A 144,179-nucleotide genomic window follows, 5' to 3' on the forward strand; every position below is an offset into this window, starting at 1 on the left:
TCATAGGACTTGTCCCTCATGTTCCTTTCCATAGATAGAGGATTTATTTCTAAAGGTGGCAGAATGGCTACATTTCACTGATTTTTTTTTTTTGCTTCCAGTTCTAAATTGATCACTCAGGCTAAAGCAGGAGATCTCAGAGCACTGGGCATTGAGGAAATGTGGAAGCGTTCCATTGTTTATTTTGGGGGGAGGGGAAGTGGGCTGTAGGCAAATTAAGCATGCTTTAATTGCATTGTATTTCAAAGCACCTAATAATACTTTCTACACTTTATCTAGGTGCTAATGGAAACAGTGGTGTTTGGAAGTGATTGCTTGGTTACATGGAATTTTTTAATAGAAAACTTCAGAAACCTGGAGGTAGATTTGAATTAAGAGGGAAGGAAATAACACATCTGGTGTGGAAACCTATTGCTCTAGAAATTATTCTTTAATGAAGTCATAGGTAGGACCAAGGACTGAGATTTAAATACTTCAGTTCTTTTCCTCTATAGGATATACTTTAGAGCTATTCTGCTGCCCACACTGTGGTCAGTTGGCAAGCTGGCTCATCTGAGGACATCAATTCTGTTCCCTCACATCTCCTGGGATAACTTTGAGGGGCTTGGAGTATCTTTTCTAGGACTGTAGCTCATGTCCCCCAACTTGGATGCTTTCTCTTCCATGACTATCAGTTGAAATAAACTAGTCAGCCAGATTTCATTCTTGTTCAGAAATAGGCATAAGCTTCAGTGGATGGTTGGCACAAAACATGCCTCTCAAATTCTCAGGTATAGTCCCTACACTTCCCTGGTTAGCCCTGTCCACGTGGAATCTAGAAGTCCCCAAGCTTGCAGCCTAGGAAGATTAAATGACCCCCACTTTACTTGGCTTGAGGGTAGAGGCTCCTAGTTTGACTCTGTCATGGGGGGGTGGGTGCCTCCACGAGGGAAAGTCCTACTTCACTGCCTCTCAGACTCAGAGTGAATGTACCTCTGCTCCCTAGAGCCAACCAGGTTTGGGTTGGGAAATCAATTCTGCCCCTTTCTTCAAAGTTTCCCTGTGGGCCCTATTTTTGTTTCTAGCCTGATAGCGCAAAGATGAATACCATTAGATGCCAGAGCTGGACTTCATGTGCCCAAGTTCCCCCACACTGTACACCCTCTAAAGCTGAAAGCTATGGACACGGCTTAGATGATTTAGATGGAAAGTCATTAAGATCTTGTATTTTTTGGTTTTTATCACCATCCTACATTTCTAGTCTTACTGCTGCCCCAGAGTCCTCTAGTTATGCATAGTTCTAGTACTTTTGGGCAGAGGTTAGGCTGTTAGGTACAGAGTTTGCAATTCCTTCAAAAATTTAGTATCTATTATACTTGTGTCAGGCACTGTGCTAGGCAATAGGAACACACAGATAAAGAAATGAAAGTCTCTTCCCTCAAGGGCCCTAAAGACTCCTTCGATTATAATGAAATGGATTCGAATCAGTTTTCTAAATGATTGATATGCCTCAGAAACCAGAAGGCTAGATCACCTTCATTGTCACAAAGTTGTACAATTGTAGGAAATGTGATATTTAAATAATACCCCTACACCTGAACTGGTGTTTGGTCACAAAATGCAAATAAAAACTCTAATACTAGTCAGACTGACAAGTTGCACTATGCTAAGATAAAGGTGAGTTTTAGACTTGAGATCTTTTAAAAATCCCTATAGTGATCAGTTTTTTGGACCTCTCAATAACCTTTAGTGGCCCTCTATTATTTACCAAGGCATTCAAGACACTCTGTTATTGGATCTTAACATTCCCTTCCAGCATTACTTTATATTGCTCCTTTTCACATGTTCTAATTAAACTGCAATGCTTGCTATTTCCTTATCTCATTCTCCCATCTCCTACCACTGGTCAGTGGTATGTGACATTTCCAAAGACTGGAATTGACCTCATGTTCTCTCACTCTTTCTCTGTCTATCTATCTGTCTGTCTGTCTCTGTCTCTAAAAGTCCTTCATATTAAAGAATCAATACTGTGTTTTGGTTCCAAGGGAAAAGAAAAGAAGGGGCTAGGAATGGGGTTGCCAAACTTCTGATGTTGAACCTCTTTGAGTTTATAGAGCTGACCTTTGGATGACAGACCTAGTCAGGGCCATGACCAGGACCATATTGGATGTAACTCCAGGAGCTGCCAGAGCTTACTTGTTCTCTGTAAACTTTAAATTACTCCACCCTACTTAAACCTTACTTTAGGGGAAGATAAAGTTGTAATCTCCTGATTGAACAATGAAGGTACTTAGTTCTCACCTTATAGTGAAGCTAGAATGTTAAGCTAAGTCTCTTTTTAGATCTTAATACAAAAATGTATTAAGTACCTATAAAGGTTAAATTAATAAAAAAAAAGGTCAAGTAACTAACAAAAGGTGAACTGCTGGGGGCCATCAGACCACAACGCCTTGACAGAGTCATGCATGGTAGTTGGGGAGACCACAGAGTGGTCCTTGGTGAGATGTGCCTGCCTACTCTATCCCCTTTACATGACCTCTTTCATCAATATCCCTTACCTATGAATTGATATGATTATTATTCCCCCTAGTCTCAAAAGAAATAATGCAAGAGCAAAACACATGTACCCTTATTCTCCAAAACATCACCAAAAGATCAGACCCTCAAACCCAATCCCAAAAAGACTATCATGGGTTAACTTTTACTTAGGTACATAATTCCCAGCAAAACCACACCTACAGACCAAGCCCAAAACTTTCTCATGAAGCCAGCACGCAAATCAATCATAGAGGCCCACACAATACTTACAGGTACAGTACAGGTACACTAAGCTTCAATATGCCTCAGTGACTCAATTACAGAAATCAGTAACTCAAACTCCCTAGTAAGCCACCTGTGACAAAATCATTTATCTTGTATTCTGTCTGTAATCACAATACAAAAATATAGAATGTTAATCAAGTGATTTGTTAAAAGTTAATGTATCACTTTTCTAATTATCTCGCTTTGATTTTGTGTATCTGCATGCCAAGAGAATGGGTATAAAAATAAAGATCAGACATCGGGAAAGGGGAGCAGCTGAGATGCGAAAGCAATCCCATGGCCCTAATGATTAAGCTGTCTTCCATTTGTTATTTATTTTATTTTATTTATTTTGACTGATTGTTTGCCACCTGTCGGGAACCCTGGAATTGTGAGTGGAACTAGACCGTGACCACGGCAGTGAACTTAACAAAGAAGTATTAAGTAACTCAAAAATCTAATCAAAGAAGGTGAGAACTAAAAGTATGGGCAGTCCTGGAGAAAGCCTTTGATGTGATTGGTAGATGTGACTTTAGAGGAGGAGACACAAGAGTGAAAGGCCTATATATTTGGGATTTTTTGTCTCTCAAAAAAACAACACTTTCTTTCCCCAGAGAGGTAGATCTGGCTGATCACTTTCTGTGAGCAGCCTGGGCGCCAGTTTGATACTGGAACTCAGCCTGGAGGAGCTCACTCAGAAAGCTTCCTTGAGACGGTCTCTTGGTGACTTGGGTAAGACTGACTTCCTTTTCCCTTGGGCTCAGGGAGGCCCCTTTGATCAAGGCCTTTAACCCCTGCCTGGCTCAGCCTGAGTCGGAGCAGTTTAAATGAACACTTTCCTCTCTCTCTCTCTCTCTCTCTTTTTCTTAATTCTTTCTCTCTATATTAATTAAAATCACCATAATTTCCAGCTGACTTGGGTATTTTATTATTTGGGATATCCCATAGTGACCAATTAATTTAGATTTTAAGTCACAATGATAAAATTATGCTTTACAACTCCATAGCCAAAGAGAGGCCATGGAATGAGGAGCTGTATCAATAAGACCACTTTAGTGAAGAGCCTTATACATTGTAATTACTTCAGCATTTATTGAATTGAGTTTTCTCTCCTTTGTTATGAAATCATTATGAAATCCTATTTCAACATCATGCACATTAGACCTCACTGGAACTCTAGGTCAGATATGTGCTCTTCGTGCTCACCAAGCCAGCAGAAAATGAAGCTGGCAAATTGCTTGCATATTGGGTGGCAGAATTTGACCCAAACCAAGCCAAACACTCAAAAATTCATGTTAGGCCAAAGTAGTATGCTGATCTTGTGAAATGAAATTCAGTAGATACAAATGTAAAGTCTTACTGTTGAATTTTTAAAATCTAGTTTTGAGGCAGAGGATGGATGATACAGAAGCAAGGATATGTAGCAGTTTGACAGAAAAAGACCTGCAGTAGACTTCAACCTCAGAGAGAGTAAACAGCATAATTTGCCAATCAAAAAACTAATTTGATATGGCACTGTATCAAAAGAAGTGGAATGTCCAGGAATAAGGTGATCTCTCTGCACTATACCCTGATCGGCATTGTATAGCTAGGTATTGTAAAGGATAATTTTAGCATTGTGACCTAAACTATATTAATTATTGGTCACCATGGGATATTCCAAATAAAATGCCCAAGATACCTGGAAATTTATGGTGATTTTAATTAATATAGAGGAAAGAAATTAAGGAGAAGGGAGAAGGAAAAGGTGTAGGATTTCTCCCACCTGGCTGGTGCCACCTCCAAAACCCAGACAAATAGCTGCCACCACACCAAGATGTTGGAATGCTTAGCACGCTGCCAGCCTGAGCCACATCTCCAGGGGAAAAGGCCGAAGAGAGGAAGTGACGTGAAATATATGGATGGTTTTACATCACTGTCCTGTGTCTCATTTGTATCAATGGTAGCTTAGCTTGACTTAGGACAGCCCAGGGGTCTGTCAGCTGTTTCTATACATGTCTGTTAAAGGTCATCCTCCTGAATGTTTAATCCTTAAGTATGCCTGTAGACATTCCTGATTTTGTTAAAGAGAGTCTTCATTGTTACAATCAGGAGATAGCTAAATTCAATCTTCATAATCCCCCCTGATGACCATTGGGAGACTAGTCTCCCCACTGATCATTTAACATAATCCTCTTGTAGTCCTATAGCACTTCTAACTACAGAGGTATACAATATTAAATTTCTAAAAGGAAATTACAATAGTTATATAGAAGAGGGAAATAGAAAAAAGACAGACAGCAAAACCAATGTTTGCTGAGCACATTGACAAAAACCAATTAGGGGACAGTCCCCTTTTGGCATAAGAGTATACATTCAAATAAATGTTCAATCAAACTTCAGTTCAATCAACCACACCCAAACTTCATTCTTGGTCTTCTTGATGTAGTGTAGGCTTTCTGGCATCTTTCTGCAACAGTTCATTCTCTGGATTTAGGAATTAGCAAGCTTCTTTCCTTGAAGATCTTTCTCGAACAAAAATTCAAAATCTTGGATTTTTATTAAAATACAATCCCCCCCTGAAGTGGGTATTAACAAACATCCAATTCAGCTCAGGATGCAATGTTGAGTTATGGGGGTGTATGAGTCAATTATCAAAAGAAGATAAAAACAAAGAAAAAAACCCCAAAATATAAAGAAAAAAATGAAAGAAAGTTAAACTTTTGGTAGAAAGAAAAAAAAATTCAAATTCAGAATCAAAATACCAAAATCTATGTATATAGAATGTTGAGTAAGCAAGAATAAATTCATCATAGGACCTTGTAAAGGTCCACTTTAAAGTAATTTCTATCCCACAAGTCTGTAGGAAAGAGTGCAGTAATATTTCACTTACCCATTTGCAGTCAAAACTACAGGAAGTTGCCATAGTATAAGAAGAAAAGAAACTAGAAATTTATTTTGATAGGGAAGTATCATTCCCTCGACTGATTTTTCCTTTATTATCAGGGATAGAGGGAGCCAGGATGATAGCCAAACTTTGGTACTTTTCTGTAAGTATTTTCACAAAGAGTGTGGATATAAGGAAGACCTACGTTTAACATATGTCAACCTCGAGTCTCACACTAGGTTCATGTCCTTTGTATTGGCTTAGAAGTGCATCAATCCAGGGACTTCCGGTCAAGACGGCGGTGTAGAAGCAGCGAAAGTTCAGACCTCAGAAACTCAGAGGGAACAGTGACAAACTATATAGGATGAAAGGACATGGACATATATAGATATATGCATGCATAAATACATATACATGTGTATGTATATATATATATATACATGACTAAAGCTAAAAAAGAAAAGAGGTTATGACTAAAAGAAATGGGAAAAGAAACAAATGGGGGTAAATTTATATGTCACAAAGAAGCTCATGGCAGGAGGGGGGAGAACATTGATACACAGGAAGGGTAAAGAGGTTGGAGATAGGAAATACTCAACTCTTACGTACTTTGAAACTGACCCAAAGAGGGAAGAACAATCCAATCCATTAAGGAAGAGAATAGATTTGCTCCCTATAGGGGAGTAGAAGGGTAAAAAACAGACTGGTGGGGAGGGAAGCAGTACAAGGGAGGGAGAGGGGGGGAATCTTAAAAAGACTACAGGGGAAAATAAGGGAGGGAACAAGAAGGGAGGGGGGTAGAAAGGGAAGTACAAGGGGGACTGATTTAAAGTAAATCACTGGACTAAAAGGTAGAGCTGAAGAAGAAAGGTTAGAATTAGGGAAGGATATCAAAATGCCAGGGAGTCCACAAGTGACAGTCATAACTTTGAACGTCAATGGGATGAACTCACCCATAAAACGTAGACGAATAGCAGAATGGATTAGAATCCAAAACCCTACCATATGTTGTCTTTAAGAAACACACATGAGGCGGGTAGACACCCACAAGGTCAGAATTAAAGGATGGAGTAAGACTTTCTGGGCCTCAACTGACAGAAAGAAGGCAGGAGTGGCAATCATGATATCTGATAAAGCCAAAGCAAAAATAGACCTAATCAAAAGGGACAGGGAAGGTAATTATATTTTGTTAAAAGGGACTTTAGATAATGAGGAAATATCACTAATCAACATGTATGCACCAAATAATATAGCACCCAAATTTCTAATGGAGAAACTAGGAGAATTGAAGGAAGAAATAGACAGTAAAACCGTATTAGTGGGAGACTTGAACCAACCATTATCAAATTTAGATAAATCAAATCAAAAAATAAATAAGAAAGAGGTAAAAGAAGTGAATGAAATCTTAGAAAAATTAGAATTAACAGACATATGGAGAAAAATAAATAGGGATAAAAAGGAATACAACTTCTTCTCAGCATCACACGGCACGTTCACAAAGATTGACCATAGCACACAAATGCAGAAAAGCAGAAATAATAAACACAGCCTTTTCAGACAACAAGGCAATAAAAATAACAATCAGTAATGGTACATGGAAAACCAAATCAAAAACTAATTGGAAACTAAACAATATGATACTCCAAAATCGTTTAGTTAGAGAAGAAATCATAGAAACAATTAAAATTTCATCGAGGAAAATGACAATGGAGAGACATCCTTTCAAACCTTTTGGGATGCAGCCAAAGAGGTAATCAGAGGTAAATTCATATCCCTGAATGCTTATATTAACAAACTAGGGAGAGCAGAGATGAATCAATTGGAAATGTAAATAAAAAAACCTGAAAGCGACCAAATTAAAAACCCCAAGCAGAAAACCAAACTAGAAACCCTAAAAATTAAGGGAGAAATTAATAAAATCGAAAGTGATAGAACTATTGATTTAATAAATAAGACAAGAAGCTGGTACTTTGAAAAAACAAACAAAATAGACAAAGTACTGGTCAATCTAATTAAAAATAGGAAGAAAAGCAAATTAACAGCATCAAAGATGAAAAGGGGGACAGCATCTCTGATGAAGAGGAAATTAAGGCAATCATTAGAAATTACTTTGCCCAATTATATGGCAATAAATACACCAATTTAACTGATATGGATTAATATATACAAAAATACAAACTGCCTAGACTAACAGAAGAAGAAATAGAATTCTTAAATAATCCCATATCAGAAAATGAAATCCAACAGGTCATCAAAGAACTTCCTAAGAAAAAAATCCCCAGGGCCTGATGGATTCACCAGTGAATTCTATCAAACATTCAGAGAACAGTTAATCCCAATACTATACAAACTATTTGACATAATAAGCAAAGAGGGAGTTCTACCAAACTCCTTTTACGACACAAACATGGTACTGATTCCAAAACCAGGCAGGTCAAAAACAGAGAAAGAAAACTATAGACCAATCTCCCTAATGAATATAGATGCAAAAATCTTAAATAGGATACTAGCAAAAAGACTTCAGTAAGTGATCAGAAGGGTCATTCACCATGATCAAGTAGGATTTATACCAGGGATGCAGGGCTGTTTCAATATTAGAAAAACCATCCACATAATTGACCACATCAACAAGCAAACCAACAAGAACCACATGATTACCTCAATAGACGCAGAAAAAGCCTTTGATAAAATACAACACCCATTCCTATTAAAAACACTAGAAAACATAGGAATAGAAGGGTCGTTCCTAAAAATAATAAACAGTATATATCTAAAACCATCAGCTAATATCATTTGCAATGGGGATAAACTAGATGCATTCCCAATAAGATCAGGAGTGAAACAAGGATGCCCATTATCACCTCTATTATTTGACATTGTACTAGAAACACTAGCAGTAGCAATTAGCAAAGAAAAAGAAATTGAAGGCATCAAAATAGGCAAGGAGGAGACCAAGTTATCACTCTTTGCAGATGACATGATGGTCTACTTAAAGAATCCTAGAGATTCAACCAAAAAGCTAATTGAAATAATCAACAACTTTAGCAAAGCTGCAGGATACAAAATAAACCCACATAAGTCATCAGCTTTTCTATATATCTCCAACACAGCTCAGCAGCAAAAACTAGAAAGAGAAATCCCATTCAAAATCACCGTAGACAAAATAAAATACCTAGGAATCTACCTCCCGAGACAAACACAGGAACTATATGAACACAACTACAAAACACTCGCCACACAACTAAAACTAGACTTGAGCAATTGGAAAAACATTAACTGCTCATGGGTAGGACAAGCAAATATAATGAAAATGACCATCCTACCCAAATTTATTTATCTATTTAGTGCCATACCCATTGAACTACCAAAATATTTCTTTACTGATTTGGAAAAAACCATAACAAAGTTCATTTGGAATAACAAAAGATCAAGGATATCCAGGGAAATAATGAAAAAAAAAACACTAATGAGGGGGGCCTAGCAGTCCCAGACCTCAAACTATATTACAAAGCAGCAGTCATCAAAAAAATTTGGTACTGGCTAAGAGACAGAAAGGAGGATCAGTGGAATAGACTGGGGGCAAGTGACCTCAGCCAGACAGTATACGATAAACCCAAAGATCCCAGGTCTTGGGACAAAAATCCACTATTCGATAAGAACTGCTGGGAAAATTGGAAGACAGTGTGGGAGAGATTAGGAATTGATTAACACCTGACACCCTACACCAAGATAAATTCAAAATGGGTGAAAGACTTAAACATAAAGAAGGAAACCATAAGTAAATTGGGTAAACACAGAATAGTATACATGTCAGACCTTTGGGAAGGGAAAGACTTTAAAACCAAGCAAGACATAGAAAGAATCACAAAATATAAAATAAATAATTCCGACTACATCAAATTAAAAGGCTTTTGTACAAACAAAACCAATGTAACTAAAATCAGAAGGAAAACAACAAATTGGCAAAAAATCTTCATAAAAACCTCTGACAAAGGTTTAATTACTCAAATTTATAAAGAGCTAAATCAATTGTACAAAAAATCAAGCCATTCCCCAATTGATAAATGGGCAAGGGACATGGATAGGCAGTTTTCAGATAAAGAAATCAAAACTATTAATAAGCACATGAAGAAGTGTTCCACATCTCTTATAATCAGAGAGATGCAAATCAAAACAACTCTGAGGTATCACCTCACACCTAGCAGATTGGCTAACATGACAGTTATGGAAAGTAATGAATGCTGGAGGGAATGTGGCAAAGTAGGGACATTAATTCATTGCTGGTGGAGTTGTGAACTGATCCAGCCACTCTGGATGGCAATTTGGAACTATGCACAAAGGGCGATAAAAGAATGTCTAGATCCAGCCATAGCACTGCTGGGTCTGTACCCCAAAGAGATAATGGACACAAAGACTTGTACAAAAATATTCATAGCTGCGCTCTTTGTGGTGGCCAAAAATTGGAAAACGAGGGGATGCCCATCAATTGGGGAATGGCTGAACAAACTGTGGTATATGTTGGTGATGGAATATTATTGTGCAAAAAGGAATAATAAAGTGGAGGAATTCCATGGAGACTGGAACGACCTCCAGGAAGTGATGCAGAGCGAGAGGAGCAGAACCAGGAGAACATTGTACACAGAGACAAACACACTGTGGTATAATCGAATATAATGGACTTCTCCATTAGTGGTGGTGTAATGTCCCTGCACAATCTGCAGGGATCAAGGAGAAAAAAACACTATCCATAAGCAGAGGACAAACTGAAGGAGTAGAAACACCGAGGAAAAGCAACTGCCTGACTACAATGGCTGAGGGGACATGACAGAGGAAAGACTCTGAGCGAAAACTCTGATGCAAATACTAACAACATGGCAATGGGTTCGAGTCAAGAACACATATGATACCAGTGGCATCACGCGTTGGCCACGGGGGGTGGGTGGGAGGGAGGAAAAGAAAATGATCTTTGTCTTTAATGAAAAATGCATGGAAATGATCAAAGAAAATACTATAAAATTAAAAAAAAAAAAAAGAATCCAGAAAGTGATCAGAAGGGTCATCCACCATGATCAAGTAGGATTCATACCAGGGATGCAGGGCTGGTTCAATATTAGGAAAACCATCCACATAATTGACCACATCAACAAGCAAACCAACAAGAACCACATGATTATCTCAATAGACGCAGAAAAAGCCTTTGATAAAATACAACACCCATTCCTATTAAAAACACTAGAAAGCATAGGAATAGAAGGGTCGTTCCTAAAAATAATAAACAGTATATATCTAAAACCATCAGCTAATATCATTTGCAATGGGGATAAACTAGATGCATTCCCAATAAGATCAGGAGTGAAACAAGGATGCCCATTATCACCTCTGTTATTTGACATTGTACTAGAAACACTAGCAGTAGCAATTAGAGAAGAAAAAGAAATTGAAGGCAACAAAATAGGCAAGGAGGAGACCAAGTTATCACTCTTTGCAGATGACATGATGGTCTACTTAAAGAATCCTAGAGATTCAACCAAAAAGCTAATTGAAATAATCAACAACTTTAGCAAAGTTGCAGGAGACAAAATAAACCCACATAAGTCATCAGCATTTCTATATATCTCCAACACAGCTCAGCAGCAAAAACTAGAAAGAGAAATCCCATTCAAAATCACCGTAGACAAAATAAAATACCTAGGAATCTATCTCCTGAGAACTATATGAACACAAGTACAAAACACTCGCCACACAACTAAAACTAGACTTGAGCAATTGGAAAAACATTAACTGCTCATGGATAGGATGAGCAAATATAATAAAAATGACCATCTACCCAAACTTATTTATCTATTTAGTGCCATACCCATGGAACTCCCAAAAAATTTCTTTACTGATTTGGAAAAAACCATAACAAAGTTCATTTGGAATAACAAAAGATCAAGGATATCCAGGGAAATAATGAAAAAAAAAACACTAATGAGGGGGGCCTAGCAGTCCCAGACCTCAAACTATATTACAAAGCAGCAGTCATCAAAACAATTTGGTACTGGCTAAGAGACAGAAAGGAAGATCAGTGGAATAGACTGGGGGCAAGCGACCTGAGCAAGACAGTATACGATAAACCCAAAGATCCCAGCTTTTGGGACAAAAATCCACTATTCGATAAAAACTGCTGGGAAAATTGGAAGACAGTGTGGGAGAGACTAGGAATAGATCAACACCTCACACCCTACATCAAGATAAATTCAAAATGGGTGAATGACTTAAACATAAAGAAGGAAACCATAAGTAAATTGGGTAAACACAGAATAGTATACATGTCAGCCCTTTGGGAGGGGAAAGACTTTAAAACCAAGCAAGACATAGAAAGAATCACAAAATGTAAAATAAATAATTTCGACTACATGAAATTAAAAAGCTTTTGTACAAACAAAACCAATATAACTAAAATCAGAAGAAAAACAACAAATTGGGAAAAAATCTTCATAAAAACCTCTGACAAAGGTTTAATTACTCAAATTTATAAAGAGCTAAATCAAGCCATTCTCCAATTGATAAATGGGCAAGGGACATGGATAGGCAGTTTTCAGATAAAGAAATCAAAAGTATTAATAAGCACATGAAGAAGTGTTCTAAATCTCTTATAATCAGAGAGATGCAAATCAAAACAACTGAGGTATCACCTCACACGTAGCAGATTGGCTAACATGACAGCTATGGAAAGTAATGAATGCTGGAGTGGATGTGGCAAAGTAGGGACATTAATTCATTGCTGGTGGAGTTGTGAACTGATCCAACCATTCTGGAGGGCAATTTGGAACTATGCCCAAAGGGCGACAAAAGAACATCTACCCTTTGACCCAGCCATAGCACTGCTGGGTCTGTACCCCAAAGAGATAATGGACAAAAAAACTTGTACAAAAATATACATAGCTGTGCTCTTTGTGGTGGCCAAAAATTGGAAAACAAGGGGATGCCCATCAATTGGGGAATGGTTGAAGAAATTGTGGTATATGTTGGTGATGGAATACTATTGTGCTAAAAGGAATAATAAAGTGGAGGAATTCCATGGAGAGTGGAATGACCTCCAGGAAGTGATGTGGCGGTGTAATGTCCCTGAACAATCTGCAGGGATCTAGGAGAAAAAAACACTATCGATAAGAAGAGGACAAACTGTGGGAGTAGAAACACCAAGGAAAAGCAACTGCCTGACTACAGCGGTTGAGGGGACAAGACAGAGGAGAGATTCTAAATGAACACTCTAATGCAAATACTAACAACATGGCAATGGCTTCAAATCAAGAACACATGTGATACCCAGTGGAATCTTGCGTCGGCTACGGGGGGTGGGGGGGAGGAAAAGAAAATGATCTTTTTCTTTAATGAATAATGCATGGAAATGATCAAATAAAATACTATAAAATTAAAAAAAAAAAAAGAAGTGCATCAATCCTACCTGGATTGGTTTCTTTCTTTCTTTCTTTCTTTTTTTTGACTTGTGTGATCTTTTGTCACTATTTGGGTTAAGTCTGTGCTCCCTTTTGATCCAGTTTCCTAGAATCAGACACAAAGTTTAATCACAGTCCCATAACAATTATCAATAAATGGCAGGGTCCCACAGTCTAAAGTTGTTTGGGTATGTATTTATATTATAGTAAGTATATATATATATATTCATATATATATATTAAACTTATATTATTGCAAAATAAAATTAATATTGATTGTATGTACCTTAAGTACAAGAAATGAGAAAAAGGAAAAAATCAAATATTCTAATAAAAAGAAAAGCAATAATAAAAATATGGAAAAAGAGAAAAGAGGAAAAATATTCAGGAATTCAATGTGTTAAAAAAATAGCTTCTCTTGTCAATGGATTATTATCTCTAATGCATGTATAGGATACAGTCAATCAATTTCCATAGAAGATGCTCTCTTTACATGTGATCCAAGTAAATCCAAGCAGTAAATCCAAGAGTCCTTCTCTCCAATATTTATAGATGTTGGAGTAGGTAACAATATTTGGAATGGTCCTTCCCAAGAAGGCTGAGTTGCTCCAGTATGCTGGAAATTCTTAAAATATACCTTATTTCCTGGGTTCACGTCATGAAGAGAAAAGTCTAGTGGTCTGGCTTGTATTGTAGCTCCAGATTCATGAAGTTCACATGTGCTGTGATTCCTGTATATAGGAAGTAATAGTAGTATCTCCCCCTAATAGTGATGTATATGCAGGGGAGAAAGGCTTTGCCTGTATAGGCGGATGTCCAAAAAGCATCTCAAATGGTGAAATATGTAAGTCTCCTCTAGGCCTGCTTCTAAGATAAAATAGGGCCAGAGGAATAATTTCAGGCTATTTAAATGTGTCTCAGTGCATAATTTGCCAATCACAGTTTTAAGTTCTCTGTTCATTCTTTCAACTTGGCCTGAGCTCTGGAGATGATATGGAACATGGAATTTTGGAGTTTTCCCCAAGCAAGAATATATCTGATTTAGGACAGAATCAGTAAAATGGCTTCCTCCATCTGAATCAATATGTGCTGGCAGGCAAAACTGAGGAATAATTTCTTTTAAAAGCACCTTAGCACCTTAGCAACAAAAGCCGCTGTGGTTTGAGTCACAGGAAATGCTTCCAGCCATCTGGTCAGTTGATCTACTATGACTAGACAAAATTTATAATGTCTGGCCTTTGGCATTGTTATGAAATCTATCTGTAGGTAGATACGATACGATATGAAATCTATCTGTAGGCTCAAAAGATGTGTAAACCAGAGGATGCCCACCAAAGACTTTGCCACAAAAGGCATGTTGGTTATAGGCTTGGCAGGCAGAGCAGGTCGTATAGGCTATAGTAGTTATAACAGGGGCTATCCATACTCTCTTAACAGAGTCCATGATGTCCTGGGTGCCAAAGTGACCATTTTTATAAATAGTGTGGCATATTTGGTGATAGAAACTTCTAGGGAGCAGGGGTTTTCCTTCAGATGACACCCATACTCCATTAATTTGTTTTGCTTTGAATTTTTGTTAGCATTTTTCCACTTCCATTTCATTATAGGAAAGTGATACATTTAAGTCATCAGTGGTTGTTAATGTTAAAATTAATTCAGGCCCTTCTTTGGCTGCTAGCTTTTCAGCAGCATCTGCTCAATCATTTCCCCTAGAGACAAGGTTAGTGCCACCTGTATGGGCAGAGCAATGAACTATAGCTAGGGCTTCCTGCAACTGGAGAGCAGAAAGAACTTCATTAATAATTTCTGCATTAGCTATAGATTTTCCAGCTGAGGTTAAAAATCCTCTCTGGAGCTATAGCATCCCGACTGAGTGACAAATGCCAAAAGCATATCTCGAATCCATATAAATTGTTGCCCTTTTATCCTTGGTAATTATACAGGCATGTTTCAGAGCTATGAGTTCTGCCCCTTGTGAATCTTAAAACTATTCCACCCTAATCAGACCATTCTTTAGAAGATTTGACTTAGCTATTTCCTGATCAATTACAATGGAGATACTTGGAATAACATAATCAGATCTTGGAAACCCACATTCTCCAAACTACTCAGTTTAACAAGATTTTGAAAGGTCTGCATCAAACCCAAGATTTAATTATCTGAGGAGATGGCCTTCAACAGACATGTGCAAAAAAAAAAAAGGACAGACCTCTGGGCTGTCCCAAATCAAGCTAAGTCCTCATTGGTACAGATGAGATGCAGAAAAGTGATGTAAAAACATCCATATAAGGCACGTCATGGGCTGCCTCTCTCTCTTTCCCTGGAGAGATGACTCTGTCTGGTGGTGTGCTAAGTGTTCTGACATCTTGGAGTGTTAGGTGGTGAATTTTTCCCTGGAGCTGATTTCAGGTTCGGGCATCTTAGCTAAGCCTCTTTGGAAGTCAAGCTGATTCTTTCTTCCTACACACTCAAAACCTTACTTTCTAGATCTCCTATCTTCCTGCCCGGTACTAGCTCCTTCCTTTCTTCTTCGTAGAATCTTATCTACTATATCAATTAAATCACCATAAATTTGGCAACTAACTTGGGTATTTTATTATTTGGGATTTCCCTTGGCGACTACTTAAATTTAGACTTTTTTCAGTCTCAACCATAATTTCACCCTTTACACCCTTAAACACTAAAATTAGAGGGCAGTGAAGCTGACCACTCAGTGGCAAATTCTGTGACTACAGCAGCTACAGTGTAACAAATGCCATCTCTCATAAAAGAAGAACCACTAGTAAATAAGACTAGATCTGGATTGTCTCAGGGAGTGTCCAAGAGATTGTCTTGAGGTGTTTCTGCCAAGGACAATAGTGTTTCACAAGTGTGTAATGGTTCTTCTGAAACTGGTAAATCTGGAAGCAAGGTGGCAGGGTTAAGGGTTGTATAGTGTTTCAAAGTAATGTTTTTCACTATTTAACAAGGTTATTTCATACCTTGGAATTTGCTGATCCAAGAATGCCTGTGTTCTATGCTTTAGCAATGATAATGATATTGGAAACTACGGAGTGTCTCTTTATAACGTGATTGTTCACAGTCCTCAGATCCTGTACGAATCTATAGAGGTGCTTGCCATCGGGTCCCTTTTTCGGTTTTTTAATGGGCAGGATGGGTGTGTTGTATTCAGAGTTACAAGGTATTATTATTCTCTGGTCAATTAATGAGTTTATTACTGGGGTAATACCCTCTATTGCCTCTTTTGAGAAGTAATATTGAGGAATGGATGGAGGTAGGCTAGATTTAGTTTTAATCTGCACAGGAATAGCTGATTTAAGTATGCCTACATCAGAAGAAGATGTGGCCCAAAGAGACTCTAGTATATCTGTAGGTATTACAAAGGTGGGATGCTCTTTTTCCTCCCGACTCTCTGAGAGAATTACAGGGAGTAAATTTAAACATTCTTCAGGTACTTCTAAAGATAAGGAACCATCTGGGAAGCAAGTTATTGTGGCTCTGAGTTTTCATAGAAGGTCTCTCCCCAGCAAATTTAAAGGGGAGTCAGGCATCAAGAGGAAGGAATGTTATACCTTTAGAGGTCCTACAGACACCATTCTAAGGGAAAGGTTTTTTAACCCTTTGGGGTATTCCTGACACTCCCATTACATTTTCTGAAACAACAGAATAACAATGTAAATCACGTGTACTCTTTAATACAGACGTGGAAGCTCCAGTGTCTAAAAGACAATCATAATAGGTGTTACCCACCTTTAAGGTAACATGGGGTTCATTAGTATAGGTGGGGCAGTGGATAGGGACAAGAGGTAGTAGGACATCAGGGTCTGGAAAATCAAAGGTTGTATCCTCTGATTCCTATTGCCCATCCCCACCCCACACCTTCCTTGTATTTGGGAAGTTCCTTGGGCACCCCCCTGAAGGGCACCCCCCTGAGGGGCATTAGCACCCCAAGTACTTTTTGGACGAGCACCACTTAAATTATATTGTTGTGTGGTCATTTGGTTTGTTATTTTCCTAATATCTATTCCTATAGTTATCATTCCTAAAGTTGTGGTTTCCATTATTATTATAGTTATTTCTATAATTGTCACTTGTGTAGTTGTTATTAAACCCCATATTCTTTCTGAGTGCCCTGAGTAAAGTTGTTCACTCTACCATTCTGTAGCCCTTCTTCTCACAGAATTGGCAGGTAACAGATCGATAATTAGATTCCTGGAGAGAGGCAAGTGCCATTGGTTGAGTATCATGCCCACTGTTCAGTTTAGTAATCATATCTTTTAAATATCTCAATTCTTTCTTCATTTCCTCCATGAGATTATTATTTTCTTCCTCCTTTTCTTTGTTTCCCTTTGAAACATATAGAGATATTTTCTGCAATTCTTCAAGGTCCATCTCCGGCCATCTTGAGCAATGTGTTCTAAAATAATCCCTAATCACTTTGCAAGAGTTATTGACAAAGTGCCTTCTAACTTGTCTTATGCAATTTTCTTTAGACATGTCAAAATCCAGGTATCTACCCCCAAACTCAATTATTCTGTCCAAGAATCTGGAGGGTGTCTCTTCCTTATTTTGCTTAATTCTTTCAAATTCTGTCTACTTATCTGTACTCTCTGCCCACTCTTTCATTGCTTTTGAGATATGGCCTCTACAATGGTATAGTTGTAAATAATCCTCAGAGTTGTTATAGTCCCATTCAGGATCCTGTTACAAGGGAATCACTTTAAAGACTGATATATATTAATTTAAGGTCGCCAAGGAATCAGCTATGTAATTCCTAAATGAAAAACTCAAGTCAGCCGTCAGCCTTTTTTGGAGTTTAATTACAATAGGAGCAAGAAAGGAATTAGAGATATATATAGAGAGAGAAAGGGGAGAGAAGGGAATAGGGCTTAAATACCCCTTCTGTTTAGGCTGGGCCAAAAGGCCCAAGCCCTTAGATAGCTGGGGCAAAGAAAAGAGATCAGTCCCTATTACTCACGTGTCCAAAATGGAGAAACAGTCTCAGAGGCCCCCACCTTCAGCTTCCTTCAGAGCAAGCCTCCTCAGAGTCCAGGAACCACACCGACCCAAAAACTCAATCCTCCTCCGTCTCCAGACCCTCCTATCTTTAAGGACACCATCCAAGTTGCCTCCCCTCAGTCCTCACATCTACCAATCACTCTTCATCAATTTCCCTGTCAATGGAGGCTCTCGCTTAACCCAGGACCGCCCAGAGGTTTCTGGCTTTTTGCACATGTCTGTTGAAGGTCATATTTTCCAATGATTAAATCTATACTCCTTTGCTACAGCCCTTTCTAAATCCTGTTAACTTGAGTATGGTAGAGATTGGAATAATTAAATTTTGATCTAGGCTGCAGCCCTTACTCAATCCTATTAGGACTGAATAGGGTGGAGATTTATTCCAAGTATCTCCATTGTATCAATTCTAAATCAATCAAGACTCAAAGAAATTCCTGTTCTATGCTCAAGCATAGGTCAAAGTCCTTTCCATTGTTCAGCAAAGGGTTTCTGTCCTAAAGTAATCTTAAGAAGGGAAGAGAAGGAACCTCCCATGCCAATGGAGTTCCCATTCCAATAGACTATCAGTAAGAAATTTTCCAAGTATGAAATATCCCAATGGTGAAATTTCCAACATTTATAAGTCTAAGGAAATTTTGAGGTTTACAATCCCCCCTGATGATCATTGGGAGACTAGTCTCCCCATTGATCATTTAACATAATCATTTTGTAGTTCTAAATTCACTTCTAACTAAAGATATACACAATATTCAATTTTCTAAGAGAAATTAGAATAGTGAGAGAGGAAATAGAAAAGAAAAGAAAGCAAAACCAATGTTTGCTAGGCGCATTGACAGAAAGCCAAATTAGGGGCAGTCCCTTTTGGCATAAATGTTACAATAAATGTTCAATCAAAAGTTCAGTCCAATCAATCACATCCAAAGTTCATTCTTGATCTTCTTGATGAAGTGTAGGTTTTTGGCATCTTTCTGCAACAGTTCATTCTCTGGATATAAAAGTTTCAAGCTTCTTTCTTGAAGATCTTTTCTCGAACAACAAAAAAATTTTTTTATAACAGTAAAATCTTAAACAAAAGTCTTGGATTTTTATAAAAATACAATCTCAAACAAAAAAAATTCAAAAATTCTTAGATTTTAAATTAAAATACAATCCCCCCCTGAAGTAAGTATTTAAAAAAATATATCAAGTTTAGCTCAGAATGCAATGTTCAGTTATGGGGGTGTATGTGTCAATTATCAAAAGAATAGAAAAATAATCAAAAACATAAGAAAAATTCAAAATAGGCCTTGTATAGGTCCAGTTTAAAGTAATTTCTATCCCACAAGTATGTAGGACAGAATACAGTAATATTTCACTTAGCCATTTGTAGCCAAGACTACAGGAAGTTGCCATAATATAAGAAGGAAAGAATTAGAATTCTATTTTGATGGGGAAATGTCATTCCCTTGTCTGATTTTTTTCCTTCAGAGATATAGGGAGCCAGCATGATAGTCAAGCTTTGTACTTGTTTGAGTACTTCAAAAGGAGTGTAGATACAAGGAAGTCCTACGACTTAAACATAAGTTAAGCGTCGCAACCTTGAGTCTCACTTTAATATTTCATGTGTGCTCTATTGGCACTATTCAGGTTTAGTCTGTGCTCCTTGTTTTTATCCCTTTTCCTGGAATCAGACACAAACATTAATCACAGTCCTATAATATTTTATCAATAAATGGCAGGTTCCCATAGTTTAAAGCTTTTAGGCATATATTGATATTATAGCAAGAGTATATATATTAACTTGTATTACTGCAGGGAAAAAATATTAATATTAATTATGTGTACCTTCAGTACAAAAAATGAGAAAAAATCAAATATTCTGATAAAAAAATAAAAGAAAAGAAATAAGAAAAAATAAGAAAAAAATCAGTAATTCAATATATTCTTGAAAGAAAAACAGCATCCATTTGTCTATGGATTATTATCTCCAATTCTTATGATAAGATAGAGTCACAATTTATATGATAGGATAGAGTCAATCAGTCTCAGCAGAAGATGCTTTCTTCACATGTGAGCAGTGAATCCAAGAGTCTCTTTCTCCAATCTTTATAGATGTTGGAGTAGTTAATAATATTTGGAATGGTCCTTCCCATGAAGGTTCAGTTGCTCCAGTTCGCTTGAAATTCTTGATATAAACTTTATCTCCTGGGTTCAGGTCATGCAGAGAAAAGTCTAATGGTCCAGCTTGTACTGCAGCTCCGGATTCATGAAGTTCACGTAGTTTGTGCTGTAACTCCTGTATATAGGAAGCAATAGTAATATCTCCCCCTAATAGCGATGTATAAGCCGGGGAGAAAGGCTTAGCCTGTATAGGCGGATGTCCAAAAAGCATCTCAAATGGTGAAATATGTAAGTCTCCTCTAGGCCTGCTTCTAAGATAAAATAGGGCCAGAGGGAGAATTTCAGGCCATTTTAAATGGGTCTCAGTGCATAATTTGCCAATCATAGTCTTAAGTTCTTTATTCATCCTCTCCACTTGGCCTGAGCTCTGGGGGTGATATGGAACATGGAATTTTGGAGTTATCCCCAAGCAAGAATATATTTGATTTAAGACAGAATCGGTAAAATGACTCCCTCTATCGGAGTCAATACGTGCTGGTAGGCCAAAACGAGGGATAATTTCTTTTAAAAGTATCTTTGCAACAAAATCTGCTGTGGCTCGGGTTGTAGGAAATGCTTCCGGCCATCTGGTTAGTTGATCTACAATTACTAGACAAAATTTATAACGTCCAGCCTTTGGCATTGTTATGAAATCTATCTGTAGATGTTCAAAAGGTGTGTAAGCCAGAGGACGTCCCCCAAAGGCTTTTCCACGATATGCATGTTGGTTATATGCCTGGCAAATAGGGCAGGCTGAACATACTTTAGAGGCTACAGTAGTTATACCAGGGGCTATCCATACTCTCTTGACAGAGTCCACAATGCCCTGGGTGCCAAAATGACCATTTTTATGAATAGATTGGCAAATTTGGTTATAGAAACTTCTAGGGAGCAGGGGTTTTCCTTCAGGTGACACCCATACTCCATTAATTTGTTTTGCTTTAAATTTTTGTTTCCATTTTTCCACTTCCTTTTCATTATAGGAGAGTGATAAATTTAAATTATCAGTGGTTGTTAATGTTAAAATTAATCCAGGTCCTTCTATGGCTGCTAGTTTTGCAGCGGCATCTGCTCGGTCATTTCCTCTAGAGACAGGGTCAGAGCCACCTGTATGGGCAGAGCAATGAACTACAGCTAGGGCTTTAGGCAGTTTGAGAGCAGAAAGAACTTCATTAATAATTTCTGCATTAGCTATGGATTTTCCAGCTGAGGTTAAAAATCCTCTTTGGAGCCATAGCATCCCGACTGAGTGACAAATGCCGAAAGCATATCTAGAATCTGTATAAATTGTTGCCTTTTTATCCTTGGCAATTATACAAGCTTGTTTTAGAGCTATGAGCTCTGCTCCTTGAGCGCTAATGTTAGAAGGTAGTGAAGCTGACCATTCAGTGGCAAATTCTGAGACTACGGCAGCTCCAGTGTAACGTATGCCATCCCTCATAAAAGAGGAACCATCGGTAAATAAAATCAGATCTGCATTGTCTAAGGGAGTGTCCAAGAGATTATCTCGAGGCTTTTCTGCCATGGACACTAATGTTTCACAGTTATGTAGTGGTTCTCCTGAAGTGGGTAAATCTGGAAGCAAGGTGGCAGGGTTAAGAGTTGAACAGCGTTTCAAGGTAATATTTTCACTATTTAATAAGGTTATTTCATACCTTGTAATTCTCTGATCCGAGAATGCCTGTGTTCTATGTTTTACCAATAATGCTTCAATCTCATGTGGGCACATTATTGTTAATGGACATCCCAATACTAAATCAACGGTTTTTGTTACTAGTAAGGCTGTAGCAGCTACTCCTCTAAGGCATGGTGGTGCTCCTGCTGCTACTGGGTCTAGTTGGGCAGAATAATAAGCAATTGGGCGCTGAGAAGGTCCCAAAGTCTGAGTTAACACACCAGAGGCTACTCCTCTTCGCTCATGCACATATAAGGTAAATGGCTTGTTGTAATCTGGGATGCCTAGAGCAGGGGCAGACATGATAGCCTTTTTCAGATCTGTTAGAGCTGACAAGTGTTCAGGCTCTAATTTGAGGGGTTCAGGAACTGAATCCTTTGTTAATGCTATAAGGGGTTTAGTGATTTCCCCATAGCATGGAATCCATTGTCTACAAAACCCTGTTGCTCCTAAAATTGCTCTCAGCTGTTTCTTAGTGGTAGGAGCACTCAATTTTTGAATGTTCTCAATTCGTTTTGGAGAAATATAACGAGCACCCGCAGTCAAGATGAATCCCAAATATTCTACTTTTTGGAGACACCATTGAACTTTATCCTTAGAGATTTTATGTCCTCTTTTGTGCAATTCCAAAAGAAGGTGTTTGCTATCTTCTTGACATGTTTCTGCATCTGTTGAAGCCAAGAGTAGATCATCTACATATTTGATTAATTTGCTATTTTTAAATGTTATATTGTCTGTGTCTTGGCTCAAAATTTGCTCAAATAAGCTCGGACTTTCGACATAACCCTGTGGCAGCCGACACCAGGTATATTGTGAGCCCTTCCAGGTGAAAGCAAAAATATGCCTGGAGTTTTCATGTATTGGTATGGAAAAGAAAGCTGAACACAAGTCTACTACTGTAAAGTATGTAGCTGTGCTAGGAATAGATGAAATAATAGTATGTATGTTAGAAACTACGGAGTGTCTTTTTATAACATGATTATTCACTGCCCTTAGATCCTGTACGAATCTATAGATGTGCTTGCCATCGGGTCCTTTTTTTGGTTTTTTAATTGGCAGGATGGGCGTGTTGTATTCAGATTTGCAAGGGATTATTATTCCCTGTTCTATTAATGAGTTAATAACTGGTGTAATACCCTCAATTGCCTCCTTTGAGAGGGGATACTGAGGGATAGAAGGAGGTGGGCTAGATTTAGTTTTTATCTGCACAGGAACAGCAGATTTAAGTAAGCCTACATCAGAAGAAGATGTGGCCCAAAGAGACTCCGGTATATCTTTAGGTATTTCAAAAATGGAAGGTTCTTTTGCCTCCTGGTTTTCCGAGAGAAGTACAGGGAGTAAATTTAAAGATTCCTCTGGTACTTCTAATGATAATGAGCCATCTGGGGAGCAGGTTATTGTGGCTCTGAGTTTGCATAGAAGGTCCCTCCCCAGCAAATTTAAAGGGGAGTCAGGCATCAAAAGGAAGGAGTGTTGTACCTCTAGGGGTCCTACAGACACCATTCTAGGAGGAAGTCTTTTAACTCTTTGGGTTATTCCTGATACTCCCATTACATTCTCTGAGCCAATAGAATAACATTGTAAATCAGGTGTTCTCTTTAATACAGACCAGGAAGCTCCGGTGTCTAATAGACAATCATAATAGGTGTTACCCACTTTTAAGGTAACATGGGGTTCATTAGTATGGGGAGGGCAGTGGATAGGGACAACGGGTAGTAGGACATCAGGGTCTGGGAAATCAAAGGTTATATCCTCTGATTCCTGTGCCCCAGCCCCCCCCGGGCACCATCATTGTGTTTGGGATATTCCTTGGGCACCCCCCTGAAGGGCACCTCTCTGAGGGTCATTAGTACCTCGAGTAATTTTTGGACGAGCGCCATTTCTCATATATTGTTGAGTATTATCATTAAAATTTTCTTCAATTTGAGCATTGTCATTAAATTCCCAATTCCTATTTCTATAATTCTGGTTTCTAAAGTTCTTATTTCTATATTCATTATAGTTATTTCCATAGTCATTATTATAATTTCTAAAATTCTGGTTTCTATAACCATTATCATAATTTCTATAGTTATTATTTCTAAAACCATTATTAAACTGTGTATTCCTTCCAAACATCTTAAGAAAGGTTCTACATTCCATCATTTTGTGGCCCTTCTTCTCACAGAAGTGGCAAGTAATGGATTGATAATTGGATTTCTGGAGAGGGGCAATTGTCGTTGGTTCATTATCATGCCCACTTTCTAATTTAGTTATCCTATCTATTACACATCTCATTTTTTTCTTCATTTCCTCCATGTCATCATTATTCTCTTTCTCCTTTTCTTCGTTTCCCTTAAAAACATATATAGCTGTTTTTCGCAATTCTTCAAGGTCCATATCTGACCATCTTGGGCATTGTGTTTTAAAATAATTTTTAATTACTTTGCATGAATTATTTACAAATATTCTTCTAACTTGTCTTAAACTATTCTCTTTATTTAAGTCCCAATCTAAGTATCTGTCCCCAAACTCGATAATTCTGTCCATAAATCTGGAGGGTGTTTCGTTTTCCTTTTGCTTAATTTTTTCCAGTTCCATCCACTTATCTGTACTGTCCGCACATTCCTTCATGGCCGTGAGGATGGCCTCTCTACAACGGTATAGTTGTAGATAGTCCTCAGGATTATTATAGTCCCATTCGGGATCCTGAGATGGCCAATGTGCTGCATTACGCCCCCGGGTTTTGTTGACATGAGCAATTATTTTATTTTTTTCACGTTCACTTAAAAAAGCCTGTAGTAAGCTCTCAACGTCCTTGTAAGACGGATTATATTGAAAAAATATGTCTCCCATCTTTTTTGTTACTAGAAAAGGATCTTGTTCATATGTGGGGATATTTCGTGTAAATTCATTTATTTCTTGGGGAGTAAACGGTATCCTATGTCTTAAAGTCACCACATCCCCATTTCGTCCTATTTCAGGTACTTCTCTTAGAGGAAACAGGCCTCTAGTTGAATTTTGCACCTGTGGGTCAGTTTGACAAGGACAGGTTTCTCTAGGAGGACAAGATCTCCCTTGCATTGGAATTTGGTTTTCTGTAGGAGAAGGAACATGAGAAGCTGGGATTGCAGGGGAAGGGTTTTGGGGATTAAATTCAGACAAGATTTGCACTGCACGAGAGAAGCAATCTGTTAACTGGGCTATAGGGAAGGTGTTGTCCATCTCTATTTCAGGGAAGGAAATTTCCTCATTCAAAGGTTCAGAAACAGGTCTGTTTCTGGTAGAGTGGGTGTTTGCCCATTGATCCTGTAAGAAACATTTTAGATCTTCTAATTGGGCTTGCATTTTTTCCTCAATTTTTCCTATTTTATCTTCCATATCTCCCATTTTATCCTCAATATTTCCTATTTTATTCTCAATATTTCCTATTTTATCCTCAAGTTTTTCTATTTTATTCTCAATATTTCCTATTTTATCCTCAATTTTTTCTATTGTATCCTCAATTTTTTCTATTGTATCCTCAATTTTTTCTATTTTATCCTCATTTTTTTCTATTTTATCCTCAACATTTTCTATTTTATCCTCAATATTTTCTATTTTATCCTCATTTTGTTTTATTTTATCCTCATTTTGTTTTATTTTATCTTTATTTTGTTTTATTTTATCCTCATTTTGTTTTATTTTATCCTCAATATTTTTTATTTTTTCATCTCTAAATATAGTATTGAGGAGTACAAAAATGACAGTACCTATTAATATAAAAATTTGGAGGTATCCTTCATTCCTCAATGCCCCTACTTCTTCAGCTGCCATATAATTGTCAAAGAATGTAGTACTCATTTTTATATGTATATTTTGTAATTTCACAAAACACGTGGGGAGCAGGGCAAAGCAACAAACTTTCCACAGGTTTTTTTTTTTTTTTTAATCCAGGAGGTTGTTCCTTAAGGGAAAGGATATTTAGAAACAGTTCTTCCAGCCAGGACTTTAGAGTCCTGTTGCTGAGATTTAAAAACAGCTGTTTTCTGTCTATCAGAGTCACACAGCTGGGAAGTATCTGAGGTCCGATTTGAACCCAGGACCTTCTGCCTCTAGGGCTGGCTCTCAATCCGCTGAGCTACCCAGCTGTCCCTTAAGATTAAAGGGAAGAAAAAGAAAAAACTGCTGCTTCCAATTTAACTTAAGGAGAAAGGAGAAAAAGTTTTTTTTATACTCACGTGTTCTAGCAGCTGTGTCTTTAAGCCAAGTTTTTTTTGTTAAAAAAAAAAAGAACTAAGTGGTGAAACAGTATAGTAAAAAGGCAAGGAAAAAGTTTTATTGAGAGGATTCTTTAGACTCCCGTGTGGTCAGCCACAATGTTACAAGGGAATCACTTTAAAGACTGATATATATTAATTTAAGGTCGCCAAGGAATCAGCTATGTAATTCCTAAATGAAAAACTCAAGTCAGCCGTCAGCCTTTTTTGGAGTTTAATTACAATAGGAGCAAGAAAGGAATTAGAGATATATATAGAGAGAGAAAGGGGAGAGAAGGGAATAGGGCTTAAATACCCCTTCTGTTTAGGCTGGGCCAAAAGGCCCAAGCCCTTAGATAGCTGGGGCAAAGAAAAGAGATCAGTCCCTATTACTCACGTGTCCAAAATGGAGAAACAGTCTCAGAGGCCCCCACCTTCAGCTTCCTTCAGAGCAAGCCTCCTCAGAGTCCAGGAACCACACCGACCCAAAAACTCAATCCTCCTCCGTCTCCAGACCCTCCTATCTTTAAGGACACCATCCAAGTTGCCTCCCCTCAGTCCTCACATCTACCAATCACTCTTCATCAATTTCCCTGTCAATGGAGGCTCTCGCTTAACCCAGGACCGCCCAGAGGTTTCTGGCTTTTTGCACATGTCTGTTGAAGGTCATATTTTCCAATGATTAAATCTATACTCCTTTGCTACAGCCCTTTCTAAATCCTGTTAACTTGAGTATGGTAGAGATTGGAATAATTAAATTTTGATCTAGGCTGCAGCCCTTACTCAATCCTATTAGGACTGAATAGGGTGGAGATTTATTCCAAGTATCTCCATTGTATCAATTCTAAATCAATCAAGACTCAAAGAAATTCCTGTTCTATGCTCAAGCATAGGTCAAAGTCCTTTCCATTGTTCAGCAAAGGGTTTCTGTCCTAAAGTAATCTTAAGAAGGGAAGAGAAGGAACCTCCCATGCCAATGGAGTTCCCATTCCAATAGACTATCAGTAAGAAATTTTCCAAGTATGAAATATCCCAATGGTGAAATTTCCAACATTTATAAGTCTAAGGAAATTTTGAGGTTTACAATCCTGAGATAGCCAGTGTGCTGCATTGCGCCCCCGGGTTTTGTTGACATGAGCAATTATTTTATTTTTCTCACATTCAATTAAGAAAGCCTGTAGCAAGTTTTTAATGTCTTTGTAAGACAGATTATACTGAAAAAATATGTCTCTCATCTTTTTTGTTACTAGAAAGGGATCTTGTTCATATGTGGGAATATTTCATGTAAATTCATTTATTTCTTGGGAAGTAAACAGTATATTGTGCCTTAAAGTCATCACATCCCTGTTCCATCCTATTTCAGGTACTTCTCTTAGAGGAAACAGGCCTCAAATTGAATTTGGTACCCGTGGGTCAGTTTGACTAAGATGAGTTTCTTTAGAAGGATGAGATTTTATTTGGGTTGGATTTGGGTTTTGTGTAGGAGAAGGGGCATGAGAAACTGGGATTTCAGGAGAAGGGATTGGGAGATTAAGTTCAGCCAAGATTTGCAGACCATGAGAGAACCAATCTGTTAGCTGAGCTATAGGGAGCTATTCCATTTCTATTTCAGGGAAGGAAATTTTCTTATTTAGAGGTTCAGAAACAGGTCTGTGAGGTTCAGACCTGATTTGGGTGAGTTGGATGTTTGCCAATTGATCCTGTAAGAAACATTTTAAATTGTCCAATTGGGCTTTCATGTTCTCTTGCATTTTAGCCTCAAATTTTTAAATATTTTCCTGAGTTTTATGTTGCATGTTTTTTATGTTTTCCTGTGTTTTATCTTCAGATTTTTGCTTAATTTTCTGCATTTTAACTTCAGATTCTTGCATAATTTCTTGTATTTAGAGTAAAATAATTTTTCATGTTACTATCTCTAAACACTGTACTGAGCAGTACAAAAATGACATTACCTAATAATATAAAAAATTGGAGGTATGCTGAATTCCTCAATGTTCCTAATTCTTCAACTGCCATATAAATGTTGAAGAATGTAGTATTCATTTTATGTATACTCATTTCCTACTACTACTACTTCCTACTACTCATTTCCTTCTTCCTTCTCCTTAATCTCCTCCACTATCAATAAAATTTCTAGCTGACTTGGGTGTTTCATTAGGATTTTATAAATAAAATCCTTGGTGACCAAAATAATTATTACATTCAGTCTCAACCATAATTTTAACCTTTACAAGCCAGAGCCATATCTCTGGGGAAAGAGGCCAAAGAGAGGAAATGACACAAAATATATGGATGGTTTTACATCACTTTTCTGTGTCTCATTTGTATCAATGGTAGCTGAGCTTGAGTTAGGACAGCCCAGGGGTCTGTCAGTTGTTTCTGCACATGTCTGTTAAAGGACATCCTCCTGAATCCTTAATCCTTAAGTATGGGTGTAGACATTCCTGATTTTGTTAGAGTCTTCATTGTTTAAATTAGGAGATAGCTAAATCCAATCTTCACAGTATATAAGTGAATAGAACATGGGACTTGGGAGTCAAGAAGAGCTGAGTTTGAATCCAGTCTTAGACATTCCCCAGAAGTGTCACTGAACCTCTCCATGCCTCAGTTTCCTTATCTGTCAAATGGAGATAAAAATAGCACTTTCCAGAGTTGTGAGGATCAAGTAAGTTAACACATATAAAATACTTTGCTTAATTCTTAAAGTGCTATATAAATGCTAGCTGTTACTCTCACTCCTACTAAGTTTTAGACAGCACATGGAAGAGTTGGAGAGAACCCAGTGGGGGACAATCAGGATTGTGTCATGTGAGGACTAGTTGAAGGAACTGGAGACTCAGAGGGAAGTGAGAGCTACATACTTGTGGAAGTGGGATTTATTTTGTCCAGCTTGACCTCAGGGACCAGAACCAGGAGCGATGAGTAGAAGAGGTCCATTTAGGCTTGATATCAGTAAAAACTTCTTAGCAATTAGAGATGTCCCAAAGTGGAATGGATTACCTCAAAAGGTTGTCGTTTCCTTCCTCTTGGAAGTCTTTAAGTAGAGGCTGCATGACCCCCTGTTGAATATGTTATAGTAGGGATTCTTTTAGGTAGGGTTGGACTAGATGCTCCCTGAAGTCTTTACATTTCTAAAATTTTGCATTTCTGTGTTAGATGCTATAATCACCAACTTGTTGGCTTCCTCAAAATGCACCTTTTTTGTTGCCTACATTTCACTTTTGGATGTCCTGTGTTTCAGTGACCCCTGGATCTATAAGACGAAAAATACAAAAACAAATGAAAAGTCAGAAAAAAAATGCTTAAACATCCATCCAATAAAGATCTCTTGTTCACTGATCACTTGGATGAATGGTGTCGGAAGCCAGCCCCATCACCGTTGTCTCCAGTCTCAGTTGCAGTGCGCCAACATTTATCTCATGAGATGGGAATCTTCTGATGGCAGCGGCTAGATTAGAGCTGCAAAGTGAGTTAGAAGATGTCATTGGAAATGCTCCTGTGGAAATAATTCCTCCAGATGGTAGAGACAGATCCTGGCTATGTTTGTTCTCTGGGACTCAAATGCCTTTGAGATAGGCAGCTGTTTATAGGGAAGTGTTCACCATAATGAATAACTTGGAGCAAAGACTGAGGCATGTTTCATGCTCCTCAAAATAAAATTTCTGATTTCTTAAAGAGCTAGATTTTAAGTGGCTTAAAAATTAAGTAAAACTAGCCAGAGCTTCAGGAAATGTTTTGCCCAGATGTTTATTATCAATAATGGTTTAAATGAATTTAACATATAGATTGTGGCCCCACTCTATTGATCTCCACTCCACGGGCAGGTTGGTTCCCAGATTTTGGATACTTCTCCCCCTCAGGTTCTTGAACTAATCCTAGGGGGTTGGGACAATTTCCCCCCTAATATTGTTCATGATCTCCTATTTCATTTATCTACCCCCCCTAATATTATTCAGTAAGTTACTTTGTCTCTATTGTTAGTTTGACCAGTTGCCACCTTCCCTAATATCAATTGCTAGCAAAATTTTCAACATCAATGACCAAATTAATGTTAAAAAGGGATATTTACTGAGAAGATATAATATGAACCTAAGTATAAAAACGTCTGAAACTGTGATTGTGTCCTCTTTTACCACCTTGATCCCTGAGGAGAGAAGGCGCACAATTAAAGTGGTTGTGAAAACGTGTGCTAAGTGCTTTACAATTATTATCTCATTTGATCTTCATGATAGTCAGGGGAGATAGATGCTATTATTATCCACATTTTACTAATGAGGAAACTGAGGCAAACAGGTTTAAGTGATGTGTCCAGGATCACATAGGAAGTAAGTATCTGAAACCAGGTTTGAACTCAGAAATTCCTAACTCTAGGACTGATATTCTATCCACTGAGCCACAAAGTCATTGGGGAAGGGGAACACTAAGAATTTTGGAGAGGCTTTTTGTAAAAGGTGTCCTTGAATAAAAGAAGTGACAAGAGGTGAAGTGAGAAGATAAGTCCATTTTAGGTATGGGGGACTATGTCAAGATACTGGAGGCTGAAGATGAAATGTTTTACTTGTGGAACAGTAAAAAGGTCAGAGGAGTGAAGAGTGTAATATATGGTAAGACTTAAAAGGCAGACTGGAGCCAGACAATGAAGGACTTTCAATGCCAAAATATGACTATATTTTATCTTAGAGAAATTGGGGAGCCATCAGAACTTCATGAGCAGTGACTATTAGACATCTAAAATACTTAAAAGACACTGTATATACATATCTACCATTTAGTAAGGCAGTCCCTACTTTTCATTACAGCACTATCATACATGCCAATCAAAGAAAAATGGATCATTTTACCTCTTTGTATGTTTTGTCCCAGAAACTTTCTTAACCTTAAATGATGGCCATATCTTAGGAAATAATGATGCCAACTGAGTTTTATATGACTGTTTTCGAAGAGGCACTGATGAATGAATAGATAAAAGATAGGTAATGTGAAGAACAATTTATGGCACATACTTATGTAACATCCATTCGTTCATTCAGGCAACACTGTGAAAGGAAATTCTTCATTCTCTTTGTCTATTTTGAGTTAATCAATCAAGAAATCCCTACTTAACCATCAAGTAAGAGAATTGACAAGTCACTTACTTAGAGATCTCCATCCTTTTAACTCAATCAGTCAGAAACTTGTGAATCCTTTGATAAGAGTTTATACCCTCAGAGGATGAGAGGTGGATCCTACAGACACTGCCCCCCTGGACAGCACTAGGCAATTTGGAAGCTGTGATTGGCCCCTGTGAAGAGGGGAAGGGACAGGAAGTGATGTGGAAAAGGGACTATAAAAAGTCTGGAAATTCCTGTTGTGAAGATTAAATTTAACTCTCCCCTGATTGTGAAGATTAAATTTTAACCCCTGCCTATTTTTAGATTTAATCACCAAAAGTGTAAACATCCCACTTAATTATTAAGTGGGAGGTCTGTGACCCATATGTGCAATAGTGGGCAATAAATCAGAGTTGACTGACTGCCTCCTGGGCAGTCCTAGATTATGATTTGTCCACATAAAAAGTGGAGGAAGACACAGGAAGTGACACAAAAGAAAGTGTCTTTAAAAGGGAGTGACAACTTCCTGAGTTCAGTGCTACTGGCTGGTGGAAAATCTGCTGACTGGACCTGAGACCCTGCTTCTGGTGAGGCTGTTCTAAAATCTCTTCCTTTGAACTGACACATGGTGTGTGAAAAACTGACTCTTAACTGCTGGATTTTCTGAAAACAAACAAACAAACTAGCCTCAGGAGAGCCTTACCTCTTGAGAGAGACTTCTCCAGGTCCTCATCTTTGCTGAGGCCTAAGGACTAATTCTCCCTGCCCAGGTTGAGCCAGGGCTGGGAGTAAGTTACTTAGTGCTTAGGCTAGATATCTTACCCTATCCTCTCTCTGATTTCCTTCTTCATTCTTCCAATATTTTGTAAATAAATTTAGTAAATAAATCTCTTTGGAATAAATTGAATTCTTCTCTACCTTATTTTAAATATAATCCAGTCAAACCTTTTTATATAATTAACCCTTTTTGCTCCTTACACTGTCTTTGTCTCTTCTCCTTTGGACTTCTTTTTTGAAGGACTGCTGCTTGACACTTCTCCTTTGAATGTCTCCTCAGGACTCTCAGGAGAGATTCCTGCCTTGATTGCTCTGCAAGGAGACCCTCTTTGCTCGTTGACCGTGGGACACACCCTTCAGCATGAGTTCTGTGGAGAGACTCTTTTCCTTAGATCCTGCATCTGCTTGCTGGTGAGTGACTTACACATGGAGATTGGAACTTTGTCAGGGAGTGAGCTGAATTTCATTGGATCAGGACTTAGGGTAGGCTAGGCAATTCCTTATCTCTTTCCCTCCTACATTTTATACTTCAACTTTTTCCTTTCCTCTTTATAAATAAAAGCTGCTAACAGTTTTTTTTATGGCTCAGGGATAATATTTTTATTTTGACAACCACAACATTGAATTTATAACTCTCTTGTTTAGTCAAAACTCCAATTTAACCCTTACAACATTCACTTATTTATCATGTAAAACACACCCCCATATTGGTCATTGTTGCAAGAGCACATTCATACAAAAGCAAAACACCAAAATAAAACCATAAATACACTGATGTGAAAGATAATATGCTTTGATCTGTATCCAACTCCAACAGTTCTTTCTCTGGAGGTGGATAGCATTGTCATAATTTTTTAGGATTATCTCAAATTGTTGTATCCCTGAGAGTAGCCAAGTTTTCACAGTTGATCACCTCACAATATAGCTATTACTATTGTAAAGATGAATTTCGATTTGTGACTTAAAATCTAGATTTAATTGGTCACCAGGGGAAATCCCAAATAAAATAAAGTCAGTCTTGTTATCTTATGGTAATTTAATTAATATAGAGGGGAGGAATTAAGGAGAGGGAAGGAAGGGGATATAGGATTTCTCCCGCCTGGCCAGGGGGAATTTAAAAATCCCTGCCTCTAGGTCTCTGAGGAAGATTAGAGGCTTCTAGGAGGATAAAGTTGGAAAATAAAGGAGGAAAACTCAGACAGAAACTCACCACCGAACCGGACAATAGCTTGTAGTCAGGCTAAGATGCTGAAAGGCTCAGCACGCTCCTCTCAGCTAACTTTCCACCGCCAATAAGAGAAAGAGAGTATTATTTTTTGAGAGATGAAAAATCCCAAATATATAGACCTTTCACCCTTGTGTCTCCTCCTCTAAACTTTCATATCTACCAATTACATCAAAGGCTTTCTCCAGGACTGCCCATACTTTTAGTTCTCACCTTCTTTGATTAGATTATAGCTTTTGAGTTACTTAACACTTCTTTGTTAAGTTCACCTTTTGTTACTTACTTGACCTTTTTGTGATTAATTTAACCTCTATAGTTACTTAACATGTTTTTGGATTAACACCTTCTTGTATTAAGATCTAAAAATAGACTTAGCTTAGTGTTCTAGCTTTACTATAAGGTTAGAACTAAGTACCTTCATTGTTCAATCAGGAGATTACAACTTTATCTTCCCCTACAATAAGGTTTAAGTAGGGTGGAGTAATTTAACATTTACAATTCCCCCTGATGATCATTGGGAGACTAGTCTCCCCATTAATCATTTAACATAATCATCTTGTAGTCCTAAAGCACTTCTAACTACAGATGTATACAATATTCAGTTTCTAAGAGGAAATCACAATAGTTAGGGAGAAATAGAAAAGAGAGAAAGCAAATACAATGTTTTGCTAGGTGCACTGACAAAAAGCCAAATTAGGGGCAGTCCCCTTTGGCATAAAAGTGTACATTTAAAATACATGTTCAATCAAACTTCAGTTCAATCAACCACATCCAAAGTTCATTCTTGATCTTCTTGATGTAGTGTAGGTTTTCTGGCATCTTTCTGCAACAGTTCATTCTTTGGATTTAGGAGTTAGCAAGCTTCTTCCTTGAAGATCTTTCTCGAAAAAAATTTCAAAATCTTGGATTCTTATTAAAATACACTATGTACCATGTTCTCCTGGTTCTGATTATTTCCCTCTGCATCAGTTCATGGAGATATTCCAGCTTTTCCTGAAATTATCTTGCTTATCATTCCTTATAGCACAATAGTATCAATATCATATATATATATATCAATATATCAACAATATGGACCACATTTTGTTCAGCCATTTCCCAACTGATGGACATTTCCTCAATTTCTTAGTCTGTGCCACTACAAAAAGAGCTACTACAAATATTTTTGTGCAGGAAGATTCTTTGTTCTTTTTTATTATCTCTTTGGGATACAGACCCAGTTGTGGTGTTACAGGATTAAAGGGTGTGCAGTTTTATGGCCCTTTGGAAAGGGCTCCAGATTTTAAGCAACATTTATTAAGGACCTACTGGAAGTGCTGTGCTAGGTACCAAGGACACAAGCTAAAGAGTATTTGCCCTCAAAAGTTGCTATTTGATTAGAGGAAGGCAGAAGAAAGGAATAGGACATATAGACTGATAAATATACTACACACTCTACATCTAATGTATATAACTTTACAATTCCATTAAGATAACAATTTTTCCCCCAAATGAAATGTTTTGTTTTGTTTTTTTTGCTTTTTGGGATATATTAGTTGTATGGCACAACTTTCCTGGAGAAATCAGGATTCTGATTAGCTAGCATAAACCATTTATTGTGCATCAAGCAACACATTTATCATCAAAAGAATTCCATGCTATTTCTACTTAAAAGGGGAAATCCCTTTTTTATTGTTGGGTTTTTTGTATTCTTTATTTATAAAAAAGTACATTTTTCCCCCACTACATTTTTACCCAAGATTTTTCCCCCCAAAGGGGAACAAATCCCTTGAGTCAGAATGGGGAATCTGGTGGACTCTCCTGTAAGTGAAGGCACAATCAAAGAACTATACAGAATACATTGAAAAGTCTTTACTTCATAGATTCTTGGGGGAATAGACCTAGAATTGAATGGGACCTTAAAGACCATCTAGTTTAACTTCATCATTTCATAGATAAGGAAACTGAGTTCTGGGGAAGTTAAAAGGAACTTGCTCAAGTTCATACTGGTAGTAAACAGTTGAGTTGGAATTTGATCCCAGATACTAAATACAAAGCTCTTTCCACTATATCACAGTGCCTCCTTTGAAAAACATTAAAAAAAAAAAGGCTTAATGAGGCAACTAGATAGCTCAGTGGATTAAGAGCCAGGTCTAGAGATGGGAAGTCCTAATCAAACCTAACTTCAGATACTTCCTAGTTGTGTGACCCTGGGCAAGTCCCTTAAACCTAATTACCTAGCCCATAATGCTCTTTTTGCCTTGGAACCAAATTTTATTATCAATTATAAGACAGGAAAACCCCACAACTTACATTTTTTAAAAAATTAAAAATTTTAAACATAAAAAACATTTTTTTAATGTTCCCATTGTGATGGCAGGCTTTCTCCTATATAGAAATGTCATAAGGTCATAGCTGGAAGAGTTAGAGGCCATCTAGTGAGCTCCTCCATTTTACAGATGAAAACACTGAGGCTCCAAGAGTTCTCATTTTACAGATGAGGAACATGAGGCTGCTCCCAAGTGACTTGTCCAGGGTTATTCCTAGTGGTAAGTGAGGCAGGTAGGCAGCCCAGTGGGGAAGATGCTGAGCTTGGAGTCAGGAAGACTTGAGTTCCAATCCTACCTCAGATACTAACTTAGCTGTGTGCTTCTGAACAAGTGACTTAAATTAGGATAATAACAGCATCTCCTTTCTAGTGCTGTTGTAAGGGGAAAAAAATGCGATAATATTTGTAATGTGCTTGACACTGCATGGGGAACCTAGGAAATGCTTGTTGCCCACACCTCTCTCCTTTTTCCCCAATGAGCGGCAGGAATCACATCCCCATCATTTGATCCCAAATCTAGCATTATTTCCCCAGGGCAGGATTTTATATAGATGAAACCTCATTTTTAAAACTCAAAGTAATATATATCATGAAATGATTCTTTATGCCTTTCAATGAGGCTTAAGCAAGGTCGACAGGATAGACATTTGAACCCAGGCTGAACTATGGCGACCAGGACGTCATCAAAAGGGTCAACCACACTGGCCACACCAGCATCAAAGAAAGCCTGGCCATGGGCTCCCTCTTTCCTAACCTGGGAGCCCCAACTCCTCTTATCTCTCCTGGTGTCTCCCCTTTCCTGCACACCCCTGAGCTTCTAGCTGGACCTGGACCGACCGTACCAAGGAAGAGATGAACTGGGAAGTTGGAATCGCTGGGTCTTCAGCCCTCATTTTGTTTGCCCCAGCCCAGCATTGGGCTCTGCTTGAGTTTGATGACCAAAGCCAGTGGGGTCTCTTGGGTAACCACGCCTCCGACCTTCTCCCCGAAAGCCCAGTAGCTGCTTCCTGCCCCACGCCCCTAACTCCTCCCAGCGCCAGGCTTTGGGCTATTGTGAGCGCCATTTTGTACACACGTGACTTGTCCAGTTATCAATTCAATAAATTCTGTTGAGCAGGGGAAAAAAATCCCAGTGTTCCTCCAAGTGTGGTTTGGTTATTCCAAAGTGTGCTTCCCTGGCCACCACTCCCCTACGGGTGCCAGCTCACCCATAAAAATGTAAGCTCTTTCAGGGCAGGGAGGAGGGAGGGGGGAATATTTGCTTCCCCCCCCCCCCCACTTTCTATCTACAGCTGTTAGACCAATGCTTGACATAGTGTAAGCACTTAATGATCACCTTTTTTTTTTTATCCATTCTTTTATTCGTTGGCAATAGGAATGAAAAGAATTATAAAGTGAATTAATGCCGAACTCATTTGTGTCCTGGGACACTCACTTTCATTGGCTCGTTGTGATGAAGTTGGGTTTATACATCCTTAAAAAAGGTTCTAAAACCCTTCGATTCATATTTATCCTGCTGGATTTTTTTAAAAAATAAGTTCTTAATTTTAGAAGTTACTGCTGGTTACAAACCACGGCATCTGGGTGTGTCTTCAAGGTTTAAACACATTGTCTTTGAACTCGCCCCATCTTCATCACCCTGGCCTAGATAATTTTTTCGCTTCTTCCCTCTGGCTGTTCACAGCTGAATTCCCTGGGCTTAATGCCATTAAAAATGTGTTTACTGTGCTACAACAAACCATATGGTGCTTTGAAAGGGCCTTTATAATTATGTTTTTAAAAATTCAGGGAGAACCCAAACTCTTCCTCTTTAAATGATTCAATTAGATGTTTGCTTTTTAATTATAGCAACTAATACTCCAAAGAAGATCGCAATTCAGGTGTAAGCAAGGAAGGAAATCAAGATATGGGATAGAATGTGAATTTAGGGTAAGGAAAAGGGTACTTGTTTCGACTACGGTCAATGACAATCAATTTTCCCAAAAAGATAATTAAAATTCCATAACATTTTGTAAATAACAGCTAGCATTTATATATTGCTTTAAGTTTTGCAAAATGTCTTATAATTATCATTTTATTTTATCCTTTTAGCAACCCTAGGAGATGAGGAAAAAGAGGCAGAGGTTAAATGATTTGCCCAGAATAACAGAGCTAGGAAGTGTCTGAGGATGAATTTGAACTCAGGACTTTCTGACTCCAAATCTGGGACTCCTTCCAATATGACTATATATTTTGAGAGACGAAAGGGATTTTAGAGCTGTGTACTTGTTTCTGTAGCCTATATGTTCTTTTGAACTGTCCAGGCTCTAACAAGTACAGTCTTCATTCTGATTGCATTTATTCATTTTTCAAGAAATGAGGCAACTCGATGTAAGTTTGAAATATTTAAACATTAATTTTGAACACCAAATACAGGGGTGCTCCACTTTAAAAAATCTCTAGAAAAATCAGATTTTGCATAACTCAAATTAAGACAAGGAATTTTCCCACAGTTCCTTTAAATTAAATATTGCAAACTCTCCAAGCAACGCTAAAATATGAATTCTTATGCGTTAATTCTTTTAGGATTTGAGGTTTCATTGGTGTGGCCACTTCTTCCATGAATGTCCATCACTAGCCTTCTGCTTCTTAGTGGATTATTTTCATTATTCCATTGGAGGTGAGTTTCCTCATGATTTACCCAACAGACCCACACACTGTTGCCAGAACTATATTAGTGATTCTCAAAACTATTTTTTCCCTCTGTGGCACATTGAACTATTAATTTGGCTGGGAAAGTCAGCTGAGTTCACAGCCCAAACTGAGAATGGGCAATTTCTCTTCAATAAGGGCAGCTGTTTATGTTGAATTGTTTGCAAGTTCAAGGTCTGATATGTTTTAAGAATAGTAGGAATAGGTACTAGATCTGTAATTTGGTTGGAAATTCCAGATGAAGAATTCTCTTTATTTCTGCTGATGGGTACTTTTGCAACCTAGAGGATTCTTAGAGCAGGGATTCCTTTTATTTTTTGTCTCAGTAAACAGAAATTTTCTTTAAAAAATTAATTAAGTTAATTAATTTAGAATATTTTTCAATGGTTACAAGATTCACATTCTTTCCCTTCCCTCATCTCTTCCCATAGCCGATGCACAATTCCACTGGGTTTTACAACTGTGTCATTGATCAAGACCTATTTCCATATTATTGATAATTGCACTAGGATGTTCATTTAGAGTCTGCATCCCCAACCATATCCCCTCCACCCATGTAATCAAGCAGTTGTTTTTCTTCTGTGTTTTTGCTCCCACAGTTTTCCTCTGAATGTGGATAGTGTTCTTTCTCGTAGATTCCTCCAGGTTGTTCAGGATCACTGCATTGCCACTAAAGAAGTCCATTACGTTCGATTGTACCACAGTGTATTAGTCTCTGTGTACAATGTTCTCCTGGTTCTGCTCCTTTTACTCTGCATCACTTCCTGGAGGTTGTTCCAGTCTCCATGGAATTCCTCCAGTTTATTATTCCTTTGAGCACAATAGTATTCTATCACCAACATATACCACAATTTGTTCAGCCATTCCCCAATTGAAGGGCATTCCCTCATTTTCCCATTTTTTTGCCACCACAAAGAGCGCAGCTATGAATATTTTTGTAAACATATTTTTCCTTATTATTAGAGCTGGTATTCTTAAAACAGTTTTTGTGTTATGGATCCCTTTAGCAATCTGGTGAAATCTATGGAGCACTTCTCAGAATTTTATTTTTAAATGCAGAGAACCCACTATATTTAAATACAGTTATCAAAACAATTTTTTTAAAAGGTTGAATAAGTTAAAATAAGGTAAAAACTCTTATCTTTGGGAATGGCTAGGTGGCTCAGTGGATTGAGAGCCAAATTTAGAGATGGGAAGTCCTGACTTCAAATCTGGATTCAGATACTTCCTAGCTGTGTGACCCTGGGCAAGTCACTTAACCCCCTTTGTCTAGCCCTTACCATTCTTCTGCCTTGGAACTATATTGATTTTATGACAGAAGGTAAGGATTAAAAAAGGAAAAGAACTCTTGTCTTTGAAAATTGATCAGAGCTAAAAAGTAATTTGCCCAAGGGCACATAGCCAGTATCCGAAAGTGGTGGAATTTGAACTCATATCTTCCTGGCTCTGAGACCAGTCTCTATTCAAGAAATTATATATATTATAATTTTTGTGTGTATATATATATATATATATGTATATAAAAGTATATAACCTATATACTTTTTTTGAGTAGATATTAGACTTATACTTCCTGTGCTGGATAAGTAAAATTTATATTATGTTTATTTTTTTTTCTGTGTTTGAAATGTGGATACATCCCCAGGTCCAGTGTATATTGGGGTAAGGGACATCCCTTTTTTCACACACCACACAAAATGCCAGGGGTGGGCCAGTCAGTTGAAGTTATGGCCAGCTCAGCCTTGGAGATGCAGTCAGGAGATGCCTGCATCTTTTCTGCCAAATACTATAGCAGCAGAGGGGAGAGCTGAGAGCTCCAGGACCTGGCAGTGGCTGTGGAGGGTGGATGTAGCACAGAGCAGTGATCCAGAGGAAGAATTGACTGTTATTGACACAACACAGACAGGGTCTTGCTAGTAGCCACCAGAGGGACAAGTTGGTGCAGGGAAGTTTTTCAGAGCATCCCTCCCTCCAGCCGCCCTGGAAGCTTCAGGTGGGGAGGCAAGGAGCTGGGGTTGAACTGTTCCTGCAACAATGCAAGGCAGCTCTCCCTTGGGTGATTTCACAATGTGTTGGATCCCTTCCTGAGACGCTACTCAACCAAAGGATTTGGTATTTTCTTCCATGAAGTGTGTGTGTGTGTGTGTGTGATCATTTTCCACTGGTTGGTGAGGGGTTAAAATATTTTTGTCGTTTGGATTTTCCTCTTATTTATTTTTGGGGTATATTTCAATTAAAGGCTTTATCAGATAGTAAAACTTCCCTGGATGGGGCTTGAGTGAAATAGATCTCCTCTCCCTCAGACTGAATCCAAGCACAGTAGATACCAGTCTGATGAAGGAGAACACAGTCCTCTATGGCTTCAGTTTTATATTAATGAGGAAACTATGGGTTACTACCTTATTTTTTTCCTGTAGAACATCCTTTCTCCTTTTTCTGGCCATTCATTCTCTTTGTTCCTATTTTAGAACAAGGACAAAATTAGATGTAATTGTTGTTGTTAGCTACTGTTCACAAAGGCTAATAACACTCTGCTATAAAGCAAGAAAGCAAATGCATTTTAAAAAGCCATTCATTTATTTATTCACTCATCAATCAAACAAACAAAGTATTTAAGAATACTGCATTAGAGACAGGGAGACTTGCAAGGTTTAGATAAGGCACAATTCCTACCCTCACAGAGCTTACAGCCTAGTACAGTTTTAAGACATGAAACAACTGAATTGTTAGTTCAATACAGATCCATTTGTAGACACTTGACAGAGAACAGATTATTGTAAACAAAGCTATCTTCTAATTTACTCTTTATTTTTCTTTTCTACCTATTGATAAAGAATTAGAAAAGTTCAAAGGTTTCTCTGGCTAATGAAGAATACTTACTGGAGAGTCTCTATTATTTGAAATTTAAAAGAGTTATTGGATAATTCAAGCACCATTTAATTTTAATTCAAAGTGAATTTTTCTGGGGAGGCCTTAATCTCCACAAACGATCTTTAGTCATCACAAAGTACCCTTACTTGCTTTGTTCACACTTGGCTTTACTTTGAATCAAACTTTTTATAAGAAGTATGGGTTGATAATTTCTAGAATGTTTCAGTTGACTTTGAATTCTTGAATGACAAGATGATATGATTTCTTACTCTCTGGTATAGATCCTGCAACCTTGGCCTTACTTGAACATATAAGGTTCTCTCTGTATGGTTCCTAGTATTAGGCTAGTCTAATTCAGACTTAGAACACCTTTGCATGTGCTTATTGATAGTTTTAATTTCTTTATCTGAAAATTGCCTATTCATGTCCCTTGCCCATTTATCAATCAGGGAAGGGCTTGATATTTTGTACAATTGATTTAGTTCCTTACAAATTCACAAAATTAGACCTTTGTCAGAAGTTTTTGTTATAAAGATTTTTTCCCAATTTATTGCTTCCCTCCTAACGTTGGTTGGTTTAGTATTGTTTGTACAACCCCTTTTTAATTTAATGTAATCAAATTATTCATTTTATATTATGTAATATTCTCTATTTCTTGTTTGTCTTAAATCTTTCCCTTCCCATAGATTTGACATGTATACTATTCTATGTTCACCTAATTTACTTATAGTTTCCCTCTTTATATTCAGGTCATTTACCCATTCTGAGTTTATCTTGGTGTAGGGTGTGAGGTGTTGATCCAAACCTAATTTCTCCCATTCTGTTTTCCAATTCTCACAGCAGTTTTTGTCAAATAGTGAGTTCTTGTCCCCAAAACTGGGATCTTTGGGTTTATCTTATACTATCTTGCTGAGGACATTTATCCCAAGTCTATTCCATTGAGCCTCCTTTCTGTCTCTTAGCCAGTACCATACTGTTTTGACGATCACTGCTTTAATAGTACATTTTAAGATCTGGTACTGTTAGGACCCCATCCTTCACAATTTTTCTTCATTATTTCTCTTGCTATTCTTGATCTTTTGTTCTTCCAAATAAACTTTGTTATTTCAATAAAAAAAAAGTTTCTTGGTAGTTTGATAGGTATGGCACTGAATAAGTATAAAACGATAAATTCTCTCTCTAGTATTCACTACTTGACTGCCAGTAAGACATAAGAAAATTCAATCAGATGAAAATTCTTAAGAAATTTCCAAGCAATTGAAAAAAGTGGTTTGGAATGCAATCTATTGCAATAAAACAACTAGAAAAAACAACTCTGTAGTCAGATTTTCTATAAAAATCATAATGGCCCATTGTAATTTTTGACAGTCATTAAAAAGCCTTTCAGTAATGCAACATCCATGATTAAATCTCTAAGAAAGCACAGGTATAATCTCACCACCAATTTCTTCTTTGTGAAATATGAAAATTGACAATGTGGAAGTCCATGAGTAAAATGATTCTGCTTTTTCTTCCTTCATAAAGACTCTTTTATAAGTTCAGCCAGTCTCTGAAAAGCCTAAAGTGAAAATAAAGAGATTGTGAGAGAAGAGAGAGCTCTGAATGTTATCTTCTCTCTTTCTCTCCCCTTCCCTTCTCTTTCCCTTCCCCTTATTTTACTTTCCTTTCCCTCTATCTTTTCCCTTTCCCTTTCCTTCCCCTTTCCCTTTTCTTTCTTTTTTTGATATTATTATTTGGGAGCTAGGAGGCATACTGGACTTCCAAAGGTCTGTGTTAGAAACTGTGTGACTCTGGATATCACTTAACCTCTCAGCCTCCATTTTCTCATCTGTAAAATGGGGATGATAAAAAACACCTGCCTCACAGGGTTGTTATAAACTCAAATTAAATAACATTCTCATAGGAGAGTTTTGCAAATCTTTAAAAGAAGCAATTTTCAAACCTTACAAAAGCACTATTATTATTACATTGTTTTTTGTGTACTCTAGCAAAATGCCATCACTGTCCCCTTAACATTCTTAGGAACCAATGTGATAGCTAGGAGTCTTCTGCCCTTTTGTTTCTTGGGGGTCCTATCCTTTATTGGTCACCATTTCCATATTAAAAGCATAGATATGATTGTTTTAGGGGAAAGGTAGTTGTATGCCCACATATACATTCATTAATGTAAATGAATGGAAAATTTTCAAATGGATTTCAGTTTTTTCCTATTTAATCAGTTTCCTCCCATAATATACAACTTCATTAACTGTGAGTCAGGATCAATGTTGTAGCCCAGACATCCTGGTGTCTCTCTGGCTTTTGATTCTTCTGATCTCAGCAGTGCCATCGATGAATGTTGAGCCAGACTGTCAGTAGGTCCAGTCCTTGTGATCTTCTCACCTGGGACACTCCAAGTATTGAAATTCTGTCTGTCTCTAACTTAAAGTCTTAGAGAGTCACCTGATGCTCCAAGAGGTCTGAGTGATTTGTTTAAGGTCACACAGCCACCATGTATCTATTCGAGCCAATATTTGAACCCTCATCTTCTTGATTTCAATCCAGGGCACTCACTAGCCCCCCCCCCCCCCCTTGCCTCTCATATAGAGCCACAATTGTTCCTTTCATTGTAAGACTTGAAGGTAAACGTCTAACTTGATGTATGGTTAAAATGTGACTATATTACTGCCACCTCATACAAACCAATAGGAATTCTGCTTTCATTTTTCCATTATACATTCATATTTCATATTTACTAGGCTTAACACATGAAAGTTATTGTATTTACTGAAGACAGTCTCTTCATTTTCATTCTATTTTTTTGGAGATTATTTTAACTTATAAAAGCAAATCAATTCTCTTTCATGGTGTCCTGATAATCTGTCAACACTGCTCAGCAGGCTGGGTAAACCCATTTATGGAGGTGTAATAACAATAAAAATAAAAAATGTAAATCCTTACTTTATTAGAATGAATCCTGTGTATTGACTCCCAAGGCAGAAGAATGGTAAGGGCGAGGCAATGGTGTTTAAGTGACTTGCCCAGGGTCACACAGCTGGGAAGTATCTGAGGTCAGATTTGAACCTAGGACCTTCCATCTTTAGGCCTGGCTCTCAGGCCATGGAGTCAACTAGCTACCCCCTATAATCTCTCTCTCTGTCTCTCTCACTCTCTCTAAAACACACACACACACACACACACATGCAGACACACACACACACACACACATACACACACACACACACACACACACACACACACGGATACCTCCATTTATTATGCTCATAGAGGAGAATGAGAGGGGTCTCGAGATCCTCTGTTCTGACTAAGCCCTTCATGAGTAAGGTGTCCTTTGAGGAGCACCCAACAAAGAATGCTGGATATACAATCTCTGTTGAGCTCCATACCCCAAAGCCTTTCCAGCTCAGCAGGACTGGCCAGAGCTGTGGCTCAGGAGCCCGGGGCTGCCATGACACCATGAAGAAGCCTTTGAGGAAGACTTCAGCCGACACTACATCTAACGCTTTCTCATCTTTGCCCAAAAGCAGTATAACAAGGAAGCGCTATGCACCTCATGGGGATGTTTCATGTTATTCAAGTCAGAAAACTAAGAAAATCTTCACTGGGCTAGAAGTTCCAAACACATTGATAACAAATAGGGCTGAGGATGATCCATTTACTGCAGAGCAGAGGTTAGTAACCTTATTGTGTGTGGTGGCGTAAGTCCTGGTGGCAGTCTGCATTAGTCTATGGATTCTTCCTCAAAAGAAGACTTGTTGGTTATACCCAGTGTAAACCTTAAAATTTCTTAGACTTATGAATGTTGGAAATTTCCCCCATTGGGAAATCTTATACTTGAAAAATTACCTACTGATAGTAAGAACTCTATTGGGATGTGAAACTCCTTGATATGGGAGGATCCTTCTCCTCCCTACTAAAGACTACTTTAGGACAGAAACCTTTTGCTAAACAATGGAAAGGGCTTTGACCTATGGATAGAACAGGAAGTTCTTTGAGTCATGATTGATTTTAGAATCGATACAATAGAGATACTTGGAATGACAGAATTAGGTCTTGGAAACTACAATCTCCACCCTACTCAGGGTAACAGGATTTAGGAAGGGCTGCAGCAAAGCTCAAGATTTAATTATTTGAGAATATGACCTTCAACAGACATGTGCAAAGGGGACAGACCTCTGGGCGGTCCTGGCTTAAGCTAGAGCCACCATAGGCACAGGGGAGACATCGACAGTGATTGGTAGATGTGAGAACTGAGGGGAGAGAACTTAGATTTTTCCTTAAAGATAGCAGGGTCTGAGGACTCAAGGCTGCTTGCTCTCTGAAGATTCTCTTGTAGGGGACTTTCTCTGAAGGAGGCTGGAGGTGGAGGCCCTGAGACTGTTTCTCCATTTTGGTCACTTGAGTGATAGGGACTGATCTCTTTTCTTTGCCTCAGCTATCTAAGGGCTTGGGCCTTTGGCCCAGCCTAAGCAGAGGGGGTATTTAAGCCCTATTCCCTTCTCTCCCCTTTCTCTTTCTCTCTCTCTCTCTCTCTCTCTCTCTCTCTCTCTCTCTCTCTCTCTCTCTCTCTCTCTCTCTCTCTCTAATACCTTTCTTCCTCCTGTTTGTAATTAAAAACTCCATAAAAGGTTGACTGCTGACTTGAGTTTTCATTTAGGAATTACATAGCTGAATTCCTTGGCGACCTTAAATTAATATATATTAGTCTTTTAAAGTGATTTCCATATCACACTAGTGGGCCATGAGACTTTTCTGTTGGAGATGAAACCTTCCATATATGTTGCCTCCCTCCCCAAATAGGATGTGAGCTCCTTAAGGGATGATCTTATTTATTTGTATCTCCTGCTTTGTGAATATTAAGCATAAATGCTTTTTCAAGGGGCAGCTAGGTGGCACAGTGTTTGGAGAGCCAGACCTGGAGTTGAGAGGATCCTTTGGGTTCAAATCTGATCTCAGACATTTCTTAGCTGTGTGACCCTGAGCAAGTCACTTGATTCCAGTTGCCTAGCCCTTGCCACTCTTCTGCCTTGGAACCAACTTGTATTGATTCTAAGATAGAAGGTAATGAATGATTTTTCATTTATTCATTTATGTTTTCATAATGAAGAAAATGCTAAACTTTAGTTAGAAGTTAGTGAAAAAAAGATGTATTTTTTTCCCATCTAAGTTCACAGACTCCTTCCCCACTTCCCCCTGAAATCTATCCACAGATTCCTTGGCAGGGGTCCGTGAACCACAGGTTAAGAATCTCTGGTCTACTGAATAGACCACACTCACCTGGTCCATTTGTTCTGGAGAAGACAAAGAGAAGGAAGCTCTGACATAGGGACTAGGTTTTGAATCATCAATAGAGAATGCATCCCCAGGAACTAGTAATACCTAAAAGAGATCTATGTTAATTTAAATGGTTCAACTGAGTATGACCTTTTAAAAAGGTTTCTATTATGAAAACAACATTTTGGAGACTAAAAAAGAAATTGAAGTGTCCAAGAGAATGTAAAGCCTTCTAGTGATAGGAGTCAGATCTCAAATGCTTGGACTCCTGAAGCCCACATTTTAAATAAAGTTTAAGGCTATGAAAACTTGTACTATAATAAATCATATTAGCACTTACTATGATTTATGAAAGCGTTTATTAAGTGCCTAATAGTAGTTCATGAAAGATACCATATTAAGGTGCCTTCCATGCAGATTTTGTGATCTAAGATAAATACTGAAGTTCACAGATATCTTTGGGACATTGAGGTGAAAGTCAATAACTAGGTGGCTATATACACTGAACAGTGTACAAACGGGGTTGAGCAAAAGAATTTCAAAAAGGAAGAGATGGTGGATGGTACCACATGCAGCAGAGAAGGCAAGGGCAATGATGGCTGGATTTGACTATTGGCCGATTATTGATAGAAGATCATATAAATTTGGAGCTGGAAGGGACCTTATAAGACATTGGACACAATTTTGTTTTTACAGGTGAAGTGTCTGAGGCTTAGAGATGTTCACGGACCCAATAACAAACATATTTTAAAGGTGGGATTCAAGCTCTGGTCTTCCTGATTGCAAGTCCAGCATGTTATCTACCATGTTACACTAATTTCATTGTCAGGTTGGGGGTGGAAGCCAATTGAAGAAAGAGTGGGGAGGTAGAAAGTAGTGAAGGAATGTGGAACATTCTTCCTAGAGTAGTATGGGTGGTTCCTTCTTCACTTGGCCCAATTTATTTAATGCTCTTATGTATAGAACTCACAGCCAAAAAAAGAGTGTGCCTCCCACCCCTAATTCTTAGTGAAATTTTAAGCTATTAAAGCTATGTCTATCACATACCCAGGGATGAGAATCCATCATCCTCTGGATGCTTCTTGGTTTTCATGACACTATACCATTCTGGTTCTCCTAATGGTAACTTCTCATTTGTCTCCTCTTTCTGTATCCTCTTTTTCCTTTCATTCCCTAAAGGATCACAGATCATAGGTTTAGATCCTAAAGGGGCCTCAGAGATCATTAAGTCCAACTTTCTTCTTTTATATTTAGGAAACCAAAGTCTAGAGATTAGAGATGTTAAGTGACTTGCTAAGAGTCTTAGTAAATCTGTAAGGTAGGATTTGAACCCAGGACTTCCTGACTCTAGGTCTAGTAGTCTATCTGGTCCCCCACATGCATCTCAAAACATTTAGTAACAAGACTAATCGATAACTGTTTTAGAGTTCACAGCCATCAAGTTGGGAAACATGGGAAATTTCATGATCATGTAAGTAAAGAATTTACATTTTTGTTGGGATTTTTTTACCTCTTTTTGTAAGGCCTTTTCCATAATCAGTTGCTTTGTATCAGAAATACCTTTAATCTTAAGCCACAAAAACATCCCAGCAACAGGGACATGCCATTCTGCCAAACCTAGAAATAGAAGAGAGGGGTTAAACTTCTTTCTTTATTAACTGCAGTAGTGATATCAGAGAACCTACTTGATGACACAAAGACCTAATCTGTGTCCATTTTTTCCCCCAAAGTTTTTCTCTCAAATATAACATTAAAAAAACCCCATAATTTTCAAAGTTCTAAAAATGGATATCCTATCATTTCTTTCAATATTTAAATCATCTAGAAGTAATTAAGCCATTTGGTTTTTAAAAATTAGTTCATTTGTGTGTGTGTGTGTGTGTGTGTGTGTGTGTGTCTGTTTTTACTAAATATTAGTACAAATAGTTGAAGGATGACAAAAATTTCCATTTTAAAAAGTGACTTTTGGGAGAAAAGATAATCTTGGACTTTATGTTGTTTTTTTCTTCTCCCTCACCTGTCATTCAAATTTATCAGAACAACATCATTATTCTTGTCAAGCCAGAAAGACTTCAATCATTACCAAGATTTCCCCGGGGAATTAATACTACAAAATTGGTTCACTCAAGTTTAAGGCTTAACTCTAATTGAGAGAAAGGTTTTATTTTTAAGTGTACCATAGATAGTCATGTGAGTCACTCATTCAACTCACCCTCTAGTGAGGAAATGTGACTCAATGATATTTTAATGACATGTCAACAAAGATTTGCAGATAGACATATACATTTGATGTTTGACATAAGATGTAAATAAGCTTGCAGGATTTAAATCACTTTGGAATGAAAGTTCTCAACAGATAAATTGGACTGTTGCCTGAGGTCCCAGGAAAACACTACAAAGGATTTCTAAAAAGGGTTGTCTCTAGAGTCTATTTCTTTAACCAAAGACTTAAGGACCTCAGGGGCTCCTTGTTTACTTCTTTAATCTCAGAGAATCAAAGTCTCAGAGCTACAAGGGACCTCAGTGGCCTCCTATTTACTCTTTAACCTAAGAGAATTGTAGACTCTCCTGGAGAGGAGGAGCCTCAGTGGCCTTCTGGTCCAAGCTGTATCTGTGCAAAATAACTAACAAACGGTCCTCCAGTCCTTGCTAAGACTTCCTGAAGGCACACCACCTTAGGAAGTAGCCCATTCTCCTTCTGATTACCTCTAATTGGTGTTACCTTACATCAAGTCTAAATTTCTCTACAAATTCTACCCATTTTCTTAGTTCTGCTGCTCTCTGGGGTCACCTGTAATGAGCCTGGTCCCTTTCTCACAATAGCTTTTTAAACACTCAAGTCTACCACCATGCCCTCACCACATCGTCTCTTCTCCAGGCTAAACATTCCTAGTTTCTTTGGCTGATACCTTTTGAGGCCATTCAACCATCCTGGCTACCATCTTCTGGATTGCTCTATGATTCTTGTTGCTCTACAGGTTAGCAAGGCTTTTTCTATAAGGTGATACACAGATCCAAACTCAATGTTCTATATGAAGTCTCACTGGGGCAGAGTGCAATGGGATTGTTACCTTTTTAGTCTTAGGCACCTCACTGTATATCTTCTGAGAAGTGCCAGAGTCAATTGCTCTTTTTTCTTATGCCATCTTCTATGTAAAGTAATTAAAAAGGAACTCCCACATTCTAGGGCAATAGTCATTGAATGTAATTTTTAAAAAGGTCAAGCTATAGTTTTATTTAAATTTTAGTAAATAACCCAGGTGTCTCTTTAGACTAACAAATGATAATAAAGAAAATAATGAAAAACAAAGCATGAATACATAGGATTGTGTTAGATATTTGTTATAGTAGAGTTTCTTCCTGACCTTTTGGTTTCAGCCTACAGTTATGAACAATGGGGAGTTGGGCTCAGCCCAAGGAGGGTAGTTATTATTTATTTATAAGGATATGATGTGAAATCCACTGACCTTTGAGCCACTTGTCTGCAGCTGTCAGCATGGCGTCCCGCTGCCCCTTATAGAAGGCTATCACCCTAGAAGCCAAAAGCCAATAAGAAAAAGTCAGAACATTCTTGGAAAAGGTTGCAGAGGCTAACAGGCCTCTAGAGGACAGTTGATGAGAAATTGCTCTGGGTTTCAGGTTTCACCAAAGCATACAGTGCTTCGTAAAAGAAGATAATAGACCTATTTGTCTATGGAACAGCCCCCAAACAATGAAGACAAATGTAAAAATGTGAACCCTGAAAATAAGGTCACATTTGAAGCAGCAGAATCAATCAATCACTCATATGGGAATGAGGAAAACTAGATTATATTTTCAGGCCCATCAGTAGTGACATGGGTGACTTAGAAACGAGGTCTACGTAAACAAAGTAACTTACTTGATTTGAGTAACTGCCTTGATTATTCAGACAGTATGCCTCCTCAGGCCACTATCTCCAGGTTGCTTTTGTCTACATTTCTGTGCACGGAGCACTCATAGCCAAAAAAGAGTGCCCCCAAAGTCTTAATGACATTTTAAGCTATTAAAGCTGTATCTATGGCATTCCCAGGGATGAGAATCCATCATTCTCTGGATGAGTTTTCAGTTATGTATGAGAAAACCTGCAACTAGATGCTGCCTTCAATGCTGTTCCTAGAATATATATGTACATACACACATATGTTATAAAAATTATTATACACATGCATTATCTGTATAATATACACATATATAAAACTGACACTTTTTAAAAGCTTTTATGATCTTACTATGACAAGCAGTACAGTGTAGTAGATTGAGGAAGTCAGGCAGACCTGGATTCAAGCCTATCTTCGGACATACACCTGCTGTGTGACTCTAGGCAAGTTATTTAAACTTTTGGTGCCCCCAGGAAAGTTTCTAAGACTATGAGTTACAGAGGAGCTGCCCATATGCATCAGAGAAGAGTATTTCCACATCAGGAATTCTTCACACTGAAAAATTCACAAGTCTAGATAAAAAACATGCAACCCCCCCTTCCCCCATAAATTGTACCAGTATTTTAATAGTATCTTAAATTTTTTTAACCTTTATCGTCCATTTTAGGATCAATACTGTGTATTGGTTTCAAAGCAGAAGAGCAGAAAAGGCTGGGCAATGGGGATTGAGTGACTTTCCCAGGGTCCTACAGTCAAGAAGTATTGAGTTCAGATTTGAACCTAAGACCTCCCATCTCCAGGCCTAGCTCTCAATCACCCAGCTACCCCTGTCAGTAGCATCTTAATTAGAGAAAGTGATAGGAAATGTCATGGAAATGAACTTCTACCTCATTACTAAGGTCTGCATTATTTTGACTGCCCTCTACACATACAAGAGGAATATACAACACACACACACACACACACACACACACACAGACACACACAGGAAGGACAACAGCAATAACTTCCATATAGATATTCTGACTCACATAGAAATCTGAAGCGATCTTCCTGCCACCCCAACACCTACAATAGGAGCATCTGTCCAACACCCAGTAAAACCATCCCACAGGTGGAACTGTCTGTCCAGTTACAAGGGCTAAAGCCCCTACAGAGCTCTTCCCAAAGACTTCAGTACCTGTCTACATGCTTCAGGAAACCCTCCTCTCCCCACTGTTGCAGAAGCTGGGCAATCAGCAGCTAAAAGAGAAAAAATGATGTCAGGGTCACAGCTCGTTCCCTAAGGCACATAGTAGTCGCTTAATAAACGTGTACTGCCTGACTAAAAGTTTCCTATAGCCCACTGCTAAAGGACGCTGACATTTGTTTCCTACTGGCTAAATGTAAAAGTGGGGGTGGCTGCTCATCGTCTTCAGTGGGCTCTGGTTCTGAATGCTCTCAGATTCACACTGCCCTGAAATGGAGCTTGCCACAGCTTTCCACGTCCGAAGTTTAACACCGGATCAAAGCAAAAGAAGTAGCTTTGTTCTTATTAATGTATTTATTTTGTCTTGGCAAGTGAAATTCACAGCTATGTCATCTACACTTAGATCCCCAGTTGGAGGCTACTGAGAGGTTACTGATTCTGATCTCATTTGGCACATCAGAAAACCAAAGCCCAGAGAGGCTGGGACACTTGCCCAAGGTCATATAGACAGTAAGGAGCAGAGCCAATATGGAAGACCCATGGTCTTTTGTCCAGATCAAGTACTTGCTCCAGCTTGAAAGCTGGAAACTTTTTTAAAAAACCCTTACCTTCCATCTTAGAATCAATTCTGAGTGTTGGGTCTAAGGCAGAAGAGTGGTAAGGGCTAGGCAATGGGGGTTAAATGACTTGTCCAGGGTCACACAGCTAGGAAGTGGCTGAGGCCAGATTTGAACCCTAGACCTCCTCCTGTCTTTGGGCCTGACTCTCAATCCACTGAGCCACCCAGCTGCCCCCTAGAATCTTTTTTGAGATGAGTGAGGCTAAGGAACAAAAACATATAAGCTAATTAAAACACTATCTATGCTAAAACACTTGAGAAGAAACTACCAAAACTCAGGGCTCAGAGGAAAAAGCTATTTTTTTGGAAAGGGCCAGTGTGGGATCCTCTTGATTGACTATGCATATTTGTTATGGGGCATTTATTTTTCTTTTTATCACTGGGAATTAGTAGGTATTAACAAAAAAAAAAGCCTGAATTAAAAATAAATAAAAGCAAAATCAGATGAGATATTGCCTCAACTGTGAAAATAGATTTGGAAGGGAAAGGGCTTGGAGAGTCTCTGAGGTAGAGATGGCTGCTCCATGGCTAGGAAGAGTCCCATAGCTTCCCATTTCAATTCAACCAATCTAGTGCATGCCTCCCACACAGGGCTAGGTGCTAAGGAAAATGCCAACTTGTCATAGAATGCTTTCACAGAACTTATTAGTAGTGGGATATGACACACAATTAAGTATAAATCCAAATAACAATGCTAAGTCCATTAGAAAAGACCAAAACAAAATACAAAGTTATAGGAGAGAATTTCTGTCTTTTCTGTCTTCCTGTTCAGTTGTTTCTAATTATGCTTCTGTTCTAGAACTTTACTTTCTTTTCTTCTTTTCTCTGATTTTCTTGGAGTAGCTAAACATATGGTAGGTATGTAATGTTTAAAGAGAACTTCGCAGTCATCTCCTCCAACTCATACATGAAAGGAACTCTCATTCAATATATCTGACAAGATATCTTGGATATCTTGAAGATATCCAAGGAGAGGGTGCCTACCTTCTCTCAAGGCAGTTCCTTTGACTTTTGGATGGCTCTAGTTGTCAGGAAATGTTTCATGTGTGAAGCCTAAATTGGCCTCTTTGTCATGGCCACCCATTGTTCTTGGTCTTACTTTCTGAACAAATCTTTTGCGTCTCCTCTCCCCTCAAGTCATGTGTTTTCTTTAGGTGAAATGTGCTCAGTTCTTTTGAACATTCCTCACATGACATGGATTCAAGGCCTTTCACTATCCTGGTTGTCCTCCTCTGGCTCTTCTCCAGCCTGTCACTGTCTTTCTTAAATAATGGTGGCCAGAACAGAAATTCCTAAACTTTTGTCAACAGACATATTCCTATTCCCCAGGAATGGTCTCGTGGACTCTTTCCTTGAGTGAAAACCATGGAGTCATTTTTCACTATTGTATGGGTCATGGGAGAGAAGTGAGGCTGCTCTGTTAAGCTCATAAGGATAAGGAAAAATTCCTCATTTTCAAAGTAATTTCCCTGGAGAATATCAGAAATTGACAATAACGAATAATCTAGCTGAGATGTGTGGGCTGGTCAGATTCCTCAAATTTAATTCAACAAATAGCTATTTAGTAACTATAAATAAACAGATGGAAACCTATGCCTCAGGGGCTATAGTTCATATATAAATCAGTCAATCAAGAAATATTTATTATGTAATAATTCTGGAGATACCAAAAGAGGCAAATGACAGCCCTTGCCCTCAAGAAGCTTACAATCTAATGGGGGAAATAGCAAGCAAACACATATGTACACATATATACAAAGCAAACTATATTCAGGATAAGTAGGAAATCATTAATAGAGGGAAGACCCTGGGATTAAGAGAGTTTGGGGAAGGCTTCCTTACCTGCCCTGGCTTCCCTGACTCAACCTGTCCTTCAGTGATCATTACACTTGAGCCTGCAGAGAGTGGCTCACCTTATCCTTAGGAAGAGAGTCTGAAAAGCATCTCTGAAAACCTCTATTTGAGGGAAATTATACAAAGAGGATGCTGTTAATAGAAGAGTGCAAGAGTCTGCTAAATGTTAACAAATGTTACCCATTATTTTCTTCTCTTTTTCCTACCTTTCTACTCTTAAAAAAAAAAATCCCTTGGTTATACCATTCCTTCAAGGATGTGTTGACCTTAGGCAAATCACAATCTCTATGCCTCAGGCTCATCTGTAAAATGAAGAGGATAATACTTGCATTTCCAACCACATATTTATTGGCTCTTCAACCCAGAATTACCTTGCCATTCTGAGACTACCGTTTCCTATTCCACAGAATGGGGTAACTGTCACTTGCAATACAGGGGGTTATGGTGAGTGAATTCAAACCATTTGCAGACTCTAAAATGCTACATATCAGCTGTACTACTGTAATTGTTGCTTTGTTTCATATATACTGTCTGCCACCTAGAACAAAATTACTATGTAATAGATGTTAAACGATAATTTTATCAGTTTTCACAAGTAGCATAGCTTTGGAAGTGATGTCCTAAATTGGTAGGGCTAGATATTATTTAAGCAGATGGGTATATTTTATAAAAATGAGGGGAAAATATGTAGGAGATACCTAAATGTTACAAAAATGGAAAACTTTCATAAGAATCTTTTGGAATGAAGAGAAATATGTAAATAACCTGTTCTAGTATGGTGTCAGAGGACACAGATCTGGGTCACAACACTGTGTACCTCAGTTTGCTTATCTGTAAAATGAGAGTTGAACTAGACATTAATTTCTAAGTTCCTTTTCAGCTGTAGATTGACAATCCTCTTGTCTCTTCAGTCTACATTCTTCAGGATTATTTTTCTCTCTAAAGGCGGTGTTTTGCTTTGTTGACTTTGGAATAGCTACAGTTATTTCTAAGGATGTCATGAATCTCACAGAAGAGTCCTCAAAATAAAAATCAAGCTTAATTTCCCTTATTTAATATATATGTACACACACATGCACATGCACACATGCACACCTAATATGGTATTCTAAAGAGTAAAGTATGAGCATTAGTGTTTGTGATTAAATAAAGAGGGAAAAGATTACAATTACAGAACTACTTAAGATTCAAAGACAGACAGAATCTGAAGGTACATTGGTCCAGGTTTCATTGTCTGTTCTCTATGGTCCTTTTCTCTTTTAGATCCTATATCTTAATTAAGATCTTACAATTAATTAATTGGTCCTAGAGAAGAGACCATTTTACATTAATGGTTGGGGCTGCAATAGGACTACAGAGATCAGTGCAAAATGGTTCTTATTTTTAAAGATAAGGAAATAGAGATATCATGATTAAGTGATTGACACATATATAGCATTTGTAAAAATTTTCAAATAAGCTTTACAAAAATTATCCCTTTTGAGCTTCACAACAACTCTGCGAAGTAGGTGCTTTCCATATCATTACCTGCATTTTACAAATGAGAAAATTGAGGCTCAAGGCTAAATGACTTTCCCTTGATCACACCTAGGCAAATTAGTAAATGTCAGAGGTGGGATTTCAACTCAGTTTTCATGCCTCTTCTACCCCATGATAACCCTCCTTTCCCCAAGAGCACATGGCTTACCAGAGGTAGGGAAGGCGCCAGAATCCAAATGTTCTAATGTGTGTAAGGGTCCTTCCTAGAACACCTCCTCCCTGTTCCTAGCCCTCTGCTCCATTTGAAAAAAAATTATTTTCCACACTTATCACATAAAAGATATTCCATTTAGTCACTGGTACCTTACCTGTGTAAAAGTGCTAGTGTGCATTGTTGAAACTTGCATGTGCAAAACTATCTTATCAATCAGAGGCTTGGGACCAGTTATAAAACCTATCCTCAACCTGTGGGAAAGGAGAACAAATATTACACAAATGCCAAAAATATCATTTATTGCTCTTATAATTTAATTAGCTACTCAATTCCTTTAAAAGGCCCGTTTCAACTCAGAGGCCACACGGTGTCTTCAAGGATGTGTATTCTAGAAGTGTATAGCATTCTAATCATATTTCATTTCTCACTTAAAGAATGAATTTAAATGTAAGAATAAATTTTTAATGAATGGTTAAACTGTGACCTATATTTCTGGAAGAACTACATCAAATATATATGAAAGTGAAAAATCTAGCAGCTAAAATATTCCACAGCCTGAGTTTTATCAGTTTTACTCAATGATTTCACAACAATTAAAAGCCTTTGAAAAAGGGAGGCTCATTAAGGAAGAAAAGGTAGATATTAATAATCAGATGGAAAAGGCATTTCTCTTCTCAGGGCATTTTATTAAGACAAGTGGGTTAAAATGTGCAAACTAAAATAATAACATCTTCATGATTGACTTTTCTAAAAGAGGTTTTATAGGTCCCTTTCTTTTATTATTTCGGGGTGACTAAAAAGTCAATGACTCAGCAAGTGTCTAGCTTTCAAGAAGGCAAGAATATATATCTCACTGCTGTAGCCACAGGCTTAGACCACACTAAGACTGGTTTTGCTGGTGACAACAGCAAGAACAATCTGAACATAATGGATTGTATTATATTATTAGAAATGACAAATATTAGAAATATGGAGAAAATAAATTTATTAATAGTGAGCATTTATATAGGACCTACTATGTGTCAGGCATTAACCTAAACACTTTATAAATATTATCTCATTTGAGTCTTACCTTAATTCTAGGAAGTAGGGGTTATTATTATCCTCATTTTACAGTTGGGGAAACACAAGTTAAGTGACTTACCCAATGTCACACAAACAATACGTGTCTGAGGCCGATGTTCCTGATCCCAGGTCCTGAGCTCTATTCCCTGTGCTTCCTAGCTCTGGTGGGTGTATTTCCTCATTGACCTAGGCTTCCATTACTAGGGTTAGACCCTAAGGGCATTATTGAGAGGGTAAAAAACTGTGCATGTATGAAAATATTCATGGAAGCTTTGTTTAAAATGGCAAAATAAGTGGAAATGACAAATGTAATGATTGGGAAAATGACTGAATAGATCATGATATTTGAATGTAATGGATTACTTCATGTTATTAGAAATAACAAATATTGGAAATATAAAGAATATAAGGGAAACACATGAAGAGATGAAAAGAAAGAGAATAATATATACTATGATTACATAAAAAAGCCACACAATCATGAGAAAAAAGTATCCAAGTAAAAAAGATCCAGTGGGAACTTAAAAGTAGAGGATGTCCATATTAGCACACATATATAATTTACATCTTTTTAAATAAATTGTCAACAATGTAGAGTTTGTGGTTTTACATATAATTTTTATACATTTATTTATTTAAATGTTTTTGGTGGTGGTGGTGGTTACTAAGCATATAATAAAAAATTTAAAAAAAGAAAGGAATGAGAGTGAATAGCTTCCATTTTTGCTGTGAAGGATGAGATGAAGTTTTCAACTGAAAGGCTGGGGAAGAGGGTTGTATGGATGACTTGAGGAGAGAAGAGAATATATGGAATGCCTTCTGTCAGATAATCAATTAGGAGGAAGTAAAAGGATTGCTTAGGTAAAATAAGATCCCAGTTGAGATTAGATAACGTGAATTTGTAGAGGTTGCCCTTTTGGGATTTCTTAAAACTCTTATTTAGCTACCAGTGAGTAGGAGCAGAGGAGAGAGAGGATGGGAATAATATAGGATGAGGGGTCAGCAAGGTGTGACTGGCAGTAGGATCTGGTAAGGTAACAGGGATTTGAGAGTACAGGATAATATAGAATTGAACTGGTTAAATAACAGGTTCAGAGAAAAGTACTTCTAGAGTGGGAGTGATGGCCTGGGAAGTACTAAGAGGCAGGCCTAGAGGTCAAGGTGAGTCAAAGAATAGATATGGAGTGGTGAGGCAGAGGGAAAGAGGGAGCAAGAAGAGGTTATGACCACACATGGGATTTCCAGATCTCTTCAACAAAGAAGGTCATCAAATTTGGGGGTGATGGCAAAATTGAGTGACTGTCCCTGTGTAACTGAGGTGAAGTAGGCTTAAGTAAATCCTGGGAACTGAGCAGATTGAGGAACTGGAACATAAAGTATCTAAGGAAACATCAAGGTGAAAGAGTCCCCTAGCAGGAATTGGCATAGAAATGACAAACAAAAGGAATTCCAATATGCATATTATCTGAAAAACCATCTTACCCTGAAGAGAGAATTTTTGAGAAAGAATCAGTTCTTATGACACGACCATCAGTATCCATAGAAAGAAATGTTGGCGCCCAAGGCTGAAAAACAAAGCCAAAAGTGATTACAGATCATACTAGATGCCAGAAAACTATTTTCTTTAGTTAAATTTTTTTTTTCTTCTGAGAGCAAGAGAGCAGGCTTGTTAGGACAGGATTTGTACCATTTCCATTGTCACGTTCGCTTGTCTTGCTCATGACTTCTTTAGTAATATGCTGTACTTTTAGAAGAAGCTCCAGTTGTAGAAGAAACATAATTTTTATAAACTTTAGGGAAATCCCTAATAGTCTCTCTCACTCCACCAGGCTGAAACAGGTTAAGAGAAAGGACTATGGGACAAGATGAAAATGAAGAATGGCGGACAAAATAGTGAAGGGTAAATGAGGCAAATAAAATGAGGAAAACAGAAATGGGAATTGGCATAGTTTAAAGAATAGGGCTTGGACAACCCTAATTGGATACAAAAGACAATCTTATTATTATTCTCATTTTACAGATGAGGAACTAGAGGCAGACACAAGTAAATCACTTGCTTAGTGTTAGGTAGCTAGTAAGTGTCAGAGGTTGGATTTAGACTCCAGGTCCAGGACTCTCTTCATTGAACCACTTAGCTGCTTCTGGCCTTCACCAGAATGGCCACGACTCCTGTGTCCAAAGGTAAGATCCTTTGACTCCAAAGTTTCCTTCTTTGATGAGGACCAAAGTTTGAAAACCAATTATCATAATAGGTAAGAATCACTGTAGAATCTGCCATCCCTGATTCTCTGCCATCAAGACAACTGCCCAGCAACAACTTCCACTGTGATCAAAGCTTTGGTTTTCACCAAAGCCATCTCCCAAGTTCCCAGAACTTCTGTGACTATGTTGGTAGACAAAATCACTATCAATTACTTTCTTAGACAAGCCCTTTCTCACTTGTTCCACTTACATGGTGATATATATATATTTTTAAGTTTTGGAAAATTTTATCTAGTTAATTAACTTAGAATATTTTTCCAAGGTTACAAGATTCTTGTTCTTTTCCTCCCCTCCCTTCCCCTCCCTCCCATAGCCAACACACAATTCCATTGGGTTTTACATGTGTCATTGATCAAGAACTATTTCCATAGTATTGATATTTGCACTAGGGTGATCATTTAGTCTATCTCCCCAATCATATCCCCATCAACCCATGTGATCAAGGAATTATTTTTATTCTATGTTTCTATTCCCACAATTCTTCCTCTGAATGTGGATAGTGTTCTTTCTCATAAATCCCTCAGAATTGTCCTGGATGCTGCTAGTAGAGAAGTCCATTACGTTCAATTGTACCACAGTGCACATCAGTCTCTGTGTACAACCTTCTCCTGGTTCTGCTCCTTTCACTCTGCATCAATTCTTGGAGGTCGTTCCAGTTCACATGGAACTCTAGTTTATTATTCCTTTGAGCACAATAGTATTCCAACACAATGATATTTTTAAATAATAATCTTATACAGGGAGTTGCAGTCTTCCAAAGTCACAAAAGCATCAGTCTTTGCCCCACGTGATTAATAATCTCTATCACTTCAATCTTATTTCAGTCTTAGGTCTTTATTATCTTTGTTATTGTAGTCACAAAAATCTTCATAATTAGACAACTGGCCTTTGAATGCCATCTCTGGAGATAACTCTCTCTGGTTCAATAGCTCTGCCATTAACCTTGTGTGACTTTCCAACTACCTCTTCTATTGCAGTAGAGATATCAAAATCAAAGTCCCTGAAGTATGGAGATAAGCATATAATTTATGAGTCTGTGCCATTGTTCAAATTAGCTCCTGTTGTTTATGAAATACAGGCTTACATTTAAGAGCTCCAGGTTCCTTGGGGGACTCTACTTTGACATGGCAATAAAGGGCAGTGACATTTGGAGCTCATGAATAAGCACGCTGAAAATCCATTTTTCTATTGTCAGCCTTCAGGCCACAGCATTGGCCACAGTGTAATACTTAAGAAAATATGAACCATAGAATACAATTTGGTATTCATATAAAAAATATCAACTCTGGTCCACTCTGTCAGATCAAAATTTATGGAAAACAAAAAGACCTGGCTAGAACTCATGTTCAGTAGCTCATGTTGCTTCATATTTTGTAGGTAAACAAGAACCCTATAATAAGTAAAATGCTAACATAATAAGTAAAAATGCTAACGATTTTGGGACAGAGATAATATTATTCAAATATCAGATAAAGAACACTTCCAGGTTGTGTGACCCTGGGCAATTCATCTTAAATTTCTGTTTAGTTTCTTTATCAGTTATTATCTACTTTTTAGGGGCATTAAGAAAGTATTCTGTAAACTTTATAAAAATATTCTCTGAAAAGGATTGGGTTGCAATGAACATGAGTAAAAGCACCACTCATGCCAAAGATATCAAAGATCCATTCATTTCTTTCCATAAATTTTCCACAAAAGCTTTATTTATTCACTGGAATAGAAATCTTTCGGGTCTGTCATTCTTCATGTTATTCCTTATTTTTGAGAAACAGACACACACATATCTTTGACGAGGTTTCTTACGCAACTTTTTGCACTTAAGTCATCTATGGTAACATTCTGTGGACTAATTAAATGCTCACCAATTAGTGAATTCTTGCATATTGATTCATAAAATTCTGTTATTTACCATTTATGAAAAAAGTTTATTTTAATTTGAACAAGATATCATTTTCAAAACTTGGTACTTAATTTAAATTTATTTATTTAAGTAGTTATAATCAATGTGTATTTTTTTCTGTTTTTTTTCATTTTGCATCATTTCATATATCTTCCCACATTTCTTTAAAATTGTTCACATTCTTCATTCTTGGTAGGTGTATGGTGATATGATGAGTTGTTTTAAATCTGCATTTCTCTGATTAGCAGCAATTTTGATTACTTTTTCATGTGCTTGTCAAAATTTTTCATCCTCAATTGGAAAACATGTGCAATTTGAATTGGTATTTTCCATCATATGATTTCTTTCTTTCTGGTGCCTTGGAAGATTCTTACTGTGGTTTTGAAGATCTAAAGACTGAGCTCTACATTTCTAGAGGACCTAAATTTGGAATTCCTTTGTCAGTATCTTGTGGATTCTTGAGTTTGCATCTTGCCCTGTTATCAACACTACTGGAAATTTTTTTTTCTTTGGTTTCCTGAGATTATCTATTTAGGCTATAAATAAATAGCTTCAAATATTTCTGGGAGGTCAAGAAGTCTCATATTGTTTAATGAATTTTGTTTCTCAGCTCTCTCTAGCCTTAATTTCAAATCTTCTTTTCTTCTGATATTGATGTTATTATTAGTTCTGCCCACTCTATAGTTCTGTATGTTATTTGAACAATTCTGTTATTAGATAATCTATCTTTTAATTAGAATTTTCCTCAGAAGGTTCCACATAGTTCAGCCTCATATTTACCTTTTTTGTTTTCCCTTATTTTCCCTTTTGATTCATATTAAACTTATTAACCATTTTGAAAGTTTATCTAAAAGATCAAACTTCACTTCTGAGAAGTTTTGTTGTTATTGCTATAGTCTGTCTTTTGTCCTTTTCTTGTCCTTGTTTTCTTTTACCCCATAAAATGTATTTTTTTCCCTAATAAATTCTTCAGTCATTCTCTTTTTGTGTGTGTGGTGATGATCCCTGCCACCCCAAGAGTTCTCTCCTTTTTTCTCTATTTTTTGGTTGGTCTTTCATCTTATTTGGTTCAGTTGTTGATGAAGGGGACCTGGGCTCATTCATAACCATGCACTTTGCCATCTTACCATTGTGTCAATTTTCAAAGCACAATGTCTCAAGTCATTCCCATTGGAAAATACCAGCAAGATTTTATCATTGTCATATTTATTTTTGGTAGGGAATGACTTATTTTATTTTATTTAGTCAATTTAGAACATTATTCCTTGGTTACAATAATCATATTCTATCCCTCCCTCCCCTTTTCCCACTCTCCCTGTAGCTGATGCACAATTCCATTGGGTATTACATGTGTCCTTGATCAGAACCTATTTCTATGTTGTTGATGTTTGCACTAGGATGTTCATTTAGAGTCTATATCCCCAGTCATATACCCTCAAACCATGTAATTGAGCAGGTGTTTTTCTTCTGTGTTTCTGCTTCCATAGTATTTACTGATTATAGATAATGTTCTTTCTCATAGATCCCTCCAAGTTGTTCAGGATCACTGAATTGCCACTAATGGAGAAGTCCATTACATTCGATTGTACCACAGTGTATCAGTCTCTGTGTACAGTGTTCTCCTGGTTCTGTTCCTTTTGCTCTGCATCAATTCCTGGAGGTCATTCCAGTTCACATGGAATTCCTCCAGTTTATTATTTCTTTGAGTACAATAGTATTCCATCACCAATATATACCATAATTTGTTCAGTCATTCCCCGATTGAAGGGCATCCCCTCATTTTCCAGTTTTTTGCCACCACAAAGAGCGCAGCTATGAATATTCTTATATAAGTCTTTTTTCCTTATTATCTCTTTGGGGTATAAACCCAGCAGTGCTATGGCTGGGTCAAAGGGCAGATAGTCTTTTAGCACCCTTTGGGCATAGTTACAAATTGCCCTCCAGAATGGTTGGATCCATTCACAATTCCACCTGCAATGCATTAATGTCCCAACTTTGCCACATCCCCTCCAGCATTCATTACTTTCCTTTGCTGGCATGTTAATCAATCTGCTAGGTATGAAGTGATACCTCAGAGTTGTTTTGATTTGCATCTCTCTGATTATAAGAGATTTAGAACACTTTTTCATGTGCTTATTAATTGGTTTTGATTTCTTTAACTGAAAATTGTCTATTCATGTCCCTTGACCATTTATCAGTTGGAGAATGGCTTGATTTTTTGTACAATTGATTTATTTCTTTGTAAATTTGAGTAATTTGATCTTTGTCAGAGGTTTTTGTTATGAAGATTGTTTCCCATTTTGTTACTTCCCTTCTAATTTTGGTTGCATTGGTTTTGTTTGTACAGATCCTTTTTAATTTGATGTAATCAAAATTATTTATTTTACATTTTATGATCTTTTCTAACTCTTGCTTGGTTTTAAAATATTTCCTTTCCCAAAGATCTGACATGTATACTATTCTGTGTTCACCTAATTTATTTATAGTTTCCTTCTTTATGATCAGGTCATTCATTCATTCTGAGTTTATCTTGGTGTAGGGTGTGAGGTGTTGATCCAAACCTAATCTTTCCCACACTATCTTCCAATTTTCTCAGAAGTTTTTATCAAATAGTGGATTTTTGTCCCCAAAACTGGGGTCTTTGGGTTTGTCATAGACTGTCTTGTTGAGGTCATTTATGCCAAGTCTATTCCACTGATCTTCCTTTCTGTCTCTTAGCTAGTACCAAAATGTTTTGATGACCACTGTTTTGTAATATATTTTGAGATCTGGGACTGCAAGGCCACCTTCCTTTGTATTTTTTTTTCATTATTTCCCTGGATATCCTTGATTCTTTGTTCTTCAAAATGAACTTTGTTATGGTTTTCTCTAATTCAGTAAAAAAGTTTTTGGAAGTTGAATGGGTATGGCACTAAATAGATAAATAAGTTTGGGTAGGATGGTCATTTTTATTATGTTAGCTTGTCCCACCCATGAGCAATCAATGTTTTTCCAATTGTTTAGATCTAGTTTTAATTGTGTGGAGATTGTTTTGTAGTTGTGTTCATATAGTTCCTGTGTTTGTCTCGGCAGATAGATTCCTAAGTATTTTATATTGTCTCAGGTGACTTTAATGCAGTTTCTCTTTCTAATTCTTGCTGCTGAACTGGGTTGGAGATATATAGAAATGCTGATGACTTATGTGGGTTTATTTTGTATCCTGCAACTTTGCTAAAGTTGTTGATTATTTCAACTAGCTTTTTGGTTGATTCTCTAGGATTCTTTAAGTAAGTCATCATATCATCCGCAAAGAGTGACAGCTTGGTCTCCTCACTGCCAATTTTAATACCTTCAATTTCTTTTTCTTCTCTATTTGCTACTGCTAGTGTTTCTAGTACAATATTAAATAGTAAAGGTGATAATGGACATCCTTGTTTTATTCCTGATCTTATTGGGAAGGCTTCGAGTTTATCCCCATTGCAGATGATGTTTGCTGATGGTTTTAGATATTTATACTGTTTATTATTTTTAGGAAAGGTCCTTCTATTCCTATATTTTCTAGTGTTTTCAGTAGGAATGGGTGTTGTATTTTATCAAAGGCTTTTTCTGTATCTATTGAGATAATCATGTGATTTTTGTCAGTTTGCTTGTTAATATGGTCAATTATGTGGATGGTTTCCCTAATATTGAACCATCCTTGTATTCCTGGTATGAACTCTACCTGATCATAGTGGATAACCCTTGTGATAACTTGCTCGAGTCTTTTTCCTTGTATCCTATTTAAGATTTTTGAGTCTATATTCATTAGGGAGATTGGCCTATAGTTTTCTTTCTCTGTTTTTGATCTGCCTGGCTTTGGGATCAGTACCATATTTCTGACATAAAAAGAATTTGGTAGAACCCCTTCTTGGCTTATTCTGTCAAATAGTTTGTATAATATTGGGATTAGTTGTTCTTTGAATGTTTGATAGAATTCATTTGTGAATCCATCTGGACCTGGGGATTTTTTTCTTAGGGAGTTCTTTGATGGCTTGTTCAATTTCTTTTTCTGATATGGGGTTGTTTAGGTAATTAATTTCTTCCTCTTTTAGTCTAGACAATTGATATTTTTGTAAGTATTCATCCATATCACCTAGATTGCCATATTTGTTGCCATATAATTGGGCATAGTAGTTTTTAATGATTGTCTTAATTTCCTCTTCATTAGAGGTGGAGTCTCCCTTTTCATCTTGGATACTGTCAATTTGGTTTTTTTCTTTCCTTTTTTTAATTAGACTGACTAGTATTTTGTCTATTTTATTTGTTTTTTCAAAGTACCTGCTTCTAGTCTTATTTATTTATTTATTTGTTTGTTTGTTTATTTATTAATCTATTAATTAATTAATTAATTTGTTTGTTTGTTTGTTTGTTTATTCATTCATTTATTTATTTATTTATTTGTTTATTTATTTATTTATTTATTTATTTATTTATTTATTTATTCATTTATTTATTTATTTATTTTTTAAAACCCTTACCTTCCGTCTTGGAGTCAATACTGTGTATTGGCTCCAAGGCAGAAGAGTGGTAAGGGCTAGGCAATGGGGGTCAAGTGACTTGCCCAGGGTCACACAGCTGGGAAGTGTCTGAGGCCAGATTTGAACCTAGGACCTTCCATCTCTAGGCCTGGCTCTCAATCCACTGAGCTACCCAGCTGCCCCCTAGTCTTATTTATTAAATCAATAGTTCTTTGACTTTCAATTATATTGATTTCACCTTTGATTTTTAGGATCTCTAATTTAGTCTTCATCTGAGGATTCTTAATTTGTTCACTTTCTAGTTTTTTAATTTCCATGCCCAATTCATTGACCGCTGCCCTTCTTAATTTGTTTATATATGAACTCAAGGATATAAATTTCCCGCTCAGTACTGCTTTGGCTGCATCCCATAGGTTTTGAAAGGATGTCTCACCATTGTCGTTTTCTTCAATGAAGTTATTGATTGTTTCTACGATTTGTTCTTTAACTAGTCAATTTTGGAGAATCATATTGTTTAATTTCCAATTAATTTTTGATTTATCTCTCCATGTACCCTTACTAATTATTATTTTCATTGCATTGTGGTCTGAGAAGGTTGCATTTATTATTTCTGTCCTTTTTCACTTGTTTGCAATGTTTTTGTGTCCTAATATATGGTCAATTTTTGTGAATGTACCATGTGCTGAAAAGAAGGTGTATTCCTTTTTGTCCCTATTTATTTTTCTCCATATATCTATTAACTCTAATTTTTCTAAGATTTCATTTACATCTCTTACCTCTTTCTTATTTATTTTTTTTATTTGATTTATTTATATATGATAGTGGTAAGTTCAGATCTCCCACTAGCATATTTTTACTATCCATATCCCCCTTTAACTCTACTAGTTTCTCCTTTAGAAATTTGGATGTTATACCATTTGGTGCATACATGTTGATTACTGATATTTCCTCATTGTCTATACTTCCTTTTATCAGGATGTAGTTACCTTCCCTATCCCTTTTAATCAGATCTATTTTTACTTTGGCTTTCTCAGATATCATGGTTGCAACTTTTGCCTTCTTTTTATCAGTAGAGGCCCAATAAGTTTTGCTTCAACCTTTAATTCTAACCTCATGAGTGTCTACCCACTTCAAGTGTGTTTCTTGTAGACAACATAAGATAGGATTTTGGTTTCTAATCCGTTGTCCTATTTGTTTTCATTTTATGGGTGAGTTCATCCCGTTCATGTTTAAAGTTATGATTGCCACTTGTGCATTCCCCAGCATTTTGATATCCTCTACTAGTTCTGTCCTTTCTTTTTTTGCTATATCCTTTTAAACCAGCGGTTTACTTTTAATCAATCTCTCTAATACCCTCCCTTAATACGCTTCCCTTTCTGGCCCCTCCCTTTTTGTTCCCTTCTTGTTTTCTTAGGGTCTGTTAAGTTCCCTTCCCCCTCTCATTCCCTCCCTTTTTGAACTCCCTGTCCTCCTAACCCCCCCTTAGTTTTCTCTATGAATGCCCATACTTTCCCCTGGAAGTATATAGTCAATTTTGATGGATAGGTGATCCTTGGTTAAAGACCCAATTCTCTTGCTTTTCTGAATATCATATTCCAAGCTTTGTGGTCCTTTAGTGTGGAAGCTGCCAGATCTTGTGTAATCCTGATTGGTGTTCCTTGATATCTGAATTGTCTATTTTTGGCTTCTTGTAAAATTTTCTCCTTAGCTTGGAAGCTCTTGAATTTGGCAATTACATTCCTGGGAGTTTTCTTTTGAGGATTTAGGGTAGAGGGTGTTCTATGAACTCGTTCAATGTCTATTTTTCCCCCTTTTTCAAGAATGTCAGGGTAGTTTTCTTGGATAATTTCTTGTAGTATGATATCAATACTTATGTTTATTTCTGGGTTTTCAGGTAGACCAATGATTCTTAAATTGTCTCTTCATGATCTGTTTTCCTGATCTGTCACCTTGTCAGTGAGATAGTTTATGTTTTCTTCTATTTTGTCAGTCTTTTGACTTTGCATTTTTAATTACTGCTGTTTTGCAAGATCTTTGGCTTCCAATTGCTGAATTCTGTTTTTTAAGTACTGGTTTTCTGCTATAATCTTTTCACTTTTCTTTTCGGTTTGGTCTATCCTGCTTTTTGTGGCTTCCAGTTATTTCTCCAGTTGGGAGTTTTTGTCCTTTAAACTGTTATTTTCATTTTGAACTATTTCCCACTTTTCTTGCCAAAAGGCTTCCATCTTTTTTATAAGGTCCAATTTAAATTCTTTAAGAGCTTGTGGACAATTTCAATTTTTTTGGGAAGGTTTTGGTGTATTTATTTGTATTTCCTCTTCTATTTCCTCTGTAGCCTGAGTTTTTCTTCTGTAAAAATTATCCAGGGTCAACCCCTTCTTCTTGTTTTTTTTTTTTTTTGTGTTGGGAAGTTGTTGTTCCTGGGTAGTATTTGCCATCACTGTGGTTGTTTTTCCTTCCCTTTCCAGTCAGAAATCTGAGTGAGATGGGCAGGCTCTCTGTGTATGGAGCTAAGGAGCAAGGATTTTGCCTAAGATGAGTTCTTGAATCTCTGTAGGTTCTGCTGTTTGCTGACTCCCCGCGAGTGCCCACAGTCTGCACTCTTCAGTTTGCTGGGGTTTCAGATCTAGCTGCTCTCAGGGGTACATCTTTGGTGGTCCTAGTCTGCTGCCAAGGACCTAGAGGTGCCCCTTGCTCACTCACTGATTCTAGAGCACGCTGGCTCTGACTCTGGCTCTGGCTCCATAGGTGGGGTGGGGGAAGGTAGATCATCTAGCGTTTTGGTGGGAGCTTTTTCATCCCCTTTTAGTGTGGAAATGTCCAAATCTCACGTACCTTCAATGCTGTGCTCTACTGTAGAGTCCCTTCGTTCATATGAATTTGTTTTTTTTTGGTCTTTTGAGGTAGTCTATATCAGTAGGTGCTGAGGAGAGGAAGAGTCCTGCGTCCAGACTGACGCCATGTTTACCGGGAAGTCTCCATTGCCATATTTTTTAACAGATGACAAAACTAGAATTCTGAGGAATTAAGTTATTTGACCAAGGTCACATTGCTAATAAGGGGTTGAGCTGACTATTACTAGTACTTGGATTTCCTGACTCAGACCAGTGTTCTTTCTACTAAATTACTGGTTTTAGGAGCTTGATGGCTGCCTGCAAACAATGAATCTAAGTTCCAGAAGTAGTTTTGACTATAAAATAAGCAAACATGATATCTTACCTTGTTGAATTGGAGAAAATAGTATGGATCATCTTCTATGATGAGAAAATCATATTTTCTTGCCATCTAAAAATATTAAAGTAATATAATAATAATATAATTAATTCTCAGGAATTATTTGGTAGTTAAAGTCAATTTAGCAACTCAATTTATTATATCTATATCTATCCTATAAAGTATGAAAAACTCCTAATAAGATTCTTTTTTCAAATGGAAAAATAACATCAGTAAAAGGGCATTCTCTTTTAAAATCTCTCTTGAACCTATGGAGCTGGAGACTATTCCAGTTCAACAGTCATTCAGTCATCAGTTCAATAAGCTTACTTTTTTGCAGACAGTGGGCTAAGTGCTAGGAATACAAAGAAAGGCAAAAAAAAAATCCTGCCCTTAAGGAGCTCACAACCTAATGGGTGATTTTTTTACTTTTTTTCCCCTTTAGTTTAATTTATTTACATTTTTACTTCTCATTAACTCTTTAAAAGTGTGCAGTGAAAAACCAGGAAGAATCAATGAATACCTAAGATTAATTCACAAAGTATAGTCCTGGTTTAGAAAGCTATAGGTTGAACTTCTGTACTTACATGGAGAAGTAAGCTATATGTAGTAGAGATCTGAAGTTTCATGTATAATCATCTTTTTCTCTTCTAGGATATATAGGGAAATGTTCATTTTGAGGGGGTTGTTTATAAAGAATAAAATAAATAGGCAACCCCCCCAAAGTACATGTCATTCCTGTTTTTTAATAGAGATAATTCTCAATGACATGAGAGTCCATAGTAGTTAGGAGAGGAAGAAGGTTAAAAACATAAACTACAACATATTACAAAGCAAACTTGGAGGTAATTATTAATGAATGACCTCATAAGTATTCACCTCAGGCACAGATCATATTCCTGTGGATAAAAATTATCCCCAGAAAATAGAAAGGGAAAATAAAACCTCATAAATATTCAACTGTAGAGATGTACTATGTTTAAACTAATTATTAGCTGCTTTGTTTGTAGCTAGTTTATGGACCTAGAAATAAGTGAGCAGATGGTGGTTCTATAGCCTGTGTGAGTCAGGGGCAGGAAGTGAGCCCAGGTCTTTTCCATTCTAGAGCCGGCCTGCTCTTCACCACACCATACTGTTCTTAGAAGCTCATAGTGAACAGGCCCAGGAAGAGAGGCACCAGGGGTGAGGGTCTCTGGGAATACCTCGTAGATTTCTTTTTTGCGTTCATATGGTAAGGACGTTCCTGTAGGGTTGCTGCCATTTGGAACTGTGTAAAGGAACTTGGGGGTCTGCCTGTTAGGTTTCTGGGCCTCCTCGGGTCTCCACCTGGAAAGTGCTGCTCGGAGAGAATCTGGAATCAGGCCGTCCTGGTCGCTGCGCAGGCCGATGATGTTGCACCCCAAGGGCCTCAGCTGTGGAGAAAATATGAAGGGAGGAGACATCCTTGTTTAACAGTGCCAGTGGCCACGTGGCTCTGTGTGGTGCCTGTGGGTTTGCTGCTCATGCCCGGGACATTCATGCTCCTGTAGTTGGACCAGGCCAAGGCACTTATCTTCTTGGGCCTCAGCTCTCACTATGGGAGCTAGGAGAGGAAGAAGCTGGAGGGGCCAGCCCAGGCCTCTTCTTTCTCTGTTGCCTCCTTTCCAATAAACTGTTTTGGACATAGTAGGCTCTCAGTGAACACTGTTAATGATCCATTATAAAGCACAATGAATTGTACAAAATGCTTCATCTGCTAATACTAATGACTCCCATTAAAAGGTGCTTTATGTCTTGGTGAGGTACTTTATTACCTCGATGAGGTCAGTAGCAGAATTGATATCCCTCTTCCTCAGATTCTCTATTTCTCTGAGAAACAAAGAAATTCAGTAACTTGTCCAAAGGCACATGGTGAGTAAATGATGAAGACCTTAAAGTCTGGACTTTCCCTTACCTTCCTGGAATCAATACTGTATATTGGTTCTGAGGAACAAGAGTGGTAAGGATTAGGCAATGGAGGTTAAATGACTTGCCCAGAGTCACACAGCTAGGAACTGTCTGAGGCAAAATTTGAATCCAGAACCTTCCATCTCTGGGCCTGACTCTCCATCCACAGAGCCACCCAGCTTCCTCCCAACCCTGTACTTCTAACATCAATTCCAATGTTCTTTCTCCTAGGCCATATTGCTTTGTTGATTAGTTAATTATTTGCAAGGATGACTGTAGTTTTATAGATATCTTACAGAATCCAATAAATGAAAGGACATCAGTTTAGGTTCTAGGAGATCATAGATCATGTTAAATGTTTCTTTTAGTAGTAAAATGGAAAATTATACACTAAAGGTCAACCATTCATGCTTTATTTGGAATGGCAGAAATCTTACGGCCATAGATCAGACCTACCATGGTTAGGCAGTCCTAATTAGTTTATACTAATTGTTAAAGGGAGGGGAGTTTGGGGATGTAAAGGGATAGATTGTATTGGGCCAGTAGTAGTAGGCTGACTGTGGGTTGAAAAGTAAATTTCTGACTTTTAACAATAGCAATCAAATTTATATAGTGCTTTATAGCTTTGAATAAATGGTTTCCTTATAATTGTGTGGACTTGTAACAGCTACTTTTTTCAGATGCTTTTTTCAATTTTTATGTTGTTCTATATACATGTTCAAAGTAGATATTCAAAAACCTTAGTTTTTTTCAAATTTTAGTATTCAGGCTTACTGATATTGGGGGGAATTTTTTAAGTTTTGTTTTTGTTGCAGTGATCAGAGAAAAGCTCCCTAAAATAATTCTGCCTTAACTATCACAGTTTGTAAAGTGCTTTTTCAGTGGCTTTATCACATTCTCATAACCCTATGAGTATTCAGGACAAGTATTATTATCCTCAATTTAGAGATGAAGAAGTTAAAACTCAGAGAGGTTTCATGACTTGTCCAAAGTCATATAGATTAGTATAGATATGTCTACAACTAGAAGTTAGGTCATCTGATTTCTAATTCATTATACTCAACTGATTCTATACTGAAGATGTAGGTCCAAGGACATATAGGAAACTGAATTTTATAAACTTATAAGGGAAGAAAGTGTAGTTGTTAACACACATACTCACAGCTGCAAGGGTTCCTGGGTAAGCAGGTGTATCCAAGAGGATGTTATCTCCAGGGTTAATGAGCATCTCAAATACCTAACAAAACAGGTATCATTTAGCTTATGATTATGTGTCTTCTAAATTTCCAGGTAATTTATGGTACAAGAAATAATTTACTCTATGGAGAATAACCAAATTTTGAAAAAAAAACCTTTATGTTCTGTCTTAGAATCAGTATTATGGTTCTAGTGCAGAAGAGTGGTAAGGGCTAGGCAATGGGAGTTAAGTAACTTGCCAAAGGTCACAAAAATGGGAAGTATCTGAGGTCAGATTTGAACCTGGGATATCCCATTTCTAGGACTGGCTCTCAATACACTAAGCCACCCAGCTACCCAAAGAATAACCAAATTTTATACCTTAAGTCCCAACCAAGAAGAGGGAATCTTTTTTTTTTTAATTAAGAGTTATTGGCTTATAGAAAAAAAAGTTCAGTTGAAGACTGTAAAAGTAAAAAGACCAAAGGCAAAGACAGTTAGAGAGACAGACTTGAGCAATAGTACCTTCTTGGCTGTGCTAGTACATTCCTGCTAATTAGCTAAATCTCATCACGGTCTTGAAACTGCAGAAAAGGAGATTCTACTGCTTTTTAGATGTCTCATGGGGTAGATGAAAATAAGTATGTACTCCATTAAGTCTTCAGTGTGGCTTTTCGGTTAATTGTCTCCAAAGACTTGACATTCCATCACATAACTCTGGTCACCAATCAAATGAATGTTAAGTATAAGAAACATCAGAAAAGTGAGCTCAAGGGAAGTTAAAATCCTTATAGCCATTTAAAAATTCCTTTGTCATACTATAATAATGGAAATGGAATAAAGTCGGGTCATGAGATCATGGAAGCCACTGAGAGAATGCATCTCATTGTAGTAACTTGATATTTTGGCAAATACAAGTCTTTTGTTTTTATATTTATTTAATCTTTCTCATTTTTTTTAGAGTACATGTTGACTAATCATTCTCCTGCTAGCTGAGATATATTTCCCATCTACTTTGTGCTTCATTTCTAAATGATCTTATTCTGAAAGGGCTGAGTCTGGATACTCTAGGAGCCATGATCCATCTTAGGTCATCCCTAGGCTGTATATTGTGAAGATTGGATTTAGCTATCTCCTGATTGTAACAGTGAAGATACTTAGCTCTTCCTTTATTGTGAAGATTAAATTGTAATCCCCTGATTGTAACAATGAAGGTACTTAGCTTTTCCTTTATTGGGAAGATTGAATTGTAATTAATAATCTATTTTTAGATTTTAATCTCCAAAAGATAACTCAGTATTGTAAGTAGATCTACCCATTTTAACTACAAAAAGATGTACTAACCAAAAAAGGTGTTAAGTAACCCGAAACATATAATTTAACCAAAAAAGGTGTGAACTAAAGAGTGGGCAGTCCTGGAGAAAAGTGTCTGCTGTGATTGGTAGATGTGAAATTTTGGGGAGGTGACACAAGAGAAAAAGATCTTTAAAAGAGGATCAGAGGCCAGAAGAAGATATATTCGATATTTGATTCGAGGAGATCGAAGAGCTCTCTGACTAGGAAGAGAGAGATTGGAAGACAGACACGTGAGGAGCAAGTGGAAGACAGATACCCAGACTTCTTTCCTTTCCATTTAGATAGTCATCGTTTGTGAGTGAAAGACTGACTTAGTGACCCTGCTGAGAAAGGCCCATCGTCTTGAGACTCTTTTCCCTGATTAGGACCTTAGTATTTCTACCTGGCTCAGAGGAAGCTGGAGTTTCCTCTCTTCTCTCTTCCTTAATATCTTCCCTCTATTGTAAATAAACTACCATAAATTCCATTTACTTTAGTCATTCGTTTTGGTATTTAGAAAATTAAATCCCTGGTGACCACCTATATAAATATTCAGAGTCCAAACACAAAAAATATTTTAACAGTTGGAAGGCTCTGGGCCCTTATGTGAGTCATACCACAAAAATCCTTTCCCAATGCTTTTACCATGTTGAGGAAGTAACTATGGGCTCTCAGAGGCTCTGCCAGTTGAAGACAAGTCTGGAAGATTGTACCAAATTGGAAAGGCTTCCAATGTGGTCACTGTGACAAATCAAGTTTGCTGTGCTGGAAACAGCCAAGTTAAGTGTGAAGAAGCAGAACAATGCTAGACTGAGCACTAAGGGATGAATAAATTGGCTTTTGCAACCCATGAGAGAGACAAATCCACAAAAGAACCTTGAGGGAGGGTCCATGTGGGCAGGGATGGTCCTGGAGTGATAGAGAGGGGGATCATAGAGTGACAAGAATTATATGGGTTTTAGATGAACTAGACACATTGATTTAACTGTTACTATTTTAAAAGTGAGATTTTATCCAGTGAGCAAAGAATTGATAAGGAAACTAACTTAACTCAACACTGATATTCTTGTAAATAAAATCAGAAAACATAAATAAGATGCAGGGGAATGGAACAATATTTGCTTACAAATAAAAGTGCAATGTAAGTAAAAGACATAGGAGCATGACATCATGTACCCAAAGGCAACAAGAAGTTTCACTCAGTACTGGTTTTCTTTTGGTCATCATTATCTTTTCTTGAAATGTTTATGAAAAGTCTAAGCCCTAAGATAATTGCAGTTTAAGTCAAGATCTACTGTAAATAATGAAGAAATAGAGAAATTCTATGAAAAGATTGATTCGGTCCTCTAACCTAGATCCTTCTATTTGCCATTATATACTTAGATACTGTATAAATGGAGATTTTTGAACCCCAGACTTCAATCCCCAGAAGTCCTTGATATTTCTCAGAATTCCCTATAATTTCACCTGAGTCTCCATGTAGGTGAGATCATAATTGGTATTTAACTGACAGTAATGCCTACTACGCGCTCTACTCTTTTCTGCCATTGCAATGATGTAGTAAGTTTAGTGGTAAGCTAAGCGTGAGAATTTTGAATGGGCTAATCAGCCATGGGCACATGGTTTTTATTTTGTATCCTTGATTTCTAATAATCCTTCATAAACCTCATAAAAATATAATATTTTTATTATTAGAGAGACATAATTTAATTTTGACAGTTCTCAGAGATTTGAAAGTACAGGTGAGTATACAATGTGAGTATAGGAGTATGATGAACAACTATGTTGAAAAATATGGTTTGAAATTAAAAATCGAGCCAGATGTTTTCTAATAATTTAGAAGGGTCACATTTGTAAAACACAAACAATTTATTTAAGAAGAGAGTCAGAATATAAGACTTTACTCTTCTTATTTGTGGATTTAAAAAAAATATCCAGAACAAAATATACCCTAAAAGTTGTTCTCTTATTAGTTGTCTCATGTGAAAGGAAATTCTTGGTTCTCCTTGACTATTCTGAGTTTGCATTTGTGAAAAGGAAATCCTTTGTTCTCTTTGCCTAGTTGGAATTAACACTTTGGAATAACAATAACTTAAATACCCTTACTTAGTACCTCTCTAGGCTGAAGACAGGATTAACTTTTTTTGTCTATTTTTGAATTAATCAACGAAAGTGAATACATCCATACTTAACCTGAAAGTAAGGGAAGTTCACAAACTCTTACTCCTAGGAGGTGAGAAGCCAGCAAGATACTTGGAAGAGCTCTACCCTTTTTTCTAATTCAAACAGTCAGAAACTTTTGAATCATTTTAAGGATTCACACACTCAGAAATGTGTGAATCCAAAGGTGTGAATCCTAGGAGGAGAGTTGCTTCAGAGGATTAGAAGTGTGACAATTTTGGAAACTCTGGCCCCTGTGAAGAGGGGCGGGGATAGAAAACCACCATAAAAGCCACAAAATACTTCAGCTGGGAGGCTGGTGAAGTTGAGTCTTGTGGAGAGTGTCTCTTAGAGATAGTCTTTGAGGAAACCTCATTGAAGACTGCAGCGTGGATCCTGACTTCAACTTAGACTCTGACTCCTGGACTACTTGGTTGGGTGAATGAAGAGGCTGACTCCCTTCCTAGTTTCCTAAGAGACTAGCTTCCATTTTGGAGGAGGACATTTGATTACTACCAGCCCTCCTGGCTGAGGTAGTAGTATAGGTATTTTCTCTAACCTCTTTCTCATTTCTCTACTTTTTTGTTTCCCCCTAATTTTGGTAAAGAAACTGTGTCCAACCATTAAATTTAACCTTTACACTCATATGCTATTTGTTAAGATTTGAGATTCTTTGATAAATATAACAAAGATATAACTCTGATTAATGACCTTTTGACTATAAAAATCAAATAAGTTATGAAGCAGGGAGATATATATTTCAAAATGTTCATTGTTGTTACGAAAAATGCCCTCTGCATAGCATGAGAGGGATTCCTACAGATAATGAGGTTTTCTAGAGCTTCAGTTTGTGAATAACATTGTGCTGATTCCTTAAAGACTCTGAATACTATAGGGGCTCCTCTGTGAGATGAACCACAACTACTCAAAAGAAATGATCTAGGAAGTAACATTAAGAAGAACTAAGTGAATGAAGAATGCATGTTGCCCAAAGTATGACAAGAAGTTGGATGAGTAGCCCTTGAATTACTTTACAGTAGAAATATCATTGGAAATACCAAGTGCAAAGATAGATCAAGAATCAGGCCTAGAAGGAGGGTGGGCTTGGCTGTATTTGGAAAACTGTAGCACTTTCATGGACACTATAAGCTCCAACTACTCAAAACTGACAGTGACCCAAAGGGTGATGGTTATACATTTGGTGGGGATCCGCCAAACTATAGCAAATTACTGTTGAAGATTTAGTAGCATAAAAGATAAACCATGTATGACTAGAAAAGGAGATGGAGGAATCATAAAATAAATGAAGAAGGAGCAGATGGACAGATGGGAAATATGGCACTAATAATCTTTTTGTCATGGACCCCTTTGGCAGATTAGTAAAGCCTATGAACTATTCCTCAGATGAATATTTTTAATTGCATAAAATAAAATGCATATGATTTCAAAGGAAACCAATTATGTTGAAATATAATTATCAGGATATTTTACAAATAAGTTCCCTGACTACTGCGTTAAGAATCCATGACCTAGAGGAAGGGCTTCAGTACTACAGTTAGAAGATTTTGGAAGATTTATGGAAGGCCACAGCCAAGAAGCAGGCAGAAGCAGGAGGTATGGGAAGGTTTGTGATTTGTCACTGTCAGTGACTTAAGGATATACTGAAGCAATATTTAATTGGTAATGATAATATTTTAATAAAATTTTCATTCTGTACATTGATAGGAGAAAGCAAGATGTAGGGAATCACTCCAAAAGTTAGTTCTGTTTTGCTTGGGTTAGACAGTCAGCATCCCCCCCCCCCCAATATGTGATTCCCCAGTCTTCAGCTCAACTGGTCACTAAAGTGGCACCAACTAGAATCCAGAAAACAAGATGATCCACCAAGAGGGGCATGTGTTTCCAAACATATTCAATTCTACCTGTAGGATCTATTTTCCTTTCACTCTTACTTTACAAAGGCCTTCTTGGCTCCCAGTGGTGACGCATATCTCCATTTGTCCTTGGTCAGGACTGAACTCTGCAGTGAGGGGTTTGTGGAGGTTATTCTGAAACTTTTTCAGCCAGGACAACAACTCTGGAATCCTAAAACACAAATTAAATTTCAATATTTGTTCTTCCTTGGTGCATAATTCATTCTATATTATACAGAGGAAGGCCTATACAGGTTACCTTGGAATTGCTTTGGGGCTCTTTGCAGGAAAAAAAAAATTTCAATTCAACTCAACAAACAATTGTTAATCATCTACAAGGAAGGGCACAGAGAGGCCAAAGATAAAAAGAGAAGAGTTGCTGACTTGATTTCAAGGAATTTATATTATGCTGGGAGAATATAACATTATTCATTTTGCCACTGGAAACATAGGGTTATAGATTAGAGACATAGGATTATTAGAAACTGGAAAGAACCTTAGTGGCTCTCTAGTCCAACCCCCTCATCTTAAAGATGAGGAAAATGAGGCTCCTGGAGGGCAACTTTTCCAAGGTTATAATACGTAGTGTCAATGGTAGAATGCAAACCTAACCTTTCTGACTCCAAATCCATAGGTATAAAAGTAAATTTAAAAAAATATAAAATTTATTCTGTAATTTCAAGAGAGGGAGTATACTAATGATTAGGGGGATCAAAAAAGGTCTCATGTAAAAGGTGATTCCTGAGCCATGTTTTGGAGGAAGCTAGGGATTCCACAAGGCAAAGAGGTGAGGGAGCACATTTCAGTCTATAAAATGGAATTCAGAAGCTGCAATGTTAGTGTGTGGGGCAAATCAATTTGACTGTACTGAAGAGTGGGGAGAGAGGAGTAATAGAAATAAGAATGAAAAGGGAGGTGGGAACTGAATTGTGGAAGAAGAGTTTTAAAAAAGAAAAAAAAACCCACCCTTAACTTTTGTCTTAGAATTGATAAAATGCACCATTCTGGAGGGCAATTTGGAACTATGCCCAAAGGGCGACAAAAAAATATCTACCCTTTGACCCAGCCATAGCACTGCTGGGTCTGTACCCCAAAGAGATAATGGACACAAAGACTTGTACAAAAATATTCATAGCTGCGCTCTTTGTGGTGGCCAAAAACTGGAAAACGAGGGGATGCCCATCAATTGGGGAATGGCTGAACAAACTGTGGTATATGTTGGTGATGGAATACTATTGTGCTAAAAGGAATAATAAAGTGGAGGAGTTCCATGGAGACTGGAACAACCTCCAGGAAGTGATGCAGAGCGAGAGGAGCAGAACCAGGAGAACATTGTACACAGAGACTAATACACTGTGGTATAATCGAACGTAATGGACTTCTCCATTAGTGGCGGTGTAATGTCCCTGAACAACTTGCAGGGATCCAGGAGAAAAAAACACCATTCATAAGCAAAGGATAAACTATGGGAGTGGAAACACCGAGAAAAAGCAACTGCCTGAATACAGAGGTTGAGGGGACATGACAGAGGAGAGACTCTAAATGAACACTCTAATGCAAATACCATCAACAAAGCAATGGGTTCAAATCAAGAAAACATCTAATGCCCAGTGGACTTACGCGTCGGCTATGGGGGGTGGGGGGGAGGAAAAGAAAATGATCTATGTCTTTAACGAATAATGCTTGGAAATGATCAAATAAAATATATTAAAAAAAAAAGAATTGATAAAATGCATTGGTTTCAAGACAGAAGAAAGGTAAGGGCTAGGCAATGGGGATTAAATGACTTGTCTAGGGTTATATGGGTAGTTACTGTCTGAGGCCAAATTTGAACCCAAGACTTCTCATCTCCAGGTCTGGTACTCTATCTACTGTGCTATACAGTGGCTCCCCACTCCCCCCAATTGCATTTTAGTCAAGACCAAGAAGATATTCTTTATTACAATGGACTGCTCCATTCTGCTCCATTATGTTGTTATTCTTTGTTGCACTTTGTGACAATTTATATAAATCTTCTGTGTGTTTTGGCAAGTTGATCCCCAGATATTTTATATTTGGAATGAAATTTCCCTTTCTATTTTTGTTTCTTGAGTTGTTATTATTGTATAGAAATGCTGTTGATTTTTGATGGTTTATTTTGTAGCTTGCAACTTTGCTGAAGTTATTGTCTCGATTAATATCTTTTGCTGATTCCCTCGGATTTTACAAGTAAACTATCATATCATCAGCAATAAGGATGGTTTTTATCTTCTATTTGTCTTCCTGCCTTTAATTTCTTTCTTGTCTTATTGTTGTTGCTAAGATTTCCAGAACTATATCAAATAGCAGTAGGGAGAGTGGGCATCCTTGCTTCACCTATATTAGGAAAGATATTTAATGGTTTACCCATTTCTTATGATACTTGCTTTTGGTTTTAGAGAGATGCTTTTTAAGAATATTTTTTAAAAGTCCCTCTGGGACTCTACTATGTAAGGTTTTTTAGTTTTAAGAAATGCTATACTTTGTCAAAGTCTTATTCTGCATCTATTAAGATGGTCGTGTGGTTTGTGATGGTTTTAGTTTATGATATGATTAATTATATTTACCATTTTCCTAATATTGACCCATTTTAAGTGTCACTGGCATAAATCCTACTTAGTTATAATGAAAGATATCTTGAACAAATCACTGTACTCTGACAGAAAAGGGTTTAAAATTTCTGAGTCAATATTCATTAATGATATTAGCTTATAGTTTTCTTCCTGTGTTTAATATATTTGATTCACAAAAAGGACTTTGTTAGGGTGATTCTTCTCAGTTTTTGAGAATGGTTGTATAGTATTGATAGTACTTGTTCTTTAAAAATGTTAGAGAATTCTCTAGTGAATCCATCAATAGTGGGAGTCTTTTTCTTTAGTAATTCCTTATAGCTAAATCTTGCTCAGGGTAAAAAAGCTAGAAAGTGGCCAAGGCAGGATTTGAATTTAGGTCTTTCTGACTCCAGGTCTAACACTGTAACTACTGTGTACTGTCTATGTGTCGCTCTGTAGCAATATCCCTTCCTGTCAAATTACTATGAACCTGTGGGAGACCTTGGATTGTAGGACAGCTGTGTTAAAATGTAAATATGAGGTTTTGAGTGTGCAGATGTTGCAAGGGAGAGAATAAGACTATGACACTGCCCAGGACAATATATATAGGCTGAATGACTTCCTTTATGCCCGGTGTAGGTGAGTTGGCATTGTCTAGGCAGGGGGTTGTGATGGTTCCTGAGAGATGGTTGGGAGCTCTGGGCCACCTGAGTAGGTTGATGATGCTAGGGAGGGTGTGGTGGAATTGTGATGAAAAAGGACTCCTCAAGATGACCTCTGAGTTCAGGGGGAAAAAAAAAAAACCCTGGGAAGAATCCCAAAAGGGATGGAGCTGGAGATTGGAAAGAGTAGAGAATACAAGAGGAATTGCAACCCAGAATGCCTGGAAGAAACTGGTTAATGCCTTTAACTCTGTGCCATGTTAACTGAGCAATGGGAGACTGCACTTGTTTCCTACTCTGTCTAGTTTGTAGCACAAGAGTCTTTCAGATTTTAGTAAAAATATCTGTGAATTCTCCTCTCTTTTGCAGAGGTGGGGGATTCTGATTATAGAATATTGCATTTGGTGTCCAACTTTTCCAGTATGTTGTCTGTTTTAATAAATTACGTTTTTTAAAAATTTAGATTTTTGTTATAAGAGATAGTTCTCAAGGAGGAAGCAAGATATCCTGGAAAATGTCAATGATGTAAAAAACAAGTAATTTTCAAAATGACTGCAAATTTGAACAGACTGTGCAGGTACAGGATACTCTGGACATTCAGGACAGTGGGAGTAAAGGAAATCCAGGAATACCAGGGGCAAGATCTTTGAAGAAGCTTCTCCTTGCCATTAAGCTCCCTCAACTTTAATTAGGAGCAAGGGCAGCAAAAGTTTCCCAAGAGCTAGAGTGGCAAACCTCAGTTAGTTAAGAGGTCTTTTTGTTTCAGAGTGTGCTGAGAATTCTTCACTGCAGCATATGCAATGACAACTTCATCTATGAATTCCAAATCTGAAGCGTTGCCAAGGCAACAGGTTCACACAGGGTGGTGAGGAAATGCCGTTTGAAAATTGTTGTTCAGTTGTGTCTGACCTGTTGTGACCCTGTGGATCAGAGCATGCTAATACTGTCCATGGGATTTCCTTAGTCAAGATACTTAGAGTGGTTTGCTATTTCCTTCTCTAGGACACTAAGGCAAATAGAGGTTAAGTGGCTTGCCCTGGGTCACACAGCTAATAAGTGTCAGGGGCTACATTTGAACTCGGGTCTTCCTGACTCCAGGCAGACTCAGCACTCTATCTACTGAGCCATCTAGCTTTATCAAAGGAATAGTCAACAATTTATCATTATAAATCGTTGCCTAGAGCAGAGGTGTCCAAACATGGGCTAAGTTGCAGGTCCAGTACTCTAGACTGTAGCCCAAATCAGATTAAAATGTAATTAGGAAATATTTTACAAAATAAATAAAAATATACTAGAACATAGATGTGGGTTTCTAAGTCAATATGTGCCTGCAGGGATCCTTCTGTATAGTTTAATGGCTCTTAGTTTCTATTTGAATTTGACACCATTGGCTTTAGAATGATGATAGGATGATTGATTTTTCCAAAGTCATTTAGCTCTGTATGTCAGTGGTGGGATTCCTGGGTTCAAGGCCAGTTCTCTATTCAATAAATTCCATTCCCACTTCATTCAAGCTTAGAGTGGGAACTATTTCTCAAAAACCCAATGAGATAATATTTGTAAAGTGCTCTGAAAGCATTATGTAAATGCCAGTTATTATTAATATTGTCATTAGTATTTTATTCTCAGGCTTTAAGGTCAGGCAGAAAATTCTGGCCTAGTCAATCAAACCACATTTAAGCCCTAAATAAATTCATTTTCTAGGGGCATGCTGAAAATGGGGTATTATGGGCAAAGACTGCATGTTCTTAATGTTGAAGGAAGCAAGGATAGGTCTAACATTCAAATTTTACAAAGGCACATGAATAATTCTGCAGAACACTCTGAATTCCATTTTGGAGTCTCTGCCAGCACAGAAAAAAAAAATACAACAGTTAATTATTAGAGAATTCTTGTAAAATAAATCAAGAAAGGATCTCAAAATCAATTGGTCATCGTTTGGTCAAATTGAAACTTTTGGGCTATGTAGAAGTCTCCAGAAAGCCTATTGTATCCTTTGGCACACCTGGTCCAAAGAAGTGCTGGAAATGGAAAGGCAGTTAACAATGGCCCTGTGGTGGGTAACAGATCCTCTCAAGAGTCTTCTGCTGCTGTATCCTCATTCTCAAACACTTAACTTCCCCCTGCCCTCACATATATGAAAATAACACCAATATTTTAGCTATCTTGAATAAAATCACAGGGTCTTAGATTCAATGCTAGAAAAGGCTTTAAAGGTCATCTAATCTGACACCCTCATTTTTCAGATGAAGAAAATGAGACTCAGAGAAATTAAATGGTTTTCCTAAAGTGACCTGACAGAACAAGGAACCAAAGGAGGTTCTCTGACATCAAATCCAGTGTGCCGTCCATGTTACTACTTTGCTTCCCAATTATGCCCCAGGGCCAACCATCAAAGAAAGTCCAAAGAACTTAAAACAATGAAGTGTGGGACTATAGAAAGACATAAAAGTAGGCAGGGAATATGAAAGAGAGAGAGTCCAGTAAGCTAGGAAGGACAGAATTAGAAGGGAAGGAAAAGCAGGCTACTTTAATGAAAGAAGACAACTTCTTTCTCCTATCTATCACACAAGGTCTATCACACTTGTTTGTTGCTTCCAACTCATTACTGAAAATTATTCACACGTAGCTTTTGAAGACATTAAATGTACTCTGACTTGGTCTGGACATCAGCTTATCAGATGATGGTCTGATGTCATCTTAACACCAAGTAGTAGACTCTTTCCCTCCTCACATTCTGAGGATGACAGGACTTGAGGCAAAAAGGAGTTCAGGGACCATCTAGTCCAGTTCTCTTTTGCAGATGAAGAAACTAAGTAACAGTGCCCAAACTACCACACAAGTAGTAACTGTTGGAAGCAGGAAACTTATTCTTATATTTCAGTGCAGATTAAAATATTCCTTTTTTTCTTAAGTACATGTGACATCTTTTTATGATTAAAAAAAAAGCAAAATAAAATAACTTTTGGTATATTTTCTTTTGTCCATACCAAGGCTTTTAATGGTATGAGAACCCTATAGATTAGTAAAAGCTTATAGCCTTAAAGAATTAGCTTGGGGAAAAAAAAAGAATAGTTTGGGACAGTGAGAGATTAAAACATGACTTGCTCAGGATCATACAGTCAGTTTGTGTCATGGGCATAATTTGAATTTACGTTTCTATGACCCCTAAAGTGGCTTTCTATCAACTATATAATGTCACTGTGTTTTTTAGGCCAAAAAACAGGGACTCCATCAATTTCTAATAGGTTATGTTTTCTAGATTTGAGATCTTTCTTGTGGCTCTCTTAAATACCAACATATCCACCACTTACAAATCTAGTGTGCCAAAGAAATATCTGTTTTTAGTGATTAGTAAAGAGATGGCATGACTTTAAGTGCCTGCTTACAAGATTTTGTCTAAGTTCAAAATGCCCTCAGCTTTTCCAATAACTACATGTTAGGATAAATCACACAAATGGTTCATTTACTATAAGAAACCTCAAACTGGGCTGAATAGAAATGTCATTTTAAAAATAGATAGCTACAATTCCACTTGTACTAAATAAATATCATTTTAATGAGTACTCAGTGACCATAAATGGAACACACAAGTCTAGACTATGAACAAACATTTCCATTAGAAAATTTAGAATTAGAATAATTTCAATGAAAATAAGGACCAAAGATGATCTTAATCATTTTTGCATTACCCACAACACTTGGCAATGCCTTCAATAAATAATTAGATGAATGAATGAATGAGACCATGTGAGATTTATGAACTCCTGGAAGGCAGGCTTTTAAAAAAATTCCTTTGAACCATTAACACACAGCACAGTGACTGGCACATGGAAAACACTTAAAAAAATATCTGTTGTCTTGCTGTGTGTGCATGTTTAATACATATGTCTATATCTAGACATATATATACACACACTATATACCAATGATGGCACACTTACAGGCTGGGTGTCAAAGATGGCACACAGAGTGATCTCTGTGGGTATGTGGCCTCCTCCACCCCCACCCCAGTTTGTTACTAGAAAGGCAGAGGGACTTGGGCAGAGCTGCTCCTTCCTCCTCTCCACCATGCTTGACATTTTTTCACATAACACCCGTCCCTCTGCCCAGCAGCCCAATAGGAGCGTATAGGGGGTAAGATGGGCAGCTCACAGGCAGCCGAGCTGGAGGGGGGAGAGCACTAGGGATACTCCCCTCCCCCTCTCTACACTCACTGAGGACATTCCTCACCTCACTAGCCCTTCCGCCCAGCAGCCCAATGGGAACACTTTTTCCTTCCACTGTGTGGGGTAAGGGGGGGGGGCAGGGGGTACCCTGTGCATATAGTATATAGACTCTGCATGGTCCTGGGACAAGTCACTTCTTAATGCTTAAGTTCCCAAAGAAAGTGCTGACTTTCATTAGTAAGGAGAATTTTCTCAGGGGGAGTTACTATCCCAGGAAAATCAAATCTACTTCTATCTGTATATGTATATGCATATGTGTATGTGGTTATATACTTTGTATTTTATATTTACTTCAAATTATATTTTTATTTATTTATGTATAAGTGAAGACCTGAGTGCAAATCCAGTCTCAAGACACCAGTTGTGTGATCCTAGGTAGGTCATATTAAAATGGAGAAAATAATAGCACCTACCTTGCAGGGTTGCTGAGAGACGATAAAAATTGTAATGTGCTTAGCACAGTGTCTGGTACATAGTAAGTGCTATTTAAATATTAACTGCTACTATTATTATTTGTTTTCCCTCCACCCCATCCCACCCCCCCAATAGTACAGTTTTCTGAGCTCTGGAGTTCTAGTACCCAACACATAGTAGGTGTTCAAATCCCTGCAGTATTGCATTTACTTCTGGATTCCAAAGCAGTGCCACTGTGCCTACGGAGCAGGAGTATTACTTTGGTATAGTGGATTTCAGAACTCACTGGTGTGAGTCCTCCCTCTACTGGTGTACACTGAAACTTACCCATGCTATGAGAACTCAGCTTTTACTATTGTTTTCTAAGAATCTTTCCATTGCTAGTATTTTCCCCTCTGCTTCTGTTTCCCCAATTCTCCAATTGGACCTAGATTGAAAGCTCTCTTAGAAAATATTGTCATTAAATCTGCTAAGCACAGAACTTACTGTGTTTCTGATACTCTGGAAAATTAGGACAGAAAGTTACCATGTCATCTTTTTGATAGCTACCCTGCTGAGGCAGAATATTGAAGCGCTCTCTTCATTAAATCTTCCCCAAATTCAATGGCAGTTCCATCGTCTATGGTGATCTTTGCGGTCTTAAAGGGGAAAGTGTTAGGATTTGGAGCTCCTCCAGCCAAGGAAATGAGAGATGGTGGTGATTTCTGCATCAGTTCAGCTAGAGGAAATATGGAGAGGGGTTAAATAACAAAAAAAACCCCAACAAAAACCCTTCATTCAAGCTGTCACTTTTCAACAAGGAAAGCACACGATGTGTTATAGTCTATAAAAAATGTCTCTTTCCCTCTTCAAGACACAGAATGCTGAAAATTTTCATCTTACTTTGATATATAACAAGACCCACAATTTCATTGGAAAGGGTGATTTTTTTTCACCAAAGCTGAATGAGATTCCTCTATCCTTTGGGAATAGAATAGTGAAGATATCTGGGTTTGAATCCCTCCATAACAATGTGTGACTGTGCAAGTCACTTCTCCTGTCATATCTATGTGTCTCAGTTTCCTTATCAGTACCCACAGAAGTTCTGTCTCTTGACTGAAAAATCTAGTTCTTATTTCATGGAGCTGTTGTAAGGATCAAATGAGACTGCACTGGTCAAATGCTAAATAATGCATTATTAGGTGGTCTTCAAGAATGGCCAATACTCTCAGCTTATCAATGAAATAATTGTGATCTGAAAACCTCTTACTGGATGACCTTTACTTATTTATTTATTTTTTAAATTTTATTCAATTAGTCAATTTAGAAATTAGTCAATTTAGAACATTTTTCCCCTGGTTACAAGAATCAGTTCCTTCCCTCCCCTCCCCCCACTCCCTCCTGTAGCTGACAGGCAATTCCACTGGGTATTATATGTGTCTTTGATCAAAATCTATTTCCATATTGTTATGTTTGCACTAGGGTGATCGTTTAGAGTCTATATTATATCCCCAATCATATCCCCATCGACCCATGTGATCAAGCAGTTGTTTTTCTTCTCCCACAGTTCTTTCTCTGGATATGGATAGTGTTCTTTCTCATAAGTCCCTCAGAATTGTCCTGGATCATTGTATTGCTGCTAGTAGAGAAGTCCATTACATTCGATTATACCACAGTGTACAATGTTCTCCTAGTTCTGCTCCTCTCACTCTGCATCAATTCCTGGAGGTCATTCCATGTCACATGGAATTCCTCCAGCTTATTATTTCTTTGAGCACAATAATATTTCATAACATATACCACAGTTTGTTCAGCCATTCTCCAATTGAAGGGTATCCCCTCATTTTCCAATTTTTTTTTCCACTACAAAGAACGCAGCTGTGAATATTCTTATGCAAGTCTTTTTCCTTATTATCTCTTTGGGGTATAAACCCAGCAGTGCTATGGCTGGGTGAAAGGGCAGACAGTCTTTTAGTGCCCTTTGGGTATAGTTCCAAATTCTGGCTGACACTTTTGAACCTCTCCACTAACTCAAACACTACTGCTTAGATGAGGCCTTTTCTGATCTCCGCAAGTTATTAGATCTCTCTGTCTTGAAATTATTTTGTATAGCTCTTTAGTTTTTAGTTTATTTTTAATTTATATTTTATTTTCTTATTGTATACAAAGGATCATAGATCAAGAGCTGGAAGGAATATTAAAAGTCATGTAATTGAAGATGGCGGCTTAGAGAAAGCTAAAGTTCAGATCTCCGGAAAACCCTTCCCGACCAATCTCAAACTAGAAGCTCCTAAGGCGCCGAAATTCAAAACGATCAACAGCACAGACCCTGGGAACCCTCCTCCTGGACCTGGACCCGGTTCAAAAGGTACGGCTCCCCTTAAAAGCCAGAACCCGAGATCCCTCGGACCTCAGGGGTAGGAGCGCAGAGTCCAAGGCTCCCGGAAGCGGCAGCCGCCGGGCTCAGAGAGCAGGGTCTGAGGAACAACAACCCTCAGGGTCTTCTACCCAAGTCCCAGTCCGGGTGAAAGTTACTGCCTGGGGCTTCCGCTGCAGAGAGCCTGTCGGTCTGGGTGAAAGTTACTGCCTGGGGCCTCCGCTGCAAAGAGCTGGTCGATCCGGGTGAAAGTTACTGCCTGGGGCCTCCGCTGCAGAGAGCTGGTCTAAACAACAGCAACCCTCAGGGCGGGCAAGACAGCCTCACGGGCTGGATCCTGCTATCCAAGTCTCAGTGAAAGTCTGTGCTCTCGGAGCTTGGGGAAGCGGCAGCCCATCCCCCCGCAGGCCAACGAAACAGCCTCACGGCCAGGGATTCTGAAGGCAACTTCCGGAAATCGAGCCAGGGGGAGAGTGTGGCCTCGTGGTCCGACCCTTCCATTCCAGTTCCAGTGAGGCATATTCAGTTTAACCCAGGGAAAGCTCATAGAACCAACATCTGCCCAAGACTAAAGCCTCTGATCACCAGACAAAGACAAGAAAAGCCAATCCTCCACGTTCAGAGATGACAAACTCCACAGAAGCACAGAAGCCCCAAAATACCAAGAAAAATAAGAAGAAAGGGGCGACTCTGGACACATTCTATGGAGCCAAAATACAAAATACAGAGCAGATAGAAGAAGATATACAAGAAAATTCTCCAAAATCTTCCAAAGGAAATAGAAACTCTCCACAAACCCATGAAGAATTTGAATCAGAAAGGACCAAAAAGATGGAAGCCCTCTGGGAGGAAAAGTGGGAAATGATGCAAAAGAAATTCACGCATCTACAAAACCAGTTTGACCAAACTGTAAAAGAAAACCAGGCTTTAAAGCAAGAACTAATAAAGCAAAGCCAAAACACCAAGAAATTAGAAGAGAACATAAAATATCTCACCGACAAGGTGATAGATCTGGAAAACAGGGGGAGAAGAGAAAATTTAAGAATAATTGGACTCCCAGAAAAGCCAGAAATAAACACCAAACTGGACATGGTGATACAAGATATAATCAAAGAAAATTGCCCAGAGATTCTAGAACAAGGGGGCAATACATCCACTGACAGAGCTCACAGAACACCTTCTACACTAAACCCCCAAAAGACAACTCCCAGGAATGTAATTGCCAAATTCCAAAGCTATCAAACAAAAGAAAAAATCCTACAGGAAGCCAGAAAAAGACAATTTAGATATAAAGGAATGCCAATCAGGGTCACACAAGACCTTGCAAGTTCTACGCTGAATGATCGTAAGGCATGGAACATGATCTTCAGAAAGGCAAGAGAGCTGGGTCTCCAACCAAGAATCAGCTACCCAGCAAAACTGACTATATACTTCCAAGGGAAAGTATGGGCATTCAACAAAATAGAAGACTTCCAACTTTTTGCAAAGAAAAGACCAGAGCTCTGTGGAAAGTTTGATACCGAAAATCAAAGAGCAAGGAATACCTGAAAAGGTAAATATTAAGGAAAGGGGAAAAATGTTATCTTCTTTTACTCAAACTCTCTTCTATAAGGACTACATTTATATCAACCTATGTATACTAATATGTGGGGAAAATGTAATGTATAAATAGGGGATAAAGAAAGACCAAATAGAATAATGGTTCTCACACAAAGATTCACAGGGGAAGGGGAGGGGAAGAAAACTCCTATAAGAAGGAGAGGAAGAGGGGGGGGGGGTTTACTTAAACCTCAATCTCAGGGAAATCAACTCTGAGAGGGAAAAACATCCAGATCCATTGGGATCTTGAATTCTATCTTACCCAACAAGGGTAAGGAGAAGGGAAAACCAAGGGGGGGAGGGGGAGAGGGAGAACAAAAAGGGAGGGAAAGAGAGGGGGGAGGGGGAGGGAACAAAAAGGGAGGGACTAAAAAGGGAAACATCAAGGGAGGGGACAAGGGGGACTGATTCAAAGTAAATCACTGGACTAAAAGGTAGAGCCGAAGAAGAAAAGGTTAGAATTAGGGAAGGCAATCAAAATGCCAGGGAGTCCACAAATGACAATCATAACTTTGAACGTGAATGGGATGAACTCACCCATAAAACGTAGACGAATAGCAGAATGGATTAGAATCCAAAACCCTACCATATGTTGTCTTCAAGAAACACACATGAGGCGGGTTGACACCCACAAGGTCAGAATTAAAGGATGGAGTAAGACCTTCTGGGCCTCAACTGATAGAAAGAAGGCAGGAGTGGTAATCATGATATCTGATAAAGCCAATGCAAAAATAGACCTGATCAAAAGGGATAGGGAAGGTAATTATATTTTGTTAAAAGGGACTCTAGACAATGAGGAAATATCATTAATCAACATGTATGCACCAAATAATATAGCACCCAAATTTCTAATGGAGAAACTAGGAGAATTGAAGGAAGAAATAGACAATAAAACCATACTAGTGGGAGACTTAAACCAACCATTATCAAATTTAGATAAATCAAATCAAAAAATAAATAAGAAAGAGGTAAAAGAAGTGAATGAAATCTTAGAAAAATTAGAATTAATAGACATATGGAGAAAAATAAATAGGGATAAAAAGGAATACACCTTCTTCTCAGCACCACATGGCACATTCACAAAAATTGACCATACATTAGGTCACAGAAACATAGCACACAAATGCAAAAAAGCAGAAATAATGAATGCAGCCTTCTCAGATCACAAGGCAATAAAAATAATGATTAGTAATGGTACATGGAAAACCAAATCTAAAACCAATTGGAAATTAAACAATATGATACTCCAAAACCGTTTAGCTAAAGAAGAAATCATAGAAACAATTAATAATTTCATCAAGGAAAATGACAATGGCGAAACATCCTTTCAAACCTTTTGGGATGCAGCCAAAGTGGTAATCAGAGGCAAATTCATATCCCTGAAAGCTCATATCAACAAACAAGGGAGAGCAGAGATCAATCAATTGGAAATGCAATTGAAAAAACTCGAAAGCGATCAAATTAAAAACCCCCAGCAGAAAACCAAATTAGAAATCCTAAAAATTAAGGGAGAAATTAATAAAATCGAAAGTGATAGAACTATTGATTTAATAAATAAGACAAGAAGCTGGTACTTTGAAAAAACAAACAAAATAGACAAAGTACTGGTCAATCTAATTAAAAAAAGGAAGGAAGAAAAGCAAATTCACAGCATTAAAGATGAAAAGGGGGACAGCACCTCCAATGAGGAGGAAATTAAGGCAATCATTAGAAATTACTTTGCCCAATTATATGGCAATAAATACACCAATTTAGGAGAAATGGATGAATATATACAAAAATACAAACTGCCTAGACTAACAGAAGAGGAAATAGAATTCTTAAATAATCCCATATCAGAAATTGAAATCCATCAAGCCATCAAAGAACTTCCTAAGAAAAAATCCCCAGGGCCTGATGGATTCACCTGTGAATTCTATCAAACATTCAGAGAACAGTTAACCCCAATACTATACAAACTATTTGACATAATAAGCAAAGAGGGAGTTCTACCAAACTCCTTTTACGACACAAACATGGTACTGATTCCAAAACCAGGCAGGTCAAAAACAGAGAAAGAAAACTATAGACCAATCTCCCTAATGAATATAGATGCAAAAATTTTAAATAGGATACTAGCAAAAAGACTCCAGCAAGTGATCAGAAGGACCATTCACCATGATCAAGTAGGATTCATACCAGGGATGCAGGGCTGGTTCAACATTAGGAAAACCATCCACATAATTGACCACATCAACAAGCAAACTAGCAAGAACCACATGATTATCTCAATAGATGCAGAAAAAGCCTTTGATAAAATACAACACCCATTCCTATTAAAAACACTAGAAAGCATAGGAATAGAAGGGTCATTCCTAAAAATAATAAACAGTATATATCTAAAACCAACAGCTAATATCATCTGCAATGGGGATAAACTAGATGCATTCCCAATAAGATCAGGAGTGAAACAAGGATGCCCATTATCACCTCTACTATTTGACATTGTACTAGAAACACTAGCAGTAGCAATTAGAGAAGATAAAGAAATTGAAGGCATCAGAATAGGCAAGGAGGAGACCAAGTTATCACTCTTTGCGGATGACATGATGGTCTACTTAAAGAATCCTAGAGATTCAACCAAAAAGCTAATTGAAATAATCAACAACTTTAGCAAAGTTGCAGGATACAAAATAAACCCACATAAATCATCAGCTTTTCTATATATCTCCAACACAGCTCAGCAGCAAGAACTAGAAAGAGAAATCCCATTCAAAATCACCTTAGACAAAATAAAATACCTAGGAATCTATCTCCCAAGACAAACACAGGAACTATATGAACACAACTACAAAACACTCGCCACACAACTAAAACTAGACTTGAACAATTGGAAAAACATTAACTGCTCATGGATAGGACGAGCCAATATAATAAAAATGACCATCCTACCCAAACTTATTTATCTATTTAGTGCCATACCCATTGAACTACCAAAATACTTCTTCACTGATTTAGAAAAAACCATAACAAAGTTCATTTGGAAGAACAAAAGATCAAGGATATCCAGGGAAATAATGAAAAAAAAACACATATGATGGGGGCCTTGCAGTCCCAGACCTCAAACTATATTACAAAGCAGCAGTCATCAAAACAATTTGGTACTGGCTAAGAAACAGAAAGGAAGATCAGTGGAATAGACTGGGGGAAAACGACCTCAGCAAGACAGTATACGATAAACCCAAAGATCCCAGCTTTTGGGACAAAAATCCACTATTCGATAAAAACTGCTGGGAAAATTGGAAGACAGTGTGGGAGAGACTAGGAATAGATCAACACCTCACACCCTACACCAAGATAAATTCAAAATGGGTGAGTGACTTAAACATAAAGAAGGAAACCATAAGTAAATTGGGTAAACACAGAATAGTATACATGTCAGACCTTTGGGAGGGGAAAGGCTTTAAAACCAAGCAAGATATAGAAAGAATCACAAAATCTAAAATAAATAATTTTGACTACATCAAACTAAAAAGCTTTTGTACAAACAAAACCAATATAACTAAAATCAGAAGGGAAACAACAAATTGGGAAAAAATCTTCATAGAAACCTCTGACAAAGGTTTAATTACTCATATTTATAATGAGCTAAATCAATTGTACAAAAAATCAAGCCATTCTCCAATTGATAAATGGGCAAGGGAAATGGATAGGCAGTTCTCAGATAAAGAAATCAAAACTATTAACAAGCACATGAAGAAGTGTTCTACATCTCTTATAATCAGAGAGATGCAAATCAAAACAACTCTGAGGTATCACCTCACACCTAGCAGATTGGCTAACATAACAGCAAAGGAAAGTAATGAATGCTGGAGGGGATGTGGCAAAGTAGGGACATTAATTCATTGCTGGTGGAGTTGTGAACTGATCCAACCATTCTGGAGGGCAATTTGGAACTATGCCCAAAGGGCGACAAAAGAATATCTACCCTTTGACCCAGCCATAGCACTGCTGGGTCTGTACCCCAAAGAGATAATGGACACAAAGACTTGTACAAAAATATTCATAGCTGCGCTCTTTGTGGTGGCCCAAAACTGGAAAACGAGGGGATGCCCATCAATTGGGGAATGGCTGAACAAACTGTGGTATATGTTGGTGATGGAATACTATTGTGCTCAAAGGAATAATAAAGTGGAGAAGTTCCATGGAGACTGGAACAACCTCCAGGAAGTGATGCAGAGTGAGAGGAGCAGAACCAGGAGAACATTGTACACAGAGACTAATACACTGTGGTATCATCGAACGTAATGGACTTCTCCATTAGTGGCGGTGTAATGTCCCTGAACAACTTTCAGGGATCCAGGAGAAAAAAAAACACCATTCATAAGCAAAGGATAAACTATGGGAGTGGAAACACCGAGAAAAAGCAACTGCCTGAATACAGAGGTTGAGGGGACATGAGAGAGGATAGACTTTAAATGAACACTCTAATGCAAATACTATCAACAAAGCAATGGGTTCAAATCAAGAAAACATCTAATGCCCAGTGGACTTACGCGTCGGCTATGGGGGGTGGGGGGGAGGAAAAGAAAATGATCTATGTCTTTAACGAATAATGCTTGGAAATGATCAAATAAAATATATTAAAAAAAAAAAGTCATGTAATTAAAATCTTTCACTTTCTAGATGGAGCAAATGAGGCCTATGGAGTTTAAGTAATTTGTATAAGGTCATACAGGCAGTATGACATTTTTTAAAAAACCCTTTCTTTCTTAGTAACAACTCTAAGATAGAAGGACAAGGAGTTGGCAATTGGGATTGGGAGTTGTGACAGAGTCACTAAGGTAGGAAGTGTCTGAGGCCACATTTGAACCTAGGTCCTCTTGACTCTAAGCCTGGTGTTTTTATCCATTTTGCCACCCAGCTACCCCTGCAGTGTGATATTTTGTTTCCTCTCAGAAGATACAATTTCCTCAAAAACAGGCACTTTTTTATTTTTTTATTTCCTGTGCCTAGAGCATTGCCAGTGTAGTATTTATTTTGTAACAAACCTTTCTGCCAGTAATGTCTTATTGACCTAATTTGTTTTCCCCTACCCTCTTTCTAAAGATGTGGAATTACAAGTGGGTGACCTACATAAATGTTCACAGCAGAGATCAGGAAGAGAAATAAAGGTCTGAGATAACCAATACATAATCAAGGCCACTGAATAATTAAGACTTGAAGGGGGCAGTTGAGTAGCTCAGTGGATTGAGAGCCAGACCCAGAGATGGGAGGTCCTAGGTTCAAATCTGGCCTCAGACACTTCCTAGCTGTGTTACCCTGGGCAAGTTACTTAACCCCCATTGCCTAGCCCTTACCACTCTTCTGCCTTGGAACTAATACCAAAATATTGATTCCAAGACAGAAGGTAAGGATTAAAAAAAAAAAGACTTGAATGTATTTGTCCAGTTGTCAGAAACACTAGTGGAAAACATCTGATAACAAACAAAGTAAAAAAATCACCATACTCACTCAGGAGCCTTATTGGAGATGGCTTTCTTGCTGCACTGACTGCTGTGATGAATCGGGTGTAATTCATGTTTGTTAGGATGATTGGAAATGACAGTCCTTTTCTTCAGTGTTCAGGCCTAGAAAATGAAACAGCGAATTTCCAGTACAATAATGTCAAGTTAGGCCCCAAACTTTATTCTGCATATATATAGTTGCTTGTCTACTCAATTTGGTTTGGTGAAATAGCAACTGATAATTAATCCTTTTATAGTATTTTTTATAAACTCTAGAGTACGAGAAGCAGTAGAAGGTTTGACTCCTAAATGATGGAGGAAGGAGGCAACACATGATCTCTCAGAGAAGGTGCCCTTAACCTGTGTATGTGATGGAGCCATTGCTGGTCTAATGAAGCCCATGTATTCATTCTTTGCGTAACATTTTTAAAAGCATGAAATAAAATACGTGGAATTACAAGGTAGAAAATTTTACAAAGTTATTTTAAATTATTTAAGAATTATCGAGTTATTTATTAAACATCAACGTTATTATTAATAATCACTGCTAGCATTTTTTAAAGTTTGCAAAGCAATTTATGTACATTGAACTCTCATGACAACTTTGGGAAGTAGGTGTTATTATTAGCACCATTTTACAGTTGAAGAAACTGAAGCAGAGTTAAGTGATTTATCCAGGGTCACAAAACTAGTAAACATTTGTCACATTTTAAACTCAGATCTTCCTGACTCCAAGTCCAAAACTGAAAGGAACCTCCTCCCCTCTCCCCCCCAAAACCTAAGCCAGATTATAACCATTGTTTTACAGTCTGTATGAGAACTGTGAATACAGTGGCCAACCTCAGCTAGTGGCAAGGTACCAAGTGGGGCTGTATTTAGAATATCATTGGATATGGGTTTGAATCCTGATTCTGCCACTTAGTACTTAGAGTGACCTCTGGCAAGTCATTTCAGGTCCCTGAGTCTTAGCTTCCCCAAATGTAAAACATACTCACAGCCCCGCTCATGTAAGTCTACTTCAATCCAGAACAAGCATTTATTAAACTCCTACTATATACCAACATTGTGCTAAGTCCTGGGGATACAAAGGCATTCCTGTCCTCACAGACCAATGGGGGGAGACGATACTGAACCTTGGACAAATCCAAATGTCTATTCTGGACTGGCTGAAAGAGCGGGGGAGGCGGGGATGGAGAGGGAATTTCGGGTTTTCGGAACCAACCAGATTGGCCCCATGGCTTCCAGCCCCTTCCTTTGGCCCCGCCCGCAGCACGCCTCTCGGAAGGACCCACCACACTCTGTCTCGCCCCCGCCTTCGGCCAATAGCATGCTGCTCTGGGTTCCCCGCCCCCTCACGCAGCCACGTGCTAGAGGAATATGGCGTCGCCTTGATGTTGAATGACTCCTTCTTCAACCCAGATCAGCTCCGAGCGACAGGGGCGCCTCTCGTTTAGAGTGAGCTTGTAGGCCGAGCGGAATGTGATCGAAAAGTTAGAAAAATAGCCGTTACCTCTTCCCAGGAGCTCGCAGCCAGCAAAGGTCCTTCCCTTCCGAGGGGAAGAGAATTTCAACGCGGGATTCGGCAGCCTCCTTGCGGCCCGGAAGACCGAATAAGTAGACGGCTCCCGGGAGGCTGGGAGGGGAGGGAAAGGAAGGCATTTCCAGGGGAGAGTCGGGGACGCTTTGTGATCCTTTCCTGCCATCTGCTGGTCGGGCTTGAGAACTGCACACCCGGCAATTAATTCATTTCGATTCTAGTAACTAGCTAGAGCTTTGTGCCTACCGTGCCCAAAGCCGGGGGAAAGTGTTCAGGACGCCAAATTTAAAAAAAAAAAAAAAGAAAGAAAAACGTGTCCCTATCCGACCGGGTTGACTTTCTCCTGGAGAGGAGGGTGGGGTTCAACAGGTCCACCGTGGCGGCAACAAGTATGCATCGAGCGCCTACTATAAGGCCGACACTATGTAATAAATACTTTCCAGTGTGTGTGTGTGTGTGTGTGTGTGTGTGTGTGTGTGTGTGTGTGTGTGTGTGTGTGTGTGTGTGTGTGTGTGTGTGTGTGTGTGTGTGAGAGAGAGAGAGAGAGATCAAACAGGTGTGTGTGTGTGTGTGTGTGTGTGTGTGTGTGTGATCAAACAGGTCCACATAGGAAGCAACAAGCTCCAGTGTGTGTGTGTGTGTGTGTGTGTGTGTGTGTGTGTGTGTGTGTGTGTGTGTGTGTGTGATCAAACAGGTCCACATAGGAAGCAACAAGCTTGTAATGTGCTTACTTTGGAGCAGGTGCTGATCATATAGACAAGTAAATATAAAAGAATTACAACTATCTGGTATATCAGAAGGTGACAAGTTGTGTTTTGAAGAAAGATAGGGAGAGCTTCTAAGAGTTGAAGGCTTCTTACACATTACTCTTCCCACTCATATCCCACTCTTTATGGGTTTTTCTTGGCAAAGATCCTGGAGTGGTTTGCCATTTCATTCTCCAGCTCATTTTACAGATGAGGAAACAGAGGCAAACAGGGTTAAGTGACTCGTCTAGGGTCACAGCTAGGAAATGTGGGAGGCTAGATTTGAATTCAGACCATCTAGCTGTTTCTAGCCATCTAGTATACAGCTAGTATACAGCTATACTAGACTATTTGCTGTTCTTCACACACAGTTTGCCATATCTCCCTATCTGTGCCTTTTCATTGGCTGAACCCTCTGTTTGCAATGGCCTTCCTCTTCATCTCTGCCCCTTAGAATCCCTGCCTTCTTTAGAGACTCCAGCTAAATGGATACCTTTTGCAGGGGGCATTTCATAGTCTACCCCCAGCTGCTAATGCCTTCCTCTTTAAGGTTATCTTACAATATATTTTGCACATACCAATTTATTTATATCTTGTCTATCTGAAACCCTCATTCCCTATTTAGATGTAAGCTCCTTGAAGACAGGGATAGGTAGTTTTTGATTTTTGATTGCATCCGATCTTAAGATATTGCCTAGGAAATAATGCTTATCAATAGATGCTATTTGAATGATTCATAGTCAAACTCGTAGAAAAATCTGTCTAAATTCATGACTTCCATTTCTTTATTTTTCATTTTTCAACCCCATGCCACCTAGTTTTTTACAAAAAGTTCTGGAATTACTGATATACTTTAAAAATAATTTTATTGATATCTTTTGTTTTTACATCAAATTTATTTTCCAATTTGTCCCTTCCCCTCCCTAACACAACTGGAGAGGACTCCCTTCTAATAAAGAAAGAGAAAATATGACAATTCAGCAGAGCTAGCCTATACTTTGGCCAAGTCTGACTGTATCTGAAGTGTTCTTCATCCATAATCCCTCATCTCTTCAAAGAAGGGAGCAAAACACGTTCTCACATCCTTTTCAAATTCAAGCATGGTCATTATATTTACATAGTGTTCAGATTTGATTATTTTATTCTTGTTCTTTCTTTTTACATTATTGTAGTCATGATGTACCTTGTTTTTCTTATTCTACTGACTTCATTGTGTACCAGTAACAAAGCCTTACTATACAATTCTCTGTCCTAATAGCCACCATTTCTAAAAGCCCAGTGATATTCTGTTACAGTCATGTTCTATGTGTTCAGCCATTCTCCAATCAATAGGCATTACTTTGTTTGTAGTTCTTTGCTGTTAAAAGAAAATGCTGCTATAAATATTTTGGAGCATATCAGTCCTTTTTGTATTTGACCTCCTTTTGGTAAGTGCATAGCAGTGGGATCTTTGGGTCAGGGTATGGAGGTTTTAGTCATCTCTTTATAATTCCAAATTGCTTTCCAGAGTGATTGGCTTAATTCACAGTTTCACCAAGGTTATCAGTAAGTCTGTCTTTCTATAACTTACTAACTCATGACCCTGTAATTCCCAAATCTAATGGCCTTTTATTTTGTCCTCATCTTTCTCGAGTTCTTGGCAATATTTGATAACTAACCACTCTCTCTTCCTGGTTACGATCACCTTTTTTGTTTCTTCTCCTACCTATATCTGGTTGTCCCTACTCATTGAACTTTGGTGGATCATCTTCCATGTCCAAAAGAATATAAGCTCAAAGAGGGCACAGGCTGTTTCATCTTTGCCTATATCCTTTGAATCTACTGAACCATGAGTGACCTGAGAGGCTCAACTCTATCCAATGTCTCTAATGAGTAATGGATAGTACTTCTAGTTCCAGAACTTCAGTTCTAACAGTTGAAATTCATTCCCATCTTTTCTGTAAAATTATTCCTGATCTTGGGTAGCTAGGTGGCTTAGTGGATAGAGAACCAGCCTTAGAGATGGGAGTTTTGGGTTCAAGTTTGGCCTCAGTAATTTCCTAGCTATGTGACCCTGGGAAAGTCATTTAACCCCAGTTGCCTAGCCCTTACCTTTCTCCTGCTTTGGAACTAATTCTTAGTATTGATTCTTTTCTTTATTTTTTCCCTCTTAGGTTTCATTAAAATTATTTAAACATTTTATTTAATAGAATTTATTCCCAGATATCTCTTCTCTCCCTGTCCCAAAGAAGATATTGTTGTAGGAAAACACACACACACACACACACACACACACACACACACACACACACACACAGAAATTTATAACAGAGTCTTGCCCCAAGAATAGTAGGCTCAAACTGTTCAATCCAGAAGTAAGGAACAATTTTATTTGAAGAAGAAGAGGTTTTTAAGATAGTATAATAGCCCAGACTGGTAAAATTACCTCAGGGCTGGCAGAGTAGCCTTGGGGGTGATGGAATAGCCCCTGGGCTGGTGGAATAGCAGTTATGGAGCTGTTAGAATAGCAGCTCTCTTGTGTAGATCAGGGTTTGCATATTTATTGAGGGTTTGAGGGCTTGTTGCTTCCTGGTCCAGGGGAATCTTTACCTTTTTCCCAGAATAGCCCACCCCTGGGTGTTTGGGAACCCCAAAAGATGAGCATAGAGAAGAAGGGTTCGAATTCAGATGGAGGTGTGTTTTGGGGTTTGACATGTCATAGGTGAACTTAGAGATGGGGGGGGGGCATTCCCCTGGACTGCCAGACTTAGTGCGCATGTTCCATGTTTCCCCCATTGTCATACCTTGCCATTATTTGTCAATGTGGGAAAGTTCTTCTTGCTGAAATGCTTTCATCAAAGATGGGAACGTGGCAGGGGAGATATAGTTCAGTAGACAACCACTGTGGGTAATTAATAATGCCTAATAGTTCAGAACTAAGATAAATATAGAACAATATGAAAAATTAACAATATAGAACAGCACAAGGCTGATTGATGTTCAGTACAGAACATCACAGATACAGTACAGGTCATTAGCAATACAGAATGGTCTATTTTTTATTTTATTTTATTTATCTATCTATTTAATTATTTTTGGCTTGAGCTATAATAGTTTAAATCAACAACCACCATATCATTTATAATTTTCATATATTTTAGTCAAACCCTTAATTTTAATTCCTTACACTTGTAATAAATAGAATTTCCAACTTTATCTCTCCAACTTGCCATCTTGTAAGCATGGTAATGTTCCACAGTGGTACTGGGTAAAGTATCATTTTTGGATTAATGGAAATCCATCAGTGCTACTTGACAAAATGATCAAAGTATGAGGTCTACTGATGGCATATCAACAAAGTGTCTTTGTTTAATCCAGGTTGGCATAGAGAGACATAGAGAGAGGTTTGCTGACACTGTGGTCAGGGTCCAGGGAGGAACATGTAAACATGCAGAACCCTATTGCCTAGAGTTATGATTACTAGCTGTGTATTTCCCAGCATTTTGATTTCTACTACTGGTCCTGCCTTTTCTTCTTTCACTATTTCCTTCTACACCAATGTTTGTTTTTAATCAGTCCCCCTAGTTCCCACCCTTATTTTACTTTCCTTTCTGCCCCCCTCTCTTCCTATCCCCCCCCATTTTCCCTATAGTCTTTCTAAAACTACCCCCCCACCCTCTCCTTCCCTTATACTGCTTCCCTCCCCACCAGTCTGTTTGTTACCCTTCTACTCCCCATATAAGGCACAAATCTATTCTCTGCCCCAATGGATTGGATTGTTCTTCTCTCTTTGGGTCAATTTCAATGCACGTAAGAGTTGAGTATTTCCTATCTCCAACCTCTTTACCCTTCTTCCAGTGTATTAAAGTTCTCCCCCCTCCCGCCATGAGCTTCTTTGTGACATATAATTTTATCCCCATTTGTTTCTTTTTCTATTTCTTTTAGTATTAACCTCTTTCTTTTAGCTCTAGTTGTATATATATGTATATGTATTTATGCATGCATATATCTATATACCTATTTGTGTCTTGTCCTTTCATCCTATACAGTTTGTCAGTGTTCCCTCTAAGTGTAATTCTTCTAGCTGCCCAGGTGATAACAACAGTTTTTAAGAGTTACCAATGACCTCTTTTCTTATAGGGATACATAACATTTTAACTTATTGAGTCTCTTTAAAAAAAAAAAAAGGTTTTTTTCATTTGTTTTGTTTTGTTTTTCTTTTCCCCCTCTTTTAAAAATTACCTTTTGATGATTCTCTTGAGTTCTGTGCTTGGGCATCAAATTTTCTGTTCAGGTCTGGTCTTTACGAATGCTTGGAATTCTTCTATTTTGTTGAATGACCATACTTTCCCCTGTAAGAATATAGTCAGTTTTGATGGGTAGTTGATTCTTGGTTGTAGACCGAGTTCCCTTGCTTTCTGGAATATCATACTCCATGCCTTTCGGTCCTTCAGTGTGGATGCAGCCAGATCCTGTGTTATCCTTACTGTGGTTCCATGGTATATGAATGACTTCTTGGCAGCTTGTAATATCTTTTTTTTGGTCTGATAGTTCTTGAGTTTGGCTATAACATTTCTGGGTGTTGTTAGTTGGGGATTAAGAACAGGAGGTGATCTGTGGATTCTTTCAGTCTCCACTTTTCCCTCTTGTTCCAGAATATTGGGGCAGTTTTCTTGAATAATTTCCTGGAGTATTATGTCTAGGCTTTTTCTTTTGTCATGGTCTTCTGGTAGACCAATGATTCTTAAATTATCTCTCCTCGAATGATTTTCGAAATCCTCTGTTTTGTGAATGAGATGCTTCATATTTTCCTCAATTTCCTCATTCTTTTGATTTTGTTTTATAGTGTCCTGCTGCCTTGTGAGGTCACTTGATTCTAGTTGTATTCTGGTTCTTAAAGACTGGATTTCATCCCTGGCTTTTTGGTCATCCTTCTCCTTCTGGTCTGATTTTCTTTGGAGGTCATCTTTCATTCTTTTTACCTCATCTCTCATCTCCTTTGCCTCATCTTTCATCTTCTTTGCCTCATCTTTCATCTCCTTTGCCTTGTTTTCAAGCTGGTTGATTTTGGTTTTCAAGACACTTTTCTGTTTCCAGATGACTTATCTTCATTTTTAAATTCTTGTCCCAATTGTGTTCAGCCTCTCTTAATTGTGTTTTGAATTGCATTTTGAGTTCTTCCAAAACTTGTGTCCAATTCCCTGGGATTTCTGCTTTATTACTTGCCTCCTCCTGTGTATTGTTTGTTCGATTTGTTGCCTGTGCAGAAGCTGTCAATTGTAATTTCTTTCTTGTTTTTCTGTTGTTTGTTCATATTTACCCATTCTTTTCTCCCCGTATTTGTCTGTGCTCTTGCTCCTCTCATTTTTTTGGTTTTGGGGCTTTCTGTCAGTCTCCCCTCTTGGAGCACTCAGTGCTCTCTGGGGGAGGAGTGTTGGAGTTTGCCCTTCCCTGTCCTCTGGAGGCTTTTGATTGGATTAAAGTCCAGCAGTCACTGAGGGAGGGGTGTTGCAGGCTAGGCTTCCCTGAGTTCTGAAGACTTTTGATGGGATTAAGTTCAGCTGGGTTGGGCTAGGTGTTCTCTGAGGCCAAAAACTTAGTGGAAGGCTGGAGCAGTATGGAAGATCTCCATGGCTCTGACCAGGCTGCCAGCTCCCTCTCCAGCTCCTTCCCCGCAATTTGTGCTTGACGCTCCAAGCTTTGCACTGCCCTGCCGGCAAGGTACACCCTCTAGATCAGTGCCTTTGCCCGCCCAGAGGGTCCCGCTGCTGCTGGAAGCCCAGTGCTCTAGGTGGGGGGAGGGGGGTTGGGTCCTGGGACTTTCCTTCTGCCTTCCCCTTAAATCTGAGTGTTCTCAGATTCCAGATTTTGGGGAGGGGCGTACCTTTTGAATTGAGTCCGGCAGGAGGGTTTCTTGGCTCTGTCTTATTGTTAGGTTTGATTTTCAGTCCCCTAGGAGCATTCAGTTTGTGATCGGTAAGGAAGGGTATTCAGAGGTCTGAACTTCTGCTCCTTCTATGTGGCCATCTTGACTCCACCTCCCTCTATTTTTTATTTAGAGTCTATTTTTTAGTTTCTTTTTTTTTTAGTTCATTCTCTAAATGTAGATATTCATAAATTACTCTTCAAATATTAATTCTGTAGCTGTATATAATGTTCATTTGGTCCTCAGTTCTGTATAGTTGGAAATTCTCGAACCCCTAAAGCTACATTACCCCAAATTCTTTTCTGTATTACCTAGAATACTTTTTCCTTTTTCCTGTGCCTCCACTTTTGTGTGGTCACATTATTGTTTTATAAGTTCTGTGGCTTCTCCCTCTTCCTCTCTTCTCTCATTACCAGGCTGGGTTTAGGTAGTTCTTTTACTTTAGTTATTACTAATAAAACTTTTAAAAATATAATACTTAGTCTTTTGCATATTAATTTTATTACTTCATATAGAGCTTTCTAAGTTTTAAAAAAATAATTTGCTCATTGTATTATATGCAGTAATATTCCATCACAATGATATGCCATGCTTTGTCTTGATTCTAAGGCAGAAGGTGGGTTTAAAAAAAAAAGGAAATAAAATTATTCTTGATATGTGTCACACTTGAACTCCTAGAAGTCAATCCAATACCTAGTGGAAGAGTGAACCATTTTTTCCTCCTTCAGCTTGACATTATAACCTCATTCAATCACATAGAAAATCCTTCCTTTCCTTTCCTTTCCTTTCCTTTCCTTTCCTTTCCTTTCCTTTCCTTTCCTTTCCTTTCCTTTCCTTTCCTTTCCTTTCCTTTCCTTTCCTTTCCTTTCCTTTCCTTTCCTTTCCTTTCCTTTCCTTTCCTTTCCTTTCCTTTCCTTTCCTTTCCCTCCCCTTTCTTCCCTCAACTTCCCTTTCCTCTCCTTCCCTTCCCTTTCTTTCTTTTCTCTTCCCTTGTTTCTTTTTCTTCTTTTATACTGGAGATAATAAAGAGCCACTGGGATTTATTTATTTATTTAGACCTGCATTTTTGGAAAATCACCTTGACAACTTAGTGAAAGATGCATTAAAGTAGGAAGACACTTGATTTGGGAGATCAGTAGAAAGGAAGAAGAAAATAAACATTATAAATATCACCTCATTTGATCCTCACAACAACCTTGTGAGGTAGGTACCATTATTGTGCCCATTTTACAGATGAGAAGGTAAGTGATTTGCTATTAAGTGTTTGAGGTCAAATTTGATGTCCTGCCTTTCTGATTCCAGGCACAATGTACCTATCCACTGTACTACCTCGCTGCCTTCATATAGTCTGGAAAAGAGTTTATGAGGACTGGTAAAAGGGTGTGAATCGTATGAGTGGAGAGAAAGGACAAGTAGGAGAGTTGTTCTGAAAGTAAAAATTACAAGATTTGGCAATAGATCAGATATGTGGGGTGAGTGAGGAATCAAGGATTATATTGAGGCTATGAGATTGGATCACTATGAACATGATGTCTTCCACAGAAATAGAAACATTGGGAAGAAACAGTGGTGTGCTGGTAAATGGTTAACAATCAACTCTGAAAAAAAATGCACACAGGATATATTTTTGAGTTTAAACTGCATTATTAACTTTTTCTCCATCACTTTCTTAAGTCTAGACAACCAATAAAATGATCTATCAATCTCTGACTTGCAGTATTTGCCAATATCTGAGGTGTAAATACTTCCATACTGAAAATTTAACAATCAGATTTGGCTCCAGAAAAATTCTGAAAAGGGGAAGTTTTTTTCTGGGGGTGGGGAGAAGATAATAAGTTTGAGACTCTTGTCTTAAGGGGATTTATCACTTCTGTCTGAATCTAGTCTCATCAGGCTGCTCAAGGATACTTACTAAACAGGTAATTTCTTTGAGAGGATGGGAAGAAGTGGTGCTAAGAGTCTGCCTTTAGAAATGCAAGAAAGTGAAAGTGGTAGTTTGCCCCAGAAAAGCAATCTGCAAGTGTTGTTTATATTTCTATCTTGTTTCCTTTCTGAAATTGCTTATATGCTTACTGTTGACTCTTTTTCTCACTCTCCTCTCTGTCTCTCACATTCATTCATTCATTGTAGACAAAGAACTAGAAATTGAAGGGATGCTCATCAATTGGGGATTGGCTAAACAAGTTATCATATGTGACTGTGATGGCATACTATTGCTCCATAAGAAATGACAGTTAATTTTAGAAAAACATGGAAAGCTAGATCTCCATAAAGTTATGAAGAGTGAAACCAGCAGAACCAAGAGAACATTATATACAACAACAGAAAGATTGTTTGAAGAATGACTTTTGCATATCCACCTCCCATGAAAGAACTGATAAATAGAAACAAGCAAGACACAATTTTATATATACAAATATCTTTTTGTTAGATGATGCTTTCTCCAATGCAGTGAGGGGAGAGAATGTAGGAGATACCTGGGAATTTTAATATAACAAAGAAAAATTATTTAAAAAAGAGAATTATAGAAAGTTAGAAGAATCAAAGAATGGAAACTTTAAAAATGTTTATTTTATTCTTGTTACATTTGAGTTGCAAGCTGTTTCTTTCCCTCCAAGTTCTGTATTAGAGAAGGGCACTATTTCACAAATATTTCACACATTAAAATATATAAACAGATTAAAATACATATATGTATATATGCATATGTATGTGTGTATATATGAAACTATACTATCCATAATTCCATATATCAGTTCTTTCTCTAGAGGTGAACAGCATCTACCTTCATAGGTTCCTTGTAATGATTTGAATATTCATATAACTCAGAATATCTTAGTTATTTATACAGCAATGGAATCATTAAAAACCTAAAAAAAATTAATGAATGGGAAAGTCCATCATAGCATGGGGGGAATGGGTTGAATTTTGCCTCTCTAAAGTTATGTTCTGCAAGCTTTGGCAGGTCCACACTGATTAAATATAGTCTTAGTGATATATATTTGTGGAAATATAGTCCTAGTGCTATATATTAGTGGTCTGATGACCAGACAAGCCAAGCACAGAGGAACTCATTACTTAGGCAATGTATTTTTAGCCACAGTCAGTCAAGGAGACGCTCTTAATATAGAAAAAGTTTTGATCTGCATATATGGAGGGAGGCTGCGCATTCAGGAAATCACAGATCCTTGAAGTCCAGAAATTCAGCATATTAAAGGACAAATTGTGAAATTTAAGCCACAAACCAGTTGTTTCTGTCCCTTACTTAGTAGATAATTAAATTGGCTGTGACTTGCATTTTCTGTTTTGTCAGCATTTTGTTTCTAGACTCCACTGGAGGTTAGATAAATATGCAAATTAAATACATGCAGTACCCAAGTATGGAAACAGCTCAGGCACTTGACAAACTGAGACATTAGAAAGCATTTCTTTACCACATGAAAATCTGGTCTCGTATCCTGCCTTGTTTTCATAAATCAAATAAATGTTTAGAGTACTTAGAAAGGTAAGATCCAGCCAATTGATTAGAAGAGATTTTTCAAATGTTCCATTTTATTGGCTTGATATAAGTTACTTACTAAAATGATCTGTTTGGAAATGGGGTTGTTTTCTGCTCTGATGAAGGCATTTTCTGATATATAGAGGAATTTCCAGGCCTTCATTAGATAAAAACCTTAAAACTTATTTCTTACTAGTGGCTAAATGGAGAGGGAGAAATTAAGGGAAATTTATCAATGAACAGAATTCTTTAATACTTTAGGATTAAAGAAAAAAACACTCTCCAGAGGCTTCAAATTATCTTATCAGGTTTATTATACAGTCCTCCCCTTCATTCATTTTAAGTTTCAGTCAAATTAGCCTTCTTGCTATTTGTCACATATGACATTCTATTTTCCCTCTTTTTGTACAGACTGTACCTATGCCTGGAATTCACTTTCTCTTCACCTCTGCCCTTTAGAATTCCCAGTTTCCCTGGGAAAACATTTTTATAACAAAACTCTGACAAAGGTTTAATTTACCAAATATATGAGGAACTAAGTAAAATTTACAAAAAATCAAGCCATTCCCCAATCGACAAATGGTCAAGGGACATGAATAGGCAGTTTTCACAAGATGAAATAAAAACTATCAATAAGCACATGAAAAAGTGTTCTAAATCCTTCCTGATTAGAGAAATGCAAATTAAAACAACACTGAGGTACCACTTTATACCTATCAGACCGGTCAATATGGCAGCAAAGGAAAGTGTTAAAGTTTGGGGGGGGGGGGGATGTGGCAAAATCGGGACATTAATGCATTGCTGGTGGAGTTGGGAATTGTTCCAAGCATTCTGGAGGGTAACTTGGAACTATGCCCAAAGGGCACTAAAAGACTGTATGCCCTTTGATCCAGCCATAGTGCTGTTTGGTTTTGTAATAGGAAAAGGATAGAGATAGAATAAGATTTAAGAGAAGTGGAAGGCTGTCTTTAAGACACATACTAGGAACTTAGGGGCAGGATTTTAGCAGGCAGAAGGTAGTGGAGGAACAGTTTGGAAGTGACAACTGCTAGAGTAGTGACTTCCTGTAGGAGGTTGGGCTCTTCCTGTCCTGAAGGGAGGAAGAAAGGCAGCTTGTCAGAGCTTAGCTACCTCAACCTGACTGTGGAGAAAGAGAAACTCCTAAACTGTCTTTGGAAGAACTCTGGTTAACTGGGAAACATCTAGAAAAGGATCTGACCATATCTGCTGTGCTTTCCAGAAGGTTTTTATCTAAAAATCCCATCAGATCAACTTTGACATTTTACCTCAGGGTCAGACCCCCTAGGGTGGACTTAGCCATTTGAGAGCAATCATAATGGGTTTTGGAGACAGCTGTTGAACTAAATCAAACCAACTATTGAGGATCGTAGATAGGTAGCTTAGTCAGCTTTTGGGGAACATCTAGATAGAAATAGGAAACTGGTATGTTAGCTGGAAGACTCAAAGGCTCCCTCTTGCAAGGGACATAGAGGGTTTTGGGGTGAATAGCTAGATCCCTTAGAGTTAGGGATTCCTTGTTCTGATCCTCAGTTTGTATTCCATCATAATAAAAGAGATACTGATTTTATATATCAATTGTCTCCAAGGCATTTGCACAACTGGTCCAGTGAGAGAAAGTGATTCTGCTTCATTCTCACTAACCAGAGGTTACAATACCCAGAAATCATGACTGGGTATTCAGGGAGATCTCTGAGTGGAAACCACTCTACTCTGGGTCTCTCCTTATTTTATACTCTTTTTTAGTCTGTACCTGTATTATTGAAAATCTGTTACCCTAAAAAAAAGAACTACATTTCCCAAAAGACCATTGACTTTGTGTCATTACGAACTTCCTGTAGACAGAAAATATAATGCAAGGATAGGGAAAGTCCCACCTCTTCTGGGGCTTGCAGCCAGCAGTGATGGTGGTGAGTGGGGATTTTAAAAATGGTTAACCAGCCATGGGCACATGGTTTTTATTTTGTACCCTCTTTATTCCTTGATTTCTAATGATCACTTAATAAATCCCTTAAAATAGATTTTTTTATTATTGAAATGGAAATTATGGAAATATTATTATGGAAATAAATGGAAATTATGGAAATATTATGGAAATATTTAGTACTGATTCTAAGATAGAAGGTAAGGACATTAAAAATAGTGACAACAAAACCCCTTTCAAATGCCATTTCTTAAACCAGTCCTTTCCTGATCTTCTCCCCTCTCATTTCTTACCTCTCTCGATTTTTGTGTACACACAAACACATTCATACATACATACATCTATACATTCACACACAGGGAAGCTAGTGGCACAGTGCACAGAGTGCAGGATTTGGAATTAGGAAGACCTGAGTTGAAATGCAACCTTACACACTAACTGGGTGATCAAGGACAAGTCACTTCACCCTTTTTACCTCCGTTTCTTCCTCTGTCAAATGACCTGCAGAAGGAAATGGCAAATCACACTAGTATTTCTCCAAAAAAAACCCCAAAAACCCAAATAGGGTCACAAAGAGTTGAACATGATGGAAACAACTGAAAACATAAAACACACAAATGTAAATGCATATATGTGTATACATATACTATATTTTTAGTTATATATGTGTGTATACATATAAATATATATGTGGTTTATATTAATATGTACATATATTGTTCCTAGCTCAGGCAGCCCGAGCTCCAGTCGCCACCACTGCCACCATCACAGCAGCAGCAGCAGCAGCAGCAGCAGCATCCTCATCCACATCCGCATTTTTAGCTGCCACACCGTGCTGTCCTCGTTGCCAACATGTCCCTTTCCAACAAACTGACCTTGGACAAGATGGACCTGAAAGGGAAAAGGGTCATTATGAGGGTGGATTTTAATGTTCCCATGAAGAACAAAGAGATAACCAACAATCAGAGAATCAAAGCTGCTCTTCCTAGCATCAACTACTGTTTGGATAATGGAGCCAAGTCTGTTGTTCTCATGAGCCACTTGGGCCGGCCAGATGGTATCCCCATGCCTGAAAAATACTCTTTGGAGCCAGTGGCTATGGAGCTCAAATCCTTGCTGGGCAAAGATGTGCTGTTTCTGAAGGACTGCGTGGGTCCAGAAGTGGAGAAAGCCTGTGCTGACCCACCTAATGGTTTCATCATTTTGCTGGAGAATCTCCGCTTCCATGTAGAAGAAGAAGGGAAAGGCAAAGATGCTTCTGGGAACAAGATCAAAGCAGATCCAGCCAATGTAGAAGCCTTCCAAGCTTCCCTCTCCAAGCTGGGGGATATCTATGTCAATGATGCTTTTGGTACTGCTCACCGTGCCCACAGTTCCATGGTGGGAGTGAATCTGCCCCAGAAAGCAAGTGGTTTCCTCATGAAAAAGGAGCTGACTTATTTTGCCAAGGCCCTGGAGAGCCCAGAGAGACCCTTCTTAGCCATCTTGGGTGGAGCTAAAGTGGCGGACAAGATCCAGCTGATCAACAATATGCTAGACAAAGTCAATGAGATGATTATTGGTGGTGGGATGGGTTTCACCTTCCTCAAGGTGCTCAACAATATGGAGATTGGAACTTCTCTTTTTGATGAAGAGGGGGCCAAGATTGTCAAAGACCTGATGGCCAAGGCAGAGAAGAATGGTGTCAAGATCACCTTGCCTGTTGACTTTGTCACAGCAGACAAGTTTGATGAGAATGCCAAGACTGGCCAAGCCACCTTGGCCTCCGGCATCCCTGCTGGATGGATGGGTTTGGACTGTGGCCCTGAGAGCAGCAAGAAGTATGCAGAAGCTGTGGCCCGGGCCAAACAGATTGTTTGGAATGGACCTGTTGGAGTATTTGAGTGGGAATCTTTTGCACGGGGAACCAAAGAGCTAATGAACAATGTGGTGGAGGCCACCAGCAGGGGCTGCATCACTATCATAGGCGGTGGGGATACTGCCACTTGCTGTGCCAAATGGAACACTGAAGACAAAGTCAGCCATGTGAGCACTGGGGGTGGTGCCAGTCTGGAGCTGCTGGAGGGCAAAATCCTTCCTGGGGTGGCTGCCCTTAGCAATATCTAAAGGTTAGCATTTTCCTGTCTGCTGGTTCCTGCATACAACCCATCAAACTTGACCCAGCAGTGCTTCCTGAACCTCTCTCCTTGGCATTAGGCAAGTGTCTCCCTCAAGACTCAACCAGGGGCCAGAAGATGGGGCAATAAGAGCCCCAGAAGCAACTCAACTCCTTGTTTCCTGGGTGTGCCTGTTGCCAAATCTCACTTGAACTTCCTTAGTATATCTAAACTATTGTGATCTGCAGATCACAATATATACATATATTTATATTTTGCCTTTAGAAAGAAAAAGGCTAAAGCCACTGTTAGCCATACTCTCTTGAAATAGTTTGTTTTATTCAGCTTTGTCAGCAGCTGTTTTTGTCATTACCTGCACACAGTATGGAAACAAGAAGAAACTCCAGTTGTTGGGGAGGGGGCGGGGGAAGGTTAACCTGTTAAGTAAACATTTCATAAAAGTGCCAGCTCAAAAAAAATATGTACATATATTGTCTGACTAAATAGAATGAAAGAAAACTTGAGTATGGAGCATTTTTTCTTTATATCCATCCAAAGTACTAGTGCCTGGCACACAGTAAGCACTTAATAAAGGCTTGTTAATTGATTGAATATATAGTGTTGATCAATCAAATTGTAATGGAAAATTTAACAATAATGTGTAATAGTTAAAGGAATTGTAGGGATTGAAGAAGTACAGGGATAAGGAAGGTTTTGTAACAGGGAATGGAGGAGTTGAAGGGATTGAGGGAATATGGATGCTGGTGAGGTAAAAGGAGAGAGATACCCCCTGCTGAGAGGCTATCTTTGAAAAATGGGGTTCCCGAGAAATGGGCCAACTATGATAGCCTGAAGGGATGTCTTCTCTATTGATTAATGTTGAAGATACCTCAGAGCAGGTAAGCACAGATCCCTACCCCCCAAGGGAACCGTTCCCCCCCCCCCCCCCAATCAAGGTTACCTAGCAGAGGTCTGATAAGGAACGTTTATGGTTGAATGGCTGTCCTTAGGTTCAGCTCCCTCTATATCTTCCTGAAATGACAGTCCTCTTATCTGACTACAGGTTATTTAACTCAAGATGAATTTAATAACAATTCAGGGAAGAGGGAATTGGGATTTCCCTAGATTGGGTTTGAGTCTCTCTCAGCTTTGGAGCTGAGACTAGGCCTTGCAGGCTAGTGGAGGGTTTCTTTTATTCCTGTCTATGCTAATCTATGCTACTTTTCTTAAGTTCAGTCTTTAGCAGTAGACAGCAAGAGGAAGAAAAGGTTCTAACTTTCAGAGCTGGTTGGGCTTGTCTCTTTGGGCTGACACCCCTAAAGACTGGCCTTACAGTTCAAACCCCTCCCCTTAAATCCTTTTGTTTGATGACACAACCACAGTAATCCAAATAGAGCACACAGTTGGGAAAATCCAGAAATAGAGGTATTTCTATCCAGAGACAGGGAGAGAGTGCTCCTTTCAGTCTGAGGACCAGGAAAGAAAGTGTCCTTTGAGAGCAACTGTCACTCTCCAAGACACCCCTCCTCTCCCACTAACTGTCATTGCTATTCATCAATTTCAATCTACCCTTCCAACTGCTGTTTGCTCCACCTCAGTGGCAGAAAGTCCAGAGCTTGATTCAGTTTTCCTTTCCACAATGGGTAACAATTTGATTATAATGGTCATTGGAATTTGATTAGTCCAAATTAGTTAGTCTGAAAACTCTAAATGTAGAGTAATGCAAATTATTATACCCCGAAACAATCAAGTATGTCTAAAAGATCAATTAATTACAAAAAAGTCAATTAGGATATGAAAGTAGGCCTTCTATTTTCCAATTGGAAGGTCTTTCCAAATTGGGAGGGGTAAGGAGTAGGTTTCAATCTAATTGGGAAGAGAATGAGTAAGTTTCAGGGTCCTTTATTATTAAAATGAAAAGATGCTGATTAATTATAATGACTTGTACACATGGAATAACCAGATGATTTATATAGTCTAGTTTCTCATGGATAAATAACAGAAAAAGAACAAAATGGAGGAGAATATATATGACAGCACAAGATGGAATCTACACTCTCAAGTTAAAATTGATTGGTCTTATGATTCTCACACTAAACTAACTTTATTTTATGCATGATCTTTATTTTCTCTTAATAAATGACAAGTGTGGATTCTTTCCTCGACTCAGACTTTGGCTTGAATAAAAGTCAAAGGGTCATCAGTCTAAAAGGTCATATAGCCCAACCTTATTTTTGTAAACAAAAAAGGGGGATTTAGAGAAGCTAAAGTACTTCCAAGGTCATATAGGAAGTGATTGGCAGAGTCCCAGGATTTATATTCAGATCCTCAAAATATAATTTCACACTTTGGACCTATGATTTTTTTAATCTATATAGGGAATTATTGGTGTGGAAAATCACTCAATTAATGAAAAGTGGCAGCTTATCTGAAACTTCTTACTGTCTTACAGAGTTGCCTATACCACTGAGAGATTAAGTGAATTCCTGTCAGAAAACTTTCTTATACTTTTCAAAAATGAACATTTTCTGTTAGGCATTGTTAAAACAAGTGGATTTCACTCTACTACGTATTAAATTTATCCTTCTAAACATAGGATATTTTGACATAGATGTTATCATTACCTTTTTTCATTACAGTCTTGGTCATGACTAGTCTTCCCACATCAGAAATGCTGAACCTTCCTGTTGTAGGGACATAGTACTCTGCCCCAAAGGAATATTATATAAAAGCATCTTCTTCCACTTATTCAAATAGCTTGTAAGGATCAAGAAGTCCTTCAGAGATCATCTTGTTCCTCATCTAATTTTATATCCATTGTTTTTTTTCTATTTTAAAAGATTACCTCTCTAAAGGAAGGAGATCCCATAACCTTATGTTATCAAACAAGGTATAGCATTTAAATTAGCACAACCTTGAAAGTATCCCTCTCAAGAAGGAGAACAATGTTGGACCTGTAACATGAGCAAATCCATCTTAAAGATATTGGGGTGTATGGAGTCTTAAGTGAGGACTAGCATTTCTGGTGTAAAGGTTTGCTGTGCCCTTTTCAGGGCTGCTCATCCACTTTTAGTGTCTGCCTTTTGCTCGACCCTCACCCATGGCTCCCAGAACCTGTAGCATATGCAGCAGCCACACCTCAGTTAAACTGACTTGGCAGATGGGTTAAACCAGGAGGAGGGTGCCCGATGGGTCTTGAACAAGATAGTGGGTTAGTGGGGATGTCTATCCCAAGCTGTGAAGAAGGGACAGATGAGAATAATTTGTTCTGGCCATGAAAGCAATGGAAGCAGTTGCTATGGAGTGCTTAGAACTTGGTTAGACATTAAAGATGTTAAGGTTAACCACTGCATCCTGAGCCCTCCTGATTTTTGTCTTGTACCTTGGACTTTGATAACTCTGGAAGAGAGTGAGACTGATGACTTTATGCAACTCTGCCTCACTTAAGTCCAATTCACCAGCCAATCAAGATGTCACCCTATGAGGTCAGTAATTCCCTTCAAAATGAAGGATGAACAACAACTTTGCAGTGGTGTTTATTTAGAATGGCCATAGGTAAAAGGGGAGGGACTTTGTTCATATATAAGGAACTGCAGTGAGAGGAATTCACTTTTACTAATGCAAAATTCACTTGTATAGTGAATATATATATAAGAATATAACTTGTAAAGTTATATTCTTAGAGTTGGCATTGACAAGTGATTTGCCCACAGTTACATGGTCAGTGTTTGTCAGAGGTAGCTCCCAAACTCTCATCTTTCTGATTCCCATATCCAGTATGCTGTATAGTCTTTCTGGCTATATCATTCTCAGAAAGTTGCTGGAAGGGAATACTTGAGACCATACTAAAGAATAAAAATAACTACTTTAGCTGTAACATTAAAAATATAAAAAATAAAAAGCTCTTTGTGTGTTTCCCAGTTTGAAGGTGGTATATATATATATAGGTCAGGGAAAAAAGGCAAAGAGGCTTTTCATTAAGTGAATAGATTGTGATAATTGAAAACTTAACAAAAAGAACCTCTTGTTGAGACTAGAACATTAATTTTTCCCACTCCTGTAGGAGACCACTGTTTTGACTCTTTTACAGACTATCTTCTTTTTATCCCCTTATTAAGCTAGGGCCTACCCCTTGGGAAGTACCCTCTTCCACTAGATGCCTAACTCACTGAAAGCTTTTTGAAGGCTTCCCCTCGCAGAAGGGGAGAATGAGAACGATTTGTTTCTGGTCATGAAGGTGGCTGAAGCAGGCACTGTGGAGTTCTTAGAACTTAATTAGATATTGAAGAAGTCAAGGTCATCCAATGCATCCCAGACTATAACCAGCTGTCTTGACTTTTGTCTTGCCACTGAATTTCAATGACTCTGAAAGAGAGAATGTGGCTGATGACTTTATGCAACTCTGACTCACTTAAATCCAATTTATGTGTAAGGCAAAAACTATCAGTAATGATATAATCTTGATGCTCTTATAGTATGAAGGGCAACAGCTGACCAACCCTCTTCCACTAAACTGGAGGCACTCCAAGGGCATCATATTCAATCCATATTCTTCATATAGATCCATGGGAGGAATTCCATTGATTACTCGCTGACAATAGTTCAGGAGGAAGAGGGTAGTGATATGGTTGCTTAACAATTAGGAGTGTTAACCCAGAACTGAATTATGACAAATTTTGATTTTCTTTTCTGGATTCCTATCAATGCTGCCTAAAATTGTCTCAGAGCAGAGGCATGTAGGAGGGCCTGGGAGAAACCCTGCCATTTTGTCCTTTTTTCTAAATCAAAAATGGCTGAGTCATACAAACTAAAACAACCATGAGGTTTTATTTGACAGCCTGAAAATGGACAGTATTGGAAATGGAAAAGAGAAAGGTATGGTGCAAGGGGATGCAGGCTGAAAATTGAGTGGCTCACAGGAGGAACTCAGAAGCTGAGAGGTTGCTGAGTTCCTGTGGGCATTGGAACTTTGGAGTGAGAACTTCCTGGAGGTTAACTGTTGGTCTGGAAGAGGAGTTGCCCAGCCGGTGGAGCCTGTGGACCAACTTTTTCCAGCTTCTGGACATAGCTTTCCCTTTGGTTCCTGCCTCTTCATTCCTTTTTTTTTTACTTTTAAACATTATTTTATTTGGTCATTTTCAAACATTATTCATTGGAAACAAAAATAATTTTCTTTTCTCCCCCCCCCCATCCCTCCCATAGCCTACGTGCGATTCCACTGGGTATCATGTGTGTCCTTGATTCGAACCCATTCTGCCCCTTCATTCCTATCCTGTACTTTGAGATACAATTTTATTCCTGATAAGAAGTGGAGCCTGAAGATAAATTTACTTGTCTGTACTCAACAAAACCCTTCAGGCTGTTGCCTGTTAGGCTTCTGTGACCCTGGCTCCTGGTCATTGGCCTGATTCAGCAACCTGAATTTTTTTGCCATTATCAAAGACTGTTTTAGAGTGGCCTAGTCAAGATAGCTAGAATAGGGATTTTTGGGGTACAGCACAGAGAGGCCAGGCTATTACTAGCTTCAAGATCAGAAGGCAGATCCCTTAATTGGGGGGAGGAATAATTAGAGTTTTTAGCTTTAGGGTTTGCCTTGGTCCTCCTTCCTAATCCCTTCCCTTTTCTATTTATCTTATTAAACCTTTTGTTGCTATATAAAGCTGTCAGATTTCATTTTTGAAAGATCCAGGACTGAGGGCTGCCATCTTGTCCACTGAGCCTAAGACAGACATAGACAACAGACTTTTTATTTTTCTAAACTTAGAAGCGGTCAAACCCAGTTCTTTGAACAGATATGATGAAAGATGGGAGTAATCAGTGTTGGAAGGGTTAAGGAGACAGTTACCCAAGTGCATTCCTGGTGGAGCTAGGAATTACTATAACTGTTTTGAAAAACAATTTGTAATTATGCAACTAAAATGACTTAAGTATTAATTCCCTTTGGTCTCTATATTCTATTACTGGGTTTATACCCTAAGGAAGTCATTGATAAGAAGAAAATTCCTACATACACTAAAATACTAGTAGTAGCATTTTTTTTAATATAGCAAAGAATTGGAAAGCAGAAGCCCATTATTGGGGAATGACAAAACAAATTATGGTGCATGAATATAATGGGACATTACTGTACTATAAGAAACAGAGAAGAATAGAAAGATTTACAGGAACTAATGCAAAGCGAAATAGAGCCAAGAAAATAATTTAGCCAGTGACTACAGCAATGGAAATGTGAAGAAAATCAAGTTAATTTTACAGAATGATACTAACTTGTGGCATAGTTACTGAGTAATTAATCCCTATCAATAACCAGAATCTTATGCAAATGGGTTTTGAACCATAGGTTACTTAAAGAATAAACTTGACTTGACATGATGATATACCTACATCATACCATAACACTTATCTGTAGCTGACAACAGGCTTCTGTCATGTGATTCCATGCCTCCATCTTGTGACAACCCAAAATGACATACCTCAATCATGTGACAACCTATAATGGCACACTACTATCTTGTGACAACCCATAATGACATGTCAATCATGTGACAATCTATAATGGCACATCTCCATCATGTAAAAACCCACAATGGCATACTTCTATCATGTGACAACCCACAATGCACACCTCTACCACATGACATGTAAAATCTTTGCATGAGGCAGGTTGCTGTAACATGATACAGGCCTGCCATAATATGTGATACAGGCTTTTGTTGAATGATGTGTGTATGTCCCTGCATGACACAGGCCTGTTATACAATGTTACATGATTCAGACATGTCATGGTGTGACAAGTCTCACCATTGCATGTGACATGTATGCTGTCAGGTGATGTTGCATGATGTAGGTACATCCTTACATTGCACTGCATGACACAGATATGCCATTTTATAGTGCGGGCATATCATCAAGTGATGCAGATATGTTATTTCATGTCATTGCATTATATAGATAAGCTTTTGTGTGACACAAGTATGTTGTGGCATTGTGTTGCCTAACATAGATAGGCATTGTTAAATGATAGAGGTGTATTGTGGCATTCCATGAGGCAGATGTGTCATTGTATGGCACAAACATGATGACATGGGCATGCTATTACATGATATACCCACGAGTGTTGTTTCAGGATAGAAATGCCATGGTGTGATACAGGCTTGTAATTACATGATATGGGCATGTCATTGTGTGATGCCAATGTGCCTCTGTGAAGCAAGAGTGTGTCATGGAGTGACACAGGCATGACATTGTGGGACATAAGATTGTGATGTAGACCTGACATTTTGGCATGGGTATGCCAACATTGGATGATATAAAGCTGTCATTTTGTGACAAAGATATATTTTTGTGTGACATAGACATGCTTTTGCATCACACAGGCTTGTCACTGCACGTTGTTTCATCAGAAGGGCATATTGTAGGTTGTTGTGTGACATAGATATGTAGGTGCTTGTCATTGTGTGACAGGTATGTTGTTACATACAAAAGACCATCACAAATAGTCAAAAGTAAATAAACCTATTTATCCAAACAAATAATAATGAGAGCATGGAGAATATATAAATATTAGACTATACCAATGATGGTGAACCTATGGTACGGGTGCCAAAGATGGCATGCAGAGTGCTCTCTGTGGATACTCAGCTGCTTTTGTCCCCCAGTTAGTTACTAGAAAGGCAGAAGAACTCACGTGGAGCTGCTCCACTTCCCCTCTCCACATGCACCTGATGACATTCTTTCATATCCCCACTCCTCTGCCCAGAAGCCCAGTGGGATCACACAGGGAGTAAGGTGGGTGGCTCATAGGGGACAGAGCTGGAGGGGAGCAGAGCTCTTGGGCTATTCCCCGTCCCTTCTTTACCTGCATTTAGGACATTAGTCACTTCCTCCTTCCCTCTGCCCAGCAGCCTAATGGGAGCAGTTCCTCCCTCCCCTGTGTGGGGTAAAGGGTGGGGCAGGGCACACCTGGCAGTCAGTGGTGGGGAGGGGAGGAGCAAGGCCCTTGGTCTGGGGGGGTAGAGTGGGGGCAGGGCCGGGCACTCTGTCTTTAGAGGGTTTGCCATCATTGGACTATACCAATGAATTCCCATGGATGAATGAGACCTCAGCTCAATTCAAGGGAGAGAATAAAAGTTCTCAAGTAGAAGATGTCCATTCTAGCAGTTCCTAGAATTTCAAGCAAGCTAAAAGACATGATATGGCTGACATCTTAAGAATGTCTCCCATTTCAAAGTCTTTCTCTTTGTTTTCTCTGCAGTCCCCTCTTATCTCAAAATACAGGGTCTGTCCCAAAGAATCTCTGGAAGCAACTCAGTAAGCCCATAGCATTCTTTCCTCCAATCAGGAGCCATCTCTTCTCCACATACAGCACTCAGTACTAGGCTGCCCCTTTCCTACCCTGTTTAGTGGGGAATTCTGTTGCCCAGGGATCATTAGAAATTCTTCTTCCAATTTATCTCCCAGGCAATCATCTCCTGGGGGCCAGTGGAAAAGTACTGAGAGAGAGATCAAAGGGCAAACTATCAGAGCTATGCTTTGTTCAGTGACCAAGGAAATAGGGGTTTCATACTTTCAGGCAGAGTTTAAGAATCAATGAGGTTTAAATTTCAGTAAAAAACAAAACCAAACCAAACCCCAATGCGCACACATACAATCCCAGGTTCAAAGGAAGAGTTCCTTTGGGTCAGTTATGAGGAGGGATTGTTTTTTCCAAAAGCTGAGGCTCTCAGCAGGAACATGGCCTGGAGCAATTTCTAATAGTTTCTATAAAAGTCTTACTTTTAAAAAGTGATTTTATAATAGTTTTCTAAAAGAACATTTGAGATTTCATTCTTTTTTATAATATAATTTCCTCTTCATTGTGTGAATGTTATATATAGTCACAATGATAAGCTATTTTCTGCAAGGGCATAATACTGAGCACCCAACTCTATTAACCATTCCCTTATCAATCATTTTAATTTGTCAGCTTTATTTGTACTTATCAGTTTAAAACAGATCCTTCTTTTTTATATTTTGTAGTTACACTTGTAATTCTTTTAACGTGAGTTTTTAGCAAAGTAATACAAGAATACTTTTTGAATGCATTTATACACTTATGTAGACATTCAGTCATTGGAATCTAATTGTTTGAATTAAATTCATGCTTTGCCCACCCCTCTCTCAGTCAGCTCCCCACATCTGCTACCTTGTCCTAGCCCAATGGAGAGAGCAAATTACAGTGAAAGGAATAGTGGATTTGGAACCAGAGGACTTGGGTTCTAATCCTCGCCATTTATTCATTCTGAGACATTGGAAAAGTCATTTTATCTTTAATTTCCAAATTGGAAGGTCTTTTCTTAGTCTTGATCCTTCTTAGACTCTCTTCAGTATTCAGCATTATTGAGTCCCCTCTTCTCCTGGCTATTCTCCTCTCTGGATTTTCTACACACTGCTTAATCTTGGTTTTCTTTTTTTCTTGTCTGATGGTTCTTTCTCAATCTATTTGCTGTTTTATATCCCATTCCGACCCATGATAAAGACTCAACAACAAACTGAGACAAACAGAGGTCAAATGACTTGTTCACAGCCACCCAACTAATGTGTCTGAGGCCAGATGTATATTCAGGTCTTCTTAACTCCAGTAACTGTAGGTATGTCCCAAAGTGCTATACTGATTCTCCTTCTTTTTTCTCTCTCTCTCCATTCTCTCTTAATTACTCTTTAGCTCCCAAGGTTTCAAATATTTTACACAAGAAACCCATAAATATATACATACACATGTATGATGCAAATGGTCACATAGTAAATACTTTTACCCTGTTAAATTTGCTAGATGTAAATATAGCTTTATATATAAATATGTGGGTGTGGGTGTACTTGTGCATATATGGGTGTTTATACATAGACACCTGATAGATCAGTAAAGCATAAATGCCTATCAATATGGCACATTTTAACTCACACAAGCTCAAGGCCTAAAAAAAAAGACATCCAAGGATGGAATCACAGTAGCGAGGGTACCATCTTGTCACACTGTAGTCTAATACCAAGTATGGAATGTTACTGAGTTACTTTGGATTAGACTTCAAAGATAAACAGTTGCATCTAGGAGCTTCTTGCTATTATTTCCCCATTTTAGTGTAAAGGTCAGTCTCCTAGTCCCTTATCTTTTCCCAAGGACTTTACTTTCTTCTCTCTAACCCAAGGGTAAGCTTTTGTCCTTTAACTTCCTCACTGATCTTTGTAAGAGCAAAGTCTTTTCAAGTTTGGCCTCCAGGCTCATCCATTGTGGATTCTAGCAGCTAGGTGGTACAATGGATCAATCACCTGACCTAACAGCTGAGTCCAAATTCAACCCCATATATATATATTTATTAGCTGTGTGATCCTGGGTAGGACATTTAACTTCAGTCTCTTCATCTATAGGGACAATAAGACCACCCACCTCCCAGGGTTGTTATGAGAATAAAATGAGATAATATTTAAAAAGTACTTTGCCGGTCTTGAAGTGCCATACGAATGCTAGAATAAGTGATTTTTGGATGCATTTTATTTTTACATTACATCTATTTACAACTATAGTATCACTTCCTTCTTTCTAGCCAATGAGCATTTCCTGGTATCAAAGAAAACCAGTTAAACAAAACCAACTTAAAGAGTGACCTTATCTGACAGTGAAGGGGTCCTTCTGTACCTGTAATCCCCTACTTCACTGAGGAAGGACCATTTCCTCATCATCTCTCCTCTGGGAGCAAGATGGGCTACTCTTGCATTTACACAGCATAGAACTTCATTTTAGTGTTCTTTTTGTTTATTTATTATTGTAGTAAAATAGTAATTACTATGTGTAACATTTTTCTGATTCTGTTTACTACACCCTGAGCCAGCTGATACAGCTCTTTGAATGCTTTTCTGAATTCTTTATATTTGTCATTTCCTATAGCCAAACACAACTGTTTTGGAGCAGCCACATCCCTCGCCAGTTAGGGCAGTCCCTCCCTAAGTGTTCTCTCTGTGTATCCTGATTTGTTTCTGACTCTTCTTTCACCTTTGCTCTTAGATGCTTTTGATGGCCAGTCAGTCTTCATCAGCCCCTAGTATCAACTCATTCTAGGTTCTTTCTGTCTTTCTCTTCCTCTTTTGTTTTGCTGTGTTTGGGTTTTGGGTGGAGATCTCTTGTAGCCTTTCAGAATCCTCCTATTAGCAACTGACCTCACTTAACTTGTCTTTCCTATCCTCAACTCTTCAGTCCCTTGTAGCTTCGTATCTTCGTTCACATCTCCTTAGCTTTATTCCTTTCCAAGCTATATTTAAAGAGAGTAACTTAATATGATAAAAGCATTTACCATGTGTCTCTGAGAAGGCTTTTTTGTTTGCCTCCTTTAAAATATCTAACACAGAACTCATGTTCTCATAGAAAATACTAGGATTCCCAGTCCCCCCCCCCCCATTTGAATCATTGACAGAAAACTGTGATCACTCTAAGGATATTCCTAGGGATAGGTGGTGATAGTAATAAGGAGAGGGATGGACAAAGAAAAGAAGAAAGTACAACAATGAGAAAATGGGGATAATCAGAAAAGGAGAATGTTGAGGGGGTTTTTTTGTTTTTTTTTTTATCCCTATCTTACTTACACCACGGTGATGGCATTGAAGTATTAAGGACCTGGATATCAATCCCCACTCTTATGTTTAATATTTATTTGACTTTGGGTAAAGCCACTAACTTCATTGGGCCTCAGTTTCCTCATCTATTAAATTAACTGTTGAACTGGAACTAATTTACAGAGTACTTTACAAATATCATCTCAGTTTGGACTCATAACAACCTTGAGAGAGAGCTGATATTCTTCTTCTTCTCATTTTTCCAGTTGAGGAAATTGAGGCAAAAACATCCAGTAGTAGCATAGAAAATAGAGCACTGGGCCTGAAATCAGGAAGGCTCATCTTCATAAGTTCAAATCTGGCCTCAGAAACTGACAAGCATCATCACCCTGAGCAAGTTACTTATTCCTATCTGCCTCATTTTCCTCATCTATAAAATGAGGTGGAGAAAGAAATGGCAAATCATTCCAGTATCTCTGCCAAGAAAATCCAAATGGGATCAAGAAGTGTTGGGACACAACTGAAAATGATTCAGCAACAAAATGAGGCAAACAGAGGTCAAATGACTTGTTCACGTTCATACAGATAATGAGTAACTGAAGCTGGATATATACTCGGGTCTTTTTGACTCCAGGTACAGTGTTCTAATCACTGCCCCAACTACCTATCTCAATGAAAAAAATTAAACAGATGATGGTTTTCCTCAGTGCCCAATTTTTGACTATGAAAATACTGTAGTATAAAGTTCTTTGAGAGAGAGCATGGCATTGTGGCTATTATGGCTGCCGATCTTAGCAGTCAGAGAAGGCCATGGGTTAAGTCATACCTCTCACTCTTCATAGTCATGTCACTGGGCAAAGCATTTAACATCTTAGGGGCCCAGGAAATTCTCTAAGAGTGGGGTACCGAAGATTTGCCTATTGAAAGAGGGATTTTCTTCATTGGGAGCTTTTGATTGATAAAAACATATGTCTGAACCCAAAGAAAATGACAAATCTTGGTCTTGCTCTGTTGTGATTATAGTGTTTTTCCCCCCTTTTGTATATAGCTGATCTCCTCTTTTGGGTTGTATGTTCTTCAAAGCCTGGGACCATCTGTCAATTTTGAACACATTCTGTATCCTCCACCACACCTGACACAATCTTTTTGCATACAGTAGGGTTAACAAATACATGTTGAATAAATGAGTAAATTTATACAAGAATTAAAAGATGGGGCCCCAATGAAACATTTTTCCAGTTAGAGTCTGTGTTGTGATTACTGAGGTTTTCAAGCAGTTGAGGGTTATTGACCAAGTGAAGAATTCATCAGCTGTCAGAAGGGGAGCAGAGCACATTGGGAATTTTGATGTAGAATGTGCAGCAGATGCAAAAGAATTCAGAAGTTTGACTGCCAGCAGTGAAGGGGATGAGCTTAATTTAGAATAGATTGAAGAGGGAATTACAGGGCTGGTAAATGAGAAAGAAAAACAAAATCCTCACAGATAATGAGTGAGGAATTGGGGAATGCTTAATAATCAAGATAGAATGTAAGACTTAACTTGCCTTTTTGGTTTCTAATGGATTGAATGGGCATTAACTACCTTTTGCATTGTTTTCTGCTTCAAGAAAATCTGATTTATGAAACATTCAGAATACTAGACAGATTAAATTAGGTGTGTGATTACTTACATTACAAAAGAGTTTTTGTTTTTATTAAAAGATGCTTCCTTACCTTTCCATAATGGTATTTTGAAATAGCTATTTATTTAAGATAACCATTGAAGTTATCTTATTTAAGAAAACTTTTAAAATAGCTGTTATTTAAGATAGCTATTTAAAACTAATTTATATGCCCACTTTTAATTAAATTTTATTTATTTTGGACTCACCTAGTATATGGGCGGAAGGAGCAGCCCGACCCACCACTGCTGTGCCATTTCCACCTAGGGCTAATGTAGCCAAAGTATTTGATGGAAATAGACAGGTTGGATAACAGTTGGGGTGCTTTGGTACTTTATATAGTGATGGATCCATGATTCCTTTAATGTTAATACTTCTCCCACTAAAGCAAATTGCAAAGGCTCCATGCCTTTTCATCCTGTACAATTATTTGTCCACATTTTGCCATAAAACACCATAGAATCATGGCTTACATATAGCACATTAAGTTTTACAAAGCATTTTATGTCATCTTGTTTGATTTTCACAACAACTCTGCATTACTCTGTGCTTCTTACAGAGAAGGAAATTAAACTTAGAAAAATTAAGTGACTTGCCCATGGTCACCATAGCTAGTCTTAATAATAGTTAGCATTTAGATAGTGCTTGAAGGTTCACAAAGCTTTATATTTGTTGTTGTTTTTGGTCTTCATGACATCCCTGGGAGGTAGGTGCTTCTCATATCCCCATTTTGCAGTCAAGGAATTTGGGGAGTGAGAGAATTTAAGTGATTTGCCCATGGATCCACAGCTATTAAGTGTCTAAGACAGGTTTTGAACTCCAAGTCCAGCACTATATCCACTAGGCTACTTATAAATTTCAAAAGTGAGATTTAATCCCAGGTCCTTCCTAGGATAGGCTTTTTTTTTTTCATTTTAATAATCTTTCCCCCCAATATATGTTAAAACAATTTTTAACACTGAAAAAGAAATTGAGTTCCAAATTCTCTCCTTTTACATACAACATTTTCCCCCCCAAGAGAAACCATAATATAATTGAGAGGACTGGATTTAAAATCAAATGACCTTGGTTTGAATCTTAGCTTTGCCACTTACCATATTGAGAGTTCTAGGGTAATTAACTTAACTCTTATGTTATTGGAAACCTTGTGCCTTTGAACTACATTTCCCAGGAGCTCACTGACTTCCTGTCATTATGCACTTCCGGTAGACAGGGGGATATATTGGATAGGGTTCCTAGTCTAGGTTATTTTTGCTTCCTGTTGTGACTGTGGTGGAGTGGGCTTTTTGAATAGGCGACTTAGCCATGGGCATGTGGTTTTATTTTGTTACTTTTTTATTTCTTTATTTCTAGTGATCATTAATACATCTCTTAATATATAATATTTTAAATTATTGTAGATTAATTTAAATTTTTACACTCTCTAGTTCTATTTCCTCATTTGTAAAATGAGAGAGATAGATTCATTGACCTCTGAATTCCCTTTTAGCTCTTCATTTATGATTCAATATACCACATGGTCTTCTAGAACAGAGGGTGTCAAATACATGGCAGTGAGCTGCATGAGACCTGCAACATTTCCAAGTACAGCTGAACCAGATTAAAAGGTAATTTGGGAATATTTAACAAAATAAATAAAGGTACACTGTAACATAGATAATGTTAATACGTAGGTAGTTTTCTAAGTCAACATGTATCCTTTATATATAGTTTAGTGACCTCCATTTGTATTTGATTTTGAAACCACTGACTTAAAAGACCTACTTAATGTGCCTTCATATCTACATCTATATCTATATCTATATCTATATCTATATCTATATCTATATCTATATCTATCTATCTATCTATCTATCTATCTATCTATCTATCTATCTGTCTTTCTGTCTATTCATCTATCTTTTTTTCTTAAGAGTATTAGGGTACTCTTTAAATTGTTCATTTGCTGGATCTCATCCTTCCTACAAAGACCTTTTATGGTCATATGACACGTCGCATGGAAGTCATCATTGGTAACATATTGCAACTTACTTATAATTACTATATGGTTTTCTATTGTTCCTCAGATTGTTGGGGATTGTGATTCTGATATTATGTTTTAGATGATTTATAACCATATTGTATCAAAGGTAAAATATTTTGTTGAAGAAGAGAACTCTTAGAAATGGCCATCTACTCTAGTCTCTTTGCCAAGAAAACCCTAAATGGAGTCATAAGAAGTCAGACATGACTGAAAAGTGATTGTAAAATGCCAATAACCTGTTGCTATACCTTGGACAAAATTTGTTTTATATTTTCTGAATTAGGAGAGAGATTGTATATAAATTAGAGGGAGAAAGGTGAGGTATATGGATGTGGTGGTTTAGAACATAGTCTGAATATAATCCTAATGTGTGTTTTCATATGTTTTGGTAATGATGTCAGAGGAGACCATCAGTTATTTCTCAATTCTATATATTTCTAAACTCTCACCTTCTGCCTTATTATCAATTTTTAGACAGAAGAGTGGCAAGGACTACACATTGGGATTAAGTGACTTGTCTGGGGCCACATAGCTAGGAAGTGTCCAAGACCAGATTTGAAACTAAGTCCTCCTGATTCCAGATTTGACATCATCCACCGTGATACCTCTTCCTCCCCATAACTATATTCTAATCTGCTTCAGCTATATTGCAGGTATCATGCAGCCCACTGCCATATTTGATACTTCTGCTTTAGGAGACTGTGGTATATTGGACAATAACTGAATATTTGGAAGAGAATTCAGAAGTCATTGAGCTTAATTTCTACTTGGGGTAGGGTGGTGAGTGGGAAGACTATGTATATTGATAGGTAAACATACATTATACACAAAATAAATTCAAAATGAAGCAGTTTTGGAGCTGAAGAGGGATTATAAATGTAGAATTGGTAGTCATCTGTACAGAGATGATAATTGAACTCCTGGGAGTTAATGAAATCAACATAAGAGGGAGTATAAGGAGAGATTTAATAATCAACAAATTAACCAATAAGTATCTGTTAAATGCCTACTTAATATGCCAGGCCAGGCACTGAAACAGTCCTTCCCCTCAGGGAGGTTATATTCTATTGTGATATAACACTGGGGTGTAAAAGATATGTACAACACAAGTTTCAGTGAATATCAGGGGGTATTAACAAACTGGGGAATCAGAAAAGGTCCCTTAAGGAGGAAGCACAAACCAACCTTTGAAGGAGATTTAAGGGGTTCCAAAAGATGTTGGAGAAGAAGCACCTTTCAGGAATGAGAGCAAGGAGTTGGGAAATGCAAAGAATAGAGAAGAGCAAGTAGAACATTTTAACTATAGAATAAAGGGTGTGGGGAGGAGCAATGTGTAATCAACCCCAAAAGGAAGTATTTAAGAATTTTACATGCTAAATAGAGTAGATTCTATTTCCATTTAAAGGGAACCACTGATGACTCTTGAGTAGAGATATGACATGGTCAGATGTATACTTTAGAGATATTAATTTGATAGTTGTAGAGGATGGGTCAGCTGAATCAGGATAGATGGGGCAGATAGTTGGCAAAGTGGGTAGAGTGCCATACCTGCAGTCAGAAAGACTCCTTGAGTTCGAGTCTGGCCTCAGACATTTGCTGGCTATGTGACCCTGGGCAAATCACTTAACCCTGTTTGCACCAGTTTCCTCATCATCAAATGAGCTGGAGAAGGAAACTACTCCAGGATCTTTGCCAAGAAAATCTCAAATGGGGTTACAAAAAGTCAGATAGGACTAAAATGACTGAATTATAACAAAAGGATAGATCAGAGAAGTGAAAGACTGGATACATGGATATCAGATAGGAGGCTACTGCAATAATGTAGAAAAGTAGGCATAAGTAGATTAGTTTGGTTGTGGTTTGAGTAGAAAGTAGACAGTGGAGATAAATGCTGAGAAGATAGAATTAAGATAACTTGGCAATTGATTGAATATAGAGTGGGACTGAGTGATAGTGAAGACTGTCATGTGAAAGATAGCAAGGAGGCCCACTTGAATGGGGCATAGGGTTTGGGAATGGGAATGATGTATAATAAAGCTAGAAAAGCAGAGAGGGACCATGGTTGATCTCTAGAGAGCCATTGGAGTTTCTTGAGTTGTGGGGAAGTGTGATGTGGTCACACTCATGTTTTAGGAAAGTCATTTTGATAGCTGTGTAGAGAGAAGGGGATGGATACAAAGGATATTTGAGAAGCAGAAATAAGGTTTGGCAACTGATTGGATATGTGGTGTGGGTGAGAATGAGAAGCTAAGGTTACACCCAGGTTGTGAACTTGAGTGACTGGAAGGATGATGGTATTTTCAACAGTAATAAAGAAGTTTGGAAGAGGGATAGGTTTTGGAGGAAAGATATATTTTGTTTTGAATATGTTGCATTTGATTTACCTATGTAATACTCAGTTTGAAATGCCCAGTAGGCAGTTGATAATCTGTGAGTAAGCTCCTTGAGGGCAGGGACTATGTTTTGCCTCTTTTAAAAAAATCAATAGTGCTTAGCACACTGCGGGTAGTAGGCATTTAATAAACATTTATTTATTGCTTAATTGATTGAATAGAGCTTGGGAGAAATAATGGGGTGGATACATGGATCTGGGAGACATCTGAGAGATGATCATTAGAACCCTGGAAACAGTAGAAGTCACCAAGTGAGAATATAGAGAGAAGAGGCTTCAGAACAGTCTTAGAGACACTAGCAATTTGGGGGTGGATATGGTTGAAGATACAGCAAAGAAAATTAAGAAGAAGCAGTTGATCAATCAATAAAATGTTATTGATGACCTACTATGTGCCAAGCACTGTGCAATGTTCTGTGGATACAAAAAAGAGGTAAAAGACTGTCTTTATAATCTTAGGATTGTCAGGCAGGCAGGAGGAGAACAAAGAGAAATGCTATAAAACCCAGAGGAGGAGTGTGTATCCAACTGGAATAGTCAGTAAGCATTATCAAATGCTGTAGAGAGGTCAAGAAGGATGATGATTGAGAAAATACAATTTTACAATTCTCAGAAACAATTAGGAGATAACTGGTGACCTTGAAGAGAATTGTCTCAGTTTGGTGATGAGACTGAAAAGCTTGATTTCAAGGAACTGAGAATAGAATGAAAGATGAAAAAGAGCAAAGATAGGCAGCTTTTTCTATAAGTTTTGCTGTGAAATGGAGAAGAGACCTGAGGTATAAAATTGTAACTTAGAGGGATGGTAGAATCAAGAGAAGTTTTTGTTTATTTTTAGGATGGAATTTATCTATGTATATTTGTAGGCAGGAGGAAAGGAGTCAGTTGATAAAGAAAATGAAAGCTAGGAGAGATGGGATGATCAAAGGGGGAAAATCCCCAGAGGAGCAAGATAAGAGGGCATGGGATCAAGGGAATAAGCAGAGGAATTGGCCTTGTCAAGGAGGACTATTTCTTTCTTTGAGATGAGAACAAAGGAAGAGAATATGTACCACTAATCAGGGGATTTGAGGAACAGAATTGAGAAGATGGTGGAAGTCTAGACAAACAAAGTCTGCTGAGAGGTGACTAGAGAAGAGAAATGTGGAGTAGATGTTGTTGTGAAGGGTGTGATAGAGTCAAATCTGGGAGGATTACTGAGCTACAGTGAGGTCCTAATTGAACTCAAATGACATAAAGTTTTGATGAAACACAGAATAACTGTGTGCCTCCTACCAGTGGTGTTGAGTTGCATGAGAGGGTATATATGGACAAAATGGATGGAAGTAGTATTCCGGCTTTAAGGCTTGGATGGACAAGACCATCTAATAACTAGATGAATGACCTCGGGAAATCCCTTCAGGTCTTTGGGATTTAGTTTCCTCATGTTTAAAATAAAGCACTTGGATTCGATTTTTCTGTAGGTCGATGGAATGCGTGAGTGGAACACGAGAGCTCCAAATGACCTGTTTCTTTGCACAGTCATGGATGTGCTCTTGAGAAAAGAGCGAGATATGAGAAAATTAGTTTGTGTCTCTCAGTATCATAAGTGCTTTAATGATATAAGAAGAACAATGTAAAAACTCATCCTGGCGTTTTAAATAGGAAACCTCAGACTGTGAGTGAAGCTTCGTTTCTGACCACTAGGTGTCGCCTTTTCTCTTCCTTTCAGAGACAACAATTGGTTTGCTTCTGAGCCCTGAGCATCCTGCCCCATCCACCCCCCATTGAATTGCTTGTCCTTGGAACGGATTATTCTTTCAATAACTAAATGTTATCTCAGGAATTTGCCCAGCTGCCTCTGCTTGTTCCCCAGATAGTTGGTTAGATGGCTCCTTTACCCATCCCGGTTCCTCCTAAATATTTCAAGAGTACATAGTTATGAGGATGATAAACGGACTCCAGAGAGGCAACCTCTATGATTTTACCACTGTTCATAGGGAGGTTAAGGGACTTGTCCAGAGTCCTTCAAGGCATTGGGTCAGAGGGAGGATTTGAACATAGATTCTCTGATTCCAGACTTAGTGGATCTCTGGTGTCATCCGTGTGGGTATTCCCACTGCGAATACAGATCATATCCATCACTATTTTCTTATCTTGTGAAATTCTTGTCCACATCCTCCCATAACTCCTTTAGAGACCCTGTATCTGAAATGCACTAAATGCCTTCCTCATCCTCCAAAAAATTTTAAAAATATTTTTCTCTTCCTTAAGAAATGTCCCTAAGCCATTCCCAGAGCCATGTTGGACTTGGGGAATCACTCTTCAGAGTGTGTCTTCATCCACTTGGCCACAAATCTGTCATAATACCATGCCTAAATGTCTCTCTTGTTTCTATAAACAGAGGGAGAATGTGGGGGAGAGGATAATGGAATCATCTAGCTTCGGAGTTGCATCAGAGATTGATTGGCTATTTGAATTTTATTAGTAATTCTAAGAGGAGATAGTCTCTACTTTGAAGTGAGCCTAGCAGGGATGTGGTAGCCTCTTACTTTGAGGTGACCGATACCAAGGGTATCAGATGATGGACCCAATAAATAGCAGATATCAAGCCAGGTTGGTACAAGAAACAATTAACTTTGTATCTGATAGTCTGTAGTACTTTGCTTCCCACCAAGTTCTCCTGTGTCATAGGGAGATGCCAAGTAACTTTTCCTGGGCCACCTATACAAATTTTACAGGACTTCTTTCCCTTTAATACTATTTCCACATCTCCCTTCTAATTATCCTATTGTCCTTCCCTAATTTCTTGGAATACTTTTGTGCTGGAGTCATTTGCATGTGCTTTGATTATATGGTAGCTGGTTCATTCCCAGTAATGATGGGGAAGGCCTCCTATACTTTTGTTTTGGTCTAATGTTCTGATTACTGCTCTCTTTTTCTCCAAGTATCATCTTCTGAAGGCACCTTGGGGAGTGCTGCTGAGTACCTTATTTCTAGAAGAAGACACAAATTGCTACTGAGATGTCACGGAGGCATACTGTTAGTGTGTGTATTAACTGTTTATAGATCAGAATAAACAAGCAGATTTTGACTAAAAGGAAAATATTCTTGCACATTTGCTAATAACTTCTTGGATTAAAAAAAAACATGAATTCATGTGGACGCCTAAAGAAAAATCAATGACTTCAAAACCTATCCCTTTTTAAGGAATTACATTCCTTCCTTTAAAGTTTTTCTTTTTCCCACTAGAAAAGTACTTGTTTTCTTGGTTGTATAGCAGAAGTGATTTAGGGTACACTTGATATGCTAAACTGGGATATTTCTGTGGAGACCTTCGCCTATCCCTTGGTGAGGGACATATGTTTTGCTGAGATAAAAGAACAGTTCCTGATTAGTCCCTACTGACAGACTTTGATAAAGATCACTGGTGTCTGAAAGTCAAGAGGAGAGTCTCTTTCCAGGCTAGGTCTGCCCTATCTTTTCTGGAAGGGTAGAGGGAAGAGATTTCTCTCCCTCACCCACCTGCTTGAAGCATGTAGTTGTGGGAGATATACCTGGATTTTGGTCTGCCCTCTTCTGCCTTTCTGTTCCTTTCTTGAGCTTGGGTTGGCAATTTCCCTCAATCATTAGAGTTTACTTCATGAACCCGAGAGTTCTTGAGTGGGGAATTTAGGTATCAGCTGATTCAGAGATTTCCTTAATAGCATGATCTCTGCCAGCTGAAAGACTGAAGAAAGTCAATGCCGGGAGAAGATTTGGGCCCAGAAGATGTGGGCCTTGGGAGCTGCTTAGATATTTCAGGTGTAAGTTGAATGGGAAAAATCAACTCAGCAGCCCTACAAAGCTGTCTTTATTTTCTGGAGGAGGGGGAGAGAGGGAATATAATGAATATTATTTTAAATATTTTCTGTTTCCTGTATGTGTTCATGTGCTCTGATGAGGCTTTGTGTCTGTCATGGTAGGGAAAAATGACCCCAAACAAAAAACTGTCTCATAACTGATATCTCTATTATATAATGAGGACTTTTCCTAGAAGGTGTACTGTTCCTCACATTTGGTGGAACTCCTAGACATGAGCCATACCTTAGCTTTGATTTAGGAATTTCCTTGCACTTATGCCAGGGTAGGGATATTATCAAAGATAAAGAAAACTATTCTCCCATATTTTTAAGTCAGGCCTCTTGGGACTCAACCTGACTTTATACAAGACCTCAGTGCCTTGGACTGTGTGTGTGTGTGTGTGTGTGTGTGTGTGTGTGTCTGTCTGTCTGTCTGTCTGTCTGTCTGTCTCTGTCTTCCCTGGGTTTCAGGGCACAGTAATAATTGATAGAAATTTCTCAGTCATATGATCTGATTCACATTCTTCCTCTGACACATAGATAGAGACTATGTGATCTTGGGCAAGTCATTGCTTAACCTCAGTGCCGCCAGGCAACTCTCTGAGACTAACTCTAAGTTGGAGACTGACTGCTGACCAGTATTGGTAGAAGGAGACTTCTCATCAGGAATTCTGAATCCCTCTGAAGTCACAGGTCCAGACTGCCCTTCCACTCCATGCCCACAGGTATAGGTGTTCAATTCAATTAAACAAACATTTACTAACCATTTGTAACACTGTAGCATTATGACTGGGTTTCCAAGACAGAAGTGAAGCAGACTCTGCCCTCAAGGAGCTTCCTTTCTCCTTGAAAAATAGAATATGTATACAGGGAAATAAAAGCCTGGTACAAAATAATTTAAAAAAAGAGAAAAGGAAGGAAGCAAGCATTTATTAAGCATCTACTATGTAGCAGGCATTGTGCTAACTGCTTTACAAATATAATTTCATTTGCTCTTCACAACAGCTCTGAGAGGTTCTTTTATTATCTCCATGTTACAGTTTAGGTAACTAAGGATGACAGAAATGAAGAGACTTGCCCAAGTTCACATAGCTAGGAAGTATCTAAATGCTAGATTTGAATTTAAGTCTTCTTGATTCTAGACCTAGTGTACTATTATGTGATATAACTGCCTCTAAGTAATAACTATGGGAATAAGAAATGTTTTCTGGAAGAGGTGGTATCTGAGATATGCTTTAAAGAAAAATAAAAATACTGGGAGATGGAGGGGAGGAAGGATTACATTCTACATGGAGGATGGGAAACCTTTGAAAAGATATATAGGGAGGAGGTGGAATGTTATGTCCAGGGAACAACCAATAGACTACTTTGAGGAATGGAGAATATGCAAAGAGTATTAGAGAAAGGAAGGTAGAAGCCATATTGTGTAGGGTTTTAAATGTTGGGCTGAGGATTTTGTATTTTATACAAAAGGCAATAGGGAGCCACTGAAAATTCTTTAGTAGGGTCATGATAGGTTCAGATCTGAGTTTTAGGAAGATGAATTTGGCATGTAGGACAGGTTAGAGAAGGGATAGACATATTTTCTTATATTTTACATATATGTATACAATTTGTTACATATTAGGACAAATGATCCTTCTCCTGAAAGCATGATTCTTTTCAGCTCATCATTTTCACTGCCATAAATTTGCTAGATCTCATCGCCACTCAGAAGCAAGGCGACTGGACCAGTCGTCTTTCAAACCAAGTTTTTGTCTATTCTGTAGGAGCCCAAATTAGATGGAGCAAGGATCAATAATGTATCCAGCTAATACACTAAAATATATATTAAATGAATCATAAGAAATGAAATGACTTTTTCTGACAAACCCTGAGACAAATGTCATTGTAGGAAACCTCAGGCTGGCATTCAGAATTGATACTGGAGGGAAATTCTAACGGTGTTATGTGAACTTTGGGGAATAAATCTTTCATAAGAAGGGTGCTCACTAATATTGACCTCTATGGACCTGTGTGTACATTTCAGAGCAGTCTGACTCCTTCAGATCCAGGGAGCCATTTCTTTTTTGTAGTGTCATGGATCTTAGACTAGACAAGATGTTAGAGACCATCTAATCCAACCACCTCACTTTGCTGATGAAGAACCTGAGTCCTACAGTGGCTAATTGAATTGCTGAAGGCCATTGAAAAAATAAAGGAGAGAAGTAGGATTTGAACCCAGCTAGCTAATTCCCAAGTCTGTGCTCTTTATACCATACTAATCTGCTTTCCTATCTTTTTACTTGGTTCATAGTATGTTATGGAAAAGGGTCCTTATTTTAGAATTCTTGCATCTACCTCTAAGGCCTCTTTTGATTTTTATTTTGGTCTTATTTTCCCTCTTGTTAAGAAGTTTTAAGACATGGGATAGATGTTGTAAGGGGGGAAAAGGGGATTTTATATAAAAGGATTGACTGGATTATTCAAGAGTAGGGTCACCAAGAATTTTATGAAATTCCAAAGAGATTTATTTAACAATTTATTTACAAAATATAAAGAGAGTGAAGATAAGGAATTAGAGAGAGGATGGGTAAGATATCTAGCCTATGCACTAAGTATTTTGCCCTGACCCCTGGCTCAACCCAGGCAGGGCCTAGCTAGAGAAGCTTTGGCCTTGAGCTGAGGACCTGGGGATGCAGGAAGCCTCTCTCAAGAGGTAGGTCTCTCCTGAGGCTAGTCTCTGGAAAATCCAGGAAAGCAATCACCTCTTTTCACTCATCATGTGTCAGTCCAAAAGGAGAGATTCAAGGGCAGTCTCACCAAGTACAGGGTCTCAGATCCAGTCAGCAGATTCTTCACCAGCCTCCAACTTGAACTCAAAACTCCGAAAGAAGATGAACTTGTCTCAGGAAGTTGTAACTCCCTTTTAAAGACACTTTCTTTTATGTCACTTCCTGTGCCTTCCTCCACTTTTACGTTTACCAATTACAGTTGAAGCTTTTCTTAGGACTGCCCAGAAGGCAGTCAGTTTGATTCTGATTTGTCACCCACTATTGCACATGTGGGTCAACAGACCTCCCCCACTCAATGATTAAGTGGGATGTTTACACTTTTGGTGATTAAATCTAAAAATGGGCAGGGGAGTTAATTTAATCTTTACAATGTGGCAGCCAGAAGATGAGCCAACCCCCAACTGATTCCCCTTGAATCCCTATTTCCAGAAAGTATACGGCCATGCCACCTTTGATATAAATGCATTCACAGTTCTTGCAGTGAGTTAATATTCAGTAAACATTGCCACTGAATCTAGAACTTAAGGCTGCAGAAAAGTAGACACTTTAAAAACATTTTATTTTTTCCCCCAATTACATGCAAGAACAATTTTTAACGTTTAAACATTTTTTTGAGTCCTGAATTCTCTCCTTTCCTCTCTCCTCCTTTCTCAATGAGATAGCAATCTGATATAGATATTTTATGTGCAATCATGTATAGCATTTTCCCATATTCTTCCTTTTGTGGAAGAAAACTCAAACCAAAAAAATGAAGAAAGTAAGATAGTATGTTTTGATCTGGATTCAGATTCCATCGGTTCTTCCTCCAGAATCAAATACGAGACTTTTGGGATTGTCTTGGATCATTGTATTTCTGAGAACAGCTAAATTATTCATAATTGTTCATCATGCCATTAAAAAAAAAAACCTTACCTTCTGTCTTAGAATCAATACTAAGTATTACTGTTACTAATAGCAAAGTTCTCCTGGTTCTTCTTGCTTCATCATGCATTAGTTCACGTCTTTCCATATTTTTCTGATTTCTTCCTGTCATTTCTTATAGAAGAATAGAAAGGAATAGATATTTATAGTGATGAAGTATGGATGAGAATACTCCAAGGAACAAAAACAGAAGTGAAAGTTTGCTTTCAAGGGTGAGATACAGAGAAACTTCGTGCAAAACAGGAGGAGGAAAGTAGAGAAAAAAAGATCTTGGATCTACTCAGAGGATAAACCAATGTAAGGGGGATTGTGTGTGTGTGTGTGTGTGTGTGTGTGTGTGTGTGTGATGAGAACTCATGTGGAGGGTGGTTTTTTTCCCTATAAATCTTGGGAAATCTAACTGAACATACCCTCAGGATCTTAACTGCTCCAAGGCACCAGAGACAGTGTGGTTCCAGAGATTAGTATGAGATGCAGGAAAATAGCTTCTAAGTTCTGTGAAAGCCAGGACTGTGTTCTGCCTTCCTTTTGGTCTTTAGCACTTAGCACAGGACTGGGCAAATAGTAGGTCTATAATAAATACTTGCTGATTGACTAGAGAGAAGTACACTGGCTGGGCAATCAGATGAATGGAGCTCGCATCTCACCTCTGATAATTAACTACCTTTAGGACTTTGGACAATGTAAACCTCAGTTTCGCGATGACAAATGAGAAGTATAGTTTTCATGGCTTTCCAGCTCTAGGCATACAATGCTGGGATCCTGCTTCCATCTGCACATTATTTAGGCTCTCAGTAGCCCCAATATTCTAATAATCCATCTTGCAGATCTGTTGCTGATTGGCATCAGAGAAGGGAGTTCTCACACTTCCAAGTTTCCTAGGAATGAAGAAATCATATTCCAAGAAGAATGATCATGTTGATGAGATGATAAAACAGCTCTGTGGAAACACAGAAGATGGGGTTGGCTACCAAGACAGAAGGTAGACCCTTTCCTCAAAAATCCTGAAGGTGACACCCAAATTTGAGCTGAAGAAGCAGGCTTACTTTATACCTGATACAAACTGTGAGAAAAGGGAGAATCTCAAGTTTAGAGCCTTCCTTTTTTTCTTTTTTAAACTGAGTTAACATGTTCAAAGGCCAGAGATTCATCTGGGACAAGAATTTTTTGATCCAATTTAAATTCAAACATCAATCCCAGAGTTTGGAAAGTATTCATATTGGCTGAATGTTAATGCCAAAGCAGACATGTCTCATTGGTAACATGACATTCAGATGTGGCCAGTCATCCAGCCCTTGGCAAGACACTTCTTGGAATTTTTATGAATATGAATGAGGTGAAGACAGAGTGAGTTTCAGAGGAGAATTTTTTTAAATAAGGGAAACGAATAAGCATTTATATAGCATGTACTATGTGCAAGGCACTGTCTAAGCACTTTACAAAGAGCCATGCAACAATCCAGGTATATAGGTGCTATTATTATCCCCATTTTATAGTGAGGGGAACTGAGGAAAATAGAAATTGAATGACTTGTCCCAGATACACAGCTGGTAAGTGTCTGAGACTGTATTTGAAATTAGATTTTCCTGACTCTATACTCATCACTCTATCCATTGCACTCCTTAGCTGTCTCTGATGCCTCTCAATGATTACAAAACCTACTCTTTTGTTAGAAATTACGGAATGTTGTGCCTGAGTCTTTTAAAAAATATTACATATAAACTCATTTTTACTATCCTATCCAGAAACAATTAGGGATGATAGTTCTTGTTTCCATGAATGTGAGGTCATCTCTCCACTCACTTTGTCTTGATTTAATCATTCTTATTATTTTCTTCCTCTTTACCATTCCTTTGCAATCATCCCATCTCTAACCATCATTTTCTCTCATGTGATAATGGAAAAACAACCGCAGTCTATAGATAGTTGCTTCATAGCAACCAGAGCTAGTTGTAAGAAAGCAGGAAGAATGCTATCATTCATTAAAAATGCATATTTAGTTTTATTTGAACTTAAATACCAAATAAAATAAACATTTCCACATATTCAGTGTATTAGATGTGGGTTGTACCTGAAACTGCAGATAGCAATTTTCTTTTTGATCGTATAATAAATCCATCCTATAAATTTCATAGCTTTTTTTTGTGCCTGTGGTGATTCCTTCTAGCCTCCTATTCATGAGAAAAAAAAAAGATGTGGAAAATGACTGCCCCTCTCCTTTCCCTATTCTCTCACACCTATTCACCTTTTATTAGGCAAAAAGAAAGAAAAACAAAACTATTTCAATAAATATTCAAATAGTATACTCGTGCAAAACAAATTCTCATATTGGTTATGCCCCAAAAAGTACATTTTGTTTTGCAACATGAGTCCCTCATTTCTCTTTAGGAGGTGGCTAACATGATTCACTTTCAGTTCTCTGGAATCACGGTTGGTCACTTTGTTGTACATTGTAAAAGTTCATGATGTTGTTATCATGTAGCATTCCTGATTCTATTTGCTACATTCAATAACTATACCTTTTTTTTTTATCATTTCTTATGGCACTGTAATATTCCATTATGTACCACAGTTTGTTCATATGTTCCCCATTTGATGGGCACCTTCTTAGTTTTCAATGCTTTATCACAAAAAATAAAATAAAATCTGGAAATATTTTGTACCTATTGCCAAACTATTTTTTGTTTTAATTACATTTTATTTTTTAATCAACGGGGAATCTGTCTTTTCTTCTCATCTCTCCTCTTATTGAGAAAGAAAAGCAAAACCTCTGTTATAAACATGCAAAATCAAGCAAAACAAACTCCTGGCCATCTGCAAAAAATATATTTTAATTTTCATTCTGAATTTTGTTAGGAGATAAAATAACATTCAGTTGTTCTTCTCCTTGCCTTCTTTATATAATCTCTTATTCTTTTTGTGTAGAGGCTTATGAATGAGTAGCCCTTGAAAAGAGCTTGGCAAGCCCTCATCCACCTTTGGTGTTTACCTATCACACAACTCTCACCTGTGGCTCCAAGAAGTTGTAGCATGCATAGTGGCCACATCCCAGTAAAATAGTCTTGGAAGATGGACTAAACCAGGTTGAAGGTAATTGATGAAATTCAAACCTGTTGATGAGTTAGGGGGTATCTACTCTAAGCATGTGAAGACTTCCCCTGGGGAATGGGAAGATGAGAATAATTTGTTCCAATAGCCATGAAAGCTGTTGAAGCAGAGACTGTGGAGGACTTAAGAGTTTGATCAGATCTCAGAGACATCAAGGTCATCTACTACATCCCAGACCATCACCAACCATCCTGACTTTTGTCTTACCACTGTACTTTGATGACTCTGGAAGAGAGAGTGAGGCGGACAACTTTGTGACACTCTGCCTTACTTAAATCCAATTCATGCTAGACTCAATCCCATGATGTATTGGTCCTCTTCTAAACTGAAGGATGAAAAAGAGACCTTATGATCTTGCTCACCTGTGTCTCCAAAGTCAGAGGTATTTCCAATACTAATGATAAAAAAAAAATACTTTTATCAGGGAAAGAAAAACTCAAAAACTTTTGATGATGGTTTTTTTTCCCCTACCAGGATGGACATGTCTTTAGTTGTTTCTGAGAAGGATTGTACCTATCACAAATGTACAGGCAAGTGTTTAACAACCAGCTCTCTTGAAAATGCATGCATGACATACTGCCATGTTTAATTTGCCTTATGAATATTTTCTCCACTTTCTTAAATCTAGACAATAGACAAAACCAAACATTCCCACTGAAAATTTAACAACTGCCTCTTGTGAGCTGGCTTGAACCATCTCCAGCATAAAACTGGTTGCATCTATACATATAATTAAAAAAAAAACATTTTAACTGAATTGACTGGTCAGTTAAAAAAATCCCATGAAACCAATGGTTTGTGTCATTTCCCTTCTCTCTACTTTTAAGAGGCTGACATTAACTGGTATCTGGGCAATCAGCAGCCCCCCAAGGGAAAGAACTTAGCCAAAAACAAAATAGTGGATTTGGAGTCTGAGGATCTGGGCTCTGAATCTTAAATCTACCATTTGTAATAGGCCTTACTCTTAATTTAGGCCAGACTGGTAACAGGTTCGAGTGGTATAAAATTACTTACTTATAGAATATCTGATGTTTTTAAAGGAGGTTTATGTCAACATAGCAGGGGGGTGGATATTCAAAGTTGAGAAAAGATATTAAGTAGAAAACAGCACTGGTTTAGATCAGTACAACTTCTCTGTTCCTATGTTGTCCAAGATTTTGGACAGAAGTTTGAGAGAGGAGACAGGGAATCCTTGTGTCCTGACTTTTTTGTATTTGTCCCCAGTAGGAAAATATATCAGTGGCCTGGGCCTTTATTCTTTGGAATTGTATTGAAGATTTAATTAGAATATAAGCTCATTGAGAGTATTATTTCATTTTTGGAAGGGATTGGGAGGAATTTTTTAAAAAATGTGAATCCTCAATGTGTAGTATTGTGCCTAGTATATGGTCTCTATTCAGCTGTTTTTCAATGATGTCAGCTCTCTGTAGCCCCACTTAGAACTTTCTTGGCAAAGATACTGGAGTGGTTTACCATTTTTTCTCTAGTTCATTTTACAGATTAGGAAACTGAGGCAAATAGTTGCTTGACTTGCTCTAAGCTTCCCTTACCTTCATGGCCACTGGAGCAAATTATTCTCATCTGCTCATTCCAAAGAGGAAAATTTCACCCCCTTCCTCCTCCAAGTTACCAATGGGTTCAAGGTGTATCAGTTACCTTCTACCTGATTTAGCCATCTGCTGAGATGGTTTACCAGGGTGTGGCCACTGAGCATGCTACAGCTTCTTGGAACCACATATGAGAGCTTTATGACATATAGATACCATAGGAGGAAAGAAGCCCTGAAAAGCGCTCAGCAAGTCCTCATACCGGACATCCTAGTCTTCCCTGAACACCCTGTACACTGCAAAGTGTATAAGGGACTATAGAAGAGGTCAAGGAAAAGAATATGAAAGAAATAGAGCTTGTCATTGATGAAAATATCTATCTCATGTAAAATCTTTCAGAGACAGCACTCCTTTGAGGCATATTAGTCACCTAGTTCTCCTTCGTTAGCTATGTCAGCTTCACCGTGAGCTCAGATAGTTTGAGTGAATTGATTCAATACATTTTTACCAACCAATCCACTTGGGAATAAGTACCTCGCCTGAGGATTAATAGCCTTAATGAACTGAGTAGACGTTGTTCAAAGTAATTAATTACTCAATGTTTAAAGAGAAGCTTTCAATTCATAGAGGATGGGAATGCATACGATAACCTTCCTAAAACATCATCGTCATCATCATGATGGCTTGCATTTATATAATGCTTTAAGGTTTGTAAAACCCTTTACAAATATTATTTCATTTTATCTTCACAAAAATCTTGGGAAACAGGCAGAGGTTAAGTGACTTGCTCAGTGTCATATAGCTAGTAAGTGGATAAGGCTGGATTTGAACTAAGTGCTCTTGACTCTAGGTCCAGGAATCTATCCATGCCCAAACATATCTGATGATGTCAGAGAAAATTCAGTGGCTTCTTATTGCTTCTAGGATAAAATAGCCACTCTTGTTTGGCATTAATATCCTTCATAATCTAGCTTCAACCTGCCTTTTCAGGCTGATTGTTAATTATTCCCCTTCACTTGATGTTCCAATCAAATTGACCTATTTATTCTTCTCTAAACTTGGCATCTGTCTCTTAACTTTTTGCCTTTGCACAGGAAGCCCTTAGTATCCCAAACACATTTCCTCCTCATCTGAACGTTTCAGAAACTCTAGCTTTCTTCAAGACTTGGCTCAGGTGCCTTTTCCTAGAGAAATTCTTTGGATTCTCAGGATTAGTTAGTGCTTCATAAATGAGTATAAAAGTACTCATCGGTTTGCATGTCATATCTTCCCAGGTGAAGAGAAGCTCCTTGAGGGCAGGAACTCATTTTGTTTTTATCTTTATGCCTCCAGGGCCTAACATAGTCTTATAGATTGAAAGTTCTACACGAATTCTTATTGAATTGGAGTGGATAAGCTTAGTGAGTCCAAGAAAAATCTGGACTAAGACTGAAAAATCTAGAAAAGAGCAAGTGTAGAGGATAATGCCAAAGTAATTTACTTGGACAAGTGTCAAGGAAGGATATAGCTGAGAACCTAGCTTTCAAGTAGAATTTTTGAATAGAATCTGTATGACATTTGTCATGGTTGAAAAAAGAAGCCCCTGATGTTTACCTTGAGAATATACTTGAGAAGGCATTAATGCTACCTTGTAATGTCCTTTATGGAGAAAGGTGATGATTTGTAGCTAATTGTCTCGGAAAAGATATAATTGACCTTGTTCAAGCTAGAATAGAAAACCGTTAGGATTGCTCTGCCTTGAGCTAAGCAGAATACAGACCTGCCCCAATAAGAAAGCTGTTTAGTGCTTTTCTTTGACCTTACGACTTATCAGAACAAATTTCAAAGCTCCTGCCTCATCAGAAGGCAATTTAATTCAATTCAACATTTCCTGAGCACCTGCTATGTGTAAGAAATCATGCTACATATTGCTACTAGAGACATAAAGGCAACATAATCCCAGTCCTTCAAGAATGCTCTAGGAGCAATGAACTCTGCTTTTTTTCAAATCCAACAGCTCAGGTTAAACTAAGTAGACTTTTTCATCATATAGTCAACATTTGTAATAGAACAAGGAAACCCATTTTGAAAATGTATCAGATGCTTAGGTTTGGTAGCCTTTAATGAGATGGCTGAAAACAAGTTAGTATATTGTTGGGTGAAAAGTGAATGGACTCGAGTGCTAGATGGTTAGAAGTCTAGTCCCGACTTTGCAACTATGAGGAGCTGAAATTTAAATAGTGTTTTGTGTTTTTACGAAATTCTTTATGATATTTGGTCCTCATAACAATTCCATAATAGAGGTAGTGATGAGCATTATCATCTCCATTTTACAGATGAGGAAACTGAGGTCTGTGGTTACAAACCAAACCAAATTCTTGATATGATTTTCATAGTACCAAAACTGTTTTGTATTAATTAGTTTTGTGACCACAAGCAAGTTATTGGATTTCATTGTCCCTTGATCTCCCTCATTTTTAAACTGCTGGAGTTGGATTTGAAAGGTTCTTCTCGGACCCATCTGGCTAGCTGCAGCTAATACACATAGGTAAGTTTCTGCACTTGGGCCATAAGAGCAATACTGTGTTAGAAAAATAAATGAAATGTTAAATATTTGTCACCATGGATTGTGGAGTCACCAAAAAACCAGATGCTGTTATATCCACCAAATCAGTGTAACTCCAGGTTAAATGATTATCTTATCTCAGGAGCCATATTCCATTTTGGAAAACAAAGAATGTGTCTGCCTACTTACGATTTTAGTACCTTGCTATCAACTTCCCACCAGGAAATTTGTGAACTGGAATATGACTTCTGAAATTTATGAGGTGATGTATCTGCAGATTGATAGTCGGCTGTAAACCAGCTCCTCCATATCCTTTACTGCTGACATGTGATCCCAGCGCCAAGACCACCCAGTTATTTTGGGGGATGACAGTTTATAGCCTCGGCAGAGACTTTAACAACTGTTTTGCCCTGTAAATCTTTCCACAAGAGTAGTATCACCCTCTTTGACTATTTGGACACCATTCAAAAGTAGCAGATTGATAAAATTCTAGTCTTTATTTGACAATCTTGGTGTGTTCAAAATGGAAATTTCAATCATTCTCATATTTTTGGGCCTCTTAGTATTCATTTCAACAATCCCACTTAACAAACATTTAAGTAATGCAAAGTGTGGCTAGAGCAATGGACTGGGAGTCAGGAAGTCTTGCATTTGAGTCTCTCCTCAGACTTTTATGAGCTGTGTGACTTTGGGGCAAGCCGTTAACTGCTCTGAGTCTTAGTTTCCTCATCTGTAAAATTAGGGGATTTGACTTGATGACCTTTGGAGGTATATTTCAGTTTTAAATATGATTTCATTGTATGCCTCCAAATGTAAGGTATTGTCTGAGAACTTTGAGGAACATAAGAGAGGAAGAGAAGAGGAGAGGAATAAGGTTTTATATAGAGCCCACTATGTGGCAGGCATTCTGCTAAGCACTTTACAAATATTATTTTATTCGATCCTCAATAGAACCCTATAAAACAAAGTCTGCTATACTCCCCACATTATTATAGCTGAGGAAACTGAGATAAAAAGGTTAGGTGACTTGCTCATCAGAGTCACACAGCTATTAAGTTTCTTGAGGCTGTATTTGAACTCAGGTCTCCCTGGCTCCAGGCCCAGTTCTCTTTTTCCACTGGGAAGATATGTAAGACTTTAATAACTACTTATATAGTACACTTTAGTTTGGGTCAGCTAGGTATTGCAGTGGACACAGTGCTGGCCCTGGAGTCAGTAATACCTGAGTTCAAATCTCATCTTGGGCTGACCCTGGGCAAGTCACTTAACCCTGTCTGCCTCAGTTTGTTCATCTATAAAATGAGCTGGAGAAGGAAATGGTAAACCATTCCAGTATCTTTGCTAACAATACCCCAAATGGGACCAAGAAGAATCTGAAAAGGCTAAACAACAACAAAAATCTCTAGTTTACTAAGTACTTTATGCCTATTATATCATTGAATTCTCCCAGCACTCCTATAAAGTAGTAACTACAGGTATTATCTTCTTCATTTTACAGAGAAGGAAACATTCTAAGAGAACGCAGGGCATTAGTCCACTTAATTACTAAATGAGAGTGAAATGGTCAGAAGCAAGATAAAGTTGTGTACAGTAATGGCAATAGTGCTTGAAGAGTAACTGGGAATGACTAAACTATTCTGAGTAGTATGAACATTCAAATCTACTACGAAGGACTTATGAAGGAAAAT

General features: G+C 38.1%; 2 protein-coding genes across 10 annotated transcripts; one reads left to right on the forward strand and one right to left on the reverse strand.

The window, feature by feature from the left end:
- Window positions 1–36,826: 36,826 nt before the first annotated feature.
- On the reverse strand, window positions 36,827–96,034 carry LOC100031005 (kynurenine/alpha-aminoadipate aminotransferase, mitochondrial-like). Of its 8 annotated transcripts, XR_008912960.1 has the most exons (16): window positions 95,387–95,518; window positions 94,399–94,514; window positions 85,500–85,668; window positions 77,115–77,247; window positions 71,654–71,728; window positions 69,768–69,977; window positions 68,572–68,637; window positions 58,177–58,259; window positions 55,784–55,880; window positions 51,455–51,516; window positions 49,843–49,907; window positions 47,886–47,992; window positions 46,379–46,480; window positions 42,540–42,659; window positions 40,630–40,689; window positions 36,827–39,040 (listed from the first exon to the last, which is right to left on the reverse strand). XR_008912960.1 is itself a non-coding variant. In XM_056802905.1 (14 exons), exons 2-14 carry the CDS (start codon window positions 94,463–94,465, stop codon window positions 42,618–42,620), a joined length of 1,278 nt encoding a protein of 425 aa, XP_056658883.1. In that variant the 5' UTR covers window positions 94,466–94,514; window positions 95,902–96,034; the 3' UTR covers window positions 40,789–42,617. The 8 variants fall into 8 exon arrangements, 5 of the variants coding, with proteins under 5 accessions (XP_056658883.1, XP_056658884.1, XP_056658885.1 ...); XR_008912959.1 differs by lacking the exon at window positions 36,827–39,040 and having other exon boundaries at window positions 40,134–40,689; XR_008912961.1 differs by lacking the exons at window positions 36,827–39,040; window positions 40,630–40,689 and adding an exon at window positions 47,423–47,548 and having other exon boundaries at window positions 42,539–42,659.
- On the forward strand, window positions 95,867–110,728 carry LOC100014733 (phosphoglycerate kinase 1-like). Of its 2 annotated transcripts, XM_056802910.1 has the most exons (3): window positions 95,876–96,005; window positions 103,636–103,782; window positions 108,747–110,728. In XM_056802910.1, the coding sequence occupies exon 3, from the start codon at window positions 108,873–108,875 to the stop codon at window positions 110,124–110,126; it is 1,254 nt and encodes a 417-aa protein (XP_056658888.1). In that variant the 5' UTR covers window positions 95,876–96,005; window positions 103,636–103,782; window positions 108,747–108,872; the 3' UTR covers window positions 110,127–110,728. The 2 variants fall into 2 exon arrangements, with proteins under 2 accessions (XP_056658887.1, XP_056658888.1); XM_056802909.1 differs by lacking the exon at window positions 103,636–103,782 and having other exon boundaries at window positions 95,867–96,005.
- Window positions 110,729–144,179: the final 33,451 nt, after the last annotated feature.

The sequence above is a fragment of the Monodelphis domestica genome, chromosome 6 (assembly GCF_027887165.1).
Source record: "Monodelphis domestica isolate mMonDom1 chromosome 6, mMonDom1.pri, whole genome shotgun sequence".
In the NCBI taxonomy this organism is placed as follows: domain Eukaryota; kingdom Metazoa; phylum Chordata; class Mammalia; order Didelphimorphia; family Didelphidae; genus Monodelphis; species Monodelphis domestica.

What these genes read in the sequence shown, in the direction of transcription:
- LOC100031005 (XM_056802905.1), bottom strand. Translation starts at nt 94,465, where the DNA reads ATGAATTACACCCGATTCATCACAGCAGTCAGTGCAGCAAGAAAGCCA. An exon ending in ACCCAGGAACCCTTGCAGCT is followed by an intron (nt 69,978 to 71,653) that starts GTGAGTATGTGT and finishes TTTTCTCCACAG; the next exon opens with CTGAGGCCCTTGGGGTGCAA. An exon ending in AAAAGGCCTTACAAAAAGAG is followed by an intron (nt 46,481 to 47,885) that starts GTAAAAAAATCC and finishes GATCTCTTTTAG; the next exon opens with GTATTACTAGTTCCTGGGGA.
- LOC100014733 (XM_056802909.1), top strand. Translation starts at nt 108,873, where the DNA reads ATGTCCCTTTCCAACAAACTGACCTTGGACAAGATGGACCTGAAAGGG.